A 144,179-nucleotide genomic window follows, 5' to 3' on the forward strand; every position below is an offset into this window, starting at 1 on the left:
CGAATCTTTGGATGTTCTAAAATTTTGACTTGTTTTTGATGATTTCAGTTGACTGGCAAGGAGATCTACCTCTTTGGGTATTAAGTTTTTTGTACCTTGTTGTATTTCATTTGCAGGGGCGATTCCGGTGATAGTAAGCTCACCAAAGATGGAAACACCTTTTGAGAGAAATGGGCTTAATTCTAAAATATTTTCCATCTTCGGTTTCGTCTTCCTTCAACCTCCTCTTCTCTCACCGCCACTTTCCTGATGAGGACCTATGTTCCTTCCTCAACAAATCTGAGGTTGTTGATCGTGTCATTACCTCGCCAAGAACTTCCAGAAAGTTGACCCTTCCAAGGTTTGAGTTTTAATCTCAATTTTTTCAATTATTTTATTTAGAAATGTCAATTAATGGTCTATTTAATTTGATAAATCGGCATAAGTAGCTTGTTGGAGTCAGCCTTTTAAGGTTCTTATGTCTGATTTTATTGCAAGCGTCAGTCATTGATTAATTGGTTTTAGAATAATTAATTAAGGATTTTTAATTTTTGTTGCTGTTGTTGTTGGGGTCAATTTCGAGTATCGGTATGAAATTGAACAAGTCGATGTGTATTTTGATGGTTGTTCGTTTGAATACAAGTAGGATTAGAAGAATAAAGAAGTGTTCTGTAGGAAGTTTTAGTTGTAAGTGGAATAGGAGGGCACAAACATTAGCTTACTTAACTTATTTTGTGTTCTGTAAGTCGACACCAGGAAGAACAACGAACATAATGTAGTATCCAAAACGTTTTTGCTAACTGTTGACCAGTTGCGTATATTTGTGTTCATAAGTTGCTTGATATAAAGAGCTTTCCCGTCACTGGCGTCGATGGAGTAGTGGGGAAAATTGGATATGAGATGTACATATTTTAGGTGATTTGATCACTTTTTGAGTGATTGTGCATGTATGTGTTTTTACTTTTGTTACCTCTGGTTTGTGTTGCTTGTTGCTTTCAGAGAATTTGATTTCACTTTTATCATTTATGTAGAATCATTTCTCTCGCATTTGATTTGTGATTGTCAAGAAAAGGCCACATATTTCCTCACTTTTTTTCGCTGATGTTTAAAATCTTTCTCATTACGCTTTTTGAGTGCGGGTCGTTTCAGTTTTCATATTGATTGTTAGGTTTACCATGGTTAGCCCTCTTCTTTGCTCACATTGTTTATATATTTGAAGATATCAGTGCCTGATCTTTCAGGCTTGATATCTCTTGTATTACATTCTAGAAGCTTTATATCCTCTCAGTTTGTTTCTTTGGGCTGCTAAAGTTTGGTTCTTTGACTTTGTTTTGTGTTTTTTGAAATCATATCCAGTGCGCATGAGCTCAATAGGGAGAAGAACATGTCTATTCCTCAATTTGAACCGTGCAGATGCACGTCGATGTTTTCTATGCTGGGATGAACAACTGTTGCTAGACGAAGTTGTTAATGTTCGGGATGCTCTTAAGCGATCTGATTCTGGAAAAGAACAATCTCCAAGGAAGGTAGATGAAGGTTCCAAGGAGTCTAAAGGCGGATCTCAAGCCGCTTCAGAAGCTAATGAGTCAGCCTCCACTTTAAAGTGGGCACAAAAACCAGATCAGTTATGTTCGTTCAGTATCAGATCAGAATTAAATTGTAAGCGTTTATGTTCGTTCAGTATCAGATCAGTTTGAGTAAATTGAATTATATTATGTGAGTAAATACTTGTAATTGGAGAGAGCTAGAGAGGGGATTGGGGGTCAGGGTTAGAGAGAGACAGTAAAGTATAGATGAAGGAGGGAGGAGACAGTGAATTTGAAACTGGTTGGCTTGGAAATTGGTTTTGTATCCAACACTGGATGCTACCACCATATTCTTGAGTGATTTTCATGGAGACCATCAATGAAAATACCTATGCTGTAAGCCTCCTTCGTCACCAAATATTCAGTTATACTTCGTATTCAGTTTCCATAAAATTAATCGCAGCATTAGACACAAATGAACAATAAAAAACTGTATTGGTTTTCGTATTGAGCAATGAATTTCGTTATATCCATTAGAGTCGAACACATATGAACACAAACTTTAGCTATTATTTGTTGCATCTGATGTAATTATATGTGATTTCATAAGTATAGTACCCTTGATATAATCTGATAAGAATTACTCTTTTCAGAATGGTTAGGAAACCTTTAAAAAGGTTCAACACATGCCTAGATGATGTTTCTCCTTTATGTTGTTGATCCTATCTAATTTGTGTTGCACTGCTGCAGTGTATTCTGAGAAAGTTGACCAAATTGTTAGCCGTGGGAGCAAATTGTTACATGGACTTGAGCAGCCTCTTGTAGATCGTAAGTGATCTAACTTTGCGTATATGATTTACACTGCAGTTTCAGTTGACAGACTTGCATATTAGAATGCGTGTCTTTGAATTATATCAGGCTGTAATTTATTGAAGTATTTTCTTCAGTTGCATTGTGTTTAGGAAGCTAAATAAGGACATGTTAGTTAAAAGCCTTTCTCCCCCCCCAATACACAAAGGATTTCAGTTATTACCAATGATGGATAACATAATGTGGTGAGTTTGCACGATGCCATTATTAGTAGTTGAATTCTCTTTGAGTTGGCCTTTAATATTTATGAAATTAGGAATCTTTGTCTGATAATTGTAATCCATCATGATTCAGGAGTCAGGACTATTTAAAAGGTAGCTATTAATCTTGCTGATTTGCATGAGATATTTATATCTCTGCAGGATCTGTCTTTCTTATATCTCTTTCTTGCTCTTATTTTTAATCAAATAAATCATGACTTTATTATGCTCCAGTACTTTAAGGAGGTGTTTGTTGTAGCCATAAGAAAGCTTCTCTAATTTCTTTAGTTTTTCCTTAGAAAGTTAGATTGTCCTGCAGGCCATTGATGTTGTTAGCTGGAAATTTTCTGTAGTTTAGTATTATCTTTGTAGTTTACACCTTTGATTAAATAATTTATAAATTATAATTTCATTGTAAGTGTATGATGATCACGGAGTATTAGATGCGCTAAATTGTTTATCTGGTTGACCTATTGATTTAATTAGGTTAAAATATTAGTAATTTTCTAAATTTGATTGATTGCACAAAACCCTTACAAAGAAATCATAGTAATTGAGTAAGAAAATAAGAAAGTGGGTTAGATCATTATGCAGTACTTTGATGATACGTATGAGTGCAGTTAATCTATATTGTATAATAATTTCTGTAATTTAAATTTTTTAGTTTCAGTTTATTTTTCTTCTATAATATAAAGTTGTAAACACTATACTATGTATATTATATAAAAAATGGGCTTAGGGTGGGTTTTTTTTTTAAAAAAAAAATCTTAATCTTTACTTTAGGAGATAACAAAAAGTAGTTATTTGTTTTCAGATTCTTATGTTGTCATTATTTCAGTTTTACTTGCTTAAAGATGAAATAGATTATTATCTTTAACTTTGTAATTAGGAACCACTACATTTGAAGAAATGTTCAACCTTTGACATTGTATTTCATTTCATGTTGATTTTGATGCAGGTCAGTCTTATCTTGATCATGCTGGACCCTCATCAATGGTTTCAAATCCGTCGTGCCATGAAACTCTCTACCAACATTAGATAATCTTAATCTGGGTGTAATTAAGAGCCTACCTTCAGAGTTGTTTTCAGAGATTAATGATATATATGTATGGAGGGAAGTTGACTAATCTCATCTCAAAGGCAAAGCTGACTTTTGTAGTCCATGTGCTATGCATATGGAGGAAGTTGAAGGTAACAATCTGTCTAGATGTATTTGAAGATTCCCATAGTACAATCTGACATCAATGATTATTTAGTTGATCTCCTCAAGAACATGAAGTTCGTGCTTTATAACGTTATTGCCAAGGATAATCTAGCTGACTTTCTTGTTGCCGACACTTAAACGATGCTTATCATAAGAGTCATCTTGTAGTTTTGCTTCTTTCTTTAATCTCTTCACATATTGATCATTCAAGTATAAATTCATAACATGCAAAAAAAATATAATGTTGCATCAGAATAATAGCCTTTAAGGGTGTGGTAATATAAGGACTAATTATGTCATACTTTATATATGATAGGGTTTGTTATAAAACAAGAGTTGAATGTTAGAACAAACATTATATTCTGATACTTATGAGTGCAAGCGTTGAATGTTCCATATTAGAAAATCCTGAAAAATAATTGTTAAGAAATTTTCTCTTTGAAACGTACTTCATGACTTCTGTTTGTTTTCTGAAGTTCTTTTCAACCATCTTCGCATAAAGGATCGGAGAAACTTTCTTACTATTTTTTTATCTGGTTCAGACATCTTTTTATTAAAATAAATCTTTTATGGATTTTTGGTCATGAGATTTGGAAGAAAGGGACGAACTATCTTTATATGAAAGTTTGTAACTATAATTTGTAAGATTAACTGCTGACATGCTTTCTCTAAAGATAGTGTGACAGAAAAACTGTCTTGGGTGATAGTTCTTCAATACAAAATTTTGAAAAATCTAATGTTCTCCCTCTGAATTAATGCCTTAAAAATAAGAAGGGAACTAGGGGATTGTCCTGGGTTTGGTTCCATCTTGGAAGGTTCTTTCTTTTGGCTTTTACTTGCAGTCCCAGGGTTTGATGATAAAAGCATTACTGATCTTGTTTATCCATGTTCAATTTCTCTAAATAGCTGATGTTAGCAGTTAGCTTATTTAGCTTGTCACGTATGTTGGTGGTGTCGATGATGGCATTGGTACCTAAGACCTGTATTTCAAATTTCAACCATTTGTTCTATATTATGCTCCCATGTATTGGTGACATTGGCTTTTATCTCAGTTGTGATTGTGACATATGCTAACTATTGCCTTGTAAATTTTAACATGCTAGGCCTGTATTATTGAAAGATATGGAGGACACTTGCAGCTGCTGTAAGGTAAAGGCTTCTTCATTGAAATTCTTACTATGTTAGGTAGTAGGCACTGATCTCTTCAGTTCATTTGTTTTTGGAGTTGGAAATTTCTGTATTGAGCATATACATAGAAGCTATAAGTAACTTTGGTAAATTAAACTATCAATTTGAAGGGTTTTTGTTACCATTGGTGTTTGCCTATCAAATGAGCTCGGATTCCAGCGTCTAAGGGCGACTAGATATAGCGTGTACGTTGTAGTGTTCCACTCTCTCCTCATCGGCCTTTTGTGCATGGCCCTTATCCTCGTTGCTAGAGACTATTTGCCGTTATTTACACTAACGGCAAGGAATTGCAACAAGCAACTGCTAACTTATCCTGGCTTCTTGGTGTGACAATGGTTCTTAACAATGTTCAGCCTGTCATTTTCTGCAATTCCTGCTATGTTTTTGCCTTTTTTTTCCTTTCTATCGACGTGCAACTGATAGATAGACTCTTGAACACCCTGTACTTTAGTACTTCATGGTTAAATAATTAGTTTTTTATGATATTTGTAGGAGTTGCCATTGGAGGGGGGTGACAAGCAACTTTGGCAAATATAAATTTGGTCTGCTATTATGCTTTTGAGCTACCTCTTGGATACATTATCGGCTATGTAGCAAAATTTTGGAGTAATGGTACTGAATATTATTTAATTTATATATATATATATATATATATATATATATATATATATATATATATATATATATATATATATATATATATATATATATATATATATATATATATATATATATATATATATATATATATATATATATATATTCCTTTCCATTTGTACATATCCCATTTTCTGAAATATGGATCCATCAATGACAAGGCTTATAGGGGGGCATGATAGATGGAAACATATTACAGACAATCATTATACTCTTCATCCTTTACAAAACAAATTGTAATAAAGAGATGAGGATAGAGATTTGAGTTACTTTGTCCTGGTTTATTTTTGTAGTTTGGTTTGCTCTTAGTACTATGCCATTTAGAGTATTCTGATAATATACTTCATAAAAGAGTTGAGGCTGCTTACTTTTGAACAAAACTTCATGCATCTTAAATTCTTAATTATGCAAAAACATTCGCAATAGAAAACAGTCATGACTGTTATACAGGTGGAGGAAACAAGCAGCGGCATGCAGAAGTGGGGTGGGCATGACAGCCGCATCTGGAATCTGGATTGCTTATGCTGCATGTAGTTATGTGTAAGAAATTTGTACTATGTATGTACATGAATAACAATATAATTATATGTAAGAACCTTCTACAAGTGTGATCTTTCTTGTACTTGAAGTATTTTTCTGTTTTTAGTTAGGAAGAATGCATTTTGAGTTTAGAATGAGAGACCTTCACTTCTTCGCAACAATATAGTTTATAGGTTTAAGTGATTAACTCTTGTTGATATTTTTTATTCGTCCTTGCTTTTAGGTGTGTAAAAATAAGAAATTAACTTGATTAATATCAGAAGAAATTATTAAGTTGATAATTTCAGTATTTATCTATATTCACATTATGAAAAATTGAATTATTAAGTTGATAATTTCATTATTTATCTATATGCACATCTATATGCTCCAAATAAACTGATTTGTATAATTCTTTTCTACAGAAAGATAATGGAAATGGACAAATTAAGAAAGAGGTCAATGGTTCTTCGACCAATTTACAACAACACATATGGGCACGTTTTATGGCATATGGGGATCCGACTGTGCAAATATTATGCCCCAGATGTTTAAGTGCACCATTACCAGAATATTGTGGAAGTTATTCAGATGTATTTATTTATATATGTTATTGTTGTCTCTTGAGTTGATACTTATCAAGTTATCTAGATATGCAGGTTTCAAATAAGTCATTTTAGCCTTTTAGGTTAGGCCAAGTTGGCTTGTCACAAGTAATGGTTATCAAACTCTTTGTAAAGGAGTGTCAGAATGACAAATTCTCTTGTAAATTCTATTATTGTAATTATAGCTAAACATTATATGATTTGGAGTATAATGTTTTGTAATAATGTGTTAAAAAGAAGAATATGTAGCCTTTTTAATAAAGTATTTGTATTCTACTACGTCCTATTTTTTTAGCAAACATCAAACAAATGTATTACATAAGCATTTATTATAGCTGATACATGTATTACTTCCTTTTCAAATAAAAATTTGAATTACATTAACCAACTACAAGTGAGATACTTTAGCTAAAATAATTAAGCTATTAATTTCACTAATTATATTTTACTATCTTGGGGGACCGTGCGCGATAGCGCGCGGGCCAACAACTAGTTTCTGTAAAATTCAATTGAACTAACATAGCCTAATCGGTAAGAAAAGCAACCTCGATAAGAAAAGGGGAATACTAAACTCATACGGATACGATAGTCGATACCTAAATATCTAGATTTATTAATTGACAAAATGAGAAGGGTCTACCAGACTACCACACGTTGAGGTGACACACCTGATGTTGACACCAGCTGTTAGACTGTTAGAGCCTAAAAGGTTAGAGTAAGCTTCAATGCGGCTCTACCAACGACCATCTCACGGCTATCACCGATTCACCGCAGCTGTAGGAGGAAAGAGAAAGACCGAGATCGAAGGAGCGCACGATTTCAATAACCAGAAAAATATAAAGGAAGAAGAGAACAAAAAGGAAATCACAAAATTAAAGTACCACACACTCACAACAACAACAACAACAAAAGACGGTTGTTTATTGCATCTCTACATTTTTCTCCCATCTTTCTCTCTTTCCATTTTTCACTAAGCTACGCCATTTTTTTTTGTTCTCGTTCTGCAAATGTAATTTCTTAGGGTTTACCTGTAAATTCTTCTCTCATTGGTGTAGCGTTTCCAGAATATTCGATTTTGCGGCTGAAATTTGATGACATGTTCATAGTTTGATCGCTGATTTCGTCGTCGATTGGTCAGGAGTCACCATGTTTGAAGCGCATGTAAGTAATTTCTGCTTTATTTTACATTTTTTCATATTCGTTTCGTTTTAATAGTGATCATATGTTAAGTAAATTCCAAATGTGTTTAATTAGTTAGTGATTTAGGCGAAATTAGGATGCGGATTGTTTGGACGAAGAATCAAATTAACGAGATTGTTTGAGTGTTCGCCTGATGATGATGACTGAGTTTTTGTTAAGGCGTGTTTGATTTTGATATTTTGTTAGTAATGCAGAAGTAAGAGAGAGGTTTAACTTATGTTCGGAATTTCATCTCTGCTGTATTTCTGTGTTTTCCATGAGTTACTACCATTCAACTCGTTTCATTTTTGAACTGCGATCATAGGATGTAAGTAAGAAGATACCTAATGTGATATTAGGCGAACAGGTAGCGGATGATTATAATGATATTGTCTGTAGAAGACAGAGTTTGTGTAAAGGCGTGTTTGAATTTGACTTTAATTAGTAATGCGGAGCAAGAGGAAGTTTTGATTTTTATTCCGGATGCAGAGATATAATTAAATTACTGCTGAGTTTAGTGTAGGAGTGTCCTTTTAGGTTACACATCTACTATTCGTTGCCTCGTCGGCATTGGTTAGTGAAACTTTTCTTTGTTACTTGCAAGTTCCAAGTGTTTGTCCGGAACTTTTCTTTGTTATACATCATTTTATGAAACTAGTTTTAGCACCGGTTTGGTTGGGTTCAATCAAAGTGAAAATGTGTTGGTAGCTTTGAAAAGAAAGTTCAATGATAAATGGTTTGATTGAGAGTGGAAGATGTCTTCTAGTGATTTATGCTGCTCTGAGACTGGAAATAGAATTTGTTGGTGGTTAAGTGTTGTTGTCTCAACTCTCAAGCATTCAAGTTTTTTTTTGAGCCTCTTGTATTGTTTGATCTTGTACTTCATTATGCCCATCTCCATTCTAGAAATCTAGATTTTGTAGACGAGACCATGAATTATTCTTGACTTTATGGTTCTCATTTTGAGGTAGGATTGCTTGAATAAGGCAGAGATTTCTGTCCATCAGTGTTCTCATAAGTTTCAGCGACTTTGGCTAAAGTTCTCTCCTGCACTCAGTATTGTGCTTAGTGGCTATCCAAAAAAAGTAATTGTTGCCAGTGACGCTCAAATTTGAGTTGAATACTTTATAGCAATAAGGTGGTTCACGATGTGGTAAAAGGTGGTTCCGAAAGGCATAAATTTGAGAAAGTGCATAACATACTCTTTTGGGGTTTCTTGCATTAGATCACAAGAGCAGAATAACTTTGGAGTTAGCTGAAGGAGTCTTGTTTGAAGTTACCTTGAGACGGCTTCATTCTCAGTGTCAGTTTAAGGGTGTAAAGTGTAGTCAGAGATATTTTGAGGTTTGGAAGGCCTTAAACTAGGGGATATTCTTTGTCATTCTTAGCTTTCCAGGGGGGGGTGGGGGGGTTGCATGCCCATGTGCATAGGTTTCAGGTTCCGTGGCTGAGAGATTCTCTAAGAGGTTGGAAGAGATTAGTTGAGAAGTGGAGTATGTGGAACAAACACATTTCTTTCAATTCCTTCTTATATCCTTTACTTCCGTTTCCTCCCCTACATTCACTAAAATGAGTGATTGCTGTTCTGGGTTTTTTGAGGTTGGTTGTATTTTTTAATGTTTCATGAGGGATTTCTTGGGAATTTCTACTTTCTGTGCTTTATTATGATCTTATATATGCTTTCTTTAGCACATAAGGTTCTTGATGCTTTATTTTCTCATGAACCTTTGTGAATGGGGTATTAGAGGAGCCTTTGCTTGCTATTTTTTTGGCTATTAGTCATTTTTCCACCAATGTATTTTTTTTGGCTATTAGTCATTTTTCCATCAATGTATTTTTTTTGGCTATTAGTCAGTTTCCCATCAATGTTGATTTGCTGACTCCATTAGGTGCTACTATGTACAATTTTTCATCGACCCCTATTCTTAGTTCTTACCTTTTAATTATCCTCTTTTTTCTATCGTCCACTTAAAAACAGAAGTTCTGAGTCCTCAAGTGAAAACATATACTTCATCTTCGAATATCTATTTGAGCAGGTATCTACTTGAATAGGAGCTCAAAGATTCTTAGTTGAAGTTTTTTCTACTATTTTATAAATTCCTCGTAGAAACACCTCTCCAAGTTCTTCTGCATTTTTAAAGTGATTTGAAAGGCTTTGTTAGGACAATTTCTTTTGTAAACTCATTTGATGGAAATTTGCACAGCCTATAAATTTGAAGGCAACCTCTCTTGATGGGCGTGTCGTGGATTGAGGGAGAAGAGACGAGTAGCCATTTATTGTTTTATTGTGAGGTTAAGCTAAGGTCTTGGTTGCATTTATCAAATCTTTTGAAATATTTGCAAGTTAGATCCTTTTGAAGTTGTACAGTTGCGTGAGTTGCGATATCATGTTTTTGAAAAAAAAATAAACTGGTTCAAGGCTTCTTTCGGAAAAAGTGATTCTTTTTGCCACTATAGTGATCTGTATAGGAGCTTCAGGGTGTAGTTTTCAGTCATGTTATGTTTAGATTTGAGTTTTATGATTTCTTATTCTCTGTGCCTTAACCTTTGTTATTAGATTTCTGTTTTTAAAAATGTTATATATATAAATATATACTAATGTGACATGTTGGCATAATCTGCTTACAGGTACTGCAGTTGCTTAAAAGATATTTAGGCGAATATGTCCATGGACTTTCCTTAGAGGCTTTAAGAGTCAGCGTTTGGAAAGGTTTGTTAATGTTTTAATTTGTGCATCTTTTCCTTTCACCCCCACGCATACAGTTAAGGGACAGGGAAGTTATGTTGACAATACAAAAACATTTAATGTTAAAAAAAAAGATATTCTTTTTGCCGACTGTAGGATAGCTAGGATTCCTGTAATAGTTCTTGAACATTTTCATAAAAGTTAGCACTTCCATCATGCAAATCCTTTTTCCTATTTCCTTTAATCTGTTGTTGTAAGTAGACACTTCTTCACAATGAACAGATGATCTACAACATGTATGTGATTTAGGTGGTGTGAGACAACTTTTGTGATTTATTGGTATTTGTGTGTGTTAAAAGGCATCTCGTTCTTCCGCCTTGCCGCTGGACTTTCTGCACTTGTTAATTTCATGAACAAGGATAGGAAAGAAATACATGTCTATCACCTTTTGGTTGGAGAGACTATCTCTAGAGAAATCCTATGACCTTGTTGCTGTGCTCAAGTCCATATTTAATTTGACAGCTTAAATGGTAGCTTTCTTCACTTGAAGTAGCATTTTTTATGCAAGATTTTTAAGTTCTTTGCTTGGCGTAAATTTGTTTAATTGTTTGATAAGTATGCTCGATAGCGTATGGGCTATCTTCTGTTCACATCAAACTGTTTGTGCTCGATTTCTGTCTTGGTTTTGATTTATATATTCTTTGTGCTCTCAGGTGATGTTGTTCTTAAAGATTTAAAGTTGAAGGCAGAAGCGTTGAACTCGCTTAAGCTTCCTGTTACGGTAAAAGCTGGTTTCATTGGCACCATTACACTAAAGGTAATGAATATAATCCTGTGGGGGATCAGCTGATTTTGTTACCGTTATATATATTCTTGTTTCCTTCAACCGTTACTATATGTTGATTGTAGAATCTTCTTGTTCTTTTTCCCTATAGAACTTTTGTTTTTCTTTTGTATTGCTTCTACAGTTGCTTATTACTTTGCTAGTGCTTATAGAATTACTTCTCCTTTTATATTCTTTATTGAAAGAAAATTATGGCCAGTAGGGTCAAAAGATTGCTAGGTGTTGATATTCGAATTTAGACGGAAGTGATATACGTCAGGAATAAAGTGGGGGATAGGTGGTAGGGGTAAGCTGAGCTAGTGAAAGGCCAAAAGTTTGTTACATGTACTTTTTTTTGGTATAAGTAATCTAATTTATTTGCTTCAAATAAGGAAGAATTTGAGTGGGTAAATTGGTTTTTCAGATTTGGTGATGGTGCTGTTGGCTCCAATAAATAATCAACCCTAATCATGTCTGCAATTCTAACCTCAAGCCATCTTGCTTCTCCGTCTTCTCCTTTCTCCATCTTCTCCCCTTAACAACCTTTTAGGCCTAATCCAGGAAATTTGAGGAATTTGATTTTGTTTCTTTTTTTGTACGAAGAGATGATGAATTTAATTATTTATCTAGTCTTTTCATATGAGTTTTACGTTTTCTCTGAATTTGATGTTTTTGGTGGTGGGTAAAATTTTGCATTGATGAGTTACTGTAGTGGTGAAATGGCAGTAGTGGAATTGTGGTAGTGGGTGGCGGTGGTTTGGTTTTGTGACAGTGCAAAATGGCAGGGTTGGTTTTTGTAAGTTAGGTGGTCAAGTTTATAGTAGTCTTTATAACACTCTCTTTCTTGTTTCTTAAATATTGTGCCATTTAGAAAATCAGTAACGGTGCAACTATTTAGAAACGGAGGAAGTATCATATTAGAAAAGGAAGTAAGTGCGAAATTGGAAAAGTACACGTTATGATTCCAGTCAGCATCTAGGTTTCTGCTGCCACTCTTCTATATACCATAATGTCTTGCATTTTTGTTTTATCAACATGGAAAGCCTTCGGTATATGAATCTGAATCTGGTAAGTCAGGTTACCTTATTCTTTGAGTAGCAGTACCTTAGACGAGGGGAGGTTCAATAAGGTTCAATAATAGTCTGCACCTATACAAAAGCCTAAAATAGGAAATTAAAAGTTAAAAACTTGATGAGGGGAGTCTATACCTTCAAAATTACGTAGGTTTCATTCGTTCCCGTTGTCGTCCCGTTACCGCTTTTGGGTCAATTGGAAACAACCTCTCTGCAAATGCAGGGGTAAGGTTGCGTACACCCGACCCCCCCTTACCCCGCTTCTTGCGGGAACCTTTTTGAGGCAATGGGGTAATGATAATGATGATGATGCAAGAGCATCCTTCTGACAAGGCTAAAGATAAATGCCAATGGGAAAAACCGAAGGACAAAAGCGCTATAGACCCTGTGATTGTTAAGACAAATTACATCCTTCTCTTCCTCCTAAAGATATACTACAATAGCTTGCAATTTTAAGGATGTTGGTATCTTGCGTGGTATTGGAGATGCAGAGGAATTGGGCTAATCTGTAACTTTTTTTGAGTTTCTTTGCGAGGGCACCTTGTCCTCCTGTATTGCCCTTTCTGAATTGTTTTTGCAAAATAAAAAGAACATCCTGAGTTGGGATCTTATCTTTGACAGCCGCCTAAGCCCCCAAGTAAAGAAGCAAGCTTTAGGATGTGTGCTTTATTTAATTAAAAGTCAAAATCAAGTAAAGTTTAGGATGACTTTCTCCTTACCAAACTACCGTTTTACGAAATACCGTGTCTGACTGACCGTTACTGATAACCACCCTTTTCCCGTTATAGTGTACCTGAGTGTTTTTCATTAATGGTTTGGTTAGTTAACCTTAGAGAAGGACCAGTCTTTTGAGTTAAAAGGCTATGGTGTTCTTGCACACCCCTAAGTTGATATCAGGAAAAGGGCTTCACAACAATTACGGTCAAGAAATTTAGTACAAAGTGCTGGTTCCTTGCTAAACACACTAAAGATTCATAAATGACCTCCCAAGTTGGTGTAAAGGTTAATTACCTAACTAACAAAGGTTTAACTGATTCTGTATGTTCTGACATATTCTGATTGATTGGCTTTGAAAGTACCTCATGGCTTGTTCTTTGGAAACTTGTTAACTTCACTTCCTTATAGGTTCCTTGGAAAAGCCTTGGCAAAGAACCTGTGATTGTTCTTATCGATCGTGTATTTGTTCTTGCTTATCCAGCACCTGATGGACGGACACTCAAGGTAGGATATCTGCCTCTTTTTACAGAAATGTTGCTCTCTGCTTGTAATTGACTTAGATGGGGAGTTCCCATCCTTAGTTTCAGAGCTATTACTCCTTTTCCAGTGATACTTTTAATTTCAGTTTCTTTTTAAAACTTTTAACTTGTAGGAAGAGGACAGAGATAGACTCTTTCAAGATAAACTTCATCAGATTGAGGTGCGTATCCATGTGCTCGTTATCATTGGCTGACAGTGGTTATTTGATAGGAAATCCAGTCTCTACTCTCTAGAAATATTTGTTTTTGCTTCGTGATTTGGTCTATGCTGTTTGTTGGTTACTTATAGTCGCTAACAATGTCTGACATTGGTTTTTTGATATGAAATCCAGTCTCTAGATATACTTTGTAATTCTTTTTGCTTTGTGATTTGGTTGATGCTCTTAGTTGGGTATCTTAGACAATTTTCTCTTCTCTGTTCTACTTATGGAGATCGGTCTCCTCGGTCACTTAGTTGCAAATTAGTTAGAATGGGGCAGTGTTACCTAATACACTGGTTCACCCCCGCAAATTGCGTATTGGAACGTGGAATTCTTTTGGGTTAATTTAAAGTAATTAGGTATCGAATGGTGTTCAGTGTGCTCGTTCCGCAAATTAAAGCACACGGCAGATTAGGTAAAACTGGAATTGGTCTTCTGTTTCCTGAGTTTAGGGTGACACCGAGACAGTGCTGTATTCAGTTGGATTGAACTCTCTTATTCAAACCCCATTCAATGCAAATGAATAGGAAATAGAGTTTGCAACTTGACAATTTCCGACATCTCATAACTCATGGTAACATACTGCAGTTTTGGATCAGTATGTAATTTGTGTTTTATTTATTTCCACATGTTTTCTTTTTTTGTTAATTCTCGCATGAACTCTTTGACTTTGGTTACATCTTTAAGATCTTGCTACATCTCAAAAAATGTTGGTGTATGTGTCAATTCATAAGGTTAGTTAACCCTTCATAGCATATCCGCTGTTCTGAAGATGGATGATACTGATAGTTACTATAAACATCAATTTATTTGGAGATGCACCAAATTGGCAGCCCAGTTCATGGAGTTTGTGTATTGGCCTTCTGTACCTTTTTCCCATCTTTTGTCTTCCTCACTGATGGCTAAAAAAATAAAGATTCCATCGTTAGAGAACTAAAGTATACTAGACTACTGTGCTTTCACTTTGTTCCTCTAGCATATACATTCATTGCAATGGGGTTGTTTATAGTGCCATCAGTCCCAGTAATTACTCCAAGTTGTCGCTGCTTGTTTTCAGCACAGGATATACTGGAAGTTGCTTGTTTTAACCCTGTGTATAAATGCTGGTGCTAACCATTGTGTCGTTATTGTTGCCTCCTTTGGGCGGGGGACTAATTTAACTACAGTACTAGATCTGAATTTTTTAGTACATGACCTTTTGTTATATAATAGGACCCTCTTTCCATCTTGTAATCTAAGTAGAGATCTTTTATGGGAATTCTATTTATTTATGAATTATTACTCCCTCCGTCATAGAATATTTTACATTTCCCTTTTTTTTTTCTCTTGCAGAATGCTCTTTGCACTTGTATTTTTGAAATGATCCCACAAAAATTTAATTACCTGTCTCTTTTATTACTAAAAAGTCAGGGTCCCAAACTCGCTTTCATTCAATAAAAAAATGCCCACTAACTCCTATCACATCTACAATTTCTATAAAACAACAATTGATAACCAAACAACTTATCTCCTTTAGTATGTGTCATGAATATGATAAGTGTCGAGAGTATTATGGAACAGCAGAAAGTACAATATTAGGAACGATGACTACTCTTTTAGATATTTTAAAAAATCTTGTCACTTCACTTTTAGCTGAAGGGAGTATTTGAATTTAACATCTGTATGCTTGTTCTGTCTTGTGCAGGAAACTGAGGCAGCAACTCTTGAAGCAATGTCTAGGTCAAAGCTTGGAAGTGTATGCCCCCAACCCTATATATTGGCCATTAAAATATATTTGTGTTAGATTATACTTTCTCTACCTGCTTTCATTAATCAGCCATGTTAACTTGAATTTTCTGGCATGCTTCATATGATTTTGTCTATAAAATCTCTTTGTGCATTTGAATAGCTTTCGAGTTTCGACATTTTAAATCTATTTTTGGCTTCCTTCTTCTAATGTCCATTCTCTTTTCATGGAGTTGATTGGGAATGGGATCTTTGTTTTTTTTTTGTTAAGGATTGTTATACATTTAGGTGGACACCTGATTTGACTGAAACGACTTATCTGAACTTACTTTGTTCAAAAAGAACTTATTTGTGTGTTAAATTGTCAGTAAAGAGTAAAGACATATTTCAACTTATTTGTCTGGTTTTGTCTGTACTTTTTTGAATATATTTTTTCTAAGATAAGTCAATATAAGTTAACATAAGGTGAAACAAACAAATTAGTTTTGCTATTGTTAGTAAGAGCTCTTTTTTAAGGCGTGTTGACCATCTTGTAGCTTCATGTAGTTTTATCCATGGCCTTTTTCATTTTGGGTGACAATTTGTGTTTTCCAGCAAGCTTCAGGAAATTCTTGGCTTGGCTCTCTTATAGCCACCATCATTGGAAATCTTAAAATCACAATTAGCAATGTTCATATCAGATATGAGGATACTGTAAGGTACATAAACATTTTGAAAAGGAAAATACTTTCTTTCAATTTTAAGACTAGTATCTTTTATCAATATTTATGTATTTCGTTTGTGCTGCCAGTAATTGTGGACATCCTTTTGCTTGCGGTGTTACCTTGGCAAAACTTGCTGCTGTTACAATGGATGCCCAAGGGAATGAGACCTTTGATACAAGTGGTGCTCTGGATAAATTGCGCAAGGTGAGGCCTCGTTATTTGCATATAATTGGGTGTTGCTTATCTCGGTATTAGGGTCCAAAAGTCAAGAGGATTTTCTTTTCCTCAAAATAAAAGCATGAGAGGCGTTCTTACTTGATGCTCTGTTATTAATTTTCTTTAGCTCTGTTCATTCATACCTAATTCTCTATGTCGTTATCACATAAGGCATACGTAAAATGGTCCTGAAGACCTCACTGCATTGACCGGGTTCAATATGTAGTGTACATCAAGTACTGTAGTCTTTTTGTAGCTCTCTGGCAGATTTTGTAGCTCTCTGGCAGATCTTGTTGAACGGAGGAGAAAAGGAATAGAGGAGGGAACAATTGGAAAGATTTATTTTAAGAATAAATGAAAGAGAGAAGTGAATAAAGAAAGTAAGTAAGTGGGAATAATGAATAAAATAAGGTGGGTGGGGAAATCAATGAGAATAAGTGGGTAGATGAATGGAACAAAGGTAGGATATGGTAGGAAAATTAACTGTAAAATGACGGTATTTTAGGGAAAAAAATTTGCCAAAAAAGGAAAAGATTCACATTGCGAAGAACATAGAAGAACGATAATTCGGGAAACTGGAGGGAGTAACAAATGACAAATTGTAATAATAACAAGTAATAAATAATTATAATCATAAAATAATACTACCTCCGTTCTTTAATACTCGCGCCGCTTTTTTTATAAAGCCGTCCCTTAGTACTCGCTCCTTTTCTATAAATGACATACTTCAACTAATATTATATCACTTCTCTCACTTAACATGGACCCACATATATTCCTACTTCCTAAAAGAAACATTAAAAAATCCCATCCAACCCCACCCCCACCCCCACCCCCACCCCCACCCATTTATTTAACAAATTTCCCAATAACTATATTTAAAAAATACCCACTATGGCACTATCAACTACCACCTAATAAATTAATATGTCACTTAAATTGCCTAAAACTCTGTGCCGGTCTAACCGGAGCGAGTATTAAGGGACGGAGGGAGTAATAAAATAATAATAATTAATAATAAATCATAATGATAAATGATACTCCATCCGTTCTTGTTTATTAGTCCCTTATGGAATATTGAGCAATCCACTAAAAGACCTCCTTGCATGTGAATCTCTAAAGAATCTCACCCATGTGGGTAGGAGAGAGAAAAAATTAAGAAAATATGGGTAAGTGGAGTGTTTAGTGTTGTTAAATTAGAAAAGGGTCCCTTGCATATTTATTTGGGACGAAAAGGAAAATACAATTGAAATATAAGGGTAAAAGGAGAATATTTGTTAAACAAATAAGGAAAGGTTTTAAAAAGGACTAATAAAAAAAAGGAAATACCTTAAAAATACACCACTTTTTTTATTTACTACCTTATTAAATTTTATTTTAAATTACTACCTTAAAATTCCAATTTGTTTTTTATTTACTACCACTTTACAGTTTTCTCATTTTAAAATTAAGATATCTCTTTCGTTTCTTAATCGTTTAATGTGATTCAAAGTTCATTATTATCCTTGCTCTATAGGGATTTCATTGAGAACGACATTTCAAAACAATTCGTTTGATAATTTATATATATTTTAAACTTTTACAAATAATATTTAATTCGTTTTACCTTTTACAAAATTTTAAAAGCAAGATCCCTATGGAATCCTTACATATAAATGAGAAGAATTGGCTTTGAATCACTTAAAATGATTAAGAAAAGAAAGAGATATCTCAATTTTAAAATGAGAAAACTGTAAAGTGGTAGTAAATAAAAATAAATTGGAACTTTAAGGTAGTAATTTAAAATAAAATTTTCATAAGATAGTAAATACAAAAGTGGTGTATTTTCAAGGTAGTAAATACCAAAAAGTCCTAAAAAAACATCCCAATACGGAAAGGGAACTAATAAACAAGAACGGAGGGAGTAATATATAATAGTAATAATAATAATAATAATAATAATAATAATAATATTAATAATAACATAATAGTAATAAGAATAACCAAATAACTAATTACTCCCTCCGTTTTCCTAAGTTCTATTAGCATTTTCCTAAGCTACACTCACTTTTACTTTATTCCATTTATGTTAATGTCTTATTCATATTATATTACCTCCCACCCACTTTATGGGACCCAATAACGTTTAATACTTCCTCCGTTTCAGAAAAATTGCAACACTTTGATTAGCACGTTTGCCAAGACACAACTTTGACCGTAAATATCTCTAATTATTCTTCCTATTTAAATCTTAACAAATTTAATATTATGAAAATATACAAATGAAATTTATCCACCTACATTTTACTTATAACATTCAAATTTTGTAAATTAGTAAAAATACATGGTAAAAATTAGTATATGAATAGTGACAAAAGTAAAAGTGTTGCAATTTTTATGAAACGGAGGAAGTAATTCTCTTACTCTCTACCTCTCCTTTTTAAAGTGAAAGTACCCACTTAACAGTAGTAGCAAAAGTAGGAGTAGGAGGAGTAGGAATAGTAGTGGTGGTGGTGGTGGCGGCTGCCGCAGTAGCCGCAGCAGTTGTAGCAGTAGCAGTAGGAGGGGTGGGAGTAGTAGTAGCAGTAGTATTACCAGCAGGAGTAGGAGGAGGAGTAATAGTAGTGGTAGGAACACGAGTAGTAGTAGTAGTAGTAGATATCAACTAGGCAAGAAATAACTGAGTCAATTCTTGTTTTTTTTATGAGAAATTGTAACTGGAGTAGTCAAGTACTTCCACTTTGCATATGATTTAGTAAAGTCTTTCATGCCTGTTCAAAGTTGTATAAGTTGACTCAAGGGTGGATATACCGCGCAAGTATCTATGAATATTCTTTTATGCTTTCTATTGCAAATGAGTTTGTTGCTCTGGTGGATAAAAGAATAGCGCTTCCCTTGAGGATGAATTAGTGCAGCTGCTCTTTTTTCGAGCAGTTAGCCTCCTTCTGATCACTGATCAACTTGGCAGTTGATCATGATATTTTCTAGTTGTGGAAGTCCTCCTCTGAGATTTTGGAGGTTATTTATATATATGCACTCGTGCCTAAAAGCCCATTATTAGTAATTTTTTTCTGCAGGATGGTAACTATAGGATTTATTTACTCTTTCTAAATAGGGAGTCATTTTTTTAACATTTTTAGTTTCAATATTTAAATTGTGTCACCCCTTCCCTCCCTCTCTGTCTCCTCTTTGTGTTTGTTGACTTTTTCCTTTGCTGTTATCTTTTTGCAATACCTTCCTTTTGTATCTGTTATTGTCTTTGGACATGCTAATTTACTTGGTGGTTTTAATTGTTTCTAAAAAGAACTCCGTAGTCTGTTGTCTTTCTTCCTCACTACTTTATTTGTTTGGTCAGTCTTTGCAGCTTGAAAGATTTGCTATATATCATGATTCTGACAAACCTCCTTGGAAGATTGATGAAAATTGGCAAGATATTAGTCCAAGCAAGTGGATCGAGGTTTGTGACACCTTTGAAATGAATATAAACGAAGTCTGTAGCGTTACCTGCTTGCTATTACTATCTCTGATGTCTGCTGTTCCCAGATATTTGAAGAGGGTGTCAATGAACCAGCATCAAAACCTGATTTTGGCTCGTCATGGGCATCAAACCGCACATATTTAGTTGCGCCTATCAATGGCGTGCTTAGATACCACCGGCTTGGGAGTCAGGAAAGAAACAATCCAGAGGTTCCTTTTGAGAAAGCTTCACTTTTCTTGAATGATGTTTCCTTAGCTGTCACAGAGGTAATTAATAATGCTTATGCTTTTACACACACCTCAATTTTCCATAGTTGAAGAATTTTTTACAGTGAGAATTGAGAGGAGAAGGCAGTATATTTCTGAACTCTGGATACTCTCCCCTGCCTTCTTCTTCTTCTCTTCTTGTCTCTTAATTGGGGTTTGCAGAGAGATGAACACCCACATTTGTATTTTTTGTAAAAAGGTGTTCAAATAGTGGCAGGTTTATACATTGCTTTTCTTTTGCAGAGTTTTATTTTTATATCAAACTGCCATTAATGGAATTTTTTCCTCAGCTTTTCAGTTACGAAAATAGGTGTCCTTGTTTTCTTTTACAAGAACTGTTCTCATTTAAAGATATGTTCTTGTACAAGCCTTTGTCTTTGTATTAATTTTTCTTGCCTTGTTACAGGCGCAATATTATGATTGGATAAAACTTTTGGAGGTCATTTCCAGGTATAGAATTAATGTAGAAGTTTTACATTTGAGGCCTGGCGTACCAGTTTCAGATGGACCTCATTTGTGGTGGCAATATGCCGCCCAAGCAGCTTTGCAGCAAAGAAGAATGTGGTAATGTTTTTCTTGACTAATTTTTCTATGATGCTATGTCAGGTTGGGGGATCTGGTATTGTGATGGTTGGCATTATCTTCACTTTCGTAACAGCGTAACTAAATCTTCTGGTTGTTTTTGTCTTCAGCTGTTCCTTTTCATGGGAACGTATCCAGCATCTTTGCCAGCTGCGTCGACGTTACATTCTGGTATATGCTAATTTTTTGCAACAATTACCCGATGCGGATAACGAAGAGTTGCGGAAGATTGAAAAGGACCTTGACTCAAAAGTGATTCTTTTATGGAGGTAAATGTTGTCTCTGTAAGTAGTTTATAGTCTGTTGTTTTCTTCAGGTCAGGCTCTCAGGGGTTTCCTCTGGCCTGCTCCTGTCTAGGTTGTAAAACTGTTGTTTGAGCTATAAAATATTTCACCTTGCTTGCCAAAAAAAATAAAAAATAAAATAAAATTATAGTTTGCAAAGTGTGTTCTTCTCATAGAAAAAAAACGCGGATGCGGTCGCGTTCGCGGTAAAGGTCGCATTGTCGCGGAAACCGCTTGTAACGGAAGAATAGAACGGATAGCGGCTGACGCGGAGTGAATTTTTTGATAAAATACAACATTAACATATCTAAGCCTTATTATTACATTTTTAGTCTAAAAAGTATTATATCAATACAATATAACCAAATCTTTCCTAATATAAGTGAGTATTATATTTTGTGAACAAATAAACACACGAAATATCATGTTTCATAAACTACATAACTAATTACAAAAATATTTTTGGTCAATTTATGTAAAGAAATAGTGTAACGGAGAAAAAAACGTCTAACGCGGCGAGTCACCGTTACGTAACGGACGACGCGGGGAGAAAGACGTGAATTTTGTCAAACCGTAACGTAACGGGTTTTTGCGGAACGGCAAATCCAAAATAGGTTACAGAACGGCCGTTACGTAACGGAACGACCGAGTTTTAATTCCATGGTTCTTCTCCACAAAGCTTCCGTGTTAAAGAAGAGGGATAAGGCTTGAACAAAGTGTGTTGGGACGTCCTTGACATGGTGCTGGGAGGAAGGGATTTTCTTTAGGCATTGGGTTAAGTGTTGTTCTATAGTGTTCTTTACTTAATGGTGAACAGATCTTCCAGAGTGATTTTTGTTTCCTCACAGGTTTTACTGAAAGGGTATTGGGATATGCTCTATTACTTTTTGCTCTTTAATGTACTATGTAGGACTTCGAAAAAGAATGTGCTAGTGAGAGCAATTGGTGGATTCAAGGCGGGGGGAGAAGAGGTTCAGGTTTCATATTTGCAGTCCCAAGGGATACTATATTGTTCCTTTTGACCTTGGTTATATTTAGTTGGTTCCAGTATTCCCACAGTTCTATTTTGTTCTTTTGCGACTTGTGAATGTTGCTAGTAGTACATATTCTCTATTGATTATGTAGTTTATGTGAAAGAATCATGTTTCCAGTGGTTGGAGAGTTCTGTGTTTGTCCTGTCACAGCAGTTGAGAGTCTGTACTTTCCCTTTTGCTGTTTTGGAGTTGCCACAAAGGCATTTTTGTAGGGCGAAGGAGAATGTGTTGTAGCATGATGCCAGTTTGGACAAACTTTCTCCGTACTTGTGTGCCATACTTTCACATAAAAAAAAATTCAATAAATTTCCTAGTTTGTTTCCTTGTGGGCAGGGGCTGCGTGGGATTTCAGGTCTTTTTTTTCTCAATAATGGAGCCGGTTTAATAACTTCGACTAAAAAAACATTCTTCTGTTCTAGCCTTCTAGGAAGCTTGTACTCCTACGTATGTACTCCTTATTTAATATTTCCCCCATTTTATAATAGTTTTACCATTTGCCTTACCACATTTTCCAACGATTAACGACAATCAATATCTCTAATTATGTATTAAGTAATAATTATAAAAAGTTGATACGATGAAATATATATTGAGACAAATAAGACTGCACATGGCTATGTTTTTCTTTATGTATTAACTACAATAGGATAGTTTTATTAAAAACCGAAGGAAGTACAACTTATTTTTCTTACAAAAAATTAATTTCGTCATCTGATGAAAAGATGTATCATCACTAACTCTGGAGTGAAGAGGGGAGTAAAAGTTGATCAAATGTAGGGTATTTATTATATTGACAGCAAAGAAGCAAATCTCTAATTTTTTCTGAATTTCTGTGGGGCATGGGGGAGTTATTATAAAACATATCTTCTTTGCTTTTTCTGAGATTATAATTTATCGTTTTGTTTCAGGTTACTTGCTCATGCCAAAGTTGAATCTGCAAAGTCGAAAGAAGCCGCTGTGCAGAAGAAGCTTGGGAAAAAAAGCTGGTTTTCTCTTAACTGGTGCGTTTAAACTTTTGATCGTGTCTCCCTGGAGTTCTTCTCCTCTACGATACTCCTTTATGAGGAAAAAATTGATTCTGCAGAACATGTTGGCCAGTGATTTGACTTTTTACATTTGTGATGTATGGTACTACTGTAATTTCAGGCGTTCTTCACCTGAAGATGTTGCTATTTCAGATGATTCAGATGTGTCAGAGTTGACACAGGAAAAGTTGACAAAAGAAGAGTGGCAGGCAATAAATAATCTTTTAAGTTATCAGCCTGATGGAGAACTTTCTTTGTATTCGGGAAAGGATGGACAGAATATGGTACAGTTCCTTGTAGATGTATCCATAGGTCAGGCTGCTGCAAAAATTATCGATATACATGGCACAGAGGTTCTCTGTGGTAGATTCGAGCTACTTAATGTGTCAACCAAACTCAAACCTAGGAGCACCTGTTGTGATTTGTCGTTGAGATTCTATGGTTTGTATGCTCCAGAAGGCTCCCTTGCCCAGGTTGCTTCTAGTTTTTTTAGTTTGCTTATGCGAAGTATGTCATTACATTTGTACATGTTCGTGCTCATATTTAACTTATTTGTGTACTTATTATGGGAGCACTGATCTTTGCATCTTTCATTTTCAAATTGTGGTTTTTAATGACATACCATGATACCAATGATGTTTTGGATTTCTACTTTGATGCTTTTTTTTAGTATGTTTACTTTCTTGTTTTGCTGCATCTTGATAGAGTGTTTGCAGTGAAGAAAAGGAGAATGCATTGGTTGCTAGTTTTGTGCGATCACCAGTTGGGGAGAATGTAGACTGGAAGCTTTCTGCCACCATGTGTCCTTGCCATGTCACGGTATGCTGCTATTTCAGTGCTTGTTTTTGCCTACTGCAACACTTTCTGTTTCTGTTTTGTAATTTTGCTTCTAATCAATATTTTGTTTTACAAATTCTTGTAAAAGACCTTTTAACGGTTGTCCGACTACATACCATGTCACCACCTCCTACCCAGGGGGCATAGTAATAGGCATGATCTAATAGTTTATTAGGCACTGTCTGTCACTTAAGTTGACGGTTTTATAGGAGACTAGCTGTTTCTTTTTTGGGATAAAAGATTTCTTGGGTTTTCTTCGGATTCATACTTTTGGGGTTCCCTAGAGTGCCTCTTTTGGATCTGTAGTGCAGAATGCGTGGGGTTGTCAAACTGTTTGCTCATATTTTTTGTGGTAATTGATAGTGAGGTGGTTTTTAAATCGTAGTTGGAGGGAAGTGGGCCATTTGCATTTTAAGGGGTGTGAGTAAGAGTCTTTTTTTAATGTGTTTGTAAAGGAAGGTGGTTTTGGTACTTGGTTGGTGCCCAATTTGTGTTTTAGTGAGGGTGGTGCTGATTTGTGAGGATGGTTAGTTTGTGTGGTTGGTGGATATGAGCATGGTTTTCATGGCGGCCAATTGGAAAGTGTTGGGGGGTGATTGGTGGGTAAGCGGGGATGATGATGGGTAAGAGGTGTTGCCGTGTTGGTGGATGGGTGGTGGATTATCATATTTTTTTGTATTAGCCAGGGGTTTGATGTTCATGGATGAAAGTTTGAAGAGAGAACAAGGGAATTCACCAATCAACCTTGGTGGTGGTGTAACGGGATTTTAAAACTGAAAACTGAAAAAAGCCCAACAAACGCAGAGGGATTTCGATGACTTTTTTCCTTGTAATCCCCGTACCAAACGACTCCTACTTTTTTGGGGGTTCTAACGAAGTCTTTGAGTGGGATTAGTTTTTGATTGTTATTTTTAATTTGTTAGAATTTACGCTTTCTGATTACGAGAAAAGAAAGAAAGAACAAAGAGCTGATTAAAGAACTCTTCTACTTGCACCAAAAGCTAGATTTGCAAGACTAGTATGTCTTTTATAAGCATGCCCTCAGCTGGAATCTTGCATATAGGCATTACTTGAGTAAAAAGCTTAGAAGCCTTTGATTCTTGAACAGCCTGCGAAGGGAATTTCATGCTGTCTTCTGCATTTAATTTACCATTACCACTTGCTTTATTAATTTATTTAGAGAGAAGATACTATAATAATTTTGGGGAATAATTATTAATTACACGTGAAGTTGAAATTTGTATCTTTGAAAGTATGGCACCACTTTGCCTAGCCATTGGTTAGGCATATACTTAGAGTAACTAAATCCCTCCCTGCCACACAAGAGTCCATACTGTCCCAGAAAAAGTTTCCCTGATTTTCGGCAAGCAAGAGCTCCCTGGTCATGTGGTATTCAGTTACAGGTTTAACAACTTCAACATCAGAGTATTATGGCTATTGGCCACTATTTTTATTTAATGTTCCATATTATATCAACACGATATTATAAACCACTTTATGTTGTGGACTCTTGCGTATGAAAAGTTGAAAACCCATGTGTAAGAGAATTTTAGGTCATGTAGTGCTCACTTTCAGCCTTTCAGGCCCTGGAAATATCTACTCATTAAACAAGGTACTGTGAGGTCTATGACGATGCATTGCTACCGTATCTGATTTTTCTTTGGATTTAGTGTTTAACGTAACCCCTTATGGTTGTGTGTTCCATTCTTTTTTATCCTAAAAGGACACCTCAAAAATCTTATGCGGAAATTGTTATCAGTTTTTCTTTTCTTGTTTTATGTCAACTTTTCTGATGGTGTCCCCGACACTCTTTACTGAAATTGTTCTTGTTAAAATTTATTCATGAAGATTTTGATGGAAAGTTATGAACGTTTGATGGAGTTTCTTAAGAGGAGTAACGCAGTTAGTCCTACTGTCGCTATGGAGACTGCCACAGCATTACAGGTAACATAAGAAAGCTTATGTGGTATCTGTAAGTAATCAATAATTCCTTGGTATTTTATGCCTTTTTAAGATGTATAACTAGTCTAACTAGTTTTGCTATAGGGTCTGAAATCCAGTTTTGTTAATTTTATTGTTTGTGAATAGTAGAAACAACTATATTTTCTGGAATGTCTATACCTCACTTTATTATTCTGTTTATATTTCGGACAGATGAAGTTTGAGAAGGTTACACGTAAAGCTCAGGAGCAATTTCAAATGGTTTTGGAGGAACAGAGCAGGTATGCTTTTTGTAAATGCCTAAGAATATTAAATTTAGCTTGCCTTTTATGGCATCATTCTATAATGTTATGATTTACGACTTGGAGATTGGGTGCATGGATGCTATGCAAAACTTTAACTCCTTTATGTTAGGGAAGTTTTGCTAGTAACTAGTTGATCAAGCATTATGTGTTTTGGCCTTTTGTTGACAGAATTAGCTCTTAAAAGAGTGAATTCCAAATTGGTAACCATTGATCTAAGTTGGTTAGTACCAATCCAATCCAATCCAATCCGCCAGTCTTGAGGGAGAATTTAATAGATTAAATAAAAGCAATCTTACTAGGTTAAAGTTAATATTTTTTACTTCCTCCGTTCTATATTGATGTTCTAGTTTCTACTTTTCACTTTTACCAATACACATTTTGTATCATTTTTATCTCATTACACAACAACAATAACCAAGCCTTAGTCTCAAAATCATTGGGTCGGCTAACATGAATCGTTATAAGAAACCGTCTATGGAACGTGAAGTTAGAGAATCAAAAGAAAAATAAGAGGTTATGGTAAAGAGAGTAAACACGAGGCACGAAAAAGAGGTAACACAAAAACAAGATAGGCCGGTTTAGAGAAAAGGAAAATATATGTTTTATTAAAAAAAAAATATGATAGAAATAGGGACACAAGCGAAGTATGCAAAGGAAATAGAAAAAAAGAAAAAGAGGTGGAAAAGAAGTCATGTTGGGTCGTGGTCATGTATTATGTTCCTCTACTCCACCCTATCTAATGCCATATTTTCCTCAATCCCCAATAAATCCATATCACTCTCAATCACCCTCTTACATGTTTTCTTTGGCCTTTCCTTACTCCATCAATTCCACCCGTTTGCCACTCTTCAATCCTTCTAATCGTTGCATCATTTGGCCTCCGTCTTACATGGCCAAACTACCTTAGCCGATTCTCCCTCATCTTGTTCTTAATCGGTGTAACCCCAACTTTCTTCCTCATCACTTCATTCCTCAACAGATCCTTTCATGTATGGCCACACATCCAACACAACATGCACATCTTCTCAACATTCATCTCATGTTTGTGGCATTGTTTCACAACCCAACATCCCGTACCATATAATAGTGTAGGTCTAATTCCCGTATCGTAGAATTTCTCCTTCAATGTGCGGGGTATGACTGGATCACATAGAAACCCTGAAGCACTCTTCTACCTCAACCAACCCCATTTAATTCTATGGGCGACATCTCCATTCAACTCCCCGTCCTTTTGGGTTATAGATCATAGGTAGCGAAAGAATCTAAACCTTCTACGGTCTTCCCGTCCAAGGTGATCATCCCTACCTCTCTACATCTATCACCGCTAAACTTACACTCCAATTATTTTGTCTTATTTATGTTCCACTTAAAGTTACGAGATTCCAAAGTATGTATCCATAATTCCAACTTACTTTCCACACCTTTCGTTTCATCTACCAACACAATATCAACACAATATCATTTGTAAACAACAAGCACTATGGTATACCGTAATAAATTGAACTAGACAATTCGTCCATTACTACAACAAAGAGAAAAGGACCAAGTGTGGAACCTTGATGTACTCCATTCATGATAGGGAACTTCTCTATCTTTCCAACACAGTGTGCACACTCGTGCTAGCTCCCTCATACATGTCCCTAACGATGACAATATTATTTTTGTGAAATTCCTTTCCCGGTTAAAGCTCACCAAAGTACTTCAATGGTATCTTGTTGTTTCTCCAAATCTTGTTGAAGAAGGTTATCAACCCATAAATTCCTCTCTCTCCCAAACATCTCTAGATCTTGATAGGGATGCCATTAAGACTCACTGCCTTCTTCAATCCCATATTTTTCAATGCCATTCTGACTTCTCCCTTTTGAATTCTCCGCATAATGTCACGATTGACCATATCGTGAGAGATACTTATATCTCCAAACTCTTTCCCTTGATCTCTATTAAATAGGTTGTCAAAATACGACCACGATTAAATATGTTGTCAAAATACGACTTCCATCTCTCTTTTATCTCCTTATCTTCGGCAAAACCTTTTTGATCCACATCATTTGCACACTTAACCTTTCCAAGTTCTCGTGTCTTCCTATTTCTCATTTAGTCATACGAGCCTATCTATAGGTGCCCTTTTCCCTTTCCTTCGTATCCAAGATTGCATATAGATCCCGATTCACCTTTGCTCTTGCATCCCGTACAACCTTATTTGCTTGATTTGTTGGCTCTTTATATTTCTCGTAGTTTTCAATGCTCCTACATCTCCCCCATATTTTATAGCATTCACGATTGCTGTTTAACGCTTGTCGCACATCTTCGTTCCACCAAGATGTGTCCTTACGTGGTGGCATGCTTCCTTCAGATTCTCCGAGAACTTCCCTTATGTTATGCTCCGTTTTAGTCCACAAAGAATCTATATCCTAACTCCACGCTACAAGACCAAATACCTATTGAATCCATCTTATCCACAAGTTACGAATTAATTTTTTTTGATGGAGCCAAAGATTCATTTTTTCTTTTGGCTGTTGGATGTAATGGACTAAATCAAAATGGCTCTTAATACCTCTTCGCTTCCTTTCCATGAAGTAGAAGATGGTTGTCCCGTTGTCGTGCCGTTATCGCTTTTGGGTCAATTGGAAACAACCTCTCTGCAATTGCAGGGGTAAGGTTGCGTACGTTCGACCCCTCTTACCCTGCTTCTTGCGGGAGCCTCTTTGAGGCAAGGGGTAATGATAATGATTCTTGAAGTACTCGTCTAGACAAATAAAAAAAGACACCACATGAATATAATTTTCCTCATATATTGGTAATAATTTAGAAGATTTCAATTGTGAATTTTTTTTGAACTAGAACATCATTATGGAACGGAGGGAGTAAATTTATATCTTATATGGAAAAGAAGAGACCGGTTTATAATTTCTTCTCCAGAAGCAATTCAATTTAATGCCTTGTTCTCTCTTCCCCGATAAAAATACCTAATTATCAAAGTAGCTAAATTAAAACCATTACTTGATTCTAGTGATTTTGTTCCATTGTGCATCCTCACTGTTGAGCCAAGTGTGCAAGTTAGTACATACGAGTATATAGTTTTGAAAATTAGAAACAAGTAACATGTACATTTGCCGTAGAATTGAAAATATTTAAAAAACAAAAGGTGTAGGAGTAGGAGAATGGAGTACGAGGTTAGTAGTATAAGAGTCCAACCACTGATCTGCTTCAATGAATGTAAGATTAAGAAAAGGAGCAACTATAGTTTGATTAAGCTTTTGTTCGTAAGGCACTCTTTTAGTCGAAGTCACGCCGGGTCCTGGAGTCCTGAACACATATATTCGCCGTAGAACACAGTCCTGCATGCGCGCATCATCCAATATTAACCAACTTGCAAGGTTAAATGGAAAAGAAAAAGAGTGACTAGGTTTCAAAATTTAGAAAAACTAAATCATCATACCTTCATCCAAAAATAAAAATAAAAAATCTCATTACTCCATCCCAAAATAAACAATATTTTGTCACTTTTTTTATGTGCTCATTAGACCAACATAAGCACGCAAATCTTTCTTCTTATTTCTTATTCTAGTTGTCAGAACATTGTTGTCACTAACATAGTTGTCTATAGATCTATTGAAATCCACCTAAAGGTTTGAAACCTTAAGTGTCCTCAATAGATCGGGGTCTTGCACCGAAATGTAAGGAGGATAAAAACTTGCTGGTTATCTCGACATAGTGACATGAATATCTTTCACTCTCTACTTGTAAATTCATGTTATTAATTGCGCTCACTAAACGCGAGCTAGGTTGCACGGAAATGTGAAACGGACACGGGGAAACAAGAAAACGAGAATTTCTCAAACGGTAGGAAGCGGAGACTCAAAATTAGATTTTTATAATAATATAATTTTTAATATTTCCTTATTTTCTTAGCATCAAACTTGACTAGTTTTGATACCAAAATAATAACACTACTCAGTAATACTAATATCTTCTTTCTTAAACAAAAAAGCTGAATTCTAAAATAAGCTAAAAAGTAAAATATAAGTGAGAAAGTACGAAGTATTTTGAAATACACAAACAAATTGTCACAATTATAAAAAAAAAAAATGTAAATCAGATTCAAATGTTAAAAAAAAGTAGTTAATTTTGTCCACCCAAACCCTTCCATCTGGTACAAGAGGACCACACCCTCTTTCTTTTGGTACTTTCTTGTTTTCCAGATATTTAACCATTTTCATGATTTCTTCATCTTTCCTCTCCTGCTTCAATTACATTTGTGATAGGAGGGAAACTGATATATTAAGTTCTAGTTATGTTTCTCTAGCGTTTCTTTATATCAGAAAATCTGAGAAACGTTTCATAAAAAAGGACACCGTTTTTAGCTGTTCCGTATTGTGTTCCGGCGTTTCCCAAACGTTTTCGAAACATCAGGATGTTGATTTTTGGCGTTTCTGTGCATCATAGAGCGCGAGCACAGATGTCAAGAATGAAGTTATCTATGTTATTAACTGACATTTTGAAACAATGATCATTTTTCAGCATGTGTTGATTTTCGACGTTCTTGTTCATTTTTTTTTGTTTTCCTAACTACTGAATTGTAATGTTCTCTTTTTTACCGTATTATTACTTCATGAAACTTTTTTGTTGGTCTACTGCATGCAGATAGTGTAGCTAATGAGTACTTGTTGTCAGGTTTGCTCTTGATGTTGATTTTGATGCTCCAAAAGTTAGAGTGCCCATCCGTACGCGGGGTTCATCTAAAATCGATAGTCATTTTCTTCTTGATTTTGGTCATTTCACCCTAAGAACGAAGGTATGATGATCTAATTTGTATGCTGAGATGATACTCTTATTTTTGCACTCCTGATATTTGAACAGTCTGAGTAGCTACTCCTCCCTTCCTTCTTTGGTTGAATTTACAACTGGTATTAGAACAATATCTCAGTAATTCTAGATATAGTTTTAACTATTTAAGTATCACTTAAAACAAATGTAATTATTTTTACGTGTTATATTTGTTACTCCCTCCGTCCCAGATTAGTTGTTACACTTTCCTTTTTCGTCCTTCCCAGATTAGTTGTTACACTTCTAAATTAGGAATGACCCCACAATTATTATATTGTCTCTGTCTTCCCACTAAATTTTCTTTTGTCCCCACACCCTCTCTCATTCAATTAAAAAAATACACCACTAACTCCTATCACATCTACTTTTTCAATAAAATAACAATTGATAACCAAACAACCACTTATCACCTAAAATTTTGTGCAAAGGTAAGTGTAACAACTAATCTGGGACGGAGGGAGTAATTTGAGAGTAAACATGAGATTGCGTACATGTTTATTGACTAAATTAAGACTTCAAAGATTTTTTTCCTATTTGTTGATATGAATCTAAAGTTTTCATTGTAATGAATTTTAACTGCAAAATACATGTAACGACTTCAATAACAAATTAAATTACTAATGTCATATTTTTGTGGTTTAAATACTCTATTTTAGTTAGATACATATGCATAATAGTAAGATTCCTTTAATTTTTTAAACGCGTGCTTCACTTCGATGAGGCGCGCCTCTTGCGCTTTGCTCTTAGACTCTAGGACTCTTATCCCTTTAGTGCGCCTTGCGTTTTTTTATGCACTGGGGTGTAATGAGGATAAATATTGACAAATAAGAAAAGATTCCAAAAGGGACTAACAAAATCAATACGGAAAAATAACTACCATTGAAGAACGGAGAGAGTACTAAAGACTAGCGGGTCAGACTCGGGTCAGCTGGGTTGGACTACATATGGTTTGAATTTTAGCCGACTGCTAACGTTTTTGCATTTGGACTCAGATTCGGATTATCCATTTCCGATGGAGCCAGAGATTAATTTGTTCTTTTGGCTGTGGGATGTAATGGACTAAATCAAAATGGCTCTTAATACCTCTTCGCTTCCTTTCCATGAGGTAGAAGATGATTGTCCCGTTGTTGTCCCGTTATCGCTTTTGGGTCAATTGGAAACAACCTCTCTGCAATTGCAGGGGTAAGGTTGCGTACGTCCGACCCCCCCTTACCCCGCTTATTGCGGGAGCCTCTTTGAGGCAATGGGGTAATGATAATGATAATGATAATGATGAACTCAGATTCGGATTATCTTACTTTGGATTCAGATTGGATTTTTTATCTTTGGATCTGTTCGGTTTCCGATTGAATTGCCATCCCTATCCTGTGTATTCACCCCCTTCCCCCCCTATGCCTAACCATTTTCATCACCACCATAATTCATCACCACATCCTATATCGTGTACCCCACGATGCCAGCACGACCCCTTCCGAGCCCAGCCCAATCGCTGACGCCACCTTTCCTCTACCAACCTCCACCAACACCACCCCTCTGCACAGCCCCTTGAAAATCTCCCTGCACACCCCACTACCCAGCCCTATCAATAACACATCTTCGTAGCCCCCCGACACCACCTTCTTCCTGCCACTTACTCTAAAAGTTCTGAAATTAAAGTTGATAAGAATTAGAGGTGGTTTCCTTGGTGGTTCAAAGGATTAATGCCTTGAAAAATATTGAAGGAAAATTTCCACGTCTTGCCAACAAAATTATATTTCTAGTTGGAACAATTTTACCAGTAAATCTGCTTTGGTAGGTATTCTCTGTTTCTCCCTACTTTTTTCCTCAAGATTCAGCTTTATAAAAGGAAATATGGAATCATTTTTACATAGTAAATTCTTGCATGGGACTCAATGCCCAGTGTTCCTTTTTTTGTAGTTGCTTTAGTTATCCATGTTCTAAAACTCAGAAGCCGAGATAGGAATGAGAGCAGTAGGTATGAAGGAGTCTTAAGTAATTGGTCGTTCGGCGTACGCACTAGGGATATGAAGAGTGGTTGTGTGGGCGGAAGGCTTGGGGGGGGGGGGGGTGCAGGGAAGTGGTACAGTGCTCTGCTGGGTGGTTATGGGTAGGTTTTAATATGGGAAGGCATACCAAACATGGGAATTCATGGTTTCGTTTATTTATTTTGTAAAATAAATCTAAGTTGGGTATGTGTTAATCTTGGTATATGTGTATGACCTAATAATTGGAATGTTGTCCATGATAGATCTGGTTAGGTGGAGTTTGGTAAGTACTTCGTGGCCCTTAAAGAAATTCTATTTGTTCAATAGTGTCATTGTCAGTGTCCCTATCTTATAACAAAGATCTTATACACCAGACAACCAGTGTCTGTTTACTGATTCGTTTCTTTATCTAATTACTAAGACCATTTGTTACAGGAAGGTCAACATGATGATGATCAGTCATTATACTCCCGCTTCTACATCTCAGGGAGAGATATTGCTGCTTTCTTTACAGACTGCGGATCTGATAGCAATGATTGTTCATTGTTTGCTCGCCCAGGAGATTGTCATCCCTCTGGAACTCCATTGGAAGGCGCTGACAATAACTCTTCTTTGGTTGATAGGTGTGGAATGGCAGTGATCGTTGACCAGGTATTATTTCTATGTTCCCTAATATTTTTATATATCTAGGCTCTAAAAACATGAAACACCCATCACTTTGTTAGCATTTGATTGCCTCTGTTCTCTGCGGTTTGAGTTTTCTTATCAAAATTTTGCTGTTGTGCACTCTTTAAGATAAAGGTACCTCATCCAAAATTTCCATCTACACGCATTTCGGTCCAAGTGCCAAATTTGGGGATTCATATCTCACCAGCCAGGTACTGCAGACTTATGGAATTGTTAAACATATTCTATAGTACATTGCAAAGCAGTGCGCATCCTGTGGATGAGGTCTTCGAACCTGAACTTTCCCCTTGGAAGCAGGCAGATATGGCAATGGAAGTGAGAATTCTGGTTTGGAAGGTAGCTTTTAACCTACTCTTTGCTTGTTCATACATTTTTAAAACTGTTAATATTTGTGTTTCCACATTCCAGATCTGAATTTATTGTTATTGCGTGCATGATGCAGGGAATTGGAAATTCTGTTGCAGCATGGCAACCTTCTTATGTTGCTTTATCAGGGTTTCATCTTTATGTTCTTGAGTCTGAATGGGCACCCTGCTACCAACGCTGCACTAGGTCTGCTGCTAGATTTCTTGTTTCTGGCGATGTTCTGTTCTTATTTTGTTTGTTATGTTGCATGTTGTCCTTTGATTCCAGATGTCTTCATTACTGAGTTTATAGATTTTTGATGGATTTCACATATTTTTAATTTTTCTGTTTCTGAATTTCGTAGTATGGCTGGGAAACAAGTGTTTGAGGTTCCTCCTGCTAGTGTTGGTGGATCACTTTTTTCTATTGCTATCTGTTTGAGAGGCATGGATATCCAAAAGGTAAGTAATCAATTTCTTTCATTTTAACTTTTTTTTTTATTAAAAATGAAAATAAGAGATTCTCTTCCTAATGATTAACCCAATCCAATCTATTTATCTCGTAAGTACATCTTCTAATCCTCTGTCGCAAGTCTGACAACTGCCCGTGCCCATGCATAAAATATGCTTGACGAGGAGATTTTGTCTTCCAAATGTCATTGGCAAGAAAATTACAAAAACTCTTAACTGAAAAGGAGTCAATCTTATCTTGCTGCTAGGCGATCTTGTCATTCTCCTCAAAATTGACTTGTATTATAGAAAGACTGCCAAAGGATTGAAGTGCAAATCTTCGTCCTAATTTGACTAGGATCATAGGTCCATGAAGTTGCTAGAAGAATCTTCGCAAGAAGTACTATGGTTGTCAACATAAATGTAAAAAATAGCACATTATGAACTCAGTACAGATGATAAACTTGGACAAAACATAACAAGAGGCTGTTTCCCAACCCAATATTTTTCTTGTAAAGCATCAAGATCTCTCTCTCTTTGTTGCTGAGTGGCTTTTACTAACTATATTCTAGGAACTGTTTGGATTTACCAACTTCAATAGTCAAATCAGTGATACCAGGAACGTGGTCCGTTGCCACGTTCGAACCTGGTTCGTTCGTCCCAGAACGTGGTTGAAACGCTACCCAATTTGTTGAAATTGTCACCCTGGAATTTTGATAACCTAGATCTAGAAATTGAAGGTGAAAGACAAGAATTTCTTCCACAAGATGTTGGGCCTAATGCTCGTGAGGTTGATGCGAGTCCAGCGGGGTGAACATTGTCGTCTCCAACATTCACCTTGTCGGTCTGAGGCCGCATTTCCAGTCGCAGTAGAGCAAAAAAAATCTCCAGTTTCTTCAATCGAAAAATGAGGAGAATGAAGGATTCTCAATTTACCTTTTAAAAATAAAAGAAATTTTAATTAGTGGGTATCTTGGGAAACTAAAACATGACTTTACTTTTTCAATTTCCCGTTCCACGTGATTACATTTACTCTTACACATAGTTAACTTTTAAATTTTTTATTATTATTCTGGGAACCCCACTTTACTTTCTTACCATTTATTTATTTTATTATTTGAATGTACTTTACCTTTTTACCCTCTACTCCTTTTACAATAACTTTTAACTTTAAAAATCAGATTAATTTCGCTAATATTTTTTAATTAAAAAAGACCAACGTTCCGGAGGCGACGTTCCACGTCCCCTAACCACGAACCGCTCGAACCCGCGTTCCGTACTTACATGTATCATTGATTCAAATCATACATTTTCACATAAAAGTAAGTTTAAGTTTATTTCATATAAAATAATTTCACATAAGTTCACAATAGTTAAGTTCACATAATTTAAGATTAATTCAGATAATATAAGTTCAGACAACATAAGTCGAATAGAACGGAGCTTAAGGTAATTTTGTTTGTATCTTTTGGGTCCTTACATTTGCTTCAAAGGAAGTGTAGTTTTATCTCTCTTACCTTGCATTGGCACCCTATGAAAGGCAGTAGGGAATGGTGGGTAATTTTCATCTTTGTAAATGTAATTCCGAGTGTCGTAGTGTACAAATGCCAAATATAGGGTGCAACTTGAAAGTTAAATAATTTTTATCTTAACCTTTTCTGAAAAGTATCTAATCTTTTTTTTTTTTTTTTTTTTGCTTTCACCATATCCAGAAAAAATTTCTCTTCTAGAAACACAAGTATTCTAGTGCTTCACTTACCAATTTATCATATGATTCCCAGTTTTGCTAATAGTCTATGAAGAACAAGAAATAATCAGTGGCTTTTCTTTCTGTTTCTTTCTTTCCCTTTAGGTACTTTCTTTACCGCATACAACTTTATTTTGGTTCCATCAGTCAATGTAAAAGATGTGTTGGTCTACAGAATAAATGGCCTGTTGAAATGAAGAAGTTGGTTCTTTTAGTAATTTGGTGGTGTATGTGGAAGGAAAAGAACCAATAAGTTTTTGAGCATTTTCTTTTGTTGTATGCGGAATTGCGGATGCCAATTAGACTTGGGAAAAGTGACCTGAACCCGATTATTCGACCCAACCCCGAGCTCTATTGGGTCCACCTGGCCCGATATTGACCCGACCCGAACTGACCCCGAGATGAACCTAAGTTACCTAACTGAATTAACCGAACCGATAATGAACCAAACTAAAACACATTGACATGATCGTCATTTGTTTCTTCTTGGCGGTACGTTAGGCAGAGGAATCAGTTTTGACGGAAAGCCTTCAACTTTTAAATGGAGTCAAATGCTTCACACTAATTGCCTTTTCTGGATCTCAGATGAGACCTCACATGATTCATATACCTTCTTTTGTATTCAGCTGTCTGGTCACATTTGGTACTTTCGATATAGTTCATTATTTCTGTCGATGAAGCACAGCAATGCTCCCAGCAGTCCAGGACTGCGGCTCAATGTTCCTGAAACACTTTGTCCTGAAACGACAATGAAACACCTTAGGATCCCATGTGGCACCCTAAACAACCAGGCGGTGTTTGGAAACACGTTTGACCTTCAAGCGCACTTTTTAACCCGCAAACTTCTAGAAAAATAAACTTGTGTTTTGCTGCTGCTATCTTTGTTGCTATCAATTTTTCTTTTGAGGTCATCGGTTATTGCCCTTTGAAAAAGTTTTAGCCGACATGTGACACAACCTCAACTCGTGGAATATCTCTGTCACGAAGATCTTTACAACTTGTGTTCCGCTCTCCTTTGTCTTTGCTTGCTTGCGGTTAGGTAGTTCATAACTTCGCTTTCGCAAGAAGATGATGAGGAGCTGGATAGGGGCACATTTTCTGGAAAGTTGAAAGAAAATTAAAGTCAAGAGTAAATACAAGAGACAGTTCAAAAATCAGGGGGGTTTGTCGTCAGCTTGTCACTAAATCACTAATGAGTAAATTGGTGAAGTTGTTTATAAAAGAGGGCTGACAAGTCCCTCCCCCAACTTGTTAAAAGTAAATAAAACAAATTTATAAAGTATTAACAAATGAAGGTTTTTATGAATATAATATGAAAAGTATGTTAAAAGATGATAATTTAAAAAGTTTTTATAAGAAGTTTTAAAAGATTTAGAAGTATATATATTTTAATGTTGATAGGTGTTTATGCATTTCATAAGTTTAATTGATCTACCTTCTTTGTGTTTTACGTTTCTGTTCTCATTTCTAAGCTACATAGTTATTTATCAAAAAGAGAAATAGTATGTCAAGCTGCAGTGTGCCTTTTGGTCTCTAAATCTAAATAAAATGGATATCCCCTCATGTTCGGGAGACTTTAAGGTTGACCCCTTGTATAGTCATGCATGTTTTCCCTTAAGCAAGTTTCTTAATATGTCATTCCAATAAAAAAGAAAAGAGAAGGGACTGTTGCTTGGCCTCTGTTCTCATATGTTCATTATGCAGGCTCTCGAATCCTCTGCTACATTGATTATAGAGTTTCAGAATGAGGATGACAAATATATTTGGCTGAAAGGGCTTGTAAAGGCTACATACCAAGCATCTGTAAGATATTTTCTTTTTTCACTTAAGAATATATGCTTCCTACTCCCTCCGTTTTTTTTTTGTTGGTTACACTTTCTATTTTCATCCGTTTTTTTAATTATTGGTTACAATTCTACTTCATTCCTATTTTGGCAAAGTTTTGTCCTCTAATATCACAGATAAAACTCCACTTGCAACACTCTCTTTCCTATTTATTAATTACACAAACCCCATTTGTTTCATTCTTTCTCCTACTTTTCTTACACAAACCCCACTAAATTCTTTTCCTCTGCTACTCTCCTTAATTCTTGTATCTACAGACTACAGTAACCACAACCGAAAAAAAGAAAAATGGAGGGAGTACTTAAATTTACATATTTCAGCGTCTATTTACAGGCTGTGAGTTGATAATTGTTGGTGTATTCAGGCTCCATTATCCGATCGTCTCCTTGGAGATTCCAGTTACAGTGGAGATGGTACGGTTGATGATCAGATTGCTAATTCTAAGGCTGTTGATCTTGTTATTAATGGAACCGTGGTGGAGACCAAATTATTTATATATGGAAAGGTTGTAGTCTCTTTCCTCTTATTCCCTCCATTGTTATTTGATGAAAGATGCATGTTTTTTTTGACAAGTTGTTCTGTTAAAGATATTGCAGCCCTTTATGTTTGGAATTGTTAGATATTGCCTTACTAGTTTTTCTTTGCTATTTTGAGAAGTAGAATATGTTTTCTTTTATCTTCTCTTCATTTTTTATATAATGTCCTGTTGTACAGATCATGTTCTTGATCCTTTATATTAACTTTAAATACTTCGTATATTACTTGGACTCTTCACTTTACCTCAAGTACCCGTGTTGGATCCTCGACACCCGGACATGGGTGTGAACACTGGACACTTCATTTTGCAAAATAGCCGAGTTGGACACTTGGAAACGTATCTGTGTCTTTTGTGGGTGTACGAGCTTTGAGAACTTTAAGATATATTATAAAGATGTGAAGGTCGACCCAAGACACCATAGATGCTGCTATAGGCTGATGTCTTTCTCACATACTAGTATACTACATGTCTGCTCATTTCTCAAAAAATTGTTATGGGCTTGCTGATCCTCTATGCAAGATCAGAAAGAAAAAAAAGCGAAAGGGTGAGGGTGTGGACATTGGAAGAGATGGACGGAATATTAGAAAAGAAAAGGTAAGAATGATTTTGCCTGAAATTTGTGTTTGCATTTTGCAAGGCTGTGAAATTACAAACTTCAAAATGAGATAAATCGGGACAGAGATGATGTTAAAGGTTGAACATTGCTAGTGTCCACTATTGTGTAACCTGACCCTTTCCAAACAAATGACAAGGAATGGTTCTTGGAGAATTATTAATTTTGGATCAGGCTTAAAGTTATGAATCTGAAGGAGTTGAAAAAAATATCTGGGTGTCACAGAAAACCCTGAAAGCAAATGTACCAGGCAATTAAGAGTGCAATAGGTCCGACATCAGCAGTAGCAGAGAGCCAGAGACGAGCATATTGGTAGTTCATGTCTTGTCATTTGCAATAAATATAGTAGTGACTGTAGTTGAGGCAGGAGACATGTAAATGTGAACCCTCCTTAACATGACCTTCTAGATACGTAATGAAAAATTATTTGAATCAGGGATATGGATGGTCACTTTGCCCTCTTTGTTCTGGTTTGTTATCAATAATTTATGCTTTCTATTTGAATTAGAAAGAGAAGATTCACTCATCTTATGGTCTGCGTGTCCAGTGTGGAGAAGAGGAAAGCGAGAGGCATGAGGAGACCCTTATTGTTGATCTTATTGCTGGTGGAGGAAAGGTTAGTGTTGCTTTTATAGATTATCATTGATACTTCTTATGTTCTCTTTTGATTTCCTTAGTATATTGTAGTTTACTGTTCATTGTCCCTCGACATGTGAATTTTTAAGTAGCGATCATCACTATTAATGGTGTTAGGGAAGATGGTAATGACAACTTAGATTTCTTGAAGAGTACTGCATTGATACCCGTGCTTATTAAAACATATATATTTTATAACAGAGTTGGTTATCTGTATTTGATACTCGTGCTTTTACAGGTGCATGTTATCCTGTCTGAAGGGAACTTAACGGTCAAGATGAAGCTTAATTCTTTAAAAATTAAGGATGAGTTGCGAAGTCGTTTGGCAACAAATCCGCAGTATCTGGCTTATTCAGTTGTGATAAATGATCAAATACTTTCTTCACCTTCTTCAGTCAATCTTCAAGCTAGTCAGTCTCTTCCATATCTAGGGGAGGAAGAAGATATATTCAGAGATGCTTTGCCAGAGTTTACTCCTGCACCAGATATTGCACAAAACTTAGAAAATTTTGAAGCCAATCCTGAGGCTTTTCTCTCTAAACAGGAGTTTGGGAAAGGAAGAGGATCCTCATCAGAAATATTCTATGAGGCACTTGGAAGTGATAACTCAGATTTTGTCTCGGTTGTATTTATGACCAAGGATCCTAGCTCTCCTGAATACGATGGTATAGACACACAGGTACTCATGTAACTCATCTCAGCTACTTTTCCATATTCTTGTGAGGGAAGAGCTAAAAAAGTAGAAATATTCTTTTGTTTTACAAATAACAACTGCTATGGGCCTTCTAATCTACACTATCCAATATTTGCAGATGAATATATGTATGTCCAAGCTGGAATTCTTTTGTAACAGGCCTACACTAGTTGCTTTGATTCAATTTGGTTTGGATACGAGTTCCTTAAGTTTTGAAGAAAGTAGTAAAGGTGCAGCAATGGCTTCTGAGGACATAGAAGTTACAAAAAGACCCAAAAAGCCTGATGATGGTGATGTTTTTGTCAAGGGTTTGCTGGGATATGGTAAAGGACGAGTTGTGTTTAAGTTGAACATGGACGTGGATAACGTTACTGTGTTTCTGAACCAGGAGGATGGTACTCAATTTGCTATGTTTATTCAAGAAAGTTTTATTTTGGATCTCAAGGTATGTTGTCTTTCATTACAAATTTTCCCATCCCTTTATATACATTCCAGCCTGCTAGTTTTCTTCAGTTTTCTCTACATTAAAAATTGCCTATTATTTATTTTGAAGTTAATACTTTTGTCTCATACACAATAACAACGACAACAACAAAAATGTTGAAGCCTTTGTCCCAATAGATAGGATGTGGTTTGCTGCATGAAACCAAGATTTTATTTCCAGTGGTCGTCAACAAAGATCTTCTTCCTCCATTTACTTCTATCAAGTGTTATATGGTCTTGTAAACCCCAATTTCTTTGTATCATTCCTATGTCCCTCCATCCAATTATCTTTGGCCTCCCTCAGCTTCTTCTAAAATCGACATTATCCCAACTCGCTTTGCTTACCAATGTAATTGATTCTCTCTTATCTTATCCTCAATAGCTGCAACTCCGAGCTTCTTCTGAATCTCTTAATTTTGAATTCTATTCTTAAGACCACTCATCGACCTCAACATTCACATCTCTGCAACACCAACCTTTCTAATATAATCCTTCCTAAAAGCTCAATGTTCTGATCTATGTTGAAATGTTGGTCTATTAGCTGCCAGATATATTTTCCCTTGGACCTTAGACTCTTAGAGGTAAGTTGCAATCACACATTAACCTTTGTTGCTTTCCATTTGAGATAGCCATACTTAATCAAGTGGGCCACATCTTGGTCAATATCTCCATTCTTTTGCAGAAAAACCCAAGGTTCTATCCCACTTTTAGGAAACTCCTTCCATCTTCTATTACCTCATCTTCATCTGACTCCATCTTGTTACTAAAAAAATATCATTTCATGTATTCGGTCTCGCTTTGGTATTCTCCATTGCTCTAATAAGGCATTAGTCCCATCGCTAACTTACAATATCATTTGCGGACAATATACACTGTGTTAGTTCATCTAATACTTCAGTAACGAGAAAAAAGACTTAATTTTCTTGAATAATTTTCACATAATTGTCAATTTTGAACAAATCCTAAATTATATCAAATGCTTTTATGGAGATCCTCCCCATGCAGACTAAATATAGAAAATTAATACTCAAGTAGAGTAGGAAGACTTTTCATCTAATCATCTGTATCCCATCTTTTGCAGAGCAAGAGAGGCACTTTAGTAGCTTAGTTTTTGTCAGCAGTTATTTACATTTTAATATGCCGAGCTCTGAGAGAATTCATGTTGCATGGCTGGAACTGTTTGACTGTATCCCATGCAATATCTATGGAAGTGATTTGTATTGTTTGTTAGTTGTTACAGAATACAGACTGTTCTTTGCACAGCCCTTTTCAAGTGGAGTATGTTGCAAAAGCAGTAAATGCTGCTTGGGCCTGTGATGTGACATTGCTTTCTTTAATAACTAACTAGTGTGTGGTCCGGGTGTTGCTCCGGGTTATACTTTTAGTGGGGTTTACTTTGTAAAAATGTTCCCATTTTTAAAAGATTGTATTTTACATTCATATGGGAAAATATAATATAAATTGTAGCTAGTTAAGATGGTAGGAGGTGAAACTTTAATCCATGAGGTTTGATGTTCGATCCTTGCTACATGACTTTTTGGTTGTCAATAACATGCCATGATGCTTATTAGTGGTGACGTGGCGTAATAAGGAGAAGGCATACGTGACACATATACGTTTTCATAAACTGCTTTTAATATATTAGTATAGATTATATATTCCATTCAGTGGCTTTGCTGTTCTGTACAATTTTTTTTAGAAGTTTTGTTTTCATAATCTTTGTCGGTTTAGTCTGACCCAGTTACACTTTACTAGGTCCATCCATGTTCTCTCTCCATTGAGGGCACACTGGGTAACTTGAGGCTTCGTGATATGTCTCTTGGTGACGAACACTGTTGGAATTGGCTTTGTGACATTCGCAATCCAGGTGCTGAATCACTTATTAAGGTAAATTTACTGTTTGTTTAGATCTTCTATGTTCTATTTGTTAGGCTAAAAAAAGCTTTATTTATTAATTTTTTCTGAAGTCTGTCTAATATATCTTATATACTACATTTGCAGTTCGCATTTAAATCTTACAGTGCTGAAGATGATGACTATGAAGGATATGATTATAGCCTTACTGGTCATCTATCTGCTGTTCGAATAGTTTTTCTGTACAGATTTATCCGAGAGGTAAGTTGAATTAGGAATCTCACCCATCTGACTATTTTGGCCAGTGTCTTGATATTCTTCTACTATATTTATTTACATACTTATTATATTTTCAACAATTTCTGCAGATAACAGTGTATTTCATGGAACTTGCAACACCCCATAAAGAGGAAGTTATTAAGTTGGCTGATAAAGTTGGTGGTTTTGAGTGGATGATTCAAAAGTATGAGATTGATGGAGCCACCGCTGTGAAGCTGGATCTTTCACTGGATACTCCAATTATAATAATCCCAAAGCATTCTATGAGCAAAGAGTTAGTACCCATCTTTTGAGTTTATTTTAAAAGTGACTGAAATTCGACATATTTTCTCCACGTGTCCATTGTCATATTTTTAGATGATATATTCCCTTTAAGAAGGGGGGGGGGGGGCAGTGGCGGCGCCACTATGACACATGGGGTGGTTAAATGACCATGCAATTTTAAAAAAAAAATGTTTGTACCTTGTATTTATTGGAAAAAGTAAAATAATACGGATTAGATAATTATTTTATTAACATGCCTACACCCCGACATAAAAATTCTAGCTCCACCTCTTGGGTGGCGGGGACGTTGTCTTGATCTACTATTAAGACAGCTCTATGTTTAATGAGTGGAAAATGTTATGTGTAACCCTAATGGCCAAATATAAAAATCAGAATCATTAAAGGTCGTACCAATTGCACAAGGGTCCTGCAGTCCCACTATTTAGCGCAGGGTCTGGGGAAGGAGAGGTTGTTTCCAGGGATTGAGCCCCTGACCAAGTATAAAATCAGAAACGTTAAGCACAAACATTATTAGTAAATAAAATAGATTGCATTGTGATTTTCCATGAATTCCAAAACTAATTCTATCTTAGTAAATGTATTTAATGCTTGTAATACCCTTTATTAATAGGTTAATGTGCTTTCTGGTGTTGCTGTGTACTACATAAATTTTAATCTCAACTAAATTTATGGTAATGGTTGCTAAATGCTAATACGTGTGCATAAAAAGTATTTTCTGTGTTGTACCCGCCTGCCCTCTTTTGCTTCCTTTTCCAAGTAGTCTTTCTGTCTTATCCTATCGAACTTGATAGTTTCAGTTTTCATATGGTTTGCAATCTTCTAACGTGTACAGTTGAAAATTTTGTTGGCAGCAGTTATGTCAATGTCCTTATGAATGATTCTTTTGAACTACTGCAGTTTTATGCAACTGGACTTAGGTCAGCTACAAATAAGAAATGAATTTAGCTGGCACGGATGCCCTGAGAATGATCCTGCTGCTGTCCACCTTGATGTTCTTCGTGCTGAGGTGAGCCAGTCATTAGATTTCAGCAGCTTTTTCTTTAGTTAGCTTGAACTTGATCTGCAGGTCCTAGGGATCAACCTATCTGTGGGAATTGGGCAGATTTTTCTTTATTCAACTTTAATTTTATCTGCAGGTCCTAGGGATCAACCTAGCTGTGGGAATTGATGGTTCTGTTGGAAGACCAATGATGCGTGAAGGTCGTGGACTTGTTATCTGTGTCCGTCGTAGTTTGAGGGATGTTTTCCGAAAGGTTCCCACTCACACTATAGAAGTTCAGGTGATATTTACTATTTCGATTTCCTTTATTGTGTTCTCGCTCATCTCTCAAGCTCATAGTATGGAAATTGGGTAGTACTCAAGTGATTGCATGGTTGACTGTGGCACTGATAGGCTAAAGTCGTATCACCTAATAAAATATAGCCTATGCTCCACTATCTACGTAGTCGGGGAAATCAAGATCGAATCCACAACTTATTACTACTAATTAAACGAAACTAGATTAAACCACTCCCTGAATTAGTTGGAATTAATTAAATTAACTATGGAGGAAAGGGCGATAAATTACGAGGTTTTAAACATGAAACTAAAGCCTAGGGCATAGGTTCACTATGTATGACATCGAGGGTTCACAGATTTTCAAGAACAATGCAACTGGTCAATGGATCTAGGGCACATGTAATTTCGGTTGATAATTACCTCCCTCAAAACTCCTGAAAGACGCGGTCCCTTTGACAAGGTTTGTTTTGCTATTCTCGAAGGTCTACACGGAATTTCATATCTCGATAATTGATTCAATGTAACTAGACTAATGAATAAGTCGACCAAACTTAAGCACTAGCAACGACGAAGTCAAAAATTGAGAAATAGAATTGAACCAATTACACCATAAATTCAAGCATACATATCCCTCATGAACATACATTGATCTCCTAAACCCTAGTGAAGAATCTACTCACTCATATTTATAAATTAAGAAACGGATAAGAAATAATTAAACTAGAGTGTATGATTGAAGAATAAATAAAACTACAAAGAACAATGAGTTAATAATAAGAAAGAACATTAAAGCAATAAAGATTGATGATTAAAAACAAGAAACGAAATTAAAGTAACTTAAAGCTTACATTAATGGAGAAAAATAAGTAGGGTTCGCAGTTAGAAGAAAACTAAGAAGACATGTGAAAAGAGAATTTCAGAAACAATAAGTATAAGGGAAAATAATAAACCCCTTAGAGTATTTATAGGTTACATAAACTTCATCTAAAAACTATTATAAGAAAAGATTTAGGAAAAATACATAATTCATTATATGATTGGACGATAGATGATGAAGAGGCAAGGCGAGAGACCACGTCAAGCCATGAACCAAGTCGGGCCATGACGATGATGCACGTGCATGTTGATGCTGGCGTGCTAGATGCTCGCCATATTCCGTGCATGTTGTTGCGATTCACTTTGCGTCGTTGCCCGGAATCCCTCTAGAGCGGTGCGGGTCGCAAGGGCTATGCATCCCTCGCCCTAGCAGCAACGTAAAGGAATTGCTATTGAAAATCGCGGGCGCGTAGTGGTTGTGGGTATGAGCGAAGTATTGTGATTGCAACTAGCGCCATCCCCCGAATTTTCGCAATGAGCAATGAATTGCGATGAATGATGGCAGCTAGCGCAATGCCTTGAATTTTCCTCGATAAGCGATAAACGAACCAAAAAGTACGAGTCTTCACGGAAGTCATTACCGAATTCAATCCTACAATTTAGTATCCCTTCTATGATACGAAACATCTGATAATCATTTGAATCAACTCTAAACACTGCGAAAGCATCCAAATGACATGAAATCACGTGAATTATTAAGAAAATACAAACAGAGCGTAATAGAATACAATAACGACAACTTATGCAAATGTGACCTTAAATGCAACTAAAATGAGAGGAATGCCTAAATGCGCGTCTAGAATGTCGTATATAATTCTCATCATATATATATGATGTGAGTCATCAGGCAGTTGATGGTGGAACCATGCTCGGTTTCTACGCTTTGTTTTCTTCACTTATTCTTGTTAAAAAATTAGACCAGGCCAGAAAAGTTAGACCAAAGTACTTACGAAAATTAGACCCTAATTGATAAAGTTTTTCCTCATATATTAACGTACAAACATGGTCAAACTTTAGTTAAAGCCCAAAACCTAAATTAGAAAATTCAGCGTGTGAAGAGAACATAGCCTTAGCTTAGATATATGACCTGGTAGGGGAGGAAATTATTTTTTGCTTCTTTTCAAGATAGCTGAATTGTTTCAACATCGGGCATGTATGTTGGGTAACAAGTGGCTGAATGTTTATGTTGGTTGGCCCATTGGATAGAAGATGGGAAGTTTGTCTTTCCCAGGGTATTCAAATCCTTTAGGGTTGAGGCTATTTGATATTTTCCCGGCATCTGTATCCAATGTGAGGCACCATTTGGGTGATAGAGAAGGTAAATTCTGAACCGTTATACTATACTAAAATTGAGGATGTGGATTTATCAAGTTTACGCATTGTATGATACTTCTTCCATCAATTTATACCTCAAAGGATTATGCACCTGATGATTCTTGTGTGTTCCATTTTATTATCCTAGTTAATGTTTAAATGTATATCGAACCAATTATTGGTCATTCTTCTCGGGGTACACGGCGTACACCCTGTTACCATCTACACCATTGAAAACAATCAAAATATACTTCAAAATAAGACACATATGTCATTTACTTATGTAACGCGCAAATGAAAAATTCATTTAGCGCTCAGAGTCATGTTACATGCCCAAAAAAATGTTTAAAGGACTTCTACCCACTTGAAATTTCATCATTTCTAATGTGAATCTCTCTAACCATTAATATCTATAAAATTTTGGGGATTCGGTTTTTCAGAAAACATATGTTGGAATGAATCCAACAAGATCCCATATGGAAAAGTTTTCTTCTTTTATATACAAACTAGTGTTTGGCCCGGGCAATGCCCTGGTTACTACTTTGAATATCAATATGTGGCGTGTAATACGTAAAATGTTGGTATAGACGGTACAATTTGATGTTTCAAGTTACACACATCTATGTGCAAAAAAGAGAGTATTCCATGATGGCTAAGATGCTAAGACATCCACTGTGCATGTAACAGGTCCGTGTTCGAATCCTATTATAAGAACTTTTGTTGTACATATCCTTTGATAAGGAGATGACATGGCATGTTCTAGTGAATAGAGGAGTTACAGGTGGCGCGTATACGTTATTAGAAACGCTTTTTAATGTATTAGTATAGATGGGTACTACTTATAAAATCGGAGGTAGTATTAATGTAAAATTACTGGTAGGACTCGTTATATATACTTCCTTTGTTCCAAATTTATTTCACCATGGGGTTTGGCCCTAGATTTTTGGTGGAGGGAAAAAGGAAGAGAGAATATCGCCAAAATACAAACTTGCCCATGTGATTGAGACGTTAAATAAAACAAGAGTTAACTTGCAAGGTATGTTGGGTATTTGTAGTGTGAAAGCAAAAAATTTACTTCCTAAAATAGATATGGTGCAACATTTGTGAAACTTTCTTAAAAGGCAAATGGTGCAATAAAATTGGAATGGATGAAGTATATTTTTACGTATGGTACTAGTACTTCCTCCATCCCTTAAAGGCTGCTCCATTGGACTTACAACGTAAATATCTCCAATTCTACTGGTGTAAAGTTATAACATATTCTAAATATACACATTGAATTGAATCTGAAAATTCCGTACATGATCATATTATTTCTTATAGATTAGGGATAATTCATGGTTAAACTTATTGAAGTGACAGAGGGAGTACATTAAAACACGAGGACCATTTACAGAATGTGTTTATATATCTTTTGTTTATAACCTTTTATGAAAACCTTTTTTCAATTAAGTTTAAGTCAGTGCATTGAACGGGTTTAAAAGCTGGCAAGTAATAATCAATATATTTTTGCCTTTTCTCTTCCTGATTTACCAATCTCTTGACAACAGGTTGATTCATTGCATGGTGTCATGTCAGACAAAGAGTATAATGTCATATTGAACTGTGCTTATACAAATATGTCCGAGGAACCAAGACTTCCTCCGAGTTTTCGTCTGAGCAAGTCTGATTCACAAGATACAATGAAAATGCTGGTTGATAGGGTCAATACGAATAGTCAAAACTTTCTATCCCGTACGGTATCCATTGTGGCTGTTGAGATCAACTATGCTTTGCTAGAATTGTGCAGTGGAATCCATGAAGAATCAACCTTGGCTCATATCAGTGTCAGTAATGGATTAACATTAACTTCAGGAGATGTTTCCTCCTTAACAAGATAACCACATTGCAGTTGCACATGCTTTTCCTATTATAATTCCTCTATTTGTTTGCAGTTAGAAGGTCTTTGGGTGTCGTACAGAATGACTTCTTTGTCTGAAGCGGATCTTTATGTCACTATCCCCAAATTCTCTATTGTGGATGTTCGTCCTGATGCAAAACCTGAAATGCGGCTGATGCTAGGGTCGTCGTCAGATGTCTGTAAACAGGCTTCTGCTTCTGGAAATGTTCCATCGAGTCTCTCTTCTGCCACTGATATGCCAACATCAACAATGTTTCTATTGGACTATAGATGGAGAGCAACATCTCAATCATCAGTATTGCGGGTACAGCAACCAAGAGTTTTGGTTGTACCGGATTTCCTTATTGCTGTGGCCGAATTTTTTGTTCCATCTTTAGGAAGTATAACGGGAAGGGAGGAATCGATGGATCCAAATAATGATCCGATCCGTAAAAGCCACAGCATTGTACTTCAATCTGCTGTTTATAAGCAGCAAGAAGAGTTCGTTCAACTGTCCCCAAGTCGACAATTGATTGCAGATGCTCCAGGGATTGATGAATATTTATATGATGGCTCTGGTAGGACATTGTGTTTGATAGAGGATACTGATTTGAAGGAAAGTCATACGTCAAGATTCCAGCCTATTATTATTATTGGTTGCGGAAAGAGGTTGCGGTTTGTGAATGTTAAAATTGAGGTATATGTGTTACATATGTTTTATGTGATGACAGGACATACAATGACATACTTAGGATGTGTTAGGTTGTCCTTCCGTGTGTTGTTACCATAATCTGTGAGTAGCTAAACCTCCTGTTGGAGGTGATACTTTCTCATTCCTTTTGTTCTTTGTTTTTGACCTGAAAGAAATCCATTTTCATATTTCAGGTTCGTCATTTTAAAATTAGAGGCTCACTTTTTGAACTCTCGGTTCAATTGTTTTTATTTTTTGAAGTAAACTTTGAGATATTTTAACTGAAGGTTTATGTATGTGTATACAGTTAGTAGTTTTGGTGTGGAATAAGTGGCAGATTCATTGTCTTAATCTAAGTAGACACAAGCTAATTGTTGTATTTAATTTGTGATGTATCAGAATGGATCCCTCTTGAGGAAATATACATATTTGAGTAATGACAGCAGCTATTCAGCATCTCCAGAGGACGGTGTTGAGATTAAGTTTCTTGACAATAATTTGTCTGATGAGATCAATGATCTTCATTATGCTGATGAATCAGCTAATCTATTAGACTCTTCTACTTGTCGAGATGGTGGATCTAAGTCTGTCCAAAACTTTACCTTTGAGGCTCAGGTAAGATGTAACTTCTTTCTTTTCTTGTATATGCTACTTCATACTTTCTTCTGTTGCACTGGCCCTCTTGCCTCAGGTTTACCATGTGTGACTTTTCTTGACTTTGCTGCTTGGTATTCATTTATTTTTTTGTTGTCTGAAGCTTAGAAGTGATCTCTGGTGATGTTTCTTGTCTGTTAGCTAACTTAGCTTTAGTTGTTATGCGAGAGCAACTTGTTTTCTATGTGGGCTCTAGCTTTTCTATGAGGTTAAGTAAATGGTTCACTCCTATGATGCTCGGACTCGCTCCACCACCCCGTCGTACCGGTGTCGACACGACACGACGCGGGTGCGGACACGGAATCCGGATCGGACTCGCCTTGGGGGAAATGGACTCGTCTTTTAGGGTTTTGAAAACCAGATCTGAAAATAGAGGCCTCGAATCAGGGATATGGAGGCCGAAAACTTGGGGCTTCTGGTCGCCTGAGAAATGCGAGTCACTGGGAATGTTTTCCGGCCAGTTTGATGCTCTTGCATGTTGCTCCATGGAAGACGACCTCCATGAACGATGCTCTCTCTCTTTTTTTTTTTTTTTTTGTACGTAGGTGTGGGAAAGGTGGGGAGGGTGGGGGACAACTGTCAAACTGACAATGAATTAAATAACGTGGGGATAACTAGGTAAGCAAATATTAAACTGAAAATGAATTAAAATATTGGGGATAACTAGGTAAGCAAGTGGGACAACCTGTCAGTATTTTTATTTATTTACTTTTATTTTAATTAGCTTTTGATATTCTTTTGACCCACTTTCTTATCTTGGGAAAATATATCACGTGATTTTTAGTTTATAGTTTCAAGTTTTCAACTTTCAAAGCATTTACTTTATATGGAGTAAATTAAAAAAAAAAAACTTCATCTATTAAATATTTATACTGTCATTATAAATATTTAAATAAATAAAATTAATATTTTTTAATGGTTGCCATGTCCCCGAGTCCGTATCTGAATTTTGGACACTTCTAAAAGGTGTCCCCGAGTCCTTGATTTTAAAAAAGTTCGAGTCCGACCCTTGGACCCGTACCCGAGTCGGACACCCGTACCCGAGTCTGAGCATCCTAGGTTCACTCATTATTGGGCGTTCTATAAATAAGTGAGGGTAGTGAAAAAAATATCTATAGGATAGAGAGGAAAAGATAAGTGATGCCTAGTGATCTTTGCATGGTGAAGTTCTTGAAAAGATAAGATCTAAATGACTCTTGTTTAGGATGATGAGATTAAGGGTAGATGAAGGGCATACTTGATGAGTTGTTTGATGGAAGTAAAGTGAGAGTTATAAGATTCATCTCTATTGGGGATCAGGAAGTCAACCGCGAAATATATGCGGAAGTTGAGACTTGAGAGGGCATTAAAGAGAATGAAAATAAGGAAAGCATTTGACCAATATTCCTATTAAGGATGACATACTTTGGGAAGGTTGGTATTGATTGGTAAACTAATATATTTAACATGACTCGGAGGAGCAACAAGATACCACAAGATTGGAGAAAAGACACTTTTGTACTTATTTATAAGAACAAAGGAGATGCACGAGACTTTACATGGTGTATAATATAAGTATTTGGAGGGAGCAAAGCGATGATGTTGTTAGTAGATTATTCGAGGGTGTCTCAAGGATTTAGATGGTAAGGAGTTACTTCTTAGTGAATGTTTTAACTCATTTAACAAAGAAATGGGGATATCAGTCTGGATGCGACTCATAGGGTGGCTCAAGTGGGGATCAGCAAGGTGAGCGACGCATCCTGAAACTGCTGCGTACTTTGTTCCGATATTCAGTAAATTATATCTGAAACTATGAGGAATGATATTAGATTAAAACTATGGTAGATCGCTCTTGAAATATATTACGAGGATTGTAGATATTCGGAGGTAAAGTTGAATATTGAGGATACGATTAGGGAGAATCGGTTTATTTGGTCATGTGATGGATGATTTTGAAATCGGTGACTTCAGGAGGCCAAATATGGCTTGGTTAGAAGGATTCCTGAATGACATGAGCAAAGTGGGTTTGCAAGAGCATATAACACTAGATAGAAGCGAACGGAGGAAAAGGGTCTTTGTGGCTGACCAGGAGAGATAAATTAATGGTTCATGCAGCTGATTCTACTTTAGGGCTTTGGTTTTGTTGTTGTATTGGGTTGGTGCAAAATTCTAATAGCTTCGAACTATGGCTTTTGTGAGTTTGATAGTTCGTAATGCATTGTTGGAGGTTATAATTCTAACAAGAAAGAGTTGAAGGCAAAAATGGTTGATATGGGCATAAATATGGCCATTTATATATATCTCTCCTTTGTGACAACTCTTTTCAGGAATTTATTTGGTGGGATTGTCTCTAACAATCTCAAATTTTTGCGATTATTATTGAAAAGAGTTCTGAAGTCAAATTGCTTGGTGTTTACGTACAGTCTGTATTCATATCGTTGTTTCATATTTTTGTAATTAAACTCTCAAAACCCACTAAAATATTTGCTTTTTTTTTATTAATTGTGCTCAATACTTTTTGAATACCTTCTAGTTTAGTCTACCAAGGATCAGTTGCTCCTTTCTAAGACTGCTTAGTAAATTTATCTGCAGATATTTTAATTGTTTGATCTTCTCATCAGGACATGCATTTCGTGGTGTGCATTACGTGTTATGTGTACTGTCATCATAATGCTTCTGGTACTAATTGGAATTCATTGTTGCTATAATATCCAGGTTGTCTCTCCTGAACTGACTTTCTATGATGGCACTAAGTCCTCTCTGGATGATTCCCCGTATAGCGAGAAGCTAGTCCGAGCAAAATTTGATCTAAGCTTCATGTGAGTGTCTTTGTATTATATTCTGGTTATTTGTGCTTCTTACTTTTTCATAACCCAGAATGCAATGTTTGAAGTGACAACATGTGTGTTTTACAATGTTTTTCGTGTTATATATGCTGTGCTGTTATATTTTCATCTATTCTGAAGCATTATAAGTTCTTTTCTATTTGGGTAATCTCCAGTTCCCTAGTGCAAACTTTTCCCTGATTTATTTATCTTCTTCTCCCCCGTAACTCATTTGGTCATTTTCCTGTTCATACAAGGATCAATTGACAATACGCATTTGAGTTCAAGAATAGCTAGAAATTGATAGCTAAGCACCCTTGATAGAACTGTATGAAAGCGGACTTAAGTTTATATTCTCATGGTTGGTTAGGTCATTCCTAGATAAAATCTGAATCTTTACTCTAGTGAGGTACACGGTACACCTATTACTTACAACAAGGTTTTTATGTTCCAACAATACTTTAGCAACTGTATGTAGGCTGTAATTTTACTTTCTCAGTAAGTATTTTCATCAACACAATAGCCTTACCTGCTTGGTGATTTTTACACGATATCAATATGTAGTAGCTTGCTAACTTGTAACACAATAATCTCAGCTATTGATGGTTATGAGCTGTGAGGGACAGCGCTGTGGAAAATTATTTATATATTGCTTGCATAATACTATGAGCTGGCAAATGAACAGCTACCATCTCATAGTTTCATATAATTATATTAGCTATGCAGATGGTAAAAGATAACGGCTAAGCGCGTACATCTTACTGGTATCTTCCATTTCCTGCTCCAAGTTTTGAGTGGACAGTCAAAGGGATATGCAGAGATCTACCAGTGGAACTTCTCTTGGTGGAGCTATTGACCTAATTTATCCATATGTTTTGTTGAATCACAAGACCTTACACGAATCCCGGAGAGAAAAAGTCACTTTCAAACAAGGACCTATTATCCTTTACGACTAATCTATAGGTTCAGAGTAGGTTTGCCATTGGATCTCCAAAAATTGGATGTGCCAGACCAGCCTCCTCTTTGGTTAATAGGTGGCAAGGTTCATGTTAGTGTTTTGACAGACTTTGTAACTAGCTGGTGGTGCCCTCCATCTTTGAGTCTGGTCTTTTCTCATCTTTCTGTTTAGTGTGGAATCATTCTCGTGAACTATGATTTGCAAACAAGTCTTGTCAACTAAAAATAGCATCATTTTTCCTTTTCGTTTTTCCTGTTGTCTTTATTTTTCAAGTTTGATGTTTACTTTTGTCAACATCTTTCAACTCTTGTGTGGTAATTAAATTGGTGCTTTCTGGACCTCTCTTCAACATTATTACATGGAGAAATGTTCTTATTCATCGACATTTCTTTCTGCTCAGGTATGCATCACAGGAAGATGGTACATGGATTCGTGCACTTTTGAAAGACTTAACGATCGAGGCTGGATCAGGACTCGTCGTTCTTAGTCCTGTGGATATTTTAGGAGGTTATACGTCTGTGAAGGAAAAAACCAATATGTCTCTGTCATCCACGGATATACACTTACATCTTTCTCTTAGTGTCATATCCCTCTTACTTAACCTCCAAAATCAGGTGGCTGATGCACTGCAGTTTGGAGATGCTAATCCTCTGACATCCTGCACTAATTTTGAACGTATATGGGTTTCACCAAAAGGTATTAGACCAACCTGTGGTTTATGTCATCGTGACCTTTAATTAATTTACTCATGTCAGCATTTGAAGTAATTAGAAATAACCTTTATTGCTTACTGAACCCGTTGCTTGTATTTACAGAGAATGGATCTCAGTGCAACATCACATTTTGGAGGCCTCGTGCTCCTTCTAATTATGTCATTCTAGGAGACTGTGTGACATCAAGGTAATAACAGGAACTGATTTGTATTTGAGGCATTGGACATGACTTTTTTCAATTTGCACTTTAATATTTCTCTTGAGATATTTTGTCTGGAGACTTCAAAATTTTTGTTAAGCCTTCATTAGTTCTTGTTAATAACCATCTAATCTCGTGTTTTGGTTATGTTATACCTTTGAACTTATTTGGATTTTTCTTTTGTTTTGTGTGATTACGCATTCTGCTGTATTTCTCAATTTTCTTGTTTCCTTAAACAGGGAAATCAACTAGCATTAGTATGATCTACTTCCTTTTTTTAAAAAAATTGCACCATTTGGTATGGGCACAAGATTTAAAGAAGGGAATGAAATGTGATGAATACCAAAAATGCCCATGTGGTAACAAAGAAAAAAAAGAGAGAAAAAGGTGAGGTAACAGTGGTAAATGTGAAGTGTATCTAAGGGTATAATGGGTATTTGGTGTGTGAACACATAAAAAAGCTGTGAAATAATATACAACTTCCAAATAAGGAAAATGGTGCAACTAAAAAAAACAGATGAAGTATATTCTCTGGTCCCTAAGACCCTACCTTGCGAAATGTGTCATATTCTCTAAATATTCTTGACTTGTACCATCTTGTACACTCACAATATTTTCTGTCAAGTCTTCGTTAGCTGATTTTTCGTAGGAATCTATTCTCCATTAATTGTTTACTGTTCACATTAAATAAGCTTTTTTGCCCGTCACAGATAGGTTTGGGGACTGAGTTGCATTTTTAAACGCTGTTGACTTATGTGCATCCAAATCATCATAAATTGCTGCCTTTCAGGTCCATTCCTCCTTCACAGGCAATGATGGCAGTGTGTAATGCTTATGGACGTGTAAGGAAACCGTTGGGTTTCAAATTGATTGGATTGCTTTCTGAAATTTTAGAAATCGATAGAACTGAAGATACTGCTGGTGCAAAAAGTGAATGTTCTCTATGGTTTCCAATTGCACCACCAGGATACATAGCAGTAGGTTGTGCAGTTAATATAGGAGACCAGCCCCCTCCAAATCATGTTGTTTACTGCGTACGAGCTGATCTTGTAACATCTACTGCATATTCAGAATGTTTGTTTTATTTGTCATCCAATTCTTGTTTCCCAGCTGGTTTTAGCATCTGGCGTCTAGATAACATTCTTGGCTCTTTCTATTCCCATACTTCTGCTGGCTGTCCTTCCAAAGAAACCTGCTATGACCTGATTCCTTGTCTTAAATGGAGGGCATACCGGCATCATCCTTCGTTTTCAAAGCCTGCCTCAAAGCTCTGCCATGAAGATGAACCTGCAGTTTCTCAGGGAATTAGGCAAAGTTCAAGCTCCAGTGGGTGGGACATCCTGAGATCTCGTGTATCACACAAATGTTTCATGTCTGTTCCAAACTTCGAAAGGATCTGGTGGGACAAGGGTGGAGAATTTCGTCGGACAGTGTCCATATGGAGGCCTATTCCTCGGCCTGGTTATGCCGTTTTGGGTGATTGTATAACAGACGGGTCTGTTTCTCTATTCTCCTTAAATTAGTTTTGTCATTGATTTCGTAGATGTTTCAATAATCAATACCCATCTTCTCAGGTTGGAGCCACCTACACTTGGCATTATCTTCTTAGCTGATAATCCAGAAATCTCCGCAAAGCCTGTGAAATTCACTAAAGTTTCTCAGATATTTGGAAAAGGTGTGGATGAAGCCTTTTTCTGGTATCCAGTTGCTCCCCCAGGTTATGCTGCAATGGGATGCGTTGTCACTAGAACAGATGAGCCACCAAGAATTGGATCATTTTGCTGTCCCAGAATAGATCTTGTTGGTGCAGCCAGTATTATTGAGGTGCCTGTGGCCAGATCTTCAAGCTTAAAGGCATCTCAGTGCTGGAGTATATGGAAAGTTGATAATCAGGTTTGAAAAATATTGCTCTAATTCTAGACGTTCCTGTCTGTGTTATTTTGTGAAATTACATAGGGTGAAACAATTTAGAATTGAATGTTATCCCTTTTTATTGGTTAGGCTTCCACATTCCTGGCCCGCTCCGACCTGAAAAAGCCATCAAGTCGCTTGGCGCTCTCTATTGGAGATTCTGTGAAGCCAAAGGCACGAGAAAATGTGACATCTGAGATGAAGCTAGGGTGTTTTTCCCTAACCATTCTTGATAGCTTGGGAGGAATGGTAAGCTGAAACAAAATTTCAGAAGTTCTCTTTAATAAACTGTGGTTTATATTTATGCAATTTAATTTTGTTTCTCCATTCCATTTCAGATGACACCTTTTTTTGACATGACATTCAACAATATTAAGCTTGTAGCCCATGGCCGGTTCGAAGTAATGAGTTCAGTTCTTATTTGTTCAATGGCTGCATCAACTTTTAATACACAGTTGGAGGCTTGGGAACCACTTGTGGAGCCATTTGATGGAATCTTCAAGTAATGCTTTGTTTTTTTCATCTCATGTTGACGTAATATTTGAATTACTGTGGTCAACCACAACGCCATTGAACTTTTTTGTTTTTTTTGCCTTGGTGCTTCTTGGTTTCTTGTTCTTATCTTAACCTGAATGTTGGAGCTGATTTTTTTCCCCTCTGGCTTGGAGGTTTGACACTTATGATACCAGTACTCATCAAACTCCTGGACTTGGAAAGACACTGCGCATTGCTGCAACTACTATCCTAAATCTTAATGTCAGTGCTGCCAACCTTGATACTTTTGCAGAGGCTGTTGTTTCTTGGAAAAGGCAGAGAGAACTCGAGCAGAAAGTATCTAAGTTAAATGAGGTAAAATAAAAGCTACAGGTTTTTTGTTATTTGGTTGTGGAAGTGTTATAACTTAGCCTCTTGCAGGAATCTGTTCTTCATCGGAGTCGCGAAGATGATTCAACTCTTTCTGCATTAGATGAAGATGATATCCAGACTATAGTCGTTGAAAATAAGCTTGGATGTGATGTTTATGTCAAGAAGGTTGAGCAAAACTCCAATACAGTTGAAGTTTTACATGATGATGGATCCACTACTGTCTGGCTTCCACCTCCTAGGCTTTCAGATAGTTTGAATGTCACTGTCAAAAATGGGGAAGCGCGTTATTACGTCGCTGTCAGAGTTTTAGAGGCAAAGGTATTAGTAAATTTTTCTACTTTTGATACTGTAATCACTCTTTGTGGTTGTCCAACCTCTTAAGGAAAGACCTGAATTCTTTCTGAAATTATGCAGGACATACCCATTGTTGATGATGGCAATAGCCATAACTTTTTCTGTGCTCTGCGTCTTGTGGTGGACAACCCACCAACTGATCAACAGAAGTTCTTCCCTCAAAGCGCGCGAACTAAATGTGTTAGGCCGTTGATAACAAAAACTCTGGATGCTGATCTGGGCGCTGCCAAGTGGGATGAGCTTTTCATTTTTGAAGTTCCTCAAAAGGTATATCTATTTAATTAACACAAATAGGTAAATAGCACTTGTTTGAGAAAAGAACACTTTTCTAATCACACTTCTACTTATCTAATAATAATATGAAAATAAGTTAAGATAATATTGTTAAATTGTAAATAGTAGTAACTAGCAATCAGACTTCCAACCGAGGTACAGTTTGTTTCATGCATGTTATATGATATGGCATGGCCGTGTACTCGACCTAGAAGGCCTATAACACTAACAACTGTGTCACTGTACTCAACCCCTTTGATCTGGAATGCTCAATGCGGATCTACCTGTATTCCACTTACCACATTGGGCTTTTTCCTAAGAGTTTCTTTCTTTAACTGGTCATTTAACATACTACAGTACTCGTTTCCCTAACCATTCTTGATAGCTTGTGTGTATCCTCAACAACAGTCGCATCACCGCGGTTGTTCCCGCAACCGTGACCGATTCCGCATTTTTACACCAAGAGTAGGGGAGAGATGATGGAAAGGTGTAATTAGTTAATTACTGTGAGGAAAATGGGTAAGATGGTAAAATATGTTTGCCAAAAATAGGATAAAGTAGCAGTAGGTAGACAAAAGAAAAGGTAAATCAAAATTACAGATGGAGTATGTCCGTTTCTCACTGTTTTGTTTTATATTAACCGGTTTGTAAAAGCTAGAGCTTTCTTCCATAAGGACGCATGAATAGTCAAATTATGTATTTTTTAGTCCTTAATTATGTCTTATTGTAGTAACGAAGAGATAGACGACTTGTATCCCTCCCTAGAAGTCGCTAGCTACAAGACCATGTGCACAGGGTGACCTTGACTTTTGGGTAACTTAACCTTTATCATGCCACCGCATTTTCTGGATAATATCATTCTATTAATCTTGTTTCTTGCGAGCAAACAATGTTATAAATTGCTTGGATGGTTTATGCTGATGCTGCACGGTAGGGGCTGGACAACAATAGTGGTCTGGTGGAGTGGTGGTGCTGTGTAGCGATATGGTGAGGTTGAGGTTGTTATCCTCTTGGCGTGCAGTTGTCCAGTAATATGATATCATGATGGACTGTAAGAAGAGTACAGGAAATAGGACTTAAAACAGTGTTCTCAAATTATCATTGGAAGGGAAATAGAATTTAAAACATAAACAGATAACAAAATATATTATGGGTGATGGGTCAGATGATGGATGAGAATTGACATATTATATAGATGAGGGGTTGGTTGATGGATGAAAATTCTCACCCCAATTCCACCCATGTTCATCCATCACCCGCCTATCATCCATATAACTCGGGTTTTCACCCTTTTTTAGATCGGGTCATCCACTGGATATTTCAATCCTTAATCATGTGATACAATGTCCTTTAAAGTTCTTTTCGTAAGTTCGGCATGCTTCCTTGTTGCTTCTGTATATCTTGCAAGTAAGAGACACAAATCCCACTTTTTCATTTGTTTTCTTGGTTAAAATTACATTTGACAGGGTACTGCTACACTGGAAGCAGAAGTTACCAACCTTGCTGCGAAAGCCGGAAAAGGTATGTATTTCTTGTATAAAAGCTATTTACGTGCCTTTATTCATCTGTGGAAGTTTCAGAGTTGTAGTATTGGGCTACATATTTGCTTAAGTTGTCAACTGTGTTTGCTTCTGTTTGTTCAATGCTCTAGTTGGATAAGAGATGGTAGTTGCTACATTATTTATGTGTGTGTTTATTTTTTATTTTTTTTGGGGGGGTGGGGGGTGTAAAGTCTTGGAGCCCTCTATGAAGTTACCTTAGAGCTACCTTCTGGGTTTATGCTTTGAACTAGCTTATATAATATTTGTGGAATTCTAAGAAACCATTTGCATGTCATTCTCACTTTTTCTTCATAGTGTTTAACTGCATAGTTGAAAGTTCTGCAATCAGGTAATGAGCTACATCATAATATTTATTATTAAACATTAAAATGATGATTGACCCTAAACAGGAGACACAGAAGGATGTAGTACTTGCTGTAATGAAGAATGCGTGGTATCTGTAAAAATTTAAAAAGCTGTAATTCCTTCTTGCTCAGTTTCACTTTGATCTTAAAATACTTCCTAGTGGCTTACTTGGAAGTGCTTAGAGTATCCACAACGGGAGGATCCTCTTCCTCCTGTTTACTCTCTCTCCTGTCCACATTTTGACACATGAACTATTCCCCGCATCTGTTACCTGGACTCTTCATTTTACCTCAAATACCCGTGTCGGATCCACGACACTCATACATGGGTATGGATACTTGGGCACTTCATTTTGGACCAAAATCATGCATTTGTTTCACAAAATAGCGGTGTCGGACACTTGGACACGTACCCGTGTCTGACATGGGTATCCGAGTCCGGGTAACATAGCATCCCACTACACCCCAGATCCTACTATTTCCATCCTCTAATTCGTCCCCCTTCTCCATATCTTTCGACAGTAAGAGGATCTCCCTGTGATCCTCTTCCACACTCTCTCCCTCATTATTAGTATATGTGGTTGATTAATTTAATTTAATTCATATAAAAATGTATTTTAGTAAATAAAAATAAATTCAGTTTTTTGCTAAAATAGTTAAAAGTATAATGCGCAAAATTATTATAAAACTAGCTCATATTATAGACAAAAATAATTATGAATATTGGTGTATTTTCATCAGAAAAATAATATACGAACTATGTTTTATAAACAATATAAAAATTGCTGGAAATATTTTAATTCAACATCTAACAATGCAACATGTGTCAAAAGGGGACTGGAAAGAAAGGGGGTAGTCGCCATGTGTGAAGAAGGGGAGGTGGCACAAGAGCCCGGACACTTTCATACTCCCTCCATAGAGCATGGGCTCCATACTCAAGGATGGAGGGAGTATGAGGATTTACCCACAATGGTAGGATCCTCCCTAATTGAAGATAAATGGGAGTATCCTCCCATTGTAGATTCTCTTGGCCTGCTATATTTGGACTAAACATGTATGGTCGTGTTAGAGTCATCCATGCACACCATCCAGTCTGAGAGAAGATGATCTGTGACTTGACTTTATGTGTTTTCATTGCTGTTCATGACAGCTCCACAATCTCCCCATTAGGGTAGGGGGCAGTTGACTCATCAGACTTGTGCGTATTTGAATTGCTGGCACTATTTATTGGATTTTTAGTTATTTGGGAATTTAAGGATAGCAGGATCCAGTTTTCTTGTGGGGAATGTTTTTTAAATAATTTCCCTCGCTTTGATAATCAATTGGTTCATCTTTACACAGGTGAAGTTGTTGGAGCATCATCCTTTCCTGCCGGACATGGCATTAGTACTCTTACAAAGATAGCTTCGTCAAGGATGTTGCATCAGCAACATGCTTCTAAAAATATAGCGTCATATCCACTGAGGAGAAGGGTGAGTGCAACCTAATTTAAATTTAATTTAATACATATACTTATATTCTAGCTCGTAATATATGAATCCTATATCAGGATCAAGAAGAAAACGAGCAAGACTTGATGAATATTGGGTCCCTGCTGGTTTCTACGTCTTATTTTGAGCGAAGGCTGGCTGTAGATTTGCAGAAGGATAAACACAACAACAATGAAGTTGACTCTGATGTGGGTTTCTGGATTGGACTTCACCCTGGTGGTCCTTGGGAGAGCTTTCGGTCCTTTCTTCCACTATCTGTTTTTCCAAAAAGTTTGGAGGACAATCTTCTTGCAATGGAAGTCATCACAAGAAACGGGAAAAAGCATGCTATTTTTAGAGGTCTTGCAACTGTTGTAAATGAGACCAATGTTAAATTAGAGTTGTCTCTGTGTCCTTTATCTATGATTGATTCAAGGACGGGAGATTCTCGTCAAGGAATGGGGAATAATGTGGCATTAGATCCTGGATCAAACTATATTCTACCTTGGAGATGCATATCCAAGGGTTCTGAGGAATGTCTTCGTGTTCGTCCTTACTTTGATTTATCTGGCTCATCTTACTCTTGGGGTCTTACCGCTAGTCTAGGTTTTCCCTTTACTGGTGGAAAGGAGCAACGCACTGCAGACCAGGGTTTGCTCTCTAGACAGAGTGCAATGAAGCTAGATGAACTTGAGAAAAAAGATGTCCTGTTATGTTGCATACCGAGCGCGCAAAATCAACAGTTCTGGCTTAGTGTTGGTACAGATGCATCAGTTCATCATACAGACCTGAATGCACCTGTTTATGATTGGAAAATTTCCATAAATTCCCCACTTAAGTTGGAGAATCGACTTCCTTGTCCAGCTGAATTCTCAATCTGGCAGAGGACAAAAGATGACAAGATTATTGAGCTGCAGCAGGGTAAAATTTTGTCCAGGAAAAGTGCTGATATATATGCTGCGGATCTTAGGAAACCCGTATATCTTTCCTTGTTTGTTCAGGGTGGGTGGACTATGGAGAAGGTACGTTATTGGTACATCATAAACAATACCAGTTGATATTAGCAAGCTCTTTGCCCTTGGTTTATCGTGGTAATTTATTTTTATTTTTATTTTTTTTTGTATCAGGAATCTGTTCTCATTTTCGATCTCTCCTCTAATGATCTTGTTTCTTCATTTTGGATGGTTCACCAGCACTCCAGAAGGTGCTGATTCTTAATATTTTCTGCTATATATTATAATCTGTAGTAGGATTGTAGGAAGCCCGACAGCCTGTCTTATGTTCAGTCCTTTGCAAGTATATATATTTGTGAACCTTTATAGACCAAACTATAGAACAATCCAAACTCTGGCAACAGAGGGAGTATTTGTAGCCATGTCAGTAAACTGTTTCGTCTTCACCTGTGTTACTCGGACTCTTCATTTTACCTCAAGCACCCGTGTCGGATCCTCGACACTCGGACATGGGTATGGACACTCCAACACTTTCCTTTTGGTCTAAAATCACGGAAAATTTTCACAATTTAGCCAAGATGGACACGTACTCGTGCCTGACACTAGTACTCGAGTCTGAGTAAGCTATAATTGCCTCATCTCTACACTAGTCTAGATTGGTTAGGATTTAGGTGGCACTAGCCCTACTAATCGGTCTTGGATATTTGTTGCTACCAAAATCAGCCTGGTATAGAAGAATCTATTCTGAACTTCCACGTGCCCTTAAACCATTTTGCGTAAATCCTTCATGTACTGTTACTATTATTCAGGTTGTTAATTATTGCTGACAGATATTTGTACATGGCTTTGAGGATGATTTATCGTCCCCATAATTGTCCTCTCGTTTATAAGTCTTCTTTCTCTATTTAGTTAAAGAAAATCAAATTTATGTGAGGTGCTTGTTACTCTGCCGTGTATTTCTCAAGACCCTTTCTATACTTTTGTGGATCTACAGGAGGCTGCGAGTGAGCATTGAGCGCGACTTGGGAGGCACCATTGCAGCGCCCAAATTCATCAGATTGTTTGTGCCTTACTGGATTGTTAATGATTCTTCTCTGCCTCTGGCATATCGGATAGTGGAGATCGAGCCTATTGATAATGGAGACAGTAGCATTTTTAAATCTACGAAACATTCTGCCCCCAGGAAGAATGTGCAGGTCTTGGATGTGATTGCGGATACTAGCCCCTTACCTAGCATGCTGTCCCCCCAAGATTACGTTGGACGTGGCAATGTTCATCTCTTCACATCTCGTAACGATACATACCTGTCCCCTAAAGTCGGGATTGCTCTAGCTATGTATGATTCTGAAAATTACAGTCCTGGTATTTCACTTGTTGAGCTTGAGAAAAAGGTAGAGAAAACAGGTTCCTTTTTGCTCTTCAAATGTATCGATCTTTTCTTCATCGCTGAAAATAGGTTTACATAATGACCGCACTAATGATGTGAAACTCTGAACTAATATCCAGGGGAGAGTTGATGTTACAGCCTTTTGCTCAGAGGGATCTTACTATAAGTTTTCAGCACAGCTCAACATGACTTCAGATAGAACAAAGGTAAGAGTTTGGAGTTTAGTCGTTTGGAGATGCTGTTTTTATGTTGAGACAGCAAGAAGATTCTGCTTAAGATGGAAGTCTCTAATCATTCTGCTGATTTTGGAAGTTAAAGGATGCTTTTTGACGTGTTCTTGATGAGAGTTTTTGTTTTGATCATACCTAGACCTGTTGACCGGGTCGGGTCTAATAAGATTTGGCTGTTTGGGTTGTTCATCTTTGAGTTCAGGTTATTGTAGGTTAAGTAGCATTGAGTCACTGGTTGAAATGTGCTGACCCTGACCCTGACCCTGACCCAATGGATTTAGAGCATTTTGAACCTTATTTTCATTGGTTTATGATAATTTAAACTACTAAAATAAGAAATATAAGGAGTAAAGCTTCATACGATACAAATCTGTTGAGCAAATATCCTTCTTTTTACTATTCAACTAGTAAATGCATACAATTTAAAAAGAAAACACACCCCGTCAGTTCAACTAGAATAATAGATCAATGATTGGTGAATTTTTATCATGAGATGCTAAAATCCAATCCAGATACACAAATGAAAGGTGGTCAAATTACAGGTTGTAAGTGCACATATTGATAAAAAATGGTGGGCCTTATTGATCATGCTACATGATTGGATATAGTCAGTAATCGTGACACAACTAAAATGGTGGACCTTAATCATGTTACATGGGTAAGGCAACAGGTTTTAATTGTCCGTTTGATTGAAGTCGTGAAATAGGTTTTCATTTGTGCGACCATCAGGCCTATATCACACCGTGTGCTCTCTATGTTCTCCAAGTAACTCTAGAGAGGCTTGGGGACGATGGTTGTTTCTAATAACAGAGGGGCTTTTAAGCACCTTGATGAACTCTAGAGGTGGTCAAAGTCAGCCTGGTCCAAACTTTTAACGTTTTTTCTGATGTATCTTGTTTTATTCCAGATTGAAGCCGCAACAATGTAGTTCATAAGATGTGACCTTGCCAATGGCCAACCCAGTGCTTTGGCCATTTTCTTGGCATGGTATCTAACCTGACTGGGGTCTTGCTTAGAGTGGCAAAAATGGGGGTTCAGATGTAATTTACCTTAATTGTACAAGTTACTACTTTTAGGACACTCCTCTGTTCCTAAGTTGCCAAGAGGATGTCTCCTCCAGACCAGTGATCTGAGATGCAACTAGCTGATCTCTACTTCACATCAAATAAGTAATATAAGCCAGATTAGTCAGATTACCATTTCCTTTATTCAAAGTTGCGAGATTTTTATCGGTATTTATGGTTTAAAAACACGCACCAATGTATGCATGATATGTCAATGTTGATGCTATGTCAAGTTGTCAACTGCATGTTGAACAATTTAGAATAAGTCACTAAGAGAGTGAGAGGTGTGTAACTGGAGCCAGAAAAAGTTTAACAGGAAAATAGGTAGAAGAAAAGAGGATTGGATAATTTGATTCACTTACTTTTTGTATATCCCTTTATTTGATGCAGTTATATCTTGGTTTAAGCCTCTGTTCTTCTCACCTTATTTAACAGTTCGGCAAAATTAAGTTTTTCCAGCAATATAAGTTGAGATGAACAGAGAAAAAAAGTTGATCTTACGTTTTGGACTAGCGAATATTATCTTTTTGTAGTGTTTTTTGGTGTTGGTGGCTATGCCTTTTCAATTATTGTCCAAAACTGTGTTTCAAATATTGATAATGTGTATCAAACTTTCAGGTTATTCGTTTTCAGCCACACACCTTGTGTATAAATAGATTAGGTTTTAGTGTGTATGTTCAGCAGCATCATGCTACATCTATGGACCACATTCGCCCCACAGATCCTCCAAAAGTCATCCGATGGCACTCTTCTTCTAAAATTGAAATGTTAAAGGTATAGCAAGTAGATATATCCTCATCAGTCCCGATGAATTCAAAAATCACTATTTTTTCCCCTAGCTTATTGACATTCACTGTTTGCTTCAGCTGCGGGTGGATGGCTATAAGTGGAGCAGACCATTCAGTGTTGGGTCGGAAGGAATGATGTCCATTGTTCTGGAAAGTGATTCAGGCAGCAGGGAGCTGATTATAAGGGTAGCAGTGAGAAGTGGTACTGGAAATTCACGTTATGAAGTTATTTTCCGTCCAAATTCACTGTCGAGTCCATACAGGTTTGATTTAGTTCCAGCTCCAGGTTCAATTACCATATCTGAATCATGACTGTAAACAACATCTATTCCATTTTAGCATGAGCTTCAGCTAATGTTGTGATCAATTTAAGTACTATTTTGGGATGCTGTAACGAGTTCTGAAAGGTCTCTTATTTATATTTAAAGATCTGTCTCTGTAGAAATTCTTGATATTAATCTAGACATGTATGATACTGGGGAATTTTAGCTTTGATCCTTTTCCTTTAAACTGGATTAAATCTATTTTAAATTAATTTAGTAGCATGAGATATTTTACTTTAAATTGAATGGGGAGAGGGGAATGAAATTGTGAGTTACATGTTCAAGTAGTGCTTTTTCAACTTGTGACATTCCTGGCCTGTTTATTTCTTTTCATATTTTATGATATGCTTGCATTTCATTTTGTTCCGGTAAAAATGGGCTCAAGTGACTAATAGGTGTCTCTTGCCAGGATTGAGAACCGCTCTATGTTTTTTCCCATTCACTTTCGCCAAGTTGATGGAGCGAGTGATTCATGGAGGTGTCTTTCTGCAAATGCAGCCGCCTCATATTTATGGGAAGATGTTGGAAGGCGGCAATTGTTAGAGATATTTGTAGATGGATCTGATCCACAGAGAGCAGTTAAATACAACATTGATGAGGTATTTGATCACCAGCCCATGAATGTTGGAGGTGGACCTACCAGAGCTATATGTGTGGCCATTGTTAGAGAAGAGAAGATGAATGTGGTTAAAATTAGTGATTGGATGCCTCAAGATGACCCTGTACCAGGTGTGCAGAAAAGAATTCCATCATCTGTATCACCCCTTCCTAGTGCAGAACCAGAGAATGAGTATCCTTCATCTACCTCGAGTGCCGAATTCCATGTAGTTGTTGAGCTTTCAGAGCTTGGTTTGTCCGTTATTGACCACACACCAGAAGAGATACTTTATTTGTCTGTGCAAAATCTTCTTCTGTCACATTCTACAGGCTTGGGCTCTGGGACTAGTAGGTAGGTCATACTACACTGGTTTGCTTACTATCAGTGGTTCTGAACTATTTCATCCTCCTACAAACATACTACGTATTATAAACAAAGACGTGACTTGTTTGCCACCAAGAAAAAAAAAAAAAAAAAAAACAAGGAGGTGTCTTCTGTTTTTTCTCCTGTAATTCTTTTTGAGAGTTTCTTTTGATGATATACTCCCCTCGTCCACAAAAGATTGCCCCATAAAGAGAACTTCACTTCATTAATATTTTGGTGTAAGTTGTGCACATGGGTTGATAAAATGGGCCCATGAGAAGAGAGATAAAGAGAGAGCACGTGGGAAAAGTTACAATTTAAGGTATGGGGCAAACTTAAAGGGATACCCCAGGTCTGGTGTTGAGTTGTAGGTTCTGTGTGATCCTAGACTTCTCTTGATTTTGTATATAAGGGATTAAAGGCTACCCATATAAAATATTCCAACTTTCAATCTTGGGTTTTCCTGAGACTCCTGATGATGTTCCTAATCATTAATTGGTGTACAATTTTTCTACCGGTTTACGTACAAGACCTTCATTTTTTTAGCAATGGATCAAATATCAATACCCTGAAGTGTGGTAGTCCTCTGCATTTTGCTATATTTCGAATGTATCTTCTAATTGTTCATTGTTATATCTTTATATATTTAATGTATGTTTAATTCATTATTCTACTATACATATCGTATATGGCTTCGTATATTTCAATGGAAAACTTCTCCTGGAAAATAATTTCCCAATTTCCCTTTGTTTTGTTTTTGTCAAGGGCTGGAAATATATTTTTCTAATGGTGAATACATTTTCCTTTTGTAAAGAAGGAATGCCACATTTTCCTCTCTTCTTCCTTACCTTTCATTCTTTCTCCTCCCATCCATCCTCTCCTTTCCCCTTCCATTTCCTTTTTCTCAATAACTTTTTGTGTAAGGGAACAAACAAAGGAAAACTACTTTGCAATTGTATTTTCCCTTTGAAAAAGATTTCCACTGAAAATGTGTTCGGTTGAAAGTTTGAAACAAACGGAGCCTATATTCGTCATTATTTTCCTTAACTTTTGTGAAAAGTCAACTATTATAAACACTATGAAACATAGGAAGATTTTTATACACAAGGTTATTTTTGTCAAGTCAATCTAGGCAGCACATCATTAACTGCCTTTCTTTATCTACTAAACATATCACATCATTTTTTACTAACTGGTTTGCTGCTTTCTCAAGCTGTGCTTTTCAACTTGGGAAAGCCAATATTTCTATTAGTAAATTGACATTAGAAGATGAATGGAACTATGTTATGTTACTTGTAATTGATTAGGCTTTGCTCCTGTCTCCCATGGATGTTCATCATGTTATGTTTTTAGTAATCTCAACAGCTTGGCTGCACCAGGAATTGTTGATGACCTTGTTTGATTTCGGACATTGTCGTTCTCTGCAGATTCAAATTGAAAATGCGTGGACTTCAAGTGGATAATCAGCTTCCATTGACTCCCATGCCAGTGCTTTTTAGACCACAGAAAGTCAGAGAGGAGATTGACTATATCTTGAAATTCTCTGTGACGTCACAATCAAATGGGTCACTGGATTTGTGTGTCTATCCTTATATAGGGTTCCATGTAATCTTTCTATCTATCTCCTTTTCCAAAATTACGTAATTGGCTTACTTGGATTTCGTTTCCCGTTTTTGTAACGTTTTCTTTCTCATGGTCAATTTTTTGGAATATGAAAGTCATCTCCTGATTTCTAACAGGGACCTGACAACTCTACCTTTTTAATAAATGTTCACGAGCCAATCATATGGCGCCTCCATGAGATGATTCAACAGATTAACCTGAATAGGTTAAATGCTGCAGAGACAAATGCTGTTTCTATTGATCGGATTATGCAAATTGGGTATGAGAAGTTTGTTTTGAACTGTATTGTTTGTGCTTCTACCATGTGCAGCTACTAACTCCAAGAATCTTAATGAAACTACAGAGTTCTTGACATCTCAGAAGTACGACTGAAGGTATCAATGGTTATGTCACCAACTCAGCGACCAAAGGGTGTGCTTGGTTTCTGGGCATCCTTGATGACGGCATTGGGGAATATGGAAAATATGCCAGTAAGAATCTCCTTGGTTAATGGCTTTAGTTGGAGTTCCCTTCCACTATAATCTACTTTCATTGCTCATTAGTTTTAACTTAAATTGTTTTTTTCTGGTACAAAACCAATGGTATCCTTGTTATTTTTTCTGCTCTGTGGGTTGTGGTAACACAATGCTGCATGTCCTTTTATGCAGGACATCTTCTTATGAAGACACCTCTCTTATAGGTCTATTTTTTTCTAACCCTGTGATCTGTGTCCTAGGGTTGGATCTGGTTCAAGGTCCTCTTCTTAAAGGTGTATGTTTTCAGACCCAGACCTTACCCAGATCTGAGCCACATACCTTGTTTTTTTTCTTTTTTACATTACAAGTTGAAAATCTGAAACACGTAACAAGTTAACTGGTTTTCCCTAATCTGACTCTGAATTGTGATGGAATTCGGGTGATTTGTGTGACCACTTGCCCTTTTATTTGTTTTCCTTGACAATGTTGGTGAAGGTTTCACCTTTTGTTTTCTTACATTAGCTTAACCAACTTTAATATATCATATTTGTGTCTTCCTCCACTTCGTTATTATGTGCTAGGTTTGTTGTTCATCATACAGGCAGGATATTGAGCTATGAATATGAAAAATAGGAAGCTCAACACCCATTTTGGACATTAGACCCAATAAACTCTATGAATCTTTTCAGAGTAGGGTATGGATCTACCAAAAAAAAAAAAAAAATTACTACAGAAAGCGTACAGCTCCAGGTTTTACCAGACCTTATCAATTTTCATTCCTACAGCAGCCGTGAACCATGCCTTCATGTTACATATTAACCATGCGTTTCTGGAAATCTGTATTCAGATTTACTTCTTTGTTTGTGTTGTCGTTTGGTTCTGTGTAAATATTTTCTAAAATAAGAACACAATTTTATTAGTCACTTTTCCCTGTGATAACTAGGTGAGGATACACCAGAGGTTTGTGGAAAATGTTTCTATGCGACAAAGTGCTATTATCAGTAATGCTACCTCAAATGTACAAAAGGATCTTCTTAGCCAACCTCTACAGCTGCTTTCTGGCGTGGATATTCTTGGGAATGCAAGCAGTGCACTTGAACACATGAGTAAAGGTGCTGCAGCTATATCAATGGATAAGAAATTTATCCAGAGCCGACAAAGACAGGTTTGTATGATATATGTCCATGTCATTTGCTTGGTATTAGAATTCCGAAAATGTATTTCGCTGCTTGTAAGTCACTGCTGTAAAGTCATGAGAAGGGTTCACTTAGTTTCTATTTTGCTTATTGTATGGAAGTGCTGATAGATAGGTGGTATACAAACTAAGAATCCAGATTTCTATCTTGAAAGTTCTGAAGCTCCTTAATTTCTTTTAATTTAAAATTATAAAAAAGAACCCAACATAGTATGACATTGAAGGTTCACTCCTATTAACCTGTTAACATCTGAAAGACAAGCTTTCATATGGAAACTCACACAGAAAGTTGATAAGTATCTGGGTTAGAAGTAAGGACTGATGGGTATTAAATTAAGTCACTGTATGTTTGCTTTTTATTTTTCTTTTGGATGTATCGTATATACTTCATATAGTTCATATGTGGAAGATTTTCTTGATCATGAGATGAATTGCCAGCCTACATTTCCAGAAGCCACAGCCATATCCTAACATTTGTTTATTGCAGGAGAAAGTGGGTGACTTTGGTGATGTTGTCCGAGAAGGAGGTGGAGCACTTGCAAAAAGCCTATTCAGAGGAGTAACAGGAATGTTCACAAAGCCTCTTGAGGGTGCAAAATCATCTGGTGTTGAGGGTTTTGTTCAGGGTGTTGGAAAAGGATTAATAGGTGTTGCTGCTCAACCAGTAAGTGGAGTGCTGGATCTTTTGTCAAAAACTACTGAGGGTGCCAATGCAATGAGAATGAAGATACAGGCTGCTCTAACTTCTGAAGAACAACTCCTACGGAGGAGAATGCCGCGTGTAGTTAGTGGTGATAACCTGCTTCGACCTTATGATGAGTATAAAGCACAAGGACAGGTAATTATTGGTTCTGATTGCATTTAACTTTGTATTCACCATTATTTTTATGGCAAGATATGTGTATTAAATATTGTTCTTTTATATATGGATACCTAGAGCTGCCTGCTTGATTCCTATTACGTCTTTATTTTGTGTCACTATATATCAACAAGCATGTAAAATATAATTCCGTGTACCTTTCTTATGTTTTCATCATGAAGGTCATTCTACAACTGGCAGAATCAGGATCTTTTCTTCGCCAGGTAGATTTGTTCAAAGTGCGTGGAAAATTCGCTTTATCAGATGCCTATGAAGATCATTTTATGCTGCCTAAAGGAAAAATCTTTATAGTCACCCATCGTAGAGCTGTACTTCTGGAAGTAAGTGAACAGTGTACCAAAAAAAGGACAATTCTTGTCTATCCTAATCGTATATTTTTGCTGCAGGTTTTACTTTCAGATACTTGTGTTACTAGTACCCAAGATTCTGAAATTGACGCTGCATATTTTTAATATTTCAGCAACCGTCGAACATTATTTCACATCAAAGAAAATTCAGCGCAGCCAAAGATCCATGTTCAATTTTGTGGGATGTTCTATGGGATGACCTGGTAACTATGGAATTGACCCATGGAAAGAAAGACCAACCCAATGCTCCACCTTCACGTGTCATTCTATACCTACAAAGCAAGTCATTAGAGACCAAGGATCAAGTTCGTATTGTTAAGTGCAACCGCGATTCTAATCAATCTTTTAAGGTTTATGCTGCAATTGAGCAAGCCATGAGCACCTACGGACCTAACCAGTCAAAGGTGAGGATGAGGTTTTTTTTTTTTTTTGAGAAAGTCACGGGTTCATTTTATCATTTATTCTTACTCTAATATTTATTTAAACCATACAACCAGCAAAGGAATAAATGTGGACTTGCACAGCTTTTGCTCAACTATTAAGCCCTTAGCTTGGCAGTACTGTCTTTTCAAGGTTTGGGTTCTTGAGTTTTGCTATCATGAGTGTGGTCTTGAGAGAGAGTATTATATTATCCGCAAACCATGTTCCGTATATGATGACTTTGTAGTACTGACTACTGAGTTTTAGCCAACTTTGTCATAAGAAGAAAAGGGAGAAGGGAAACAATGCCCAAACTATTTCTGAAAACAATTATGTGAAATTGTGAATACTTCCACAGATGCTTTCAGCCTTTCACTGCTAAGGAAACAAAGAGACTTTGTGGGTATCAGCGTCAAATGGCTAATGTGAGCCCCTAATGGGCTCATATAAGTCATATCTACCTGCAAGAGAGAAGAAGAAAATAATGTAGTAGATGAGATGCTGATGAAATTACTAAAAACGTAGCTTAAGATTCTGAGCTAAGTGACCTTCTGGTTCATTTTGCTTCTGTCCTGATGCTTCCCTTAACAAAAATTTCATACACACTGTTTAGCAACTACTGGTTTTTATGTTCTTGTTAATGGCCGTCTATATTGAGTTACGCTTCACTTATTTCAAATGTTATACAGGGACCCCTAAAAAGGGTTACAAGACCTTATTCCCCAATGGCTGATAATGCAAATGGAGATCCAGTGCCCAAGGAAGGGATTAGTGTGTGGTCTCCGGGACAATTTCCAGCCTCAGTTCCTACAAGGTCATTATTTGGCCGCAGCCCTAGCTAAGAACAAGCTGCCATGGAGCCTGATTTTTCCTACCTGACAATCATGCACCATCTGTATGTAAAATCATCTGGGGCAATGCTATGATGCTTTGTACATTCACTTCCGTTCCAGAAAGGTAATAGTAGGTAGCTAATCTGTTTGATGCTTTTGTTAATTTCATCTGTGCAAGTTGTTTGGGCGGGTTTTCAGCCCAAAATGCACTTTTTAGCTATATTTTCCCTTCAGCCTGATCTGCCCACCCGGGCACCCAATTCATACGGGTTTGAGCAATTTTTCCAACCTAGTGGTCCGGCCAAAAACAGGCTGTAGTTTTTGTCCGTTGCCTGGACAAGTGTTGCTTTATTGAGGGCAATTGTGGTTAAAGATAGGTTTTTATGTTTTTGGTGTTACCACCCGGTTCACCTTTAAGGCTAATCCAGATTCGGGGCGAGTTCTGGTGGATAGGTTTCAGTCCCCTCCAATTGTTGTTGCAGGGGATCGAACACGCGATCCTCCCTACCAAATTCAGCCTCAATCACCACTGAACCAACAGGCAATTGGTTAAAACAATTGTGCATCTCTGTTGTGAAGATAGTGAGTGCATGAAATTTATGAGTACTGCTAATGTCTTCAATACTAACGTAACTGCAAGTCTGCTATTCTCCATAAGAAGGAACATTCAAACGCTTATAATCAAACACCTCTGATTATTTCTTTCTTATCCTGATTTTGTGGTCAAATTTTAAACCAAATTACTTCGTATGTCATTGCAGATTTAAAGGTATATAGGAGATTCTGCTACGAAGAGTCTCCAATGTGAGGTTAAGTTGCCTGATGTCTAAGAAGGGTGCTTTATTGATCCCTTCCTGAAAACATCAAGCCATCTGTACATAATACGATGAGGAGTCTCGTGTACATGAACTGCATATGCTTCTGCTATAAGTTATTTTGAGCTCCATAGCTTTTTTATCTATACATCCATAGTACACCTCAAATGTAAATTCACCTGTAGAATCAATGTTATTCTTCACACTGGCTTGTTCACTTTGTAATGAGCTAACGAGCCCATTTTCACTTGCCTAATTGGAAAGGAAATGAATTTTGTTCTGATCTAGCTTGAGCTTTAAGGTTCTCATTTTCTGGATTCAGTGCTCGATAATGCACAATAATGATGTAATTTAATTGTAAATGTCAAGGAAATATCATGCACAAAATGCAGCTTGAACCCTAGTAATACAATGGAGGTAACTTTGCAAGGGGAGGAAGATGCAAGACTTTAAGTATCCTACATTTTAGCTAGTTCTCATGCCAAATAACCAAGCAAGTAAATTGTAAAACCTGCAAAACCATGTAATTCAATAAATTATAATAAAAAAAAGAAAAAAAAAAGGATGGATTCAAACATCACAAAAGAAATTATAAATAATACTTCGTATATTATTAGCTGAGACGGTGATATTTTAAATTTTAGCTTGAAGATTATTATACATTTAAGGATAATTTACTTTTACCATCTATAAAAATCGAAAAATTGTTTTTTACTACCTAAAAAACAAAAACTTGTATCTTACCACTTTAAAAAGTTTTAATATTTTTTTCCACCCGAAAACGAAATTAGGTCACCTTTAGGTGTCTCTATCTAGTTCAATTTTCCTCCAGTTTTTATACTCCATGTGTGATTTTCTTTAGCTCTTTCACCCTTCTCTATTTACTGCCTTTGAAATTTGTCAATTTTGTGAATTAATAGTGAAAATTTATGTGAATTCATGGAAGATAAGGAAGCAGGGGAATAAAAGAGAATTAAACACATGAAATCTTGGAATAATAGAACATATCAAATATTAAAGTTATTTGCCTCCTACATATATAGCAATTCCATCTATTTTTCCATTTTTCAGGTGGTAAAAACAAGTTTTAAATTATTTTTTTAGGTGGTAAAATACAAGTTTTAGTTTTTTAGGTGGTAAAAAATAATTTTTCGATTTTTTTAGGTGATAAATTGTAATCCTAGATTTAAAGGAATTTTACTTCATCTCTCTAGGATTTAGATCATGTTCTTTTCGAATGTTTTCAATTTAATTTAGCTTAGTTCAATCTCTATGGAGTACTTTAATTTCTCCCTCCCTCGTTCTATATCATCATTCCACTTTTATTTAAAAAGTTAGAAATCTACTTTGTATAATAATCAAACTCGTGACTTCGAGTTTCTGCACGGGAGTATTTTCATCAATTAGCTAAGTGATATGTATTACATGTCTTATTATCAAAAGTACTACTTCGTATTTGTACTCTTCGTTTCAGAATAAGTGACATATGCCTTTGACATGCAATTTAAGTAAATAATGGATGGAGCAAAGGGATCATATGTATGAGAGAAATTAATGGAAAAGTGTGTCAAGTATTCGAAAAAAATGTGGCACTTATTATGAAACATTTGGAATATTAAAGAAAAACTATTTTGTGTCAAAGATTCAATCATAATCTCATGTATAAGGAAAGTAACAAATATTGTTGCTCCCTCCGTTTCTGAATACTTGCAACATTTTGACTTTTGCACTATACATTGATTATGGCCATATTTTCTTATAATATACTCCCTCCGTATTTACTTAAGAGATACACTTGGTCGGACACGGGTATTAAGAAGAAGAATTGAAAGAAATAAAATAATAAAGCTAGTGGGGTTGGATAGATATTTTAATAATTAAACAAGTGGGGACCATGTCATTTTGGTGGGTGGGAGGTGGGGTGGGTTTATGAAATTATTTGTTTAATAGAATGGGGGTCATAAGGTAAATTAGATGTATTATTTAACTAAAAATGGCAAGCATATCTCTTAAATAAATACGGCCGGAAAAGGCAAGTGTATCCCTTAAATAAATACGGAGGGAGTATGAAATTAAGTTTATTATGTAATACTTCCTCCGTTCTTTTTTAGATGGCACAATTATTTAGGCACGTTTACAATGCACGATTTCAAACATTAATATCTTAAAATATTGATAAGAAAAAATTTAGAAAAAGTTGATATTTAAAAAATACTTATTGATACCAATCTAATAAGACCCCATACGACTATATTTTTTTTCTTAAGTATAAATCACAAAACGATTAGTGTACGGAACCCAATTGGGTCATCTAATAAGAAACGGGGGAAGTATGTGGTTAGATTAGTCTTAATGTATATTAACTTTATAGTATTGCCTAATTTATAATAACATATCTTTATGGTCAAACTAGTGCATGGATAAGTGCTTCAGTCAAACCGTTGCAAATATTCTAAAACGGAGGGAATATACAAGTATAAACCGAGGTATCATCGGTTGGAGTAGCTTTTACTAATATATATTTACATATATTTATGGTCAAACTAGTACATAGGTAAGTGTTTCAGTCAAAATGTTGCAAAGATTCTAAAATGGAGGAAACATGCAAGTATAACTTGAGTTATCATCAATTCAGCTACAATTGGTCTTGTGCGCAACAGGTTTACGTTAATATTAACGTACACCATAATTTCACACGTGCGAACTTATTTCACCCAATTCCTTCCTCCTTCCTTTCACGCAATTTCAAGAGGAGAAAGAAAATAAGAAAACCGCAAAAACTAGAGGAGAGAGAAAGTCGCAGAGAAATGCGATTTGGGTTCGAATTTGCGATGGATGCACCAATGGAGGATCGAAAATCTGCTATTGTGAAGGAGAAAACGCGAAAAAATATGCGAATTGGAGCTTGAATCCCTCACGCGATTGATCTAGGTATGTATGCAACCTCTTTGAATTTATCTCTTTTTTTGATAGATCGAGGAATTTAGGTATGTATTCAAAATCTTTAGAATTAGTAAATGGTTTTCTAGATTGATGGTGAAAATTTCGTTCATCTATTCGTATGCCTGGTTGATTTGATTTTGATTGATTTTCTAAGCAGTTGTGTTGTTATTCTGTTTTGTTCTTGCCATTCTTAATTAGTCAATTTAATACTCTAAAATTGAGCCTGATTTTGTCTCCATTAGCGGATGTAACATCACTATCGTTGTAATTGAAATTGGATTGAATTTATTTATTACTGTTGCTTGTTGGGATTGATGGTTAAGTTCTAGTACAATGTTGGTGAATCAGATTATTTCATTAAATTTGTGGTTGTGAGGATTGTTGTTCCTGGTCTTACTGTTTCTGTTGTTTTGGTTCTGATGATCTGATATTCTATTTTGATCTAGTGATGTTGTACTGAGTGTTCCTATGCTACTGTGTTTTTCCTGGTGTTGTTGTTTGGTTTAGGAAGCAAGTTGACTTTGGATGACCTTGTGGTTGTGTCTTTAGTTCACTTGTGGGGTTTTTGTTGAGGGGCTTGAGTCTTGACTGCATAGCTGAGGTGTGTGGTTAGCTGGTTTTGTCGCTGAGCTAGTGTATAGTTTGTGTATCGGACTGGTGTTGGGCTGCTTTTCTATTGCAGCTGCCTCTTGACAATGATAAACCAGTCCAGTGTCCACTGCCATAACCTTCTATTGTGAATATAAGTTTTAGTTTGATAATGTCCAGATTTTCATACTTCTTTGCTAGTTGTCTTCCAATTTCTGGTTGTCATTGATCGTTTTATACTTAATATTTACAAGGAGATCGTTACCCAGAGATGTACAGCGAGTAGCTGCATCCTTAGAAATCATCCTAGCCCTGCCAGCCCTGCCAGCCCTTTCTTCTGAGAGTTTCTGAAGCACAAATCCCTCTCCTTTACACTCTGAGCATATACCAGAACCGCCACAATCTTCACACATTTTTATGGAATATGACTCATTCAGTATGATTCGGTTATATCTTAAGAGAATTCAACAACTAACTGAAGTAGATACTTATAGGGTAGTCGAATTCAAACAAACAGCAACAACAACTAGGTAGATAGATTGTTGTCATTGCTTGGTGCTTTGAATACTATTATTAGTAGGAGTATTGCTACCATCATGAATGCTACTAGTATTACCATGATCTGGCACCATATGTGAATGTGAGTTACTAAGCACAGGGAATTTGAGGAAATAAACAGGGTCTATCCCATTCCCAGTCATGGTGTGATCCTCTTGATCTGTATAATAGTTCTCCTGATGCTGCTGGAAATGCTGAGGATGTTTAAGTGCCAACTTTGGCCCAAAATCTGCAAACTACATAACATGTTGATTATGAAAGGGTAGTGGAATAGAGCAACCAACAAATAACACATTGATTATGAAAGGGTAGCTAGAGTAGACAGAAGGTAAAACAAAACATATCAAATTATCAAGTACTAAAACAAGAAGCCACTACTTTTTTTAAGGTTAAGATTGTTAGCAGATGAAACAATGTACTACTATAAATTCTAAAGCCATGATTTGTCTTTCATCTTCTACATTGTGTGTGTGTTTATTTTTGTAAGCCTATTAGCTCAACTGGTCGAGCACCGTGCAACTTGTGCGGAGATGTAGGTTCAAATCCTACATAGGCTATTGGTTTTACTTGAAAAATAAGTCGGCATTTTGGATAACTTTTACCAATTTAGGGATGAATTTAATTATATTGATAGTCGTATCTCAGTATATCAAAACACAACCCAATAGTATGTAGGCTATATGGGACTTGAACCCACACCATATACATAAATGCACATTGCTCTACCATTTGAGCTAATAGCCTTACTGTTCAAACATTTGCATATTGGGTAGACTAGTACAAAACTTTTCTTAACTTTTAACATTTTCCATAACTTTAACCTATAAAATTACAACTTTAACACAGAAAAGTACAATGTGTGAAAATAAAAATAATGCAGGACTCACATTAGCGGAAGAAAGGTAAAAATATAAAAGTAAGAATTTTAGCAGTTAAAGTTAAGTTATTAAAAGTAAAAGTTGGGTTTGAGATGACGGAAGACTGCCTTAACTTTTAGAACAATTTTCATAACTTTAACCTATAGAACCACAACTTTAACACAGAAAAGTACAATGAGTGAAATAAAAATAATGCACGACTCACATTAGCGAAAGAAAGGTAAAAATATAAAAGTCATACTTTTAGCAGTTAAAGTTAAGTTATTAAAATTAAAAGTTAGGTTTGAGATGACGGAAAACTGCCTTAACTTTTAGAACAATTTCCATAACTTTAACCTATAAAACTACAACTTTAACACAGAAAAGTATAATGTGTAAAATAAAAAGAATGCACGACTCACATTAGCTGAGGAAAGGTAAAAATATAAAAGTCAGGCTTTTAGCAGTTAAAGTTAAGTTATTAAAAGTAAAAGTTGGGTTTGAGATGACGGAAGACTGCCTTAACTTTTAGAACAATTTTCATAACTTTAACCTATAAACTACAACTTTAACACAGAAAATTATAATGTTTGAAATAAAAAGAATGCAAGACTCACATTAGCTGAAGAAAGGTAAAAATATAAAAGTCAGACTTTTAGCAGTTAAAGTTAAGTTATTAAAAGTAAAAGTTAGGTTTGAGATGACGGAAGACTGTCTTAACTTTTAGAACAATTTCCATAACTTTAACCTAAAGAACTACAACTAAATACACATAAAACTACAATGTGTGCAATAAAAAATTGAAGGACTCACATTAGCGCAAGAAAGGTAGAAATATAAAAGTCAGACTTTTAGCAGTTAAAGTTAAGTTAATAAAAGTAAAAGTTAGGTTTGAGACGACGGAAAACCGTCTTAACTTTTAGAACAATTCCATAACTTTAACCTATAGAACCACAACTTTAACACAGAAAAGTACAATGAGTGAAATAAAAATAATGCACGACTCACATTAGCGAAAGAAAGGTAAAAATATAAAAGTCATACTTTTAGCAATTAAAGTTAAGTTATTAAAATTAAAAGTTAGGTTTGAGATGACGGAAAACTACCTTAACTTTTAGAACAATTTCCATAACTTTAACCTATAAAACTACAACTTTAACACAGAAAAGTATAATGTGTGAAATAAAAAGAATGCACGACTCACATTAGCTGAGGAAAGGTAAAAATATAAAAGTCGGGCTTTTAGCAGTTAAAGTTAAGTTATTAAAAGTAAAAGTTATGTTTGAGATGACGGAAGACTGTCTTAACTTTTAGAACAATTTCCATAACTTTAACCTACAGAACTACAACTAAATACACATAAAACTACAATGTGTGCAATAAATATATTAGATGACTCACATTAGCTGAAGAAAGGTAGAAATATAAAAGTCGGACTTTTAGTCGTTAAAGTTAAGTTATTAAAAGTAAAAGTTAGGTTTGAGATGACGGAACACTGTCTTAACTTTTAGAACAATTTTCATAACTTTAACCTATAGAATTATAACTTTAACACAAAAACTACAATGTGTATAATAAAAATATTAGATGACTCACATTAGCTAAAAAAAGGTAGAAATATAAAAGTCAGACTTTTAGTCGTTAAAGTTAAGTTATTAAAAGTAAAAGTTAAGCGTGAGACGACGAAAGACTATCTTAACTTTTAGAACAATTTCCATTACTTTAATTTACAAAACCACAACTTTAACCCATAAAGTTATATTGATATTCTTAACTTTTGTTGATATTCCTATCTTTTCACTTAAGTGAAACCTCATAACTTAGTTTGCAACTTCCAAGCATGTAGGCTATGCGGGATTTGAACCCACATCATGTACATAATTGCACATTGCTCTGCCATTTGAGCTAATAGCCTTTTGTAGTAGCACTGGAAAAAGCAATAGAATCAGATGAGGCAGGATGCCAATGCAAGCGTATTATTCTGGGCAAGCTTAAGGTAAAAGCAACAGCAGCAACCTCCAAGTCTTGGTGAAGCGCAACTTCCAATCCTTCTAATCGTCCTCAATCCCCACCAAACCCTACTATAATCACCTCAGCCTCAGCCTATAACCTTCCCAGGAATGTTATGCCCCTCCGAAGCCTGACATGAATCATGTTGTCTACAGAACACTAGAACAACCACTGCAGCAGGCCTACGGCTCGCTCAAGTCAACATCAAAAGCTAATAGTGCAATGTCCAGTGGTGGCACACTTCCCTGCAAAAGCTGCACAAGATTACGAGAACCAATGTAGATGCTTACTTAATGTAAACGTTGTGATACTGCCCATTTGACACCATGTAAATAAGCCAAAGCATCCATTTGTAAGGCGGGGACTCCGAAAGTTTTCAAGCAGCTACCATGTATTTTCTGCAAACGTTCATCCTTCATGATCCCGGCTGCCCCGCCTGTCAAAGACCTTTTTTGCCTATGTAGGATGCATTTAAATCACTTTCGTGTGCCCTCGATAGGAAACTAATTTACGACTTTTTGCAGGCTTGTTCACATGTGGAAAACAATGAATGATTGCCATCAAGTTCAGAGTCATATCTCACAGTAGGTGCTTCTTCTGGCCAGTCACAACGCATAACCAACAACAAAGAGTCATCGTGAAGCAGCAATGCAGCTTGAGGGTGGGGTCAGCTTCTGGTATAACAACCATTGTAGACTCACAAAGTCTCAAAGAGCTTATTTAGAAGCCTTGTACAGGTGGATTCAGCTTACTGACTTTTGCCAAAAATCAAAATTTAAGGTCTGTGCTACAGCTTAGAAACTCTCTATTGGTGCAAGTCCTAAACAAGGGCCTCTTTTCTCAATTGGCTTTTCTTAACAAACGCTCTCTCTCTCTGTCTTCCTCTCCCTTTCACATGGATCTCAACCTTTTCTTCTATATTCTTTTAACCTTGTTTTCAGCTATTATACTCCCATACCTCTCTAACAAGCCAGCATATCTATGCTAAGTAACAAAATCGCAACAACACCAAACACCCTAAAACAAAATCGCAACAACACACATAGAAAAACAAAATTTCAAACATAATTCGCAGAATAAATCCTAAAAATCTCAATAATCGATAAAACCTAAATCAAAATAAAACATTGAAAATTATGGACAATGAAGAACAAACAATAAAACTTACTAGAAAACCTAAATCAAAGCTAAAATATGAAAATCTAAATATCAAAAACCAAAAGAAATGAAGAAAACAAACCTTGAAGAACAATGGAGGAGAACGCAGAAAAATCGCAGTAGAGAGATTCGTAGATCGCAACAGATGAACGGAAGGTGGAAGAAAATGGTGAGAGAAATTGCAGCCAAGAGAAGAAAGGGAAGAGAGAGAAGAACGCGTGAGAGGAGAGAGAAAGAGCAAAGGAGAGTTGTTTCACGGTATACATTGAGTTCACACGTGTGAGCTAATTGGGCTTGCTTAAAGTGGGCTTAGTGTACAGTAAACTAATGTACAACCATTATAAACAAGATTTTGTGATTCAGCTATTAGTTTAATAATACTTTGTATAATTCAGTTCAATTCAGATTATTTCAATCCAACATAGGGACAAATGATGTCTTATCATAGTGGTTAAGATTGAGGATGATATGTTCCAGGTTCGAATCTTCACGCCTCATTTATAATTTTATACCCCCTCCGTCCCGAAATACTTGACCTGTTTTCCTTATCGGGCTGTCCTTTAATACTTGACCTGTTTCTAAAAATGGAAATATTCTAACAATATTATATTATTTCTCACTCCACCCCTATTAACCCACCTACCCCCTACTCCATACAAAAAATAATTAAAAATTCAACCCCTACTCTCCCTCAACCCCACCCCTTTACACATTTTCCACAATTACATTAAAATAATACCCCACTATCAACTACTACCTATTAAATTAAATAAGTCAATTCAAGTCCCTTAAACTTTGTGCCGGTCAAACCGGGTCGAGTATTCCGGGACGGAGGGAGTATTATTCTTATAGCTCATTCGCAATTAAAAATAAAATAAAATTTAACGGGCAAGGACTTAGAAGTGAATTTAACCAATGATGTCTTGGCCTAGTGGTTAATACTAAAGGCCTGTGTACAATAGGTCTCAGGTTCGAATACCCCGCCCCCTATATAATTTATATGGCCACTGTGACTCATTCGCAAACAAAAAAAAAAAAACTTAGAAGTGAATTTAGAACGAAATCTCTGCCCAATTCCAGGCGTTGAAATTTCCAGGCCCACGCGGAATTCCAATTACTTAGCGTCCGACTGTTACTTCTGTAATACTGTACATTTCAGGTATTTGTACGCGTCGCAACCAATTTCGTCGTTCATCTTCATCTTCATCTTCTTCTTCATCTAACATCTCTCGCTTCGTCTCTCTCAGATATTCACAAATTTACAGGAAAAAAAAATGGATGACATGAAAGACAAATTCAAGGGTTTCATGAAAAAGGTCAACAATCAAATGTCATCATCATCTTCTTCCTCTGGCAAATTCAAAGGTCAAGGCAGAGTTCTTGGTTCTTCTTCATCTTCTTCAGGGCCCACTAATCCGAACCCTATTCGCCCCTCTTCAGCCGCACAAACTGTTCATCCAAAGCCTTTAATCACACCACCAAGATTTGATCAAAGACCCACCTCATTTGAAGGTCAAAAGGGTTCAATTCCAAATCCAAAATCAAACCCAGATTCGAACCCCAATCACCCTTCCTCTATAGATGGGTTTGATCCATTTGATTCATTGATTACAACTGGGAAAAGAAATAAGAATGGGTACTCACTTAATAACGTGTTCGAATGCCCAGTTTGTGGTTCGGGTTTTACTTCTGAAGAGGAGGTGTCATCGCACATTGAATCTTGTATTACTGCTAAAACAAGCAATGGATCAATAGATGATGCTGCTGATTTGGATTCGGCTTCAAATCCTTCAATGGTAATGAATAGTAATGAAAATAAGGTCGAATCAACAAACAAATTAGAAGGTTGTATTGGTGTGTATTTGTCAGGAAACCCATCTGATAGTTCTGTTGATATTGTAATGAGGTTGTTCAGAAACACAGTGAAGGAGCCAGAAAATCCGAAATTTCGCAGGATAAGGATGAGCAATCCCAAGATAAGGGAAGCCATTGGTGAAGTAACTGGAGGAATTGAGTTACTAGAAGAAGTTGGATTTGAACTTAAAGAAGAGGGAGGAGAGATGTGGGCTGTGATGGATACACCTTCAGAAGAGCAACTTCTGATGTTGAAAAACTCAGTAAACTTAATTGAACAGGCAAAAAGTAGCAGCTTATCATCTTCATTGAAGGTAGCCAGTGACAAGGTTGAAGTTGAAAAGAAGGTGAAAGAGAATGAGCCTTTGATCATTGATAGACAAATTAAAGTGTTCTTTTCAGTTTCTGAGAGTGTTGCTGCAAGAATTACATTACCAGACTCTTTCTACAAGCTGTCATCTGAAGAAGTGAGAAGAGAAGCAGAGTTGAGGAAGAAGAAAATGGCAGAATCTCAGCTTTTGATCCCCAAATCTTTTAAAGAAAAGCAAGCTCAAGCTGCTAGGAAGAGATATACAAGAACAATCATCAGAGTTCAGTTTCCTGATGGGGTGGTTTTACAAGGTGTTTTCTCACCTAAAGAGTCAACTAGTGCTCTCTATGAGTTTGTTAGTGTGGCTCTGAAACAAGAAGGGTTGGAATTTGAGTTGATACATCCGGTCCCACTGAAACGGCGTTTGATACCGTGTTTTCCTGCACCGGGGGAGAGAGCATCGACACTCGAGCAAGAGGATTTAGTCCCCTCAGCTCTTGTGAAATTCAAGCCTATTGAGACTGATTCAATGATGTTTACTGGTCTTAGGAATGAACTGCTTGAAATAAGTGAACCTCTTTAGTTTTTTTTTTACATGTGTACTAATTGATTCGAGCTATAGAACTGGTTGGATTGTGATTGTGTTTTTATAGATTTTTGTACACAGACATATGTTAAATCCGATGCATTGTTGGGGTTGTGTATATTAAATCAAGGAACTTTGTGAATTTAAAGTGAGCTTTATGTTGGGCCATAATTGATCTCGAGTCAAGCTAAGACCAAGTTGTTGGAATTGGTGAATTTTAATTTCTTGCTTTACTTAATTGTTCCAATTTGTTCTTCCCTAATTACTTCAATAATCACCCATTGCTCTTAACACAAGTAAAGTCAAGAAGCTATTAGTGAATGTGTTCATTGGTTAGCTCACTTATCATAAGTTGTTCTAGAAATAACAGAAATCTCTTCTCTCAAGTTAAAAGGATATCATACGAAGTATATGTTTCCATTTACCAGGCTGTTTGAAATTTATCAGCAAACCGTTAAAACTCTTCCGAAAATAAAATTAAGTCATGCCCTTTTTTTTTTTTTTTGAGGGAAATTGATTCATGCTTATTCAAGAAGCATCCATCAATTTTCCCTCAAAAAAAAAAAACAAACAAGCATCCATCAATTACTGTTTCTTTCCTTGTTTTCAGATGCATAGTATACTTCAAATATCCTGTCGCTCAGACATTCATGCACAGCAGCATAAGGTAAAGGATAACCAATTTGGCCATGTTGATTGGGATAGTTGATCGTTTTCCAATTTGTTCTTATTCTGATTCCACCTAGTAGATCTTACCCATATGGACATATGTTGACAAACTGTAAAAATCTAACACTCCAGTTTTAACCACAAATGACAAATCAGATAAGAACTTTTTTATTGATTCGGAAGTTTCTCCACTAAAAGTCTATTACATAGAGGTTATCCACCAACATAAGTTTTCAAAGGACTCTGAAACAAGATTATCAAATAAACCACCAGAAATGCTCATGGACACCCAAAATTTTCTAGGATGAACACAACTACAGAGTACAAACACAATAGTGCTATCAAACATCTTGGTGTTTTACTCAACTTCAACCTACTTGGGCTTTCTTCGCATCCCCATCCTTGATTTAGCATATCTGGATTTTGTCAAGAAAACCAAAAAAAAATAGCTGAGGGAACTATAAAAACACTTGTATTGTTGTATATACTTCCTTTGTACTCTTCTAATTACAACTCTTCATCACATGAGCTACTAAAGAGAAGGAAGGAAGTATTAAGAATCAAAACAAAATGCAAAGACTTTTAGAACAAAAGGATACTCCAAACGCAAGCCTTCGCCAGATGAAGACGAGAAAAGAACTGTGCCTTGCAGTTGACTCATAGCCTCACTTGAGCAGGCAGTATCCTGCACCAGAATGAACTTGCCCCAGTAAACATAGGAATTTACGGATATTAACAAATATTCGTTCTATTTCTCAAATGATGAGACACCCAAGGGGGATTGCAGGCTGACCTGGAAGTCAACAAACGCAACAGGAGCCCCGTATGTGCCTTGAATCTTTAGCTTTAAGAATCCGCGACATCTGTATGAAAGTTGCATGCACGTACTTACAACGCTGAAAAACAATAATAATAACCCAAAGAAAAGGAGGGGAAAAAGGAAGAGAAGAATAACAGTAGCAACTTATATGAAAGTAAGCCAGTGGCTGCTATAGACCTTGAAAAAACTTTAGTTAGCTCTTGTTCAGAAGATTCAGGGCCTAAGTTAGCCACGAAAATTGTTGGACATGGAGGATTCTCTTGTGGAATATGGGAGGCTGAACTGTGGCTCTGCACGAAGAAAAGAAAACACATATATAATAAATAAATAAATAAAAACAAGTTATCAGACTTTCTCATAACAAGAAAACATGGGTAATCACATCAGATAAAAAATGTTTATAATGTAATAACGAAGGCAAACAAAAAAGCTTAAAAAGAAAATAGTTTAAGGTAAACACATATTTAGCCTCTAGTACAAATGACCAAGGTAAAAATCGCAACCTTTTTCATGCTTAAGTGAATAATTTTAGATAGTGATCTCTAAGATACGGTATCGACTACGTCAACTATGGGTGGGCCAAAAGGAGAAAGAAACACAATATGTTGTGGTAAATTGCAGTTTACATGACATAAGACCCTCATGGATCCACAACAGCTTAACATAGAAGAAGCAAGACCTTACAGCAAGCAAAACATCCAAGCACCCGACTTACAGATTTAGCAGCATTTGCTTCACTGATGCCTCTGCTATTATAGCTCCGATGACTAAATGACAGAAGGATAACAAAGGTCAGAAAACCAGCATGTGGATCAGAAGTTGACCCATAAAAGGAATCAAGGCACTCTAACTCCCGGAACCAAAAAAATATAAATAAGCAAGTAAACTGACTCCCGAACTTAAAGAGATAAATTACAAAGGCAAGCATCACAAATGTGCTTAGTTGGCCAAAGGTATATTTGGATCCAAGTAATAAAGATGTGCAGTAGTGCAAATGACCTTTGTGCAGATGGATAACCAATTGTGTTGTGAGCAGAACTACCCATCCCAGGAATGTGAAAGCTGCCAACACCTGCTAGTGCCCAAGCGTGACAAAAACATGTGCAAAGTGAGTTTGAAGACAAGTGTGCTCTCCTGACGAACTAGCATTGTGTAGAGAGAAATGAGAATAGTGAAACAAAAATGTGAAAAGCCACGGAAATAACTTCTGCAATTTTTTAGTTTCCTTATCACCATGTAATGTTACAGTGCAATCTGTCCAATATCACGGGATGAAGCTACTAACTCAAACAACAATATAATACGAAGAACAGAAAGGTAATATATAACCATCTTACCCAACTCAGCACTACCTCTTGGAATAGCAGGAGATCCCTTATGCTTCTTATCTGAAGCAGCAGGCCCTTCATCATCTGGTCACCAAACCCAACAATTACAGAGTAGAATATTACTATTAAGAAAGTGGGTTGGTGCAGGGTATTCTTTACCAAACGACTTAAGACAAATACTTGATAATACAAGATAACTAAACAGGGAGATAAGCACTACCGACCTGCCCTTTGACGCTTAGATCGTGAATTAGATTTTGCTAGATCAATGTATAAGGTTGATCCTTTTTCTAGATCAAAGACCATACCCTAACACAAGCAATAAGAAAAAAGATCTCTCAATATAGTTTTATGTAATCAACAACATATTAACAATGTAATGTAGACGTCCGTTCCTAGGATATCATCTTAGAGGTAATATGCAGAGGCTATTATTCACTTACAATGGTTGTCTGAAATATTATCAGCTTTTGAATGCATATAATTGGAAACCAAAAAAAATTCAAGAACAAGACAAGCCTTACTGTAGTTAAATAATCATAGACTACCACCTTTTAGATACTCCCTTCAGCCTTCATTCTTTAATGTTCAGGCTCGTTAAGACCTAGAATCGATGATCAATTTGATTCTGGGACTTAAGAAATGAAACTTCTACTCATTTTTCGTTTTGGGATATTTCATAAAGTTCTACTCATTTCTATTTTGCTCTATTTTTGGCAAACGCTTAATATCATCTTACCCCGTTGGCCCGTTTTTCAACAATATTTTCCAACAATATTTTCACTCACTCACCCTCTCTTACTTAATCCAATCTTTTCTTATACCAAGCCACCTTTTTACACACTTTGTCTGTAGTACTGTATCCACCTTTTTCTTATACCCACTCACTGTTAAGGAATGGAGGAAGTATTTACTTAGGGGCCCCCTCCCACCCTCCCTCCAACCCATGGTTATGATTGAAAGTGAAGATCATAGTACTATGAACTGAGAACAGCATGGGTATTCCGATGAGGGAGCAACTTGACTCCGCGCGAGTGCATCAAAATTATTTTCCATTTCCTTAACTAGCGACCTCTACAAAACAGGACATTTGTGATGAGCGAATTAAATGAGAAGCCTTTATTCAATGATTCAATTAACAACATCTAAATCCAGCCTCTTTCTGGTGATTTCAATTCATAAAGCAGATACTAAGAAAAAATGGTGTTCAAGCAGGTGTCTCATCTTCCTAAACATTTTAAGCAGCAGTAATAGCAGCAAATCACTTGTCTCACAGTGTCAAAAAAAAACTATGCACTTCACAACAAATATCTCTCTCTATTGACAACATTGGAAGATGAAATGGATACCTATATGCACAGTAGTCATATCAATAACTTACATGTATTTCATGCATTGCAGTGACTGCTGACTGTTGATCAGCAAACACAACGAAAGCGAATGGCTGCCACCAACAAACAAATTGTCAGAGAGCTCATATAGTCATATGGAACAAATGCCAAGCTTCATTGACAAAATTGAAACTAACAGTCTCAAGTTCAACTCTCCTTGCAGATGGAACAATGATGCATCACTAGCCAGTAGCCACCTCAAGTTTAGTTAATGAGTGATTCTCAAATCAATCTTCAATAAAACTACTCATCCAATTTAAAAACTTGCAAATTAATGCTAAAAGATTTGTTGAAATTGATTCTTATCTGCGGCAGTTATTGAATTCCCCAGGTAAACTAGAAAAAACAATCTGTGTGATCCCATTTTTCCCCAATCGAATTCCTTTCACTTACAAATCACGAGATTAATCGAGAAATATCAAAACCCTACAAATTTCAGGGTTCATCCCAAATTACCTCAGTTAAGCTTAAAATTGAATCGCCAAATTTCAGACCACGAAAAAGAAAAGATAAAGAGAAAGAAAAACCTGAGAATTGTTGGAAGGAGAGCGAAGATTGGAAGACAGGTAGCCAGGAAAGTCGCGGAAGAGGTTGTATAATTCGCGAGGCTTGACATCTTCGGGAAGTCCTGCAACAAAGAGGGTGCGAACTTCGTCGCGAGAAGAATGCGGTGGTGGTAGAAGGTGAGAGAAAGAAGGAGGAGGAGGGTGGAGGGATGGTGGAGGAATGTGGTGAGAGTGCTGCAGAGACACCGGTGGTGGAAGATGTTGAGGAGGAGGAGGAGGAGGAGGGTGGTAGTGAGTGTTGTAGAAGGCGGAGTGAATGTCGGATGGTGGTGGAGGGGGGTGTGAAGGTGGTGGTGCATAATAGTATGCTGACATGTCCTCCATGAGAAGTGTAGAGGGTTGGCTGATGGAGTGGAAATATGGAAGAACTCCGAAAAACCAGACAGACAAACTCCTCCTCCTACTTGTACCACACTTGACACTTCCACTACGGAGTAGACCGGCTTAACCACAAGAATTCTTATTGGGAGGTAGTAAATGCAGGTAGAATTCTCCCTAAATATAGGATAATTTAATACCAAGTATCATTTGAATTTTACTTTTACCTTGCTTTTGTTTTAATATATTTATGTGAATACACAATAAAAGTCCGTTTATATTCGCCCATTCATATTATTGTTGCTAATTGAATCTTTTCTTTGCACCATACATCATCTTCTTGGGATTAACAACTTTTAAAATGTATTGCCGGAATGAATTTCAAACCACAAAGTCACTCGTAAGTTTTTGGTGCCTTTGACAACAAATCCTCCAGAATAGTTTCGGAAGCTTTATTCGCAAAAGTTTACCGACTGCCGGAAGAACAACTCGTAAGCCTTGTTTAACCTCTGGAAGTACTTTTTGGAGCTCCTACTCAACCTACGAGAGAGAGATCCGGAGCTCCTATTTAACCTCCGGAAGAAATCTTTGAAACCCTTTCCAACTTCTGGAATTAAATTTTCGAAAAACCTTATCATCATTGTAAGTGTTGGGACTTGCTTTGAGTAGTGGAGATCGTGGCTTTGAAGGAAGTTCAGGCGTTTCTTTTCTTCTATAAATAGGGAGCTTGATCATTTCTTTCAAACCTTTATTTCACTTTCTCTCTCTTTCGCAATTTCTCTTTCATAATTCCGCCGGTTTCAAGTGTCTGATTTCTTCAGATCTACGGCTTTTGGTTGATCTTCTTCTTCGGGAACTTGCTGCGTTTGATTCATCGGCCAATTCCGCTTCGGAAGAAGGTAATTTTCTCGAGAATCTCTTTCTTTTTGTGCTTTCTCTTCTACCCTACCCTCTGAACCCTAGGAAGTTCGTTTTCCGGCTATGGCTAAGGATAAGGGTAAGAGCAAGTTTGTTGTTGAGTCCTCCAGCGAGGAATTTGAGGGGGAGGCTTCCTTGGTGAAGACGAAGGAGTTCTCTGCTGGGTCCGCCCGTGCCGATTCTGGGAAGAAAGTTGGTCCTTCGGGGGAGCGCAGAATTTATCCTCGGTTCCCTCGTCATTTTCGAGAGGCAGATCCTAATTCCAGGCTTGCGTCCATCTTGCATGAGACGACGGAGTTGACCGGCCCTTTGAATAAATCAGTTGAATGGTTGGTGAGGGCGAAGGCTGACGCCTATCATCGTCGCGCCGAGGAGCTATATGGGATTCCGTATGCTTTGGGGTACTGGTGTGAGCTCCCTGATCAAGAGCGTCCTCGGGTGACTCATCCACCGAGCGGCTTCATTTTAGTGTACAACCACCACCTCGAGAACGGTCTTCGGTTTCCTTTGGACCCCTTTATGGCGGAGGTTTGTGTGTCGTACAACATCTCACTGGCTCAGCTTACCTAATTAAATTGTCAATTAATTATGAAAAACAAATCAAATTCTAAATTATTCGAATTTCAACAAATTAATTACAATTACAAATTAGGTTGTATAATTAACAAGCTTAGGCATTAAAATTGTTAAACATATATAGTAGGTCAATCATAGATTCAAGATTTACAAACAAGAATCGCAAATATTTAATTTAACATCTTAAAAATTACAAATTTTGCGTTCGAAAAACAAAAACCTCTGAAAAGTCATAGTTAGGCTTCGAATTTGGGAATTCTGGGTTAGGCATCAAACCTTTGATTCTAGTCAAAATTTTAAAACGCCGTTCACATGAAAAATTCACTATAAAAGTATACGATTCCGACCATTATTGACTAAACTGCCAAAAATTCTGCGAACATATAATTAAATAATCGCACGAATTTGCAATTAATTATAAAAAACGAAATTAATAACCCCTTTAATTCATTGCAAATTTATAAAATTTAACCATGTTAACTATTATTTAGTGTGGAATTAATTAGAGGCTCGTGATACCACTGTTAGGTTATGATACATATAAAGCATATATATTTCATTCGGAAAAACCATAAAGCCAGGAATCCAAATTAATTGCCACATAACAATTAGCATAATTTAGGATGCATACATTAGTAGCGTGCCCTCCCTAGCTGCTCCCGAACCGAACAAGAACAAGTTTAGCACTCCAAGTGTAGTCCCTCCGTAGATAGTCCACAGCACGTTCGGATCCGCCTTAGGTTTAATTAACTAGAATTGCACCTAAGGTTTTAAGTTATTCGAATATAATTTGTGGCAAATTAACGTTAGTTTTAATCCTTAAAACTATATGAATACTTGAATTGGAGTGTTTATAAATTGTGAATGTCATCACCTATTTATAGGGTTGGAATAATGGAATTAGAAGTCTACTAGGTTTCAATTAATCTAATCCTATTAGAATTAGACATTAATTAAAACTAATAAGTTATTGTTTAATTAAACAACTAACTCTAGTAACTTTAGGAAATTTAATCTTTAATCTAATCCTAATTTCTTAAGGATTCGACGATGCACGAACTCAACGCACACACGCACGCACAACCCACAAGGGGCGCTGGACGCGCGCGCGCACCAAGCAGCTCGGCCCACAGCGCTGCGCGCAGCCCATTGCTTGGGCGCGCCAGTTGCCTTGCACGTTGGGCATGGCCTTGCGTGCTGCTTGGCTGGGCCTGCGTTTCCGATAAAATTTCCGATTCCGACAATATTTCCGTTTCCGGTAATATTTCCGATGTTAGGTTATGATACATATGAACAACATAAATCATGCGGAAAAACATTAATGCCAGGAATCATATTAATTGCACATAATCATATACTTAGTCTAGGATGCATACACTTTGTAGCGTGCCCTCCCTAGCTGCGCCCGAACCGAACAAGAACAAGTCTTTAGGACTCCAAGTGTCGTCCCTCCGTAGAAAGTCCACAGCACGTCCGGATCCGCCTTAAGATTGACCAACTAGAATCTCCCTTAAGGTACTTAGAATTTTCGGCTAATATGTGGCAAGTGTTTGGCTGATTTTTGCTTGAAAATCTTACCTTTGAATACTTGAATTCTCATTCATAAATTGTGAACCTAGGCACATATTTATAGAGTCATGGAAAGGGATTTAGAATCCTATTAGGATAACAATTAGTTTAATTAGAATCTCATTAAAACTCTATTAAACAAATTCTATCTATTAGGATTAGGATTTAATCATAGAACGAATTCCATTAGCTTTAGGATTCGTATTGAACACAAGCGTTGCACGAGCACGAGCCGGACAGCCCCGCGCAAACCTTGCGGCCTACGCGAGATGCACAGCCCGCAGCCCACGAGCTCGCGCGCGCTATGGCCTTGCTGGGCCTGGCGAGGCTTTGGCAGCGTTTTTGTTGGGCGCTTGGCGTGCTGGACGCGGGCCTGGCTTCGTGCTGGGCCTTCGTCTAGCAAGTCTCGTCCGATGCTAATTCGTACGATGCGCTTCCGATTAAATTCCCGAATCCGGAATTCATTTCCGATACGAACAATATTTAACATTTTCGATTCCGGAATTAATTTCCGTTTCGAACAAATATTTAATATTTCCGTTTCCGGAATTATTTTCCGATTCCGATAATATTTCCGATTCTGACAATATTTCTGTTTCCGGCAATATTTCCGATTCCGGCAATATTTCCATTTCCGATAATATTTTCCGATACGTTCCATGTTTCCGTTTCCGGCAACATCTACGACTTGGATAATATTTATATTTCCGATACGATCCATATTTCCGTTTCTGGCAATATCATCGTATCCGGAGTATTCATTTACTTGCCTTTGACGATCTCAGCTCCCACTGAAACCAAGATCCGTCGTTTCCGAATATCCATAGATGGAGTATTTAATTCCATTAAATACTTGATCCGTTTACGTACTATTTGTGTGACCCTACGGGTTCAGTCAAGAGTAAGATGTGGATTAATATCATTAATTCCACTTGAACTGAAGCGGCCTCTAGCTAGGCATTCAGCTCACTTGATCTCACTGAATTATTAATTTGTTAATTAATACTGAACCGCATTTATTAGACTTAACATTAAATGCATACTTGTATCAAGGGCATTATTTCCTTCAATCTCCCACTTGTCCTTAGGGACAAGTGTGCATTTCCTAATTCCTTTGTCGCTAGATGCTTGCTCTTGAACATAAGGTAAGAGTTGTCATCCTTATTATGTCCAGAGGTGTTTCTTGGTTTCAGAGTTCAACTGATCAAATAAACAGATAATCATATCCTATGATTCATCTGAGCACGGCCATGCATTTTATAGTTTCTAGCTCTCCGAGTGGCCTTGTACAACTTTCAGCATCTCATCCCGATTTATGGGAGGATAATCCCCAAAGTAAGCAGTTCTCAACACAAGTAATCTCAAATCACTCAGGTATTGAGGATTAGTGTCTAATAATTTTAATGAAATTTACTTATGACAGATTTTCATCTCTTACAGTAAAATTTCATAGGTCTGTCCGATACTAGTCTTCCCAAAGTAAGTATCTATGCAAATTATTACGACATTGCCATGTCCACATAGTTCAAGAAACAGAACTACTAGTCATCTTGCATTCTAGTCGTCTAACGTTTTCTATGCGTCCATCTTTATAGAAAACTTCGACCAGGGACCATTTTCAACTTTTGACATTCAAGTTCACTTGATAGACATTTCTTAGTCACAGGACTGGTCCTGACAGTCTATCTTGAATATATCGTCAAATTGAAGGGACTCATCATTTAATACTAAACCAAGATTAAATGGAATATGAAAATACATTTCATATATGATAAATGTTCAACCCCAATGTTTTACAACCATGGGCCTCAAACCCATCTTCTAAAACAGTTCATGGAATTTAAAGCTATGCTTGATTTCCAGTGCTACAATGTGAGTGTTGCTTCTCACTTTTTGCATAGGTTTAGTTATCATGCTTTGCCAATCTTAATATCCTTTTCATCGAATGTTCTTCGAGATATGATGATAAGATCTTTTGAGTATGTTTATTTTGTGATCTAGTCTTTCTTTGCTACATTAGTGGTTCTACGCATTTTGCAATGAAGAACCATTAAGTCAACAGACATGTGATCTACCCAAGTTCAGTGAAGAACTCTTTAACATAAACAACCCTGTTTTATTGCTTCTTAGGCAATAAGTACTTTTACTTCAACTGTATAGGTTTCTAGTGATGATTTGGTTTGGATTTACTTATCCAAGCAGTTCACGGATATGTGAAAGACTTTCCAGCTGTATCTTAGAACATAGAAATTATTATTTTAATTTCCCACGCAACAACTCTAGTCTCCAATCCATGTTGTCATTTCGAAACACGATGCTCTTTAGCTCGTCCTTGTCAATGGTTAACTCCAAAGGAATCTTGCTTGATCCTTTGCCAGTGTTTATGCGTGTAGCATCAATATTTAGCATATCTTTATTTCCTTGAATCAAAAACTATTCCTATGTACTTTTTCAAGTACCATAAGTTTTTCTTGATCTCAATCTAGTTGATCTTCACTTAGATCAATAGAGATTGGTATATGTTCGTCATGCCTAAAGCCATACGATACATTTTTGGCGATCATCATATTATATCATACATGATAAATTCTTTGCAGAATAATTCTCAATTGAATTCTATTCATGTAACTTTAGCTCATTCAATTTCAGTAGATACTGAATCCAGCTAAATTCTTTGATATATAATATAGGTTAAGAATCTATTCAGATCCTTTGATGTTTAACTTAGTAAATGCTTATATATAGTTCAAACATTCTTTACTTAGTGTGAGGGGGTCGAAAAAGCACGAGGCTAATACGTGACCTCGTCCCTCGTGGGTGTGACGTTTCTTTTTGTCAAATCAAGTGTAATTGGATTTCATGTGAGTTTACACCCAATTGACTAGTAATATAGGAGTCGCCATTCAGTTTTTAACGACAATGAGAAAAACTGACAAAACCCGGTTATCGTGACATAAAGGGAGTGCAATTATGTTTGACTACGACGGCCGTAGGTTCCCTTGTGATCCCTGGTGTGGGGATCTCTAAACATACACCCGCAAGGTAGAGATTGAGGGTTCGGGGGACTGTAACTACCGAGAGGAGTACTCGCTCTTCGATAACTCCAGAGGCAGGATATCCTTGCTAGCTCAGCATAAATAATTGAAGGGACATGCGTTAACTATTAAACTAATCTGAGTTGATTTTAACAATATGCAACATATAATACTAGATCGATCGCGATTATGTGATTTAGATTGTTTTAAGGGACCTAGCATGATAATCCAATTTCCCAACATATTATCTTTATTAGGCGTGATAGAACAATCAGATTTGATTAGTTTAACAGTTTATAAAAAGGGCGAGGAAAGCAATTAAACCATAGAAAAGGGACACATTACGACGCACCCTTGAGAGGTGCGTCACGGTTCTCAAAAAACTAACCACTTTGACTTTGCTATTTCTCCTTTTATTTAACGAATCTCAAATTACGGGACAGGATACGTTCTGTTCGATTTTTGGATCAATTGCGACAGAACGTGTGATCAGTTTCGCAGCGTGAGGCTTAGGCTTAGGGGTTTAGAGTCAATACTCAGAATAATAATTGTGTGTTGTCTTTTTCACGTCGAACTTGGGGCCATATTTATAGAAAAGAGTTCGTGGAAAGATAGAATTGTAGAACTCTAATCCACGAGGAATCAGGAAAGAACACGTCCCAAGTATTTTCAGCGCCCAGGGCTGGGCGTCAAAGATTTCGGCGCCCAGCTCTGGGCGTTGAAAATAGGATCCAGGCAATTTCAGCGCCCAGTGCTGGGCGTTGAAATTGATGTTTGGGCCGTTTCTTTGTCAGATTCAGACTCTTAGAATCCGAAGTGTATGAGACTTAATCGAGTCTTTTAGTGCGTATTAATTTTATGACGGGATGCGTCTGGGCCCATTACGAACTCTAGGCTCGTTAGGATTTTAATTAATACGTAACTCTTATTTTTGAATCGTATTAGGAACAGGATTCTCTCGCAATTTCTATCTCATTTAGGATTTATGTTGGAGTGCAACACCTAGTTCTGACAGGTTTCTATCTTTTATGACTTGCCACTTTTAACAACTACCCATTACGGTAGTTACTATTTTTAGCATGTTTCCATAAATAGCAAGTTTCTATAAATAGCAGGTTTCGGGTGAAATGAAAAGGGTGATTGAGATTCGTTATTTTATAGGAGATGCGTTGCCAAGTGGAGATTTATGTTCTCATCATCGAACCTTCCCTTTCGGGAATGGGGACAAAAGTAGGTGTCTACAGTTAGCCCCACTTTGATTGAGTCTCGGGATGAGACGATGGTCAAAGTACTGGACGGAGTGCGTCACACAAGCCATAGTGTAGGTGACTTGTTTTGCGAGGGTCTCACAAGCCCGCGAGTGATAACATTTGACTTAAGGGTCATCACTTGAAGTGTCGACATATCCCTCACGTGTCATTGGGATTTGTCAACGGATAGTATAGAAACTCCCTCACTTTGTCATTGGAAGTATCTAAAGAGGCGTAGAAACTCCCTCACTTTGTCATTGGGAGTAGCTACAGATGCGTAGAAACTCCCTCACTTTGTCATTGGGAGTAGCTACAGATGTTTTCGAAATCAAAGCTATAAAGTGTAATTGGGCCTGGCCAAGCCCAATCACGAGGTAAAAATGTTTTTTTAAAGATTATCATTTTCAGGGTTAGCTAAACGAGAAAACCCCCTTGTTTTTATGGGACGTAAAACGAAGGAACATCCAGCACATCGTTCTTTTTTGGAAAAACGGAAAACCAATCCTTTAATTTTTGGAAAAACGGAAAACCAATCCTTTAATTTTTGGAAAAAGGGAAAACCGATCACATCGTTCTTTTTTGGAAAAACGGAAAACCAATCCTTTAACACATCGTTCTTTTTTGGAAAAACGGAAAACCAATCCTTTAATTTTTGGAAAAAGGGAGAACCGATCCTTTAATTTTTGGAAAAAGGGAAAACCAGAAAAAGTTATCGCTGCAGCGACTAAGGACCTGCGCGGTTAGTGACGCAGACCCCGCCGGCTAAAGATGGCGAGCCTGTCCGCTAAGGGTGGACACCCCGTCCGATAGAAGTGGACGAATCTGTTTTTGAAATTTGAAAATAAGGACCTACGCGGTTTGTGACGTAGACCCCGCCGACTAAAGATGGCGAACCTGTCCGCTAAGGGTGGACACCCCGTCCGATAGAAGTGGACGAATCTATTTTGAAATTTGTTTGTGTTTTTTGAAAATAAGGACCTACGTGGTTTGTGACATAGACCCCGCCGGCTGAAGATGGCGAGCTTGTTTTAAATTTGAAGACTTTATTTTTCGAAAACTGAGGACCTGCGCGGCTAGTGACGCAGACCCCGCCCGCTGAAGGTGGGCGAGCCCTGTCCGCTAAGGGTGGACACCCCGCTCGCTGGAGGTGAGCGAACATGAATTCGTCTTTTTGATTTGGGATTCGCGTGCCGCGGTCTTGCCTGATTGAGGTGGACAAGTCCCTATTTCATTTTTTCTCTTGTGATTTCTCTTGAGAATTTCTTTTTATTCATTCTTGTAGGAGCGAATTCTTTCGAGGGATGCTCGGACTTAGTTGCAACCTGAATGTGGGTTGACAACGTGCTTAGACGGACCATTGTCTCGTGGTCATCATCTTTCATGGTTTTGAGCTAGTCTTTATGGCTCAATTTTTCCACTACTTGGGTCCTTGATTAGGGGACTATGTATAAGTATCAACGACGACCTTTGTCTTGAGGTCATAATCCGGTTTTATCTTTTGAGGTTATCCAAACACGGGACTTCGTACAGTGTAGTATGGGAATATTGTTTTAACTTTGCACACTTTCTTTTGAAATATATATTTTCTTTCGAGCCCCCAAGCACTCGTGCTTGACGGTCATTTCTTGTCAAAGAGGTTCCTTGGGGATACGCATTCTGTAATGTCCTTGATCGTGTTTGGGATTGTGCTCGTAAATGCGAGCGATCTTTGTAGTGGTGTGCTACTCTTAACAAAGCCGTGAGGTGCGACTTTCAGTAAAGAAATCGGCAATTTTCAAGTCGAATGAATATGACAGGGCCCTATAGAAGTCAGAGCTGTTTGTTTTTGGGCCTGGGATCATTTTCGGCGCCCATGCCTGGGCGTTAAAGATATCGGCGCCCAGCGCTGGGCGCTGAAAATAATTTCTGGAGAGGTTTCTTGATGACACAATTGGCCTCTTGTTCGTTCGTTTTCCTTTTCTTTTTCTTTTGAACGCGTTCGTAAATGTTCGATACTTAGAAAAGATGATATGTATGTGCGAACGAGCGTTCATAGAATGGCCGTTGTGTGCGGTCCATTAATCAGTTTGTTTGAATCATTTTTTTTTTGAGCAATGACTGATTTTGAATAGTTTGTTTAGAAGCTTGATAGGGTTCAGGCCCATTCACGAGGTGGGCTCAAACATCGTGCCCTTTCGTTTGTTCAAACATTTGCTTCGAGATTTTTTTTTATTTTGCTATGGTTGTTTCGTAGCTTGGAGCCCCCAAGTATGCATGTTGGGATGCTTCCTTTTGGCGTACGATTTTTGTAGGTTCTTTCGAGAAAGATGCACTGGGGTTCCGCTCGTGTAGGTGCGAGCTATCCCTTTCGTGGTAGGTAATATTTTGCTACCTTTAATCCTTAATGTAGAAGTCGTGTGGCTTGCATTTTGAATTTGGGCGATAAGTAGTCTTTGCCTCTTTTACACATGCTCTTTGGTCGTGCCCGCATTAGTGCAATATGCCTTACTCTCTTTTTTTTTTTTAGACTTGTACCGTGGGATGGTTGAACTTATGGTGCGACGTAGGCTTGTGTGGCCTATCCGCATGTATTAGAACATTTCTCCAGGTGTTGGGATATCATTATTATTTTTGCATTGGAGCACATCATCACGCCTCGTTCATGTGCTCGAACAAGTGTAGCACCTTCTATGTGGGCGTGCACGGTTTATTACTTCGTTCGATGCGAGGATTCATAGGTGTTTCTTTCTTATTTTTATATCCGGGCAAAACTTGGCTAGCAGAAAGATTCAGCGCCCAGGCTGGGGCGTTAAAGATATCGGCGCCCAGCTCTGGGCGTTGAAAATGATTTCTGGGTATATTTTGACAGTTCTTATCCTTGATTTGTTTTCTTTCGCTTTTTCTTTGGAACGAGGTAGACTGTGTAACGGGCGCTTGCAGGGCGAGCGTTATGTGCAGTAGTTTGATCGGAGTTTTGGTGACTCACGATTTTCAGTTACCCTTGTTAGTGGGGTGACTTTATATATTCTAAGTAGTGCTTAGAATTTGGGAGGGGTTGTAGCCATTCTAAGGTCCGTTTTACATGATTAAAGCTTAAGATGGTGTCCCTATGACGTGTGTATAGCATTAGCGTCGAGAATTTACGATAAAATCGTCATTTCGAGTATTTTTAGAGTGTTTTTCTCAAGCCCCCAATTGTAGCTACGGGATTGGCTTGGTGCTATAATGCCTTGCATACGTTTTTATGCATTCATGGTGACATAGATCATGAATAGTTTGAACCAGATTCGTTTAGTGCGAGGTACGTTCGAGTAGTGATCTGCTACTTCTCTTGTAAATGTCGTATTGTGCGACATTGCCATGGTCAAGGTAGTCACATGTTGAAGTGTGCCTTGACCAAAAACTAGGTGCCTTTCTTTACCCATAATCATATCTAGAAATATCTTTGACTCACTTGCAAAATGCATACTTAGATTAAACCAATGACACTTTATTATGTTCGAAGAAGTCTTTGAAAATTATTTGAAATCCGAGTCCTATTGTGTACAATCCGAGGTGTCCTAAGTAGGTTGACTTATAGAAGGTTTCGTACAGGATTACATGAGTGAATCAAAATACTGTTACGATTTTTGGAATGCTGTCTAAGGATTTGTTGGAAGCCAGGGTGCAGGCGTCAAGATATACTTGTGCCCGTTTGGCATATGCTTTAGGCTTTTAAGGCCATCTTTTCCAGAATTGCGGGAATATAAACCGTTTTCAAATTGACTTAGATTTACTTGGTGTATGTCTGCACGAAAGGTCAAGGTATACTTAGTTCTTTCCCTAGCTCTTTCATTTCAATTTTTTAGCACCCCCAGTTGCTATTATGTCTTCCCATTAATGATGCTTTTAGATTTTGATTTTAGATGCCCGTGTCATATGTCTGAGTAGGGTGAGCCTTGGTTAAGTGCCAAGTCCTATTGACAATGTCTGATTTTTTTTCAAACGGATTTGGAAGCATTTGAATTACCATGAACGGGTGCCCTGAGTTCGAGGGAACGATGGGGCGATGCCGTAGAACAATCCTCTTTATTGCGAGCTTACTGCCTTTACTACTTGTTGGCGATTATGACTGTGTCTAGTGGTGAAAGAAGGTCTTTAAGGTAAGTTAGTTCGCTTTAGGGAGGGTCAAGTCGAGTACTTTAGAGGTCATGGACGCTTGCGCTAGCCCCCATTCAATTGAGGCAAAGCGATCTTTTGAGTCTTGGCTAAGTGCCTAGGAGTGTGAGTGCTCCTTCTAGCAAGGGTACGTGCCCTTATTATTTTTCGATGTGTGCTCGTTTTGGCATCTTGATGACTTGGATTCTTCCTTTGACTTTAAATTTTTCTTTCGGCTTGGATTGCAAGTAATTAAATTTTAATAAGGGACTCTATTTCTTATTCTTGTTATTCTATAGGCTCTAACATTTTTGCAAATTGGTTGGACCGAATCATGGATTGCCTACGTATCCGCCTTAAATAGATTTAATTTGGAATCAGGTCTTGCGTAGTTCTTAGCCTAGAAAATGGTTTCTTAGAATGCTGATTTTAAACAAGTACGTTCGAGTGGAATCGTAATGTTTGAAATAGGGTGAAATAAGTGAAGTTTATTATTATTTTAATCTGCTGCTTTGCCATAAGCCAAAATTTTGTTTTATTTTTTTTAAGTACATGTATTTGCACAAAAATCTTTTCATGTGTTTTTTTGGTACGTATATCTGAATACGTGTTGTACCCCTCCAAGTGTTCGTTATTTTTCCGTGTATGTGCGGATAAAATGACGAGCACTTCTGAACAAAATTTGGCGAGCAGAGAGAATCAGCGCCCAGGCAGGGGCGTTAAAGATTTCGGCGCCCAGCACTGGGCGCTGAAAATGGTTTCTGGGCGGATCCTTTTTTGGTGCGCTAAATGCTTCTTTTTCTTTTTAGACTAACTTTAGAGGCGCTTTGCAAAGTTTCTTTTTTTATTATTTATTTTGTACTTTTCATTTGTCTTCATTTTTTATTCGTGACTCAAGACGGTTTGAAAGATGGGTTGAATGCGATAGGATAATTTGTACGGGTATTGGTCAAGCATGAGGATTACATCAACCAAGGCCAATGAATATCATGGGGACGGCTCAAGGGTATATCAACAGGATGTATCCAAACAAGTTATATGGTCATTATGCTAATGGTGGTGTAAGAGCAGGTTTGGGCTTTGGAAATAATGGGTATGACACACGTGTCAATGGCCGTACGTGGTTTGCAGTTGACAACAAGTTCAAGAACAAGAGTCGAGGTAATGGTTTCTTGGGTTATGGCAATGAGAACATGGATGGGTTAAATGAGCTGAACAGGGGCCCCAGAGCGAAGGTGTCTAAGAACATAAGGATTGGAAAGGGTAGACATCGTAGAACCTTATGTAGTTTTTGTGGCATGATTTGGATTGGTTGACTCAATTCTTTCCCTTCGTTTACTTGGGTAAATTTCGCACTTTGGGAGGTACGGGCTAAGTATTTCATAGCTCACTCTCTTCGCTCTTCGCTCTCCCTTTTCTCTTTCTATTTTCTCTTTTGTTTGGGATTTCTCCCCATTTTTTTTTTATTTGGGCTAAAAGGTAGATGGTTGTGGTCTTTGAGTCACGAGGCGAGACTGAGTGAGCCTCGTTTGGTAGGCCTATAGTGGACCTTTAACTTTAGTAGGCCTAGGGTGGACCTTTAGCTTTAGTAGGCCTAGGGTGGACTTTTAAATCATCTTACTTTGCAAGCGTATTTAGTCGTTTCTTAAAATGTGCAAATAGCGTAGATTCGAAATCTTGTTTTTACCTTATTGAAATTTAACGAAAGAATTGCATCGAAAATAACTTTTTTTCCTTCTTTTCAGACTCCAGTTTCTGGGATTGAATTGGAAGTTGTGATTTAGACTCGAACTTTCATTAATCTTTCTGATTATAACCCGTGTATGAATACAAGGAGGTGGCCTAGACTCAAAATAATGACGTGGCGTAAGCCTATAATACTTGACCAAGCAACTCTCAGACTTAGGCTAATTGGACCATAACTTCCATTGGTTGACACTTTAGATTTTAACCCTTGGGTGTTCATTTGTTATCCGCCATTTTGCTTAATGTTGGCAAGGTAGTTAGTCGGGGAGATCGAATTTTCATTTTTGCAAGACTAGAATCATTAGTGCGGCTTCCCTCTTAGTGTGTATTGCTTTACCCCGATGGTAGCCTTATGGCATGCCGATTTGGGTATTTTCATGGTTCGTCATGTTGCATTCATGGAAAATATTTTAGTCCGTACTTAGTAGTATTTCAAGGAGCGAGTGGCTCGAGAGGACTATGATAGTCGTGACCCAATGTGATCATAAGCCTTGAGGCTATTAATAATTTTTTGCCGATGGTATTGATACCTTAGGTTCACTTTGGGGGTTGTGCGACTATGGAGGAATGATTTTCAGAACGTGACTGTTTCCGTTTTGCAAATACTATAATATATTCTTTAATTGGTGAGAGAGAGTATTGAGGCCGTAGATTCTTAGCAAGGGATGACAATTACATATGGGTGCTTATTGATTTAAATGTTAGGAAGGGAGACTCAATATGGTTTAACCTTTTAACTTGCAGAACGACACCAAGCATTAGGACCGATTCCATGGATAAGACAACTAAGACTTAGGATTTAGATTGTACTTTGGCATAGCCTAGTCTAGACTCGGATTTACTTTTTTATTCGAACATTATTTTTCCTTGAAGACTCTATTTGAACATTATTTTTTGAATACCTTGCCCATGTGACATTCATAGTTATTAGCATGTTCGGTTTTGGTGCCGAGCATTGTCGTCGTAGGAGGCCTAACAACGACACAAAGAGTTATTTATTTTTATTTTTTAGTCGCTTTTAGAATCGAGTGCCTTTTCATACGCCCTTGCAGCAATTTTTACGAAAAGTTTTTTTTTTGCTACGTATATTTTTTATGCGCAGGCACCGAGGCTGCTGCGCCTGACCAAAAGGCCAGGCAGCAACTTCAGCGCCCAGCGTAGGGCGTGAGAAATTATGGCGCCCAGCCAGGGGCGTTGAAAATGCGTCCCTGGCTGGTTCTCGTTTTCTGTTTACGTTTACTTTTGTTTTTGCGACTTTAATTTTGCGTGCTTGCCTTATAACGTCCTTTACGCGTTGTGCAGCGTTTGTGGGATTCGTTACAGGCCATCCCGAGCGTCGCTTGTTTTTGTGGCGATCGTTCGGTCTTGCGGAACACGTATTTTGGTATAACTCTTTGGCCAATTGGTTTATGAATGTTTGGGCAATTTTTAAGGTCGTTGGTTTTCTAACATTGTTTGTCACACACAATCATGCATTTCGCTACACGTAACTAACATTACATCATGAGGCAATACTAATATGTCATGTAGTTTATGATAGGCTTCTATGGGTAGTATTTGCGCCTGGCTTGGTACCGCTTCTATCGCAGATCCAACACATGCCCCGGTCGAGGTAGTGCCTTCAACAGACGAATTTCTCCCAAGAGGCCAATCACGATGTAAGCCAAGGGGGCATGCACCAATGAGAGGGACCTAATGGGCGAGCGATTGGGTTTGGGACGGGTGTACTACTAGCGAAAGTGCCGAGTGGACAACATCCGAAGCGTATGCACCCCCCGGTTGGCGATGGGTATCCTTAGTCCTAACTCCCTGAGGGAGCCAAGATTCGTTATGCGGTTCTGCCCGTTCACATTAATATGCTGATTTTCAGGTCGTCCCAACTTGATGGGGAAATAAACGCGGGGTAGGATCGTTTCACCCTTCGGCTATTTTGATTACCTACAAGCACGAGTATTTCCTTCACTATCCCCAGTGGAGTCGCCACTGTGAGGGGGTCGAAAAAGCACGAGGCTAATGCGTGACCTCGTCCCTCGTGGGTGTGACGTTTCTTTTTGTCAAATCAAGTTTAATTGGATTTCCTGTGAGTTTACACCCAATTGACTAGTAATATAGGAGTCGCCATTCAGTTTTTAACGACAATGAGAAAAACTGACAAAACCCGGTTATCGTGACATAAAGGGAGTGCAATTATGTTTGACCACGACGGCCGTAGGTTCCCTTGTGATCCCTGGTGTGGGGATCTCTCAACATACACCAGCAAGGTAGAGATTGAGGGTTCGGGGACTGTAACTACCGAGAGGAGTACTCGCTCTTCGATAACTCCAGAGGCAGGATATCCTTACTAGCTCAGCATAAATAATTGAAGGGACATGCGTTAACTATTAAACTAATCTGAGTTGATTTTAACAATATGCAACATATAATACTAGATCGATCGCGATTATCTGATTTAGATTGTTTTAAGGGACCTAGCATGATAATCCAATTTCCCAACATATTATTTTTATTAGGCGCAATAGAACAATCAGATTTGATTAGTTTAACAGTTTATAAAAAGGGCGAGGAAAGCAATTAAACCATGGAAAAGGGACACATTACGACGCACCCTTGAGAGGTGCGTCATGGTTCTTAGAAAACTAACCACTTTGACTTTGCTATTTCTCCTTTTATTTAACGAATCTCAAATTACGGGACAGGATACGTTCTGTTCGATTTTTGGATCGATTGCGACATAACGCGTGATCAGTTTCGCAGCATGAGGCTTAGGCTTAGGGGTTTAGAGTCAATACTCAGAATAATAATTGTGTGTTGTCTTTTTCACGTCGAACTTGGGGCCATATTTATAGAAAAGAGTTCGTGGAAAGATAGAATTGTAGAACTCTAATCCACGAGGAATTAGGAAAGAACACGTCCCAAGTATTTTCAGCGCCCAGGGCTGGGCGTCAAAGATTTCGGCGCCCAGCTCTGGGCGTTGAAAATAGGATCCAGGCAATTTCAGCGCCCAGTGCTGGGCGTTGAAATTGATGTTTGGGCCGTTTCTTTGTCAGATTCGAACTCTTAGAATCCGGAGTGTATGAGACTTAATCGAGTCTTTTAGTGCATATTAATTTTATGACGGGATGCGTCTGGGCCCATTACGAACTCTAGGCTCGTTAGGATTTTAATTAATACATAACTCTTATTTTCGAATCGTATTAGGAACAGGATTCTCTCGCAATTTCTATCTCATTTAGGATTTATGTTGAAGTGCAACACCTAGTTCTGACAGGTTTCTATCTTTTATGACTTGCCACTTTTAACAACTACCCATTACGATAGTTACTATTTTTAGCATGTTTCCATAAATAGCAGGTTTCTATAAATAGCAGGTTTCGGGTGAAATTAAAAGGGTGATTAAGATTCGTTATTTTATAGGAGATGCGTTGCCAAGTGGAGATTTATGTTCTCATCATCGAACCTTCCCTTTCGGGAATGGGGACAAAAGTAGGTGTCTACACTTAGATTTATTCACATGGGTCGAATATCTCCAATGGAGTATTTCGTGTTTGATTTAGTAAATTATATTACTTAATCCAAAACAATATTATAAGATCTTTGTAAATAGATCTTAATACCCAGTATGTACTAATTTCGCCATGGTCCATCATTGATGAAGAGTTTCAAATCTAAGTCATTAGCATTTGAATGTTATTTCACAATAGAGAGATATGTGTGTGATACACATAGGACCAATTAAGTTTTACGTACTCCCACTAAACTTTTTATATATCTATAAGAATCATGTACATTTTATGAAACTAAAATACTTATTAGCTTCACTAAAATACAATTCTAATTCCCAATTGCTTGCTTAAATATGTACTTAGATTTCATAAGTTAGCTTTCCTTTTCAAGTATTTATTTGGATCCACAAATCCTATGACATTCCATGTACATAGTTTCTTCCAACATTTGATTGAGGGAGATGTTTTGTCATCCAATTGCCATATGTACCAATATGCAATCATTGCTTGAATTATAGACTTGAGCATTACGATTATGCTTGAGGTTTCAACACAATCCATGCCATGAATTTGCTTGTAACCTTTAGCAACTAATCTAGCTTTGTGTGTGAACACAATTCCATGTTTGATGGTTTTTATCCTTAAAACCAATTTGCAACCAATAGATGTAAATCATTCTTGCAAATCAACAAAATTTCAATTTTGTCATCAGAACATTGAGTATGTTTTTATGGCCTTTAACCAATTAAACATTAAGTCTATATATGGCCTCTAACCATTTTAGGGAATCTAGGTTTCGTCATAGATTTCTTACAAGTCCACAAACTCATTAATCTACATGATAATAGTTTGACTGTAAGTTGTAGGTTTCTTCACTATCTAATAGAAGAATCTCATAGCTTCAGTGACCTGAACTCCATGTTTCTTCACTATCTAATAGAAGAATCTCATAGTTTCAGTGACTTGAACTCTATGCCTACTTGGGTATAGAACATAAAACAATAGAATATCAATAGACACTTCAAAGTCTTTTGAATATTCTGTTCTCCTTGAAGCACTTGTAAAGTCTTCTAAGAGATGTCTATTCTTTAAAGCCACTTCTAAAGTCCTTAAAGAATACGTGTTCGGATTTTCTAAAGAACTTCGAAAAGCCTCCGGAATGTCCGTTTATGTTTGTTGTTCGCCTCGAAGACTTTCGAGGTCTATTTTCTCCCACTTGTCATTTTGGAAACGAATCTCCAAAAGGACATCATTTCGAGCAAACAAACATTATGTTCTCAAAAATTCGTGGTAGAAACAATACCCTTGTGTCTCATTTGAATAAATCACAATGAAAAATATATCTATACTTGGGCCTTAGTTTGTTGAATAACAAATACTAAGCTCCCACTGAGTTTAGCAACTCTTTAGATATATAATTATGAAAAGATATTCTGAAATTACTTTTCAATAGCTTTGACGAATTTGGTTTAGTTTGGTGGTAGTTGAGCATTTTGTTTTAGAAATTATAGGAAAAGTCTTTATGATTCATCATTGATCGAATCAAGTACTAATTGACTTCGATCATTCCAACGTAGATATTTCATATCTTATGGAGCTCGATCGTGAAATTACAACGCACAATCATTGATGATCATATTTGGTCTTAAAGTAATCATCGTCATGATCTAACCTAGATCTTTATGATTTCTTGCCAAGTGGATTTTATACTTCTGAATCTTTGAACTAGCCAAACAGATTCAAATTTATATCACTCAAATCCAGGTGAAATAATAAAGTCATAAAAATCTTTCTTTAGCTTTGAACTCTATTGTCTAGGCGTTTTAACAATATTTCATATCTTTTGTTACTTTCAACAAGTAAGACTAGCTTGTCTTGAATTGATCTAGAAATCAATCAACTTTCAAAAGTCCATAAAATAGAGCTTTTGAATGTTAACTTGTTGACATGGTGTAAGTAACAATGCCAAAGATTAGTGGAACTCAAATCAAGGGGTTGATTTGAACCTAGTAAAGTTCTTTATTGTTAAAGATTTGTTTGTTTTAATCAAGCATATTGACTCAACCCGTAAATGACCATTTCATTCAAATAAACAAACAAACATTGTTTTTGTTTTTCTTGAATGTGAGTCTTTCTGTGTTTGAAGCAGAAATTTAGGTATGCTGATTATGGAACAAAATAGCCATTAAGTTCCACCTTGAAAGGACTTAAAACAAACTAGATGACCCTACAACTAATGTAGCATTGCCATGCTTCATTTCCCACTTGTAGGCCATTAGTGTAGCCTAGCTTCTGTTGTTTGGGTTATTACCGAAGTAAGAACCTCAAGCGGTATATGATACCAAGGAAGTTTGATTGCTAGGTCACTTCTCTTTAAACATAAGCTTATAGGTAGAAACGGAATTGTAAATTCCTTTCATTTGTTCCTTTGTTTTCCTATTTCTTGTACCTTTTCTAATAGCCTTAAGAATTGAATTCTCTAGTGTTGACTTTTATACTTTGTTTAGATATATCCAATGTCATTCCAACAAAGTTCTTACCATTTATGTTGAATATTTTTGTTTCAACTAGATGATCTTACCAGAAGCTTCTAAAGTTCTCTAAGCATCGATCTATTTGAATGTCTAGGGTCTAGACTCATTCGAGAATTAAATGGAAAAATATTTTAGGTTGTTAACCATTGGTAAAGCTGAGAGTTTAAACTCAATGCTTTATGATCTCAAATCTACATTGTATTTTGAATTCACAAGCACCAATCGGTTCGCCATTCGACTTTGATACTCGAAAACAACCATAAAAGTCGCTAAAAGAAACGTACATTTTAAATTGCTCATTTTCTCTCATTTTCGTGAATCGTTCTTGGATTCACTACCAATCGAGGAAATTTACTGTTACCTTTCTAAAAGGATTTACTGCAGTGCAAGATATTTAATTATAAACAATAATTAAAACATACATTGAAGCATGCAAAGTCTAAAAATTTATCATGATTAATAACTTGAAGATTAAAACAATCATGCAATTTAAACAAGTCATTGGCATTTTATTCAAATTTATTGTTCCGGCAGGTGTGAATAAAATGATTCCAAGACCCTAAAATCATTGAAGAATTAAGCACATTATGTATTTTGACTCAATTCTAAAATATTTTAGGTAAGAAAAAGCCTTTTGCTAATAGTCTAGAAACTACTCTTGGTTGATAGGTACGTCTAAGAACTTATTAGGTAAACCTATCAATTTTTCCACGACATAAAATGACTCCTTGAGTTTCACCAAAACTAACATGTACACACAATTATTTGTGTACCTTACCCCTTTAGGATCAATAAGTAACACCTCGCTGAGCGTAAAACTATTACTAGATTGATGTAAAGGTTATCCAAGTAAGTGTTATTTTGGCATGGCACCTTTTAACTCAATTTTTAAACTTTGGAACTTAAGGCTCTTACTATGTTGGTTAGATTTTAAGTGAACTAAAATCCTTAATCATGCAACATAATCAAGCCATAATCTCATGCATAATTAAGACACATTTAAAGCAATAAATAACTTAAAGCATGCATAAGATAAATGTGATCTAGTATGGCCCGACTTCATCTTGAAGCTTCAACTTAAAAGTCCGTCTTGAAAATGGATTGGAAACTCCGTCTTGAATTTCACCATGGGAGGCGCCATTTTCTTCAAATAGGATAAACTATAATTAAACTAATTACAACTATTTGATGGTACGCAGACTATATTTGAATTGAAAAACAAACTTTGGTGCATTAGACCAATTATATTCAAATTAATGGTACGCAAACCATATTTTCTATCCTATTTGGGCCATACTAGTCACTTCATAACCTGCAAAACAGTACATATACAATATATACCATTCACCCATTCATTATCATGAATGGCCCACATAGCTGGTTAGTAAAACATGTTATAATGCATCACATAAATATTTGCAGCAATTAATCAAGGGCACCAATAATCTACCAATTATTCAGTCCTTATTAATTCTAATCAAGTTGTTTAACCTTCAAGGATTTGTAGACCCAATCAAGAGTTTATGACTAAAAATGCTCCCACTTAAACCAATAACTTTATATGCTTTACTAATTTTAAACATAAAATGTATTTCTAGTCTAACCGGAAACATACAAGTTTAATTAAAATTTAAAGCTCATATAAAATTATAATCGAATCCATTTATTTAATTTATTTTCTGTTGAATTAAATGAATTTAAATTAATTCAAGGTTTTAATTTTAGTAAAATAATTATTATAAATTAAAATTTATAATAATTATAATATTCAAAATTGAAATCCGAGAAAACAATTTAAATTATTAATTTCAAAGTTAATTAAAATTATTTCCGAACTGAAAATTTCAAATTAAAATCAAAACGACTCAATCGTAACACGACGAGGCACTTGGGCTTGCACCCAAGCCCCGTCGAGTGCACGAGGCATCAATGCCCCTCGACTGATCGCATAGCCATGGCACAAGCAGCAGCAGCCACGCGCAAACGCACCAAGCCAAGCCACGCTTGCGCGCAGCATGCTCGCTCGCTTCGCAGCAGCTACCGAAGGGATGCATCGCTCACTGGGCGCGAGCAATCGATCGATGGAGAGGCAGCGCTCGTTGGTGCGTGGAGCAGCGCTCGCTGGGCGACCCAGCTCTCGCTCTCGCGCGCGCGCGCCTCGTCTTGTTGTGCCACGCCCCATCGCCCATCGCCTATGCACACAGCACACACGCCCAGGCAGCATTGCCTCGCGCGCGCGCCATGCTTGGTTGCTCGCTGCATTCCTACCGCACGGGCGACGAGCTCCCTTGCTCGTCGTCGCGTGCCCGCACTATACAACACCCCTTAAGGGTAACAGTTGCGTCATTTGCTTTGTGCGTGCAACTTTTATGAGCGAATTTTATAAAATTTTAAACTTTTTAATTTAAAATTAATTTAAAATTAATAAATCATATTAATTTCATAATTTTAGGCCGAAAAATCGAAAATTTATTAATCAATTAATTTCCGATTAACATGGATTCCAATCTAGGTCATAAAAATTTAAAATTTATCACAAATTAACAATTTTTATGGTGGTTTTTAATCATGGATACCTAATTAAATTGTCAATTAATTATGAAAATCAAATCAAATTCTAAATTATTCGAATTTTAACAAATTAATTACAATTACAAATTAGGTTGTATAATTAACAAGCTTAGGCATTCAAAATTGTTAAACATATACAGTAGGTCAATCAAAAATTCAAGATTTAACAACAAGGATCGCAAATATTCAATTTAACATCTTAAAATTACAAACTTTTGCGTTCGAAAAACTAAAACCTCCGAAAAGTCATATAGTTAGGCTTCGAATTTGGGAATTCTGGGTTCGACCGAAAAAGAGTATTTTTGTCAAAATTTTAGAATGCCTTTTACATGCGGAATTGACACAAAAATCACTCGATTTCGTTGAGTAACGAATAAACTGCCGAAAAACTGCGTACATATAATTAAATAAACGCAATTTGCAATTAATTAACAATTACGAAAATTAATCACCCCTTTTAATTCTTTGCAAATTTGTAAAATTTAACCATGTTAAGCAATTTATAGATTATGCAAATAATAAGAGGCTCGTGATACCACTGTTAAGTTATGATACATATGAACAACATAAATCATGCAGAAAACCTTAATGCCAGGAATCATATTAATTGCACATAATCATATAATTAGTCTAGGATGCATACACTTTGTAGCGTGCCCTCCCTAGCTGCGCCCGAACCGAACAAGAACAAGTCTTTAGGACTCCAAGTGTCGTCCCTCCGTAGAAAGTCCACAACACGTCCGGATCCGCCTTAAGATTGACCAACTAGAATCGCCCTTAAGGTACTTGGAATTTTCGGCCAATATGTGGCAAGTGTTTGGCTGATTTTTGCTTGAAAATCTTACCTTTGAATACTTGAATTGTCGTTCATAAATTGTGAACCTAGGCACATATTTATAGAGTCATGGAAAGGGATTTAGAATCCTATTAGGATAACAATTAGTTTAATTAGAATCTCATTAAAACTCTATTAAATAAATTCTATCTATTAGGATTAGGATTTAATCATATAACGAATTCCATTAGCTTTAGGATTCGTATTGAACAAAAGCGTTGCACGAGCACGAGCACGAGCACGAGCCGCACAACCCCCCGCAAGCCTTGCGGCCCACGCGAGATGCACAGCCCGCAGCCCACGAGCTCGCGCGGACTATGGCCTTGCTGGGCCTGGCCTTGCGCTGGGCCTGGCGAGGCTTTGGCAGCGTTTGTGTTGGGCGCTTGGCTTGCCGGACGCGGGCCTAGCTTCGTGCTGGGCCTTCGTCTAGCAAGTCTCGTCCGATGCTAATTCGTACGATGCGCTTCCGATTAAATTCCCGAATCCGGAATTCATTTCCGATACGAACAATATTTAACATTTTCGATTCCTGAATTTATTTACGTTTCGAACAAATATTTAATATTTCCGTTTCCGGAATTATTTTCCGATTCCGATAATATTTCCGATTCTGACAATATTTCTGTTTCCGGCAATATTTCCGATTCCGGCAATATTTCCATTTCCGATAATATTTTCCGATACGTTCCATGTTTCCGTTTCCGGTAACATCTACGACTTGGATAATATTTATATTTTCGATACGATCCATATTTCCGTTTCTGGCAATATCATCGTTTCCGGAGTATTAATTTACTTGCCTTTGACGATCTCAGCTCCCACTGAAACCAAGATCCGTCGTTTCCGAATATCCATAGATGGAGTATTTAATTCCATTAAATACTTGATCCGTTTACGTACTATTTGTGTGACCCTACGGGTTCAGTCAAGAGTAAGATGTGGATTAATATCATTAATTCCACTTGAACTGAAGCGGCTTCTAGCTAGGCATTCAGCTCACTTGATTTCACTGAATTATTAATTTGTTAATTAATACTGAACCGCATTTATTAGACTTAACATTAAATGCATACTTGTATCAAGGGCATTATTTCCTTCATCCGATTCCGGCAATATTTCCATTTCCGATTATATTTTCCGATACGTACCATGTTTCCGTTTCCGACAACACCTACGACTTTGGATAATATTTATATTTCCGTTACGATCCATATTTCCGTTTCCGGTAATATCATCGTTTCCGGAGTATTCATAATCTGCATTTGACGATTTCAGCTCCCACTGGAACCGAGATCCGTCGATTCCGAATATCCATAAATGGAGTATTTTATTCCTTTAAATACTTGATCCGTTCACGTACTATTTGTGTGACCCTACGGGTTCAGTTAAGAGTAAGCTATGGATTAACATTATTAATTCCACTTGAACTGGAGCGGCCTCTAGCTAGGCATACAGTTCCCTTGATCTCACTAAATTATTAACTTGTATAATTAATTAATACTGAACCGCATTTATTAGACTTATCATTGAATGCATACTTGGACCAAGGGCATTATTTCCTTCACAATGTCCTCATCACGGGATTCCAGAGTGGCTCTTGATCCAAGCTTTCTATAATGGTTTGACGCATGAGTATCGAATCTACATTGATGCTGCATCAGGTGGCTCTATCACTGCAAAGGTTCCATCTGAAGCTAAAGCATTAATTGAGAAAATGGCAGCTAATGACAACTATCACCCAGGTGGTCGGAATAGTGCTAAAAAGGGAGGTAAATATAATGTTGATGCTTTAACCATGTTGACTAGTACTGTGCAGGCACTATCTCAAAAGTTTGATCAATTTCAAACTGGGTCATCTACGGTAGCTTCATGTGAAGTATGTGGAATACAGGGACATATTGCTAATGATTGTCAAATCAATAATGTTGGGTTGACAATTGAACAAGCCAATGCTCTTTACAACAACAATAACCAGAGACGGCCATTTGATCCTTATTCCAATACATACAATGAGGGGTGGAAGCACAATCCTGCATTCTCCTACAAGAACACTGAGAAACAGCTAAATCCACCACCACCACGCAACAACTTCAATCAACCTCCAGGTTTTCTAGCTAGACCACCTTTCAACCCACAATCCTTCAATCAACAGACCCCTCCACAACCAAAGTCCAATTTGGAAGCTATGGTTGAGTCTCTTGCTGCCTCACAGCTTAAGCAACACAAGTATTGGGAAGGGCAGATGAAGCAAAATGAGTTCCTCTCTACCTCATTCAACAAATTCAAGCTCATGGAGAGTCAGGTAAGCCAACTTGCTCACCAAGTGGGTCAATCCTCAAAAATTCCAGGCCAATTTCCTGGAAATACTGAGCAACCACCTAAGGATCAGATGAATGCTGTGACTTTGAGGAATGGTAGAGTGTTAGAAGAGCTTCCACCAAGGGTACCTCAAAAGAAAGTGATTGTGGTAGAAGAAGAGAAAGATGAATTTGAAAAAGTGGTTGAAGAAGAAAAAAAGGAACCTATTGTTTCTCCCATTAAGCCATACAAGCCACCTGTTCCTTTTCCACACAGACTAGCACAGGCCAAGCTAGAGAAGAAATGTGGGAAGTTCCTTGAGGTCCTGAAGAAGCTGCACATCAACATCCCTTTCTTGGATGCTATCTCAGAGATGCCTTCTTATGCTAAGTTCTTGAAAGACATGCTATCAATAAGAGGAAGATCGAAGAGAATGCAACCGTTTCATTAACAGCTGAGTGTAGTGCCATTTTGCAGAACAAGCTTCCAAAAAAGCTAGGAGATCCAGGAAGCTATTCTATTCCTGTCAAGCTTGGTGATATTGAGATCTAGAAAGCATTATGTGATCTTGGGGCAAGTGTGAGTCTTATGCCCTTTTCAATTTGCAAGAAGCTTAATATGGGTGAACCGAAACCCACACGCATCTCCCTACAACTGGCGGATAGAACAGTCAAGTTTCCCCTTGGTATGCTTGAGGATGTTCCACTCCGAGTAGGAAAATTTTTCATTCCATGTGATTTTGTTGTGATGGAAATGGAGGAAGATGCAAAGGTTCCCATCATTCTTGGGAGACCCTTTTTGGCCACTGTTGGAGCCATAATTGATATGAAGAATGGGAAGATCACCTTTGAAGTGGGTGATGAGAAGATGGAGTATACACTTACAAACTCCATGGGTTCTCCTTCTATGGGAGAAAATATCTATAGAGTGGATGCTCTTGATGAGGCGATAGAGGCTAAGGCCTTCAGTTTGCAGCTTGATGATTCGTTACAGACAGTCTTGATGGAAAGTGCAGATGAAGAGGATTGGGAGACTGGGGAGTACAAGAGGCTCTTGGAAGAGACACGAGCGTTAGCATCTGAAAATCCTATCAAGGAGGTGTTGAAACCGAGAGAATATAAGGAGAGTTCTACGCCTCCTGAGGTAGAGTTGAAACCCCTTCCCTCTAATTCGAAGTATGTTTTCTTGGTTCCTAATCATACATACCCTGTTATTGTTAATGCTGAACTTGATGACATTCAGATTGAGCAATTGCTTACTGTTTTGAGAAAATATAAGAATTTCATTGGGTATAGCATTGATGATATCAAGGGGATTAACCCTTTATTCTGCATGCATAAAATCATACTTGAGGACGATCATGCTTCTTCTATTGAACCTCAAAGGAGACTTAATCCTAACATGAGGGATGTAGTCAGGAAAAAAGTTGTTAAATTGCTTGATGCAGGTATAATCTACCCTATCTCAGATAGTAAGTGGGTTAGCCCGGTGCAAGTAGTTCCAAAAAAAGGAGGTATGACCGTTGTCAAGAATGATAAAGGTGAGCAAATTCCCACTAGAACTGTGACAGGGTGGCGCATGTGCATTGATTATAGGAGATTGAATAAAGCCACCCGAAAAGATCATTTCCCCCTCCCATTTATTGATCAGATGTTGGAGAGGTTGGAAAATCATTCCTTTCTCTGTTGATTAGATGGATATTCAGGCTTTTCTCAAATTCCTATCCATCCTGACGATCAGGAAAAGACTACTTTCACATGCCCTTATGGTACTTACGCTTATCGTAGGATTCCATTTGGATTATGTAATGCTCCTGCCACCTTTCAAAGATGCATGATGTCAATTTTCTCAGGTCTTATTAAGAACTCTATGGAAGTATTTATGGATGACTTCTCTATCTATGGAACATCTTTTGATGTTTGTCTTGATAATTTGGAAAAGGTGCTCCATACATGTCAAGAAGTCAATCTAGTTCTCAATTGGGAAAAGTGCCATTTCATGGTACAACAGGGAGTCGTCTTGGGTCATGTTGTTTCTCATAGGGGCATCGAAGTCGATAGAGCAAAGATAGAGGTCATTGAGAGCTTACCACCTCCCAACTCTGTAAAAGGAGTAAGGAGTTTCCTTGGTCATGCGGGCTTTTATCGCCATTTTATCAAGAACTTTTCAAAAATTGCTCGGCCTCTAACTGATCTCCTATGCAGAGATGTCCCTTTTGTTTTTAGTGATGCTTGCACTGAGGCTTTTGACAGGTTAAAGCAAGCTCTAATATCTGCCCCTATCATTCAGTCACCTGATTGGAATCTTCCTTTTGAGATCATGTGTGATGCTAGTGACTATGCAGTGGGGGCAGTGTTGGGCCAGAGGAAGGATGGCAAGCTACATGCAATCTACTATACGAGCAAGACTCTTTCTCCGGCCCAGATGAACTATGCCACAACTGAGAAGGAGTTATTAGCAGTGGTGTATGCTATGGATAAGTTTCGGTCCTATCTGGTTGGATCGAAGGTGATAGTTCACACGGATCACGCAGCACTGCAGTATTTGATGAGCAAGAAAGATGCTAAGCCTCGTTTGATTCGTTGGATTTTGCTACTCCAAGAATTTGAATTGGAAATTAGAGACAAGAAGGGAGCCGAAAATTTTGTTGTTGATCATCTCTCCCGACTTGTCCTTGAGTGTGAAAGTGACGAGGATCTCCCGGTTGATGATTCATTTCCTGATGAGAAACTCTTAGTTATAGCTACTACAGAGATCCCATGGTATGCTGATATAGCCAACTATCTGGCTTGTGGTACTATTCCTCACGGTTATTCATCACAACAAAAGAAAAAATTCTTTAAGGAGGTGAGAAGACATTTTTGGGACGACCCTTTTCTCTATAAGTCTTGTGCAGATGGGGTGATTAGAAGGTGCATTCTAGAAAATGAGGTACCATTTATTATTTCACATTGTCATGAATTACCTTATGGAGGACATGCTGGTACTACTAAGACTTCTGCGAAGATTCTACAGTGTGGTTTTCATTCGCCAAGCCTTTTCAAAGATGTTCATGAACATGTTAAGTCCTGTGATCGTTGTCAACGAACTGGTAACATCTCTAAGAGGAATGAAATGCCTCTTAATAATATTCTCGAGGTTGAATTATTTGATGTGTGGGGAATTGATTTTATGGGGCCGTTCCCTTCTTCCTATATATGGGAACAAGTATATCTTGGTTGTTGTGGATTATGTCTCGAAATGGGTTGAAGCGATAGCTACTCCAACCAACGATGCTCGTGTGGTAAGCAAGTTCTTTAAGAAAACTATTTTTCCTCGATTTGGCATACCACGAGTGTTGATTACCGACGGAGGCCAGCATTTCTTGGAAAATCGGTTTGAGGCGATGCTTAAGAAATATGGAGTACATCATCGTGTGGGGTTATCATACCACCCACAAACTAGTGGTCAAGTAGAAATTTCTAACCGGGAAATCAAAACCATCTTGGAAAAGACGGTTGCGAGAACAAGGAAAGATTGGTCTGTGAAAATTGATGATGCACTTTGGGCGTACAGGACTGCTATTAAAACACCTATTGGTACGACCCCGTATAGACTTGTGTATGGTAAGACTTGTCATCTTCCTGTTGAGTTGGAACATCGTGCGTTTTGGGCTATCAAAGCTCTTAATTTGACTCTCAAGCAGCAGGCGAGAAAAGATTCCTACAACTTAATGAGCTAGACGAGCTTCGACTTGATGCTTATGAAAGTTCAAGGTTGTACAAGGAGAAAACAAATGACATGACAAGCATATTTTGAGAAGAGAGTTTAAGGAAGGCGACTTAGTTCTCCTCTTTAACTCTAGATTAAAACTATTTCCTGGTAAACTTCGCTCTAGATGGTCGGGACCGTTCCGAGTCAGTAAGGTTTTCCCTTATGGTTCAATAGAGCTCTGGAACAGACAAAATGGAAGTTTTAAGGTGAACGGTCAAAGAGTGAAACACTACAGAGTTGAAGACCCCATTGACGAGAGTGTTGACATCACACTTTCCGAACCTTCACCGGAATGAGTTATAAAGGAGGTCGAACTTATGACCTTATAAAAAAGCGCTTTTGGGAGGCAACCCAACTAATTTCTAATTAATTTCTTTTCTTCTTGTACTTTATTTGTTTATCTACTTTTACTATGAAAAAAAAATAGAAAAACAAAAACACCCAAAATATTTTATTTTACAATAGCATTCCTACGGTTAGATTAGGACTTACTTTAGTTTAGATTACTTTTTATTTTTATTTTTATTTTTAGTCATTAGGATTAGAATGTCATTTTCATTTTACTTTTCTTGTAGTGCTAATTTTTGTTTGTTTGTTTAATTTTTTTTTATTTTCTTGTTTTGCGTGTGACCTTAGTTGTTGCAGTATTATACCATCACTCTATGCTACAGTAGTATTGCACTCCTACATTATAGGAGTGAGGCCTTTTTTTTTTTTTTTTTTTTTTCTCATAATTAAATTTTAGTCCCATCTCTTTGTGTGCTGTACTTCTTTTACTTTTTTTTTTCTTTTTTTTTTCTTTTTCTTTTTCTTTCTTTTCTTGGTTTTGTGCGTGATTCTTTGTTACAGATAGTTTGTGATTTTGATGAAACTGCAGCTCTAACTCAGCCAACTCCACCTTAGAGCATCAATTATAGCTCCCTCTTAGCCCCCTCTTAAGGAGAGAAAATCTCTAAGAGTTAGCTTTTAAAAAGAATAGGGTAACTCTTAGCTACCTCTTATTTAGAGGTTGATTGGAATATCCTCTAAATAAGAGGTAGCTCTTAGAAATAAAAGGGGTGATGTGGAAGAATGTGGTGTATTTTGGTATTTTTTTGTATTAAAAATAAAATTTAAAATATAAAAACTATATAAGAGGTAGTATTTAAGAGGTAGTCTATTTCTTGATGTTTTTGGTAGCTAACTCTTGTTAAGAGGTGGTGATGAGGTGTATCAAAAGAGAGATTAAGAGGGGGCAAATTAAGAGTTAGTCTATAATTGATGCTCTTAAGGCCGTGGATAACATCCACAAACCACGGGCCTAACGTGAGGTCTCAACAAAAGTGGTGAAGGAGACAATACAACCCACAGTTGTGCCGCGGCCCGAAGCCTGTCATCACGGTAAGGCTGTGAAAGTACCTGATGGTATTAAAAGAAAAGAAAAAAAAGGGAAAAGAGTGGCAAATTAGAACTTCACAGCAGACTCCACGGTCTCATTGCAGTATAAACACCCAAGCCACGGCCCAGCCGCGACCCACCGTCAGATAGTATTTAAAAAGAGTCCTAATAGCATCTTGTCTCTGGTCTTTTCAATTAACAAAAGACTACGAAGGAAATCGGTACTCGAATCTGTTAAGCTAAATAAGTAATTGGAACGACTTAACTGGATGTTGCGTAATACGAACTGAAACGATTGTCGTGCCGTGGCCGGACCACTGCTCTAAAAGACAATTTCGCGCTACCTCCGATGCAGTAGAACGCTTGCGGTTGCCCTCCAGGGTTTACACGACACCGAGAATTCGAGACCAGAATATTTGCCCAAAAAACATAAAACGGCCCACAAAACCCACCCCACGCCCGCGAACCCCAAGTACCAAGTACCAAGCCCGAGCCCGGCCCGGCGCGCGTGTGTGTTGTGACCACCCATGCCACTCACATGCTTTCTTAAACAAATGTTTCCTCAAACCCCCAAATATAAACATTGAATATGGTTTGTGTTTTTCCCATGTGGGACTTTTCATATTCCCACGTTTTCCCACTCATTTTCTTTTGTTTTCTCACTAGGATTTCCAACAGAATCGAACTCATACTCGCGAAACACCGTTGCAGCGAAACTCCACTTTCACCCTAACAAGGTATGAGTTCCTTCAATTGATTATTGCAACTATAAGTAACGAGTGGAGATTGATCTTGTACGGACTTTGTTCGTGGGTTACGTATGATTTATTGGATTTATTGTGTATTTTGGTGCATAAAGTTGCTATCTTTGGCAAGCATATTCAAAGGAGGTGGTGAAAGATTTTTTTCGGTAGATAACCAAAGTGGGTGCTTTGAGTTATAAGTCTCTGGAAAAGTTTAAATTTTTATTTCTTTCTATTAATTTTTTTTTTAATTTTTTTAATTTATTTATCATTTTAATTGTGAGTTAATTCAAGTTGGTGGGGGTGTGTGAAGAGTGTTCAACAAATTGGTACTTAGATTTGTGTTTAGTATTGTATTCATGGCTCCCACTAAGAAAAGGACAACCCATGCATCTTCAAATTCTAGGGTGGTAAAAATTGTTAAGGGTAAAAGTTCTGTTTCTAAGTCTAAATCTCATGTTACTAAAGGCCAAACATCAGCTACATCATCAAGCGATAAAGAACAAGTGGTAATTGATTACTACGATATTAAGTTTGTGGATGACGAACATAAGAAGAGGTATGAGAGATTGTTTGTGAGAGGAGTAACTACTACTCGTTACTGTGACATCGATGTCATAAATTCCTTGCATATTGAAGATGATATTAATTGGTTATTCTCTAATGTTTGTTGGGGTAAATTTCTCATGAACAAATACCCAACATATAAGAGAGTTACATTGGAATTTTTGAGCTCCTTAAAGGCGGTTACGTATGTGGATTCACGTTGTGGTGATGGCATGATCACTTTCCAGATGTACAACGAGACACACACATGGACTGTAGCAAAATTTAATGAAGTTCTCGGTTCCCACTACTGGACCCCGACTGACACCTAAGCATTGGTCTGTTGTACCTCTTTGGCGAATTTTAACTGGTGAAAATGACTATGACTCGAAGAAGAGCTCGATAACTTCAGTTTGTCACCCAGCTCTACGGTATATCCTTAAGGTATTTGTGAGTACCATCTTTAGCCGAAAATTATGGGGTAAGGTTCGCAAGGCAAAATTATATATGCTCCATCATATGCTTCATGCTCAACCCATCGATGCAGGTGCTTTCTTAGTACGACAAATGCAAACTTTGGCAAACACGACCACCGGTGGAGGAGTCTTTGTGCAAGGGGGACTCATAACCCCAATTGCACTTTATTTGGGTCATGCGTCTCTACTTAAGAGAGATGGGGCTATTGATGGTCAGGATGCTGTAGACGTTCCTTCGAACTGGTTAAAAAAGAAAGAGGATACTACTAGAGCTGTCAAAAATCGACCCGACCCGAAAACCGACCCGAACCCGACCCGAAAATATTGGGTCCTGAACAAGATTTTGTGACCCGTAACCCGATTTTATCCGAACCCGAGCAACCCGAAAAGGAATGGGTCAAAACCCGACCGAACCCGTTTTGGACCCGACCGATTGAAAATCATTGTATTTATAGTAATAAATGAGATTATGAGAAAATTTAAGCATAATAGACACGTTGTTTTTACTATTGTTGTGTGTAATATGATTTTAATTTGAATTATACGCCATTTTATGGTTGAATTTGACTAAATATAAACTTTCGTAGGAAAATTTGTTAATTTGTGCCAATATTTTGTATATTTATAACCTAAATTAATGAAAATATAATGCGCGTTTTAAAATCTCTCAACCCGTTGGGTCAACCCGAACCCGAAAGTTCTGGGTCCCGAACAAGCATTTGCAAACCCGAACCCGAAAGTGACCGACCCGATTCAACCCGAACCCGAAAGTAATTTTTTACAACCCGACCCGACCGACCCGTTTGACAGGTCTAGGTACTACTATTTGGTGTATAAAAAACGTTGAGGATTAACTGCCTTCCCAGGAGGAAATATCTTTACGTAATGCGGCTAATTGGTCTTTTGATGACACTGAACCAAGAGTTCGAGTGCCTATCCTTCCTGAGCCGCTGGTCATACCTAGCACTACTGAGGGTGCTAGCTCCTACTCTAGCTCGATCGAGAGAGCACTTGCAAAACTCCAAGGATCAGTTGATACAATCATGCAGAAGCAATGCACTATTAAGGAAGACATCTCATCCATGTTCGCAATCTTGGAGAATTTAAACACTTGGATGAAGTCACAAGGGTTTCCAAACCCTTCTCTTGCCCCTCCTCGGTGAGGCTTTGTGAGTACCTTTACCCTTTTACTTACGTTTATGCTTTACTTTTGCACTGCGGACATTACAACATTTAAGAGTGGGGGAGGGTACCAATATGTACATATTAGTTTTTGTGTTTATTTTTATTATTTTATTTTTTAGTTTGTTTTTTAGAGTCTTAGAGTCTAAGAATAATGAAAATTCCAAACCGATTTATGGAACAAGTAAATTTAAAAGAATAAAAATGTTTTTCTATGTTTTTTTCGTGAGTTGATTGACATTGATATGAGTAATTCGGTAAGATGAGTAAATCCTTTCTTGGCAATGGTTTGTGGTTAGAATTACCTTCCGGGCCCCGACTCAACTGATGCATGTATCTTGAGTAACTGGTGAGATCTTTGAGCCATATAGACTGACACATTCAAATCAGTCTCTATTTTTCATGTGTAATTAGATATTTTTCCTCTTTTGTGGTACGATTCTTGGACTTGCCTTGGTACTATTTGAGACTTTGTGATACATGTGTGGGGGATGACTGAAGATTCCTTTAGTTAGTTAGAGCTTCAAATTTTAGGAATAGGTTTGCTCATGCAATTTTTTTTTATTTTTTTATTTTACATTCTCCCCTAGGATGAACCATGTTGAGCTTTAATCCCATTTCTTGACGCCGTACATTACATGCCTTAGAGCCTTTTCGTAGGTTTTGTTTGGATTTTTGCGGAGTAATGCTACCACTGTGTATGATTTATATGGAGGTATGGAGATTATGATATGAAAGAAAAGTTTTGTAATTTGTTGCTCAAATGAAGTTCTATTTTATTGAAAAAAAATTAGAAAAAAAAAGAGTGAAAAAAAAGGGGTTCGAAAAATAAATCATTTCAATTTCTCGAAGCAAAAAAAAAAAAAAATATTATCATGAATAAATAAATGGTCGTTTTGGTTGTTTAGAAGGAAGAAGGGAGGAGATTAAACCTAAAATTTGGAAATTGTAGTGTTGATCAAAGTATAATTTATTTTCCTTGTTAGGAAATGAGCACCACATTCCCAAATAACATCGTCTCACCCTATTTTAACCAAGCCTACCCTTTTTAAGGAACTCATGATCCCCGTGTATGTATCACCCAAATAAGTGGAGAAAGACGAGAGGCAAGTCTAAAGAGGAAGACTACATAGAGTCGGCGTGCTTGAACGATAATTAGGTTGAGTGATGTTTCTACCTTCTTAAACACATGAGAGAAACTATTTGTTTTATTTTGCACAACTAAAGTGAGAAGCTACATGCATATGGCTGTGTCAGGGGAAGGAAGCGGTAAGACTGGTTTGTCATTGAAGGGTGTCATCAATTTACTGTTTCATTTAATGTTCGTTGATTTGTGACATTTAACATAGTTCTTAAAAGAAATGACTTCATGTTTTCAAATTTGTTAATTGATTTCATTTATTGGTTTGGATGTTCACTATTTGGCTTTGTAGGTATGCCTTTTGAAAACCTTCACGAGACCTTACTCGTCCACTAGGCTAGCTTAGGGGTTTAAAGGGCTTGTTGCTCATGCTAAGTGCTATCGTGATTCCTACGACAGTGAGTTAGGATTTTATTGCTTTATTAGTGTAGTTTTTAGTTTTGTTTTCTCGAGAACGAGCAAAGGTTAAGTGTGGGGGAATTTGATAACACAATAATATACGCATTCTTTGTGCCATATTAGTCCATTGTTTGTCATATATCTTTCATATTTTAATCTTAAAGTGCTATTATTCGTTATTTTCGATGTTTCTCTCCTCGTGTTTGTTTTATTTTGTTTTGTAGGAAGTAGCTCAAGTTGGTAGACCTCGGAGAAGATGTTGGTAGAGTGAGCACGAATGTACGATGTCTAGGAGACATCCACGTTTACAAGGTGTTTACATTGTGATACAAACAAGAGTTCAAGAAAAATACAAGAACACCGGGCAGCCAATACCACGGCGTACCCGTGGCCTACTTTACATGCCACACCCGAGCCGTGGCAGCCTTCTCTCGATCCCATATTGAATGTTTAATGAGCTAATTATTAGAGTTTAATAACTAGTTTACTTCCTATTATCCCTAGATATAAATACAAGTAGTAGAGAATACCTAAACTCTTCTTCCGAAAAATTAAAAATCTTCGCACGCAGCTTTGCAGTTCTGAACTTTTTCGTGATATTAGGTTTGTGACGCCGCCCACTAATTGACTCGATATTCTCTTTGTTCATTATTAATGGTCGTGAGCTTTGAGTTTGATCTTGGCAATTGTGATTTTGTGAACAAACAAATGAAATAACATTGACTTCCATATAGTTAAGGAAAATTTGGTAATATTAATCCAACCTTTGGCCGGTTTTCTTTTATTAATCCCACCTACGACATATTTTTTAATAATCTCACCTTTACTACCCAACGACTTTTATTGGGCTTAAGTGACCGATAACTGGTGAAAAAATCATCGAGATGGTGATGAATTGATGATGATGACTGAATACATCTAGAGAGAGTACTTCCACGTAGGGATATATTACCGGCGACAATAGGTTTATGACGTGTTGGGCCCAATAAAAGACGTTGGGTGGTAAAGGTGGGATTATTAAAAAATATGTCGTAGGTGGGCTTAATAAAAGAAAATCGGCAAAAGGTTGGATTAATATTACAAAATTTTCCTATAGTTAAACAAATTACAAGTATTATTCATTTCCGTTTTCTCTTTATTTTCGTTATTTAGTTATGTTTTCTCTCATAATTTATTTTGTTTGTTTAATTAATATGTGTGAGTAGATTTATAATCTAGGGTTAAGTAAACCCTAGTCATGATTGATGTATGATTTATTCCTTTAAATCCCCAGTTTAATTGTTTAATTGTTCTTGCTTAATTGATTGTACAATTTTCAATACTAGATTAGGGATAATTAGTATTGTTATCATTCCATTGTCTTAATCGTAACGGGAGTTGGGTTTTGACGGATTTGAATATTTCAATTAAGGACATGAAATTCTCCACGGGAGTAGGTAGAAGGGATTGTTAGGAAGTTATGGTATTGAGTTTAATGTCTTTAATTCGCATGATTCCACGGGAGTAGGTCTTGATTGCATATTAGGGAAGCCATTGATACTCGGGAGAGGTATATGGCATTATATAATTTTACTTTTCCTCGTGAACATCTATTTAATTAATTTGGGGTAGGAATTTATCTTTACGTTGATTATGCTAGTGGTGATGCTTAACTCTAGGTATTTTTATTCCTTGATTTTAGTCTTATTATTAATTACGTTCTTAGCTAGAATTAGTTTAATAATCCATTCTCAATCGTTGATTAGTTACTCGCTTAGTATAAATTCAAGTCAGCTTTGCTAGTTTCCAATACATTAGTCTCTTGGGATTCGACCCTTACTTGCCCGACTACATAGTTAGGAGGTCTAGTTAGGTTGTTTTTGATAGGCACGCGACAACCTTGTCAATTAATGATAAGCACAATAAAATTCACCCTAAAATGGAAAAGAAAGAAACTATGTGAAATATTCAACATTTAAATAGAAGTTAGAAAACCATGTAAGGTTTTTTAAGTGATGTTGAGATTTACCTACAATCGTAGTATGCTTTTATCTCATCTTTTATAGTGTCGTCACTTTCACTTGTCTGACTCAACGATACAGTTACTCGATCATGACCCTTGCTAATATACTTAAAAAGATATTTTACTGCACGTGATTGATTGCACCACTCAACATTGATGTGAGCTCCATATTTCAATAGAAGATAAGCATTATATGGAACGACATATCTATTATCCAAAGTAACTCCATTCTTTTCTACTGTCCGACCGTTATTGCTTCTTTTGTACACATGAAATCCTTGATCATCCACTGTCGTTCTCTCGTTGAAATTTTTAGGGAATTTCTTTGTACACTTTCCATCCTTCATGCACGGGGCACGCATGTTATATTCACCACATGGACCATGAATCATGGAGTCTGTAACCAGTTTATATAATTCTGGATTTGTTTCCTTGTCAGGTATCTCTGCAGAAATAACCCGATCGATGTCATCCGCATTAGGAAACTTGTCTTCTTGGTGCAAGAACAATACAATATGAGCATGAGGTAAGCCTCGCTTTTGAAATTCAATTGTGTAGACCACTGCACATATAAAGTTTCATATTAGACTAAAGAATATATTAAAGATTAAGATAAATGAAACATCATAAAAGATATTTATTATATAAATATTAAAACTCACAAGCTTGTGTTCTTCCAAATAATTTTCCACCTTTCAAATCTTTAATCAACTGATCTAGCTTCATTTTAAAAACTCTACAAAGAATGTCTGGCAGATCTTCAGGTTTAAGAAGTCTTTTCTGTACATATCGCATGATTTCTGGCCATTTTGGATTGCATGTAAAGGTAATAAATAAATCAGGATATCCATACCATTTGCATAGAGCCATAGCATCTTGGTAATTTTGAACCATGTATCTAGCACCACCAGTAAAAGATGAAGGCAATGAACGAAATAATGCCCTTGGTCCAAGTATGCATTTAATGGTAAGTCTAATAAATGCGGTTCAGTATTAATTATGCAAGTTAATAATTCAGTGAGATCAAGTGAACTGTATGCCTAGCAAGAGGCCGCTTCAGTTCAAGTGGATTAATGATGTTAATCCACAGCTTACTCTTGACTGAACCCGTAGGTTCACACAAATAGTACGGAAACGGATCAAGTATTTAATGGCATTAAATACTCTATCTAATGGATATTCGGAATCGACGGATGTTAGTTTCAGTGGGAGCTGAGATCGTCAAAGGCAAGTAAATGAATACTCCGGAAACGATGATATTGCCGGAAATGGAAATATGGATCGTATCGGAAATATAAATATTATCCAAGTCGTAGATGTTGCCGGAAACGGAAACATGGTACGTATCGGAAAATATTATCGGAAATGGAAATATTGCCGGAATCGGAAATATTGCCGGAAACGGAAATATTGTCAGAATCGGAAATATTATCGGAATCGGAAAATAATACCGGAAACGGAAATATTAAATATTTGTTCGAGACGGAAATTAATTCTGGAATTGGAAATGTTAAATATTGTTCGTATCGGAAATGAATTCCGGAATCGGGAAATTAATCGGAAGCGCGTCGTACGAATTAGCATCGGACGAGCTTGCTAGACGAAGGCCCAACACGAAGCCAGGCCCGCGTCCAGCAAGGAAATAGCGCGCCACACACGCCCAGCCCAAGGCTGCGCCAGGCCCACCGCAAGGCAGGCCCAGCGCGCGCCAAAGGGGCAGGCAACCTCGTGGGCTTCGTGGCCGAGTGGGCTGCGTCGCTTCTCAGGCTCTGCGCGCGCGCGCATGGCGCCCCTCGTGGGCTGCTGTGCGTGTGTGTGTGTTTGTGTTCACATACGAAACCTAAAGCGTATAGGATTCGTTTGATGATTAAATTCCTAATCCTAAAAGATAAATTAATTAAATAAGAGTTCTACTAGGATTCTAATTTAATTAATTCGTACCCTAGTAGGATTCGATTGCTTATTCCACGGCCTATAAATATGAGATCAAGGCTCATAATTTATAACGAGTTTGAAGTATTCAAAGGTAAGAATTTGAGCAAAAATCCAGTCATACACTTGCCCATAATAGCCGAATAAAGTAGTACCTTAAGGGCGATTCTAGTTGGTCAATCTTAAGGCGGATCCGGACGTGCTGTGGACTTTCTACGGAGGGACGACACTTGGAGTCCTAAAGACTTGTTCTTGTTCGGTTCGGGCGCAGCAAGGGAGGGCACGCTACAAAGAGTATGCATCCTAATTATGTTAATTGTTATGTGGCAATTAATTTGGAATCCTGGCATTTATGGTTTTTCCGCATGATTTATATTCGTTTATATGTATCATAACCTAACAGTGATATCACGAGCCTCTAATTAATTCCATAATAATTGCTTAACATGGTTAAATTTTACAAATTTGTAAAGAATTAAAAGGGGTGATTAATTTTCGTAATTGTTAATTAATTGCAAATTGCGTTTATTTAATTATATGTACGCAGTTTTTCGGCAGTTTCTTCGTTACTCAACGAAATCGAGTGATTTTTATGTCAATTCTGCATGTAAAAGGCATTCTAAAATTTTGACAAAATTACTATTTCTTCGGCCGAACTCAGAATTCCCAAATTCGAAGCCTAACTATGACTTTTCGGAGGTTTTAGTTTTTCGAATGCAAAAGTTTGTAATTTTAAGATGTTAAATTAAATATTTGCGATTCTTGTTGTTAAATTTTGAATTTTTGATTGACTTACTGTATATGTTTAACAAATTTGAATGCCTAAGCTTGTTAATTATACAACCTAATTTGTAATTGTAATTAATTTGTTGAAATTCGAATAATTTAGAATTTGATTTGATTTGCATAATTAATTAACGATTTAATTAGGTATCCATGATTAAAAACCACCATAAAAATTGTTAATTTATGATAAATTTTAAATTTTTATGACCTAGATTTGAATCCATGATAATCAGAAATTAATTGATTAATAAATTTTCTATTTTTCGCCCTAAAATTATGAAATTAATATATTTTATTAATTTGTCATTAATTTTGAATTAAAAATTTTTAATTTTATGAAATTCGCTCATAAAAGTTGCACGCACAAAGCAATGTACGCTACGTGTTACCCTTAAGGGGTGTTGTATAGTGCGGGCACGCGACGACGAGCAAGGGAGCTCATCGCCCGTGCGGTACGAATACAGCGAGCAACAAGCGTGGCGCGCGCGCGAGGCAATGATGCCTGGACGTGTGTGCTGCGCGCATGGGCGACGGGCGATGGAGCGTGGCACAGCAAGACGAGCCGCGCGCGCGTGAGAGCGAGAGCTGGCTCGACCAGCGAGTGCTGCTCCGCGCACCAGCGAGCGCTGCCTCGCCAGCGAGCAATGGCTCGCGCCTAGCGAGCGATGCCTCGCCAAGGTAGCTGCTGCGTTTGCGTGTGGCTGCTGCTGCTCGTGCGATGGCTATGCGATTAGTCGAGGGGCACTGCTTCCTCGTGCACTCGACGGGGCTTGGGCGCGCGCAAGCCCAAGTGCCTCGTCTTGTTACGATTGATGCGTTTTGGTTTTAATTTTAAATTTTCAGTTCGGAAACGATTTTAATTAATTTTAGAAAATTCGTAATTTAAATTGTTTTCTCGGAATTTAATTTTGAATAATCTAATTATTATAAATTTTAATTTATACTAATTATTTTACTAAAATTAAAACCTTGAATTAATTTAAATTCATTTAATTCAACTGAAAATAAATTAAATAGATTCAATTATAAATTTATATGAGCTTTAAATTTTAATTAAATTTGTATGTTTCCGGTTAGACTAGGAAATACATTTTTATGTTTAAAATTAGTAAAGCATGTGAATTTATTGGTTTAAGTGGGAGCATTTTTAGTCACAAAATCTTGATTAGGTCTACATTCCTTTAAGGTTAAAACAACTTGATTAGAATTAATTGTTAGGTTATGATACATATGAACAATATAAATCATGCGGAAAAACCTTAATGACAGGAATCATATTAGTTGCACATAATCATATAATTAGTCTAGGATGCATACACTTTGTAGCGTGCCCTCCCTAGCTGCGCCCGAACCGAACAAGAACAATTCTTTAGGACTCCAAGTGTCGTCCCTCCGTAGAAAGTCAACAGCACGTCCGGATCCGCCTTAAGATTGACCAACTAGAATCGCCCTTAAGGTACTACTTATTTTCGGCTAAATAGGGCAAGTGATATGACTGATTTTTCTGCTTAAAAATCCTAGCTTTTAATACTTGAAAAACTTGTATATAAATTTGTGAACCTAGGCACATATTTATAGAGTCATGGAAAAGGATTTAGAATCCTATTAGAATACCAATTAGTTTAATTAGAATCCCTTTAGAACTCTATTAAATAAATTCTATCTACTAGGATTAGGATTTAATCATAGAACGAATTCCAATAGCTTTAGGATTCGTATCGCACACAACCGCACACGAGCACGAGCACCGCACAGCCCGCGCAAGCCTCGCGGCCCACGCGAGCTGCACAGCTCGCAGCCCATGTTGCGCGCGCGCCATGCTGGGCCTGACTTGTGTTGGGCCTGGCGTGGCCTTGCTCGTTGTGTTGATGCGCATGGCTTGCTGGACGCAGGCCTGGCTTCGTGCTAATTCGTACGATGCGCTTCCGATTAAATTCCCGATTCCGGAATTTATTTCCGATACGAACAATATTTAATATTTCCGATTTCGGAATTGATTTCCGTTTCGAACAAATATTTAATATTTCCGTTTCCGGAATTATTTTCCGATTCCGATAATATTTCCGATACTAACAATATTTCCGTTTCCGGCAATATTTCCGATTCCGGCAATATTTCCATTTCCGATAATATTTTCCGATACGTACCATGTTTCCGTTTCCGGCAACATCTACGACTTGGATAATATTTATATTTCCGATACGATCCATATTTCTGTTTCCGGCAATATCATCTTTTCCGGAGTATTCATTTACTTGCCTTTGACGATCTTAGCTCCCACTGAAACCAAGATCCGTCGATTCCGAATATCCATAGATGGAGTATTTAATGCCATTAAATACTTGATCCGTTTACGTACTATTTGTGTGACCCTGCGGGTTCAGTCAAGCGTAAGCTGTGGATTAATATCATTAATTCCACTTAAACTGAAGCGGCCTCTAGCTAGGCATTCAGCTCAGTTGATCTCACTGAATTATTAACTTGCTAATTAATACTGAACCGCATTTATTAGACTTAACATTAAATGCATACTTGGACCAAGGGCATTATTTCCTTCAGTCTCCCACTTGTCCTTAGGGACAAGTGTGCATTTCCTAATTCCTTTGTCGCTCGATGCTTGCTCTTGAACATAAGGTAAGAGTTGTCATCCTTATTATGTCCAGAGGTGTTTCTCGGTTTCAGAGTTCAACTGATCAAATAAACAGATAATCATAGCCTATGATTCATCTGAGCACGACCATGCATTTTACAGTTTCTTACTCTTCGAGTGGCCTTGTACAACTTTCAGCATCTCATCCTTATTTATGGGAGGACAATCCCAATCTTGTGATCTTGAGATTAGACTTCGTTTGATAGGTGATTACCTGAGCGTTGCCTTTATAGCCTCCTTTTACGGTGCGACGGTTGACAAAGTCAAAGTAGCAGTTCTCAAACAAGTAATCTCAAATCACTCAGGTATTGAGGATTAGTGTCTAATAATCTTAATGAAATTTACTTATGACAGATTTTAATCTCTTACAGTAAAGTTTCATAGGTCTGTCCGATACTAGTCTTCCTAAAGTAAGTATCTATGCAAATGATTACGACATTGCCATGTCCACATAGTTCAAGAAACAGAACTACTAGTCATCTTGCATTCTAGTCGTCTAACGTTTTCTATGCGTCCATCTTTATAGAAAACTCCGACCATGGACCATTTTCAATCTTTTGACATTCAAGTTCACTTGATAGACATTTCTTAGTTACAGGACTGGTCCTGACAGTCTATCTTGAATATATCGTCAAATTGAAGGGACTCATCATTTAATAAACCACAAATTAAATGGAAAAATGAATTCTATTCATTTATGTGAATGATTAACCAATAATGTTTAACAAAGTATTAAACTCTAAAACTTTAAAACATTAAACAAGGACATCAAAGCCATTCTCCAATATGCTTGATTCCCATAGCTGCAGTGTGCGAGTTGTGATTCGCCTGCGGCAGAGGTTTAATCAATGGATCGGAGATGTTGTCATCAGTTACAATCTTGTTTATCGCGACTTCTTTTCTTTCAACGAACTCTCGTAGAAGGTGAAATCTACGAAGTACATGCTTGACTCTTTGGTGGTGTCTAGGCTCTTTTTCCTATGCAATAGCTCCGTTATTATCACAATATAGGGCTATTGGTCCTTTAATGGAGGGGACTACACCAAGTTCACCTACCTTAGCCATATATATAGCTTCCTTTGCTGCTTCATGTGCATCAATGTACTCCGCTTCAGTTGTAGAATCCACAATGGTGCTTTGCTTAGCACTTTTCCAGCTTACTGCACCTCCGTTGAGGCAGAAGACAAACCCAGACTTTGATCTGAAATCATCCTTGTCGGTTTGGAAACTTGCGTCCGTATAGCCTTTAACAATTAATTCATCATCTTCACCATAGACCAGGAAATCATCTTTGTGCCTTTTCAGGTACTTCAGAATATTCTTGGCAGCAGTCCAATATGACAAAACATAAATCATGCGGAAAAACCATAAAGCCAGGAAACATATTATTCGCACATAATCATTTAGCATAATTCAGATGCATACACTTTGTTGCGTGCCCTCCCTAGTCGCGCCCGAACCGAACAAGAACAAGTCTTTAGGACTCCAAGTGTCGTCCCTCCCTAGATAGTCCACAGCACGTCCGGATCTGCCTTAAGCTTGACCAACTAGAATCGCCCTTAAGGTAGCTTAGGAATTTCGGCTATTTAGGTGCAAGTGTATGGCTGATTTTTCTTCAAAATGTTACCTTTAAAATACTTCAATTGTATGTATAAATTATGACCCTAGGCTCCTATTTATAGAGGTATGGAAAAGGAATTATAATCCTACTAGGATTTGGATTTATAAATTAGAATCCAACTTGAACTCTAAATAATAAATTTAATCTATTAGGATTAGGATTTAATCAATACACGAATTCCGATAGGATTAGGATTCGTTACAAACATGAGCATCGTATGGCCACGAGCATCGCACCACCCGCGCAGGCCTTGCGGCCCACACGAGCAGCCGCTGCTCGGAGCCCAACAGCACGCCTAGCGTGCGCGCGCCAAGGCCTTGCTGGGCCTGGCCTTGCGCTGGGCCTGGCGAGGCTGTGGCAGCTCCATGTTGGGCGCTCGGCTTGCTGGGCGCGGGCCTGGCTTCGTGCTGGGCCTTCGTCTAGCAAGCCTCGTCCGATGCTAATTCGTAAGATGCGCTTCCGATTAAATTCCCGGTTCCGGAATTCATTTCCGATACGAACAATATTTAATATTTCCGATTCCGGAATTAATTTCCGTTTCGGACTAATATTTAATATTTCCGTTTCCGGAATTATTTTTCCGATTCCGATAATATTTCCGATTCTGACAATGTTTCCGTTTCCGGCAATATTTCCGATTCCGGCAATATTTCCATTTCCGATAATATTTTCCGGTACGTACCATGTTTCCTTTTCCGGCAACATCTACGACTTGGATAATATTTATATTTCCGATACGATCCATAATTCCGTTTCCGGCAATATAATCGTTTCCGGAGTATTCATTTCTTGCTTGTGACGATCTCAGCTCCCACTGAAACCAAGATCCGTCGATTCCGAATATCCATAGATGGAGTATTTAATGCCATTAAATACTTGATCCGTTTACGTACTATTTGTGTGACCCTACGAGTTCAGTCAAGAGTAAGCTGTGGGTTAATATCATTAATTCCACTTGAACTGAAGCGGCCTCTAGCTAGGCATTCAGCTCACTTGATCTCACTGAATTATTAACTTGTTAATTAATACTGAACCGCATTTATTAGACTTAATATTATATGCATACTTGGACCAAGGGCACTATTTCCTTTAGTCTCCCACTTGTCCTTAGGGACAAGTGTGCATTACCTAATTCCTTTGTCGCTCGATGCTTGCTCTTGAACATAATGTAAGAGTTGTCATCCTTATTATGTCCAGAGGTGTTTCTCGGTTTCAGAGTTCAACTGATCAAATAAACAGATAATCATAGCCTACGATTCATCCGAGCACGGCCATGCATTTCCCAGTTTCTAGCTCTCCAAGTGGCCTTGTACAACTTTTAAGCATCTCATCCCGATTTATGGGAGGACAATCCCAATCTTGTGATCTTGAGATTAGACTTCGTTTGATAGGTGATTACCTGAGCGTTGCCTTTATAGCCTCCTTTTACGGTGCGACGGTTGGTCAACGTCAAAGCAACCAGTTCTCAAACAAGTAATCTCAAATCACTCAAGTATTGAGGATTTAGTGTCTAATAATTTTAATGAAATTTACTTATGACAGATTTTCATCTCTTACAGTAAAGTTTCATAGGTCTGTCCGATACTAGTCTTCCCAAAGTAGGTTTCTATGCAAATGATTACGACATTGCCATGTCCACATAGTTCAGGAAACAGAACTATTAGTCATCTTGCATTCTAGTCCTCTAACGTTTTCTATGCGTCCAATTTTATAGAAAACTCCGACCAGGGACCATTTTCAACCTTTGACATTCAAGTTCACTTGATAGACTTTCTTAGTCACAGGACTGGTCCTGACAGTCTATCTTGAATATATCGTCAAATTGAAGGGACTCATCATTTAATAAACAACAAATTAAATGGAAAAATGAATTCTATTCATTTATTGTGAATGATTAACCAATAATGTTTTACAAAGAATTAAAATCTAAAACTTTAAAACAATAAATAAGGACATCAAAGCCATTCTCCAATATGCTTGATTCCCATAGCTACAGTGTGCGAGTTGTGCTTCGCCTGCGGCAGAGGTTTAGTCAATGGATCTGATATGTTGTCATCAGTTCCAATCTTGCTTATCTCGACTTCTTTTCTTTCAACGAACTCTCATAGAAGGTGAAATCTACGAAGTACATGCTTGACTCTTTGGTGGTGTCTAGGCTCCTTTGCCTGTGCAATAGCTCCGTTATTATCACAATACAGGGATATTGGTCCTTTAATGGAGGGGACTACACCAAGTTCACCTATGAACTTCCTTAGCCATATAGCTTCCTTTGCTGCTTCATGTGCAGCAATGTACTCCGCTTCAGTTGTAGAATCCGCAATGGTGCTTTGCTTAGCACTTTTCCAGCTTACTGCACCTCCGTTGAGGCAGAAGACAAACCCTGATATTCCAGTAGGAACACACACAAGAGGGGGGGTGAATTGTAATTGGAACTTTGATAAAGTTTCTTGTGGAACTTAGAAAATTATAAAAGATCTGAGAAAAGAAAAGACAGAAATAACAATTGTGAAAACTTCTTGACACTAATCAAGAAGAGAATTCCTTTTTATTATGGTAATGCCTCGATTACAATAACACTCGAACACAAGTTCCTCTCAAACTTGAGTTCCTCACAGTAATCTACTCAGATTACACCTCTTTCTTCTTCACTTTCTCTCAGACTTAAACTCTAAGTCTAAACAGGATGACTCTATCCTTACTAATCAGAAAATACAATTCGTGTTTAGTAAACCTCTAGATATTAATGGTGCTTTTGTATATAAGGAACTTAGGAACTCTGAATTGACTAGGACACAAACTGCTTTTAGAAAATCTTTGATAAATCGTTTTATGAAAGCAAAAACTCTTAGAATGTTTGTGTATTTTTCACAAAAACGTTTTGCCCTTTTATAGAGTTTTGTCCTTAGGGTTTGTTCCCTTCAAGAACTCAACTGCCAACTAACTGAAGCTTAGGTTTCCACGTCCCTTGACTTGAGGAACAAGGGAAGACCACTTCTCCCTTAACTTCCTCAATCACTGGTCGTGGTTTAGACCAAGTCAATTACTTTAGTTTTCTTGAAAAACAGTTTGTTAAGTTATCAGAATAATTAGGAGGAGTTTTAGGAAAGTTAAACTATTTTATTTTAAACGATAAACTTGTTAAAGAAAATCCGATTTTTATAAAAGAAAAGATATTAATTTTGACAGAATAATTTCCTTTAAAACTTTGATACCAAATATTCGATAATTAAACAAAGTAAATCCAAGTTCCCGTGTTCCTTGTATACCATTTAGCACATTAATAATTTACATAAAATCTAAGCAAAGTAATCTACCTAGATATTTACGTTTTCCCTTTTCTTGGAGCTTACAACTCAAAAGCTTCAACTGTTCCAACTCTGGAACAGGGATGAGTTCCTTTTGGTAGCTAGGGGAACTCCAGGATAGAACTGCAATTGTCTTCGTGTATTTGGGGATCACTTGATTGAAGGAGAATTTGTTTCTATTTTGTTGACCCATGGTGCTTTAGCCTTTACCGTATCCAACCCAGGAACTCCAGCAGCTATTCCTAGTTCCTCATAGGAACTCGACCATTTATCTGTCAACACTTAACACCATCCATCAGGAAGTTTGCAGTGTGTGTGTCATCAACCAAAACCAGGAACAACAATATTCCCCCTTTTTGGTGATGACAACACTTGCAAACTTTTACAACCAGAGATTAATCAATACTAGGAGCAATTTCAGTTTCTAATTTTGTAACAACAAATAATAATAAAATAATTCAAAGAAAATTAGAAGAAAAGAACTTAAAAAAAAACTTACAGAGGAGAGCCACAAGATTTGGAGTCAGGAACTAGGATTGATTGTCCACCTTGGAAGTTTGCAACATAATTTCCCCTGTTGGCATTGACAAAAAGTATAGCACGAAATATAGAAATTCCAAACACAGTGCCCCATGATCAACGTTTGGCAAGTTAAGCTAGTCTCAAAGTATTGGAACCAATCACACCACAAAATAACAGGAAGCAATATCCAATAAACTAGGAAAATAGTAGATACCAACCAAAGCAAGTCTTAAAAGTTTTTTGAAAACAACAGAAAAGAAAGGTGCACCCGAGTTTAGTTATACAAAACAACAAAAAGAAATTGTTCCATAGGCATAAAATGAAGAAAGGCAGAATGAGTGTTTAGGCTTGAGATGGGGAGCCAGATACAGTTGTTTCTTCAACAATTGTTTCCTCGACAGCTTCCAGGTTTTCAATCTTTGAAAGAATGGCTGCTCGAGTTTCATTTTCATGATCAGAGTAGTGTTGAAGGTTGGCTTGAAGGGTCTTCACAACTTCAACCAAGGAACCCACATGTGCCTGTAGTTGACTAATCCTGTGATCAGTGCCCTGCTGCAGTTCCACCAGGTGAGACACAGTAGCTCTGAGTTCCATGATGTGTTGATCCTTGGAACTCTCAGAAAACCCAGCAAAACCCGAGGAACTACCATATGTTGAAGCAGGCTTTTGAGCTGGAGGAACTGGTCGAGTGAAGGATTTCTTAGAAGGGGTAATGGCTTTGTTTCTCAGCTTGGTTGCTTGAACCAGTTCCTCTTTCTTGATAGGAAAAGCAACTTCATACTCAGGTTCCTCTGTATCATCCTGTTCCCCCTGTTCAAGTTTGTGAACCTCTATTCCTTCCTCCCCTGTGATATCCATGAAAACTGGTCCCCTCTTCTTATTTTCCCTACTAGCTACCCTCATACTCTTCCTTTTCCCAGGCTGTGCCACATCCTTTTTCTTTTGGGAGGAGGGAGGAACTCGAGAGAGTTTGACTCTCAAGGGAGTGAGTTCCTCTTCCTCCTCCTCTTCTTTCTTCTCTTCCTGACCACACCTGATGACTTTACCTTCAACCACCTTTAGTTTTAACAGGGTAAGCATTCCGGATTGGACAATTTGAGTGGATTTTAGGGGTATGGTAGCATATTGGCTTAAATCAACCGAGAAACTCTCAAAGATTGAGGTGAGTAGTGAAGAATAGGGAATTTTGAATTTTGGGATGCAAGTGGAGAGGTGTTTGATCATGATAGCTGGGAAGTTGATTGGTATTTTCCTTTCAAGACAGTACAATAGGCATGCATCAGAGAGGCTGGCAATGTTCCTCTTTTGGGTGCGAGGAACTATGCCTCTCCAAACAACATTGAACAAGAGTTTTTGTAGAGGGGAAAAGGAGTTTTGTTGAGTGGAAGTGGAAATTTTACAGTCCCCTCCAATTGATCCTACAATGTCATTTTCACTGACAGTTCCTATGGTCACTTTAACTTGACCTTTGACCCAATCATCAAATCCCGAATTGGGAGTTCCAAACAACTTCTCTAAATACACAGCATCAAATTCAATTTTGGTTCCATTAACCATACTGGAACACACATTGTCAACACACGAAAAATTCTTGCAAAATTCTTTCATAGCACGGGGAATCAGGGGCGATTTAGCATAAACACTCAATAGACTTACCCACTGTTGTTGTTCAAGAATTTCCATCAATTCATTGAATTGATTAGCCGCACACCAGGTCGAATTGATTGCGAAACCCTCCACCAAGTTGTTGTCCTTAGCTGTGAGTTTCGCTGACCCTTTTTCTTCCCCCTGAGAACGAGGACTCTCCACCACCTCCTCGATTTGATCGCCGGCTTCTTCGGTGCGGCGTTTTTTGGTTTTTCTGGTGGATGATCGAGGTGTAGGGTTTGGGGTGGTCATTTCCTCATCGGAGTTGACGTGTTCCCCCTGAGTGAGTGCAAGAACTAGGGTGTACATCTGAAGAGGAATTGGGGATTGCATGGGTGAGGTGTCCATGGGAACTGGGGAAGATGGGTTTCTTTTGCGTTTGAGGTTGGTGAGATCGGTGTTGTGACTGGTGAGTACCATGGTGGTGTCGTTTTATAGGAGGGTCGTTTGATGGTGGCAGAGGAGAAGACGTGTGAGAGAGGTGAAAGATGTGGAGATGGGGAGTGAATGGGGGGAGATGAGGGGTTCCTTCTATTTAATGCCAATGGGAACCGAGGAAAATACTTTGAATTGGATGACCATGTTTTTAAATTTTGAAAATCAGTTTTAAAAAAATAAAATAAAAAAATTTAACAGACTTGCTTAATCTTTGTATCTTGTATTTCTAATTTTAAGGATAATAGCTTACCAATTATATTTGTTGCATAAGTAGATCGTCTACAGTGGTAAGCTTCAACTATGTTTGCACACGTAAAATTGTGTTTGTAATAATCTATATATGTACCACAATTTTTGTTTTTGTCTTGGAGGAACTTCAATTGCAAATTACCTTAGTTTGATCATCCCGAGTTCCATCATCATTTTCTCGTGTTTCTCCCTGTTTAAAGGCTTAGTCAAAATGTCAGCAATTTGGTGATCAGTTTGGCAAAAATCTAACTTAATTAAGCCTTTTTCAACATTATCTTTAAGGAAATGGTGTCTAATGTGGATGTGTTTAACCCGGGAATGATGAACCGGATCTTTTGAAATACAAATAGCACTTGTGTTATCACAATAGATAGGAACACAATCATAGATAATACCAAAATCTCTTAACTATTGTTTTATCCATAGTATTTGTGAGCAACAAGCTGCAGCAGCTACGTACTCAGCTTCAGCTGTGGATAGAGCAACAATGTTTTGTTTCTTGGAACCCCAAGAAACCATGCATGGACCTAGGAACTGTACCATACCTGATGTGCTTTTTCTATTCACTAAGTCTCCTGCATAATCAGCATCAGCATATCCTTTTAGCTCGAATGATCCACTTCTTGGATAGTATAGGCATAGGTCATCAGTTCCTTTGACATATCTTAGTATTCTTTTCACAGCAGTTAAGTGGGACTCATTTGGATTGGATTGAAATCTTGCACATAGTCCTACACTAAAAGAAATGTCAGGTCTACTAGCTGTTAAATATAATAGTGATCCAATCATACCTCTGTATTTTGTTTGATTCACACTTTTCCCATTTGGATCAGTGTCTAATCTGGTAGCTGTTCCCATGGGAGTGTGGTTTACTTTGGCTGATTCTAGCTCATATTTCTTTAGGAGTTCCTTCACATACTTTTGTTGGTGTATCATGATTCCCTCCTCAGTTTGTTTGATTTGTAAACCAAGGAAGAAGTTGAGTTCCCCCATCATGCTCATTTCAAATTCACTGCTCATCAAGTTTGCAAAATCCTTGCACAAGTTCTCATTAGTTGCTCCAAATAATATATCATCAACATATATTTGAACTACTAACAAGTCAGTTCCTCTAGATTTTAAGAATAAAGTTTTGTCTATTCTACCTCTTTTAAAATCATTTTGAAGGAGGAACTTTGATAATCTCTCATACCAAGATCTAGGGGCTTGTTTTAGTCCATAGAGAGCCTTATCTAGTTTGTAAATGTGGTTTGGAAATTCGGGATTTTCAAATCCAGGGGGTTGTTCCACATAAACATCTTCTTCTAGGAAACCATTTAAGAAAGCACATTTAACATCCATTTGATAAAGTTTAAAACCCATAAATGCAGCAAAAGCAATTAAAATTCTAATGGCTTCTAATCTAGCAACAGGTGCAAAAGTTTCTTCGAAATCTATACCTTCCTGTTGGTTATAACCTTTGACCACTAACCTTGCCTTGTTCCTTATGATTGTAGCATGTTCATCTTTCTTGTTCCGGAACACCCATTTCAGTCCTATTACTTTCTGGTGCTTTGGTTTGGGTTCCAAGTGCCACACTTTGTTTCTTTTGAATTCATTCAATTCTTCTTGCATGGCTATGATCCAGTCAGCATCTTCCAAAGCCTCTATGTGATTTCTTGGTTCAAATATGGAGAGGAACGCGTGAAATGCACAGAAGTTCCTGAGTTGTGACCTTGTCTGAGTTCCTTTTCTAATGTCACTCACAATGAGTTCCATTGGATGAGAACTTTGGTGTTTCCAAGGTCTGGGTTGAAACTGAGCTGCTGGAGTTGTAGGAATTTCCTCAGTTCCTTCAGTGACCTGAGTTCCTTGTTGATCAGTGTAGAGTTCCCCATGTTCAGGTGTTGCTTCTGTTTCCTCTAGAGCTGGATCTTCTTGGATTTCTTCATGTTCCTCTTGCACTAGGACTTCTTGGTTCTGTTGAGCAGTTCCTTTGACTGTTTGTCTAGTTGGTTGGAACTACTCATCATTGTCTGCAGTACGAGACAAACCAATTTGATAGTGTTCTTGTCCCTGTACTATATCAGAATTGTTAGAGTCATCAAATAATATATGTACACTTTCCTCAACGCACATAGACCTTTTGTTATAGACTCTGTAAGCTTTACTATTTAGTGCATATCCTAGAAACACTGCCTCATCGCTTCTTTCATCAAACTTCCCCAAGTTCCTTTTTCCATTGTTGTGGACAAAACATTTACTACCAAAAGCTCTGAAGTAAGAGATGTTGGGTTTTGTACCTTTTAGTAGCTCATAGGGGGTTTTGTTTAGAATTGCTCGAATCATAACTCTATTTACAATATAACAAGCTGTGTTGACTGCTTCAGCCCAGAAGTTCCTAGGTAAGGAACTGGCTATTAACATGGTTCTTGCCATGTCCTCTAAGGTTCTATTTTTCCTCTCAACAACTCCATTTTGTTGTGGAGTTCTGGGAGCTGAGAAATTGTGGTCCATACCTTGTTCCTTGCAGTATTCATCGAATTTGTAGTTTTCAAATTCTGTTCCATGATCAGATCTTATATGGATCAGTTGATGACCTGTAGTTCTCTGGATTTTCTTTGAAAATGCAACAAACTCATCAAACGTTTCATCTTTGCTTGTTAGAAATATGACCCAAGTAAAGAGAGAGTAATCATCAACAATAACTAAAACATATTTTTTCCCACTTCTGCTTTGAATTCTCATTGGGCCACACAAGTCCATATGGATGAGTTCCAATGGTTTTGTGGTGCTTACCAATTTCTTAGACTTAAAGGAACTTCGGACATGCTTGCCTTTTGCACATGCATCACAGACTTTATCATTTAGGAACTTGATGGAGGGGAGTCCTCGAACCAGTTCCTTTGATCTTAGTTTGTCAAGCAGTGAGAAACTAGCATGTCCAAACCTCCTGTGCCAAAGTAGGGGATCTTCTTCAAAGGCACTAAGGCAGGTTAAATTGTTCCTGGGAACTGTATTGAGATCCACAGAATATGTGTTCCCTTTACGAGTTCCTTCCAGAATAACCTTCCCAGTGTTATTATTAATGATTTGACAATTTTCAGAAGTAAAACTTACAGAGTTTCCTTTGTCACAAAATTGAGAAATACTTAGTAGACTGTGCATTAAACCCTCGACTAAAAATACATTTTCAATGGCATAAGAACTTGACCTTCCAACTTTTCCAATTCCGACAATTTCTCCTTTCATGTTGTCTCCAAAGGTCACAGTTCCTCCATTGTAGGCTTCTAGTGAGAGGAATTTAGATTTGTCTCCTGTCATGTGTTTGGAACACCCGCTGTCGAGATACCACGAGCTGTTCCTCTTCACTAGAACCTGTAAGGAAATCAAAGGTTAGTTACAGGAACTCGGGTTTCCTCGAGTTCCTTTTCAACTACAATATCTAACTTCTTAACCCATTTTTGCCTTACATAATTTATGTTCCTTTGATCCTGTTCTTTCATCTTAGAACAATCATTACTTACATGACTCCCACTTCCACAAGAGAAACAGAATTTCACACTTGGGAGTTCCACATACTTTTTCTTATGACTAGTTTTATGGTTGAAACCTAAACCTTCTGTTCTCTTAGATTGAGCGTTCTCAATCCACTTAGGAGGAACTTTAGGTGGTTGTTTCTGTGCCCTGGCCATAGCTAGTTCCCTTTCTAGTTTCTCTTTTTGTTCCTTTGTGGTGATCAGATCTTCGTTTAATCTTTCTAGGTCGACATTAAAAACTCCCATGTTAATCTCCAAGGATTTCGTAGGGTCTAAACTCAGATTAAACATTTTATATTGACTGAGTTGCAATTGTAGAAGGATGTTTTCATTTCTAACTTTCTCGAATGACTCATTTATGGTGGTGTTTCTATCTAGCAATTCAAAGAACCTGCCTTGAACATCAGATCTAATGTTGTTTAGATAATTTATGTGGTCTTTACTGAGTTCCAAGGCTCTGTCACTTTGCGCTTTTAGCATACTTTACTTTTTGTAATCATCTAGAGTTTCTAGTAATAGTTCAATTAATTTTGACTTTGAAAGACACTGAAGAGTGGAGGAACTTACTTCTTCTGATGAAACTTGTTCAGTTCCTTCTGTTCTTGCCATGAGGCAGAGATTTGCAGTTTCTTCATTAGGTTGTTCCTCATCGTCTTCTGAGTCTGTTGCTTCGCCCCATGCAGCAATCATAGCCTTTTTGAAGTTAGGCTTGTTGAAGGTAGACTTATTGTAGCGTTCCTTGACCTGTTCCTTTCCTTTCCCTTTGCCTTTGTCGTTTTCCCACAAAGGGCACTCACGAATTTGATGATCAGTTTCTCCACATTTGAAGCAACCTTGCTCAGTTTTGGAACTAACAGTTTTTCTTGCAAAGTTCCTTCCTTTCTGGTTCCCTGGTTTGAAGTTCCTGTAGAGCCTTCTCATCCTTCTGACCAGCATAGCAGCCTCTTCTTCATTTG

General features: G+C 37.2%; 4 protein-coding genes across 8 annotated transcripts; 3 read left to right on the forward strand and 1 right to left on the reverse strand.

The window, feature by feature from the left end:
- The first annotated feature begins 7,467 nt into the window (after positions 1–7,467).
- On the forward strand, positions 7,468–74,316 carry LOC110795528 (uncharacterized). 2 transcript variants are annotated; one of them, XM_022000539.2, is made up of 64 exons: positions 7,468–7,663; positions 7,804–7,909; positions 10,556–10,637; positions 11,327–11,430; positions 13,635–13,730; positions 13,879–13,926; positions 15,650–15,700; positions 16,285–16,388; positions 16,481–16,598; positions 19,945–20,046; positions 20,133–20,333; positions 20,740–20,897; positions 21,026–21,184; positions 23,142–23,234; positions 23,380–23,731; positions 23,964–24,077; positions 25,944–26,039; positions 26,250–26,317; positions 31,016–31,136; positions 33,589–33,804; positions 33,949–34,176; positions 34,283–34,392; positions 34,550–34,646; positions 38,086–38,184; positions 38,591–38,731; positions 39,925–39,993; positions 40,252–40,692; positions 40,826–41,152; positions 42,946–43,077; positions 43,192–43,305; positions 43,413–43,597; positions 44,506–44,614; positions 44,745–44,888; positions 48,628–48,903; positions 49,012–49,653; positions 50,047–50,262; positions 52,996–53,099; positions 54,464–54,759; positions 54,879–54,963; positions 55,766–56,470; positions 56,550–56,868; positions 56,977–57,135; positions 57,225–57,388; positions 57,555–57,735; positions 57,802–58,071; positions 58,168–58,374; positions 59,847–59,901; positions 61,628–61,758; positions 61,836–62,777; positions 62,883–62,959; positions 63,703–64,099; positions 64,215–64,301; positions 66,008–66,163; positions 66,256–66,440; positions 66,910–67,449; positions 68,889–69,066; positions 69,201–69,343; positions 69,428–69,554; positions 70,483–70,704; positions 71,222–71,572; positions 71,776–71,934; positions 72,075–72,365; positions 73,071–73,338; positions 73,976–74,316. In XM_022000539.2, exons 2-63 carry the CDS (start codon positions 7,895–7,897, stop codon positions 73,221–73,223), a joined length of 12,312 nt encoding a protein of 4,103 aa, XP_021856231.2. In that variant the 5' UTR covers positions 7,468–7,663; positions 7,804–7,894; the 3' UTR covers positions 73,224–73,338; positions 73,976–74,316. The 2 variants fall into 2 exon arrangements, with proteins under 2 accessions (XP_021856231.2, XP_056696858.1); XM_056840880.1 differs by having other exon boundaries at positions 7,468–7,909.
- An 8,800-nt stretch (positions 74,317–83,116) lies between these two features.
- Positions 83,117–85,045, forward strand: LOC110795530 (plant UBX domain-containing protein 2). The gene is made up of 2 exons (XM_022000540.2): positions 83,117–83,302; positions 83,391–85,045. The coding sequence occupies exon 2, from the start codon at positions 83,418–83,420 to the stop codon at positions 84,888–84,890; it is 1,473 nt and encodes a 490-aa protein (XP_021856232.1). The 5' UTR covers positions 83,117–83,302; positions 83,391–83,417; the 3' UTR covers positions 84,891–85,045.
- Positions 85,046–85,714: 669 nt separating this feature from the next.
- Positions 85,715–90,151, reverse strand: LOC110795531 (pre-mRNA-splicing factor srp1). 4 transcript variants are annotated; one of them, XM_022000543.2, is made up of 10 exons: positions 89,629–90,151; positions 89,092–89,154; positions 87,935–88,019; positions 87,735–87,794; positions 87,382–87,457; positions 87,098–87,149; positions 86,560–86,672; positions 86,356–86,425; positions 86,162–86,247; positions 85,715–85,978 (listed from the first exon to the last, which is right to left on the reverse strand). In XM_022000543.2, exons 1-10 carry the CDS (start codon positions 89,989–89,991, stop codon positions 85,936–85,938), a joined length of 1,011 nt encoding a protein of 336 aa, XP_021856235.1. In that variant the 5' UTR covers positions 89,992–90,151; the 3' UTR covers positions 85,715–85,935. The 4 variants fall into 4 exon arrangements, with proteins under 4 accessions (XP_021856235.1, XP_021856233.1, XP_021856237.1 ...); XM_022000541.2 differs by having other exon boundaries at positions 87,720–87,794; XM_022000545.2 differs by having other exon boundaries at positions 87,382–87,454; positions 89,629–90,150.
- A 24,201-nt stretch (positions 90,152–114,352) lies between these two features.
- On the forward strand, positions 114,353–115,387 carry LOC110795525 (uncharacterized). The gene has a single exon (XM_022000536.2). The coding sequence runs from the start codon at positions 114,353–114,355 to the stop codon at positions 115,385–115,387; it is 1,035 nt and encodes a 344-aa protein (XP_021856228.2).
- The last annotated feature ends 28,792 nt before the right edge of the window (positions 115,388–144,179 follow it).

Source organism: Spinacia oleracea, chromosome 3 (assembly GCF_020520425.1).
Source record: "Spinacia oleracea cultivar Varoflay chromosome 3, BTI_SOV_V1, whole genome shotgun sequence".
Taxonomy (NCBI): domain Eukaryota; kingdom Viridiplantae; phylum Streptophyta; class Magnoliopsida; order Caryophyllales; family Amaranthaceae; genus Spinacia; species Spinacia oleracea.

Coding starts and splice junctions, on each gene's coding strand:
- LOC110795528 (XM_056840880.1), top strand. Junction 40,693..40,825: donor ACGATGGTATAGACACACAG/GTACTCATGTAA, acceptor CAATATTTGCAG/ATGAATATATGTATGTCCAA. Junction 69,344..69,427: donor GATCGGATTATGCAAATTGG/GTATGAGAAGTT, acceptor ATGAAACTACAG/AGTTCTTGACATCTCAGAAG.
- LOC110795530 (XM_022000540.2), top strand. CDS start 83,418: ATGGATGACATGAAAGACAAATTCAAGGGTTTCATGAAAAAGGTCAAC.
- LOC110795531 (XM_022000541.2), bottom strand. CDS start 89,991: ATGGAGGACATGTCAGCATACTATTATGCACCACCACCTTCACACCCC. Junction 86,673..87,097: donor AAGCAAATGCTGCTAAATCT/GTAAGTCGGGTG, acceptor TTCTTCGTGCAG/AGCCACAGTTCAGCCTCCCA. Junction 85,979..86,161: donor GGCGAAGGCTTGCGTTTGGA/GTATCCTTTTGT, acceptor GACAAAATCCAG/ATATGCTAAATCAAGGATGG.
- LOC110795525 (XM_022000536.2), top strand. CDS start 114,353: ATGGCAGCTAATGACAACTATCACCCAGGTGGTCGGAATAGTGCTAAA.